We start from the raw sequence: 144179 nt of genomic DNA, 5'->3' as shown, positions 1-144179 counted from the left end.
CAGAGAGGGATTTGACTCCCTTCTCCAAATGTCCACATGCTGTTTAGAGGCTTAATGGATGGGCGGAAAATAAAGGTCTGCTGTTCCTCTGAACCGTAAAGACTTGGGACACGAGTTAGAGTGGTTCTTATCCATGCCTTTAGTAGTATCGTTGGTGATACTCAACAGAGTTGGTGATAAATCGCCTTGGGAGTGGAAGTTTTCCACACTGTGTCTGTTTCTATGGTGCCTTCCCATACACCCCATTTCACCATTCGGGTGATCGCGTACAGAGATGGTATCTCAGTTGCAAGGAATGAATTCTCAAGTCTGTACCAAAAAAAAAAATAAATAAATAAAATAGAATTGGTCTCCCTGGTGGCCAAGGGGTTAGTTTCAGCACTATCACCTCTGCAGCCTGAGTTCAATCTCCAGCCAGGGAGCTACCCACAAGGTGCAGCAGACCTCGCCTGTCTCGCCTGCTGCTCCCCTCAGCAGTGGATTTCAGTGAATCTGCCTATTCTGCTCCCCACTCTGTTTCTGGTGAATCCTCTCATGCCCCCCACCCCACCTCTGGCCTATACCCCAGTTCTTCTAGGCCAAAAATAAATATCAATCAATCAATAAAACTTAAAAAAAATACAGATATTTTTAACTAACAGTTCCCTAAAGAATTGGAGAATTTTAGAGTGGAGGAGAATCACTGTTTAGAATTCCTTTGCAAATGCTAATAATGAGTTCACAACTTTGATATACATCTTGGATTGAATTTCTAACCTACATGGAAGAGCAAGTTCTTAAACATCATTGAGCTTTGTGTGTGGAAAGGGTGAAAGAAACAAAGTGGTTCCCTTCATACCAGTGGTGGCAATTTTGTTTAGTGAGCTCAGAAACTCAATTCTAAATTATTTTCAAGTCAAGTTCATTCAGGATAATAGAAAAAAGTGGGTCACACTAAGCATATGCTATTTATAAGATTTATCATAAACTTAGGTTCCCATAAGTCAAGTAAGAAGCTGCAAATTTGGTTAGCATGTTTCAAGGAAAGTCAACATTCTTACGAGATAAAAACCTGTCTTTTAATGTTATGTCACTGTGAAGCTCTACAGAACATTAGAATATATTCCATTTGCACAAAACATATTTAGTGACAGATTATGAAACGAATCCAATTTCTAGCCTTCTGAAAAGAAAAGGGAAAACTTGCATGCTGCATTTCTATTCCTTGCTGTTTTTAAACATGACACAAATTTTGATATCAGCATTTTGAACCTGTTATTTATTACAGCTTCAAGAACATGCCCTACTGTCTGCCTGCTGTCTGGGACCAAGCCAGCGGATTGTGAGGTGTTATGCAATTTAAAATAGCCTGAGGAAGCCTCCGGGCAAAGTTTGCCCAGAATATATATATATATATACATTCTGGTTATATTTTATTTTTGAAAATCTACATTAAATCAAGTTAGATAGAGTTGTATTTTGGGGTAAAACAAAACATCCTGATAGTTGCTTGAACACTTTTCATTGTGATGATGGTTATTTTCCAGTCAAATGACATTTTGCAGACAAATATCAATCTAAACTCTTGCTGCATCCATTGTCGTGAGGCAGATAAATTTACAAAACCCATAACAATTATGTCACTTCAGGAGAAATATCTTTAGTCTGTGTATTTTGGGTAAAGAGAAGATGAAGGAATGAGCCTCCAATTATGGGTTCCTGTGTGCCAGTCACTTTTCTAATTGCCTTGTTAGAGCAAATCTACCAGCGACAAATGCTACACACAATTTCATTAAATTGCCTCATCCCTTTAGTCAACCCTAATTGAAAAAACTTAACTGATTTTTGAAAGATCCAGATGAATTCTTTTTTGGTGTCGTTCAAGCAAACATCATTGGGAAATGCTCCAGAAAGGGAATCACAGCAAACATGTAAGACTGGTAAATTGATAATTTTTGAACAAAGTATGACTTTCAGTAAATGAAATTATGCCTAAACTCTACACGAATATTTTTATTTAACAAAAATAAAGACATAAGCTCTCATTCTCACTCATTTGCTTTCTCTTTTGCTCTCTACATTTACTACATGAATAGAAGTAATAAAAAACCTGGCTTTGAACTTGTTTATGCTAATTCCTTTGAAAGCTTAAAATAACAGTTGATGGATTTCAGAAGTTAATTGACACAATTGTGAACTCTCTTCTTCACAGGCCAAACTATTTTGTGAGGAAAAACGGGTATTTGATTTATATAAATCAAATAAACATTAAGATTGGTAAACATCAATTTAAGAATGTGTTCTCATAAATGGCCAAAATTGATGGAACAATGCTATAAATGGATCAACTGCTCTAAAACTGAATTTGTTTTAGTTTTTCAAATATAGCCTCCCACTACCACACTATTGCTAAAAACAGCCACTCTGGGAGTTTCATGAACTCAGGGAATGTCTTCTATGCAGCTTGATGAAATAACTGAACATGGCTTCCCATCAGTAGTAATGTTGTATGGGAAGAAATCTTATTTTTTCCTATAGTGAAACTTGTTAAAGATAATATTTGGTCTTAGTCACGGTATTTCATTCTGCAGAATAAACCTTGAGCCAATAAAGCAAATAAAGCTCTAAACAATGGGCTTCCCAATAAAATTATCATATGATCTGCCTAAATTTGTCATTATTTCAAAAATATATTATCAAATTACTCTAATAGAAATCTTTGCTTTGTTTTTACGTATCATGCCAATTTCTACCTGAACCACTAATGTTAATGCTTCATTATTAAAAAATTGGTTATAAAATAGAAATATCTTCCTAATATTTTAAGACATGTTAAATGTTTTTTATTAATTTTTTGGTTATAAAATGAAAGTAATTCCTTAATATTTGATAGATATCTTGGTTTTGTCTTAGTATCTGCTCAATCCATCATGTAATACCACATATATTGACATAAATAACATGAGGGAGTCTAGAGACAAGTGTTTTAAAATTAACTTTGCCAGAAATAGAAATGAATAAGGATACAAAACCACATACAAAGCTCTCAGATTTCCCCATCACATCATGGAAACCAAAACACAGTGGAATAATGTTTTTAAAATCTAATCTAGAATTCAATTCACAGACAAAGTATCCATTGCTATAATCAAATCAATATATTGTCTTGGAACTATATTCCTGGTGTTTGAACAAAAGGAAGGGAAACAACAGTTGTTAATGACTCCAGGCAGCACAGGAAATTGGACAATTAATTCAAGTGCACCTTTCAGGGAATTTTCAGGTGGTGTCACACACTTGTCATACCATCTCACCTCAAGTTTTTCATGACATGTAACAGAATTAGACAAATGGACAGGGTGATAGGTCCCCTCTTAGTGGTGAGTAGGGTAAACTGTCCCTTAAATGCTTTTATTACAAAGGTTGGCTGAGGGAGGCCTTGAACAGCCTGCTGGGCTCAGAGCTGAAATTGGCCATAATTAACCATAATTTGCCCGGCAAGCCTTCTTGCAGTCGCCAGCTTCAATGGACTCCAGTCTTCCAAAATAGTTGACACAAGATATTCTGCCAGTTCAGTTGCGGTGGAGGGGGTGACAGAGTCTGGTGCTTCCTCTCTGCCATCTTCCTGCAATACTCTTTTAAAATGTTTATTTTTTTGTGATGTCCTTGGGGGTTTTATGGTTGTGTCTAATCATCTACTTGTACAAATATTTTTTCCCAGTTTTAGATCTTCACTTGTTTCTCAGCTTCCACTAGGATATTATAAAATAAACTTCATATTTTCTATCTTTGACCAGCAAAATATGGAGTTCTTTTGAGGTTTCTTTGACTTTCACTGAGACCATCTTTGTGGCAAGCCTTTTTCTCAGGGATTCTGTCACCAGAACTACAAAAAAATCCTGAAATGGACAATAAGAGCAAACCACCTGTGTTACAGTTGGTCAAAGACAATATCTCCTTCTAACTACCCAGCTATTATTAGGCATATCTTTCAAAACATGAGTTTATTGAAAGAAAGCATTTATTTAAGTATTGAGATATTGCAGGTCACGGTGTTCCATATTTTTACTAAACAAATAAATACAGCTTGCACTTGACCATGGCAAATAAGATAAATTTGATTCAAGGATTACATTGTAATACCTAGACTCCTGCCACTGTGTGGAGATGGAGGAAGGAAGCTATTTACTTACTACTGACCTGTTATTATTGACCCAGCTTGAACTGTTTTAACTTGCTTTTTCACTTGCTGTTTCCATTGCTATGGCTGAGGACTCAATCTCCCAGATGTTGGATTGGATCCATGGGCAAGAGAAGAAAAGGCTGAAACCTAGTTCTTGAACAAAAAGTAAGTTCAGTACTAAGGCCCAAATCTCATGTGCATGCAATTCCCATAAATCATTTTCTCATCGTTCCTTTTTCTCTTATCAATTACTTCTTCCACAGAGGCACACGATCATATCTTTTCCCAAGTCTTCATCATTCTTAAGGATGTACATCTATTTAATAGAGATATTAACTAAGATCTCATTTTATGTTTCATTTTGACCATGGTATATATTTTAATTTCTTATGTGACATCATACCAACATTAAAACACTGCCAATTGAAAACACAGATTGAATGTTTTTGTGAAACTTGAATTTTAACAACGTGCCACATACTGTATAAATAATGCTAGGGTTTTATTATAAACAAAAACACATTAGAACAGACCTAAAGGATCTTCCCTTTTAATGCAGGCAATGGACAATTTTGCAATTAAACATAATCAGTGAAGTTTTCTAACATAAAAACAAAATATGTATTACTCATCTCAGAGGACAATGTCTTGTTTTGGGATGTCACACGATGGCTGGGAGGTGATAATGATGCTGCTGCTGGTAAGAGCCAATCATCATATATTTACAACATGTTGGGCTTTCTAAGCTGTTCACACAAGCACAGTAAAGCACTGTGATGAATCCAATGTGGATAGGACATCCCCACCACTGAGCCCAAGTCAACCTGCCTTCTATTGCTCTAGCAAAAATACCAAGCTATGATTTTACCTTTAATGGGAGCACGCAGGTGAGCTCTGGAGATGAGGGGACACTAAAGGGCTGTTTTGGGTGGAAACGAGAGTAGTTAGAATTCTAATGTCATGAGACCCGGATTTTTCCCCAAGCTTCGTCTCATAGGTAGCTCAGATCCTTCTTTGTCATTTTGTGAAGCTCATGACGACATCATTCCATGTATACTGGGACTACATTGTATTTTTCTAATTTAATCGCCATAGCAGTCCTCTGAGTAGAAACTCATATGATCTGTTATTTTGCACAGAAGAAAATGCAGGCACGGAACCTGAGTTAGTTGTTCATGATATAACAGAGGTTGAAGAATCCATGGCTTTTAATTCTGTGTTCTGGAGATTATGGATGAAGATGATCACACATTAAAATGGGAAAAGAAAAGCAGATGTTATGAAATAAATTATGAAACGTAACAAGGGTTAATTTTCATTTTAATGAAAATACAGTCTGATAATTTAATATGACCCCAGGTTCAAAATCCATCTGATAATTTGAGTATTTCTGGGGAGGTGTTAGGGAAGTAAAACCCTGAACTATAAAAACAGAACATTAACTTTCTTAATCCTGAAGATCTTAAGGTATTAGAGGACTCATGGTCTCAAGTGGTAACAATAATTATGTAAAAGAAAACCTAACATTAAGAATTTATCAGACTGGGCCTCCAAGGGGTTAAGCACTGCACTATGAAGCAATCCGCAGCATCTGCAGCATGAGTTCAATCCCCTGCCGGCCAGGGAGCTACCCACATGGTGCGGCAGACCTCTCCTGTCTCGCCCACTGCTCCCCTCAGCAGTGTACTTTGGTCAGTCTGCCAGTTCTGTTCACCACTCTGTCTCTGGTGAATCCTCTCACCCCCTGTATCTCTGGCCTGTACCCCAGCTCTTGTATGCTTAAGTAAATAAATCTTTTAAAAAATTTAAAAAAAAGTCACAGGCTCACATAAAGTCTCACATATTTAAAAATGTTGAGCTTTTCATCTTTGCAGTTGGCACGTTTTGGAGCCTCGCTGCCATGCTGCGTCTCTCCCTGATGGCTGTGTCCCTGGCAGCTTGGTCCTGAGAGTCCTACGTGAAACAGGTCATCAGGCTAATAACTGAAAGGACTGAAAAATATTCTGGAGCAAACACCCGGTTGAACCCTACTGCTTTCTGTTCCCTTAACCTCCCTCCTGGAGCCCAGAGTCAGCTCTCCAAGGGGAACCGAAGGAAGGAGGCTGCCAGAGAAGCCCTGCATCCTTGGAGAAATGCATCACTGATCAGTGAAACAGCTCGAGGAAGTAATTAAACTGGGAGGACTTAGCCCGTCCACCAATCCCCAGCCTTAAATTAAAAGGAAACTCCACAAAGGAGAGCATCACAAAATGGACAAGAGGGGAAATGCTTGAAATCAAAGGAACTAGGCAGAGAAATCTAGGTCTCTGGCTCAGCACTTCTTGAGACTCCAGGAACAGGAACCCAGCCTGCTGATCCTCACACGGAAACATTATGATGACTCTCTTTCATTATGAGTTTTAAGGGTCTAGGGAAATCTTTTTTCTCTCCTTTTTTCCTCTCCAAGGGGTGGGGTGGGGTGGTGATGTTGCTTTCTGCAAGTTGCTTTTAGCATCATGCCGTCTCTAACACAAAAATAAATCTTTTCCCAGAGTTCTTGATTCTTCTGATTAATATCTAAGACATCACCATCCACACGTACCTTAGGGGAATAAAAAAAATTTAAAATGATTTTTTGAAAGCACATTTATGTCACAGAATGCGCTTCGGTCCATGCTGGACCTGTGGAGAACATTTGGTTGGCTCACAGTCACCCAGTGACTTCATTTTAAATGCAACCTCTTCCCTGGCCCTCCCAGCCTTGGAGAACTTACAGGAGGGCGCAAGGGGTGCAGGGGTAGGGTGCAGTTTCTTGGAGATCACTCTGGCTGAGCTGCACACGTCACCCTGAAGACGCAGGTGAAGGGATTTACCTGATTCCCATCCTGCCCTTCTGATTTCAACACTAGTGATCATTTACAGGCAAACCTTCAAATCTATGTGAAGATAGGATACTACATATGGAGCCAAAATTCCCTACCATTGTGATCTGGTATTGTCCTATTACTCAATTTAATCATTTATAATTGTCCAATAATACCAACCACAGGGTTCTATAAAGTAAAGAATCTGATAGGTTAACAATTGACTAAGAACCCATCAACTACAAACTAAAATGCTCTCTATTTGAAGCAATAGTTTGTATAAAAAGGAAATTAAGCAAACAAATCAATTTTTATAACACTGTTATAAAGAATAGTGTATAAATATGTTGTCAGTCTGGATATATCCATATTCTCTGTCCCAAGCTCCATCTATTCTATTTGAGGGCATTTTCACAAGTGCTCAAAATGTACTCTGATATTTTTATGGTGATATTACCTTTAATAACAAAGAAAGGAAATAATCTACCTCTTCCTCTGTATGATACTAGAATGTAAATCTGGTTATTTGTGGGTTGTGTTGACAATATATCTTCAAATGCATGAGTGTCATCTGAGCAGATTCATGAGGAAGAACTCAACCTATGATGGTTGCAAAACCCATGTGTGTAATAAGAGAAATGTCAAAAATATGGAGTTTAATGAGTGTTAACTGTTTAAAATACAAAATAATCCATAAAATACACAACTGCATGAGAAATGACTATAGGAGAATGCTCAACTAATAAGTATAAAAAAAACTAGGAAGAATATAGGGTGACATTGAAAGTATGTGTTGTTTTTCTAAGAGCAGGGTCATCTGAAACGATGGTGGGGAATAAACTAAGCACCTGAATTTTGGGAGGGCATCGCAAGGTGACTAGTGTATTGTTTTCGGCGGTTTTTCAGAATTATAAGTATAAATTTAAATTTAGATTTAGAAATTACTACTAACCCAGTTCCTCATGGATATCATTTGTCTAGCTTTACTCTGAGACTCACTCATTATATAGTTTTCTGCTCAATAATCTTAGCACTCAAGCAAATTGGGAGCTCTGAATCCCATGTTATACATGTGTGGCCCTAAGCAAAGAAAGATTACATTGCTAGCTCAATTTTCTACAAAGTGGAAATACAAGATTTACTTTCAATCACCAAGTTGAAGCTTGTGCTCTTTCTACATAGATTATTTTGGGCATTGCCTGACTTGCTCCCATTTCATCAAAGTACAATTTGTAAGATTAGAAAATTAACTAAACCCACTCTTTTCAGTCTTAGTATATATAATTACAATGGTTACAAGAACATCCTGTTTACAAATTCTCACTACAATTTGAAAATGTTCATCTATTAGAGACATAAGACTGTATTCTCATTATCGTTTTTATTTCTAGAAATAACTCTTTCTCACTCTGGCTTTGTAGCCTACCCTTCACAAGATTAATATTCTCAGAAGGAGTATTATTTTTCCTTTTCTTAATACCTATTAATTTCCACTAAAATAAAACCTCATAAAACATTACCAATAAAAATTCTAGTGAAGCAATGTATTCTAGGAAAAAATGATAACTACTATAACAGTGTATAAATATCAATATATTTTAAATGATTTTCCAAGCTAAAATACTCACTCTGAAATTTAAATGACATTTCTTCTCAACCCCCCAAAATAAAACAAAATAGATAATGCAACATAATTCTTAGTATTAATAAAGAGAAAGACATGGAGTTACCTTGTAAAAATGGCTCTGATAGTATTGTGCTAGTTTTCTTTTATTTAAAAGTGTTACTAAACTTTGAATCCCATTTATACAATATTACATTTTCCAATTATTTATTCAATATATGCACTTACCGCCATTTAAGGAAGCGTATCAAACCTGGGTAATGTGATCATAACTATATTTTAAAGGAATTTACCATATATGCTGGATTTTTACTTTATATATTACATAGGCATGTTTATTGATGTGCTTTTTAGATATAAAAACCATGCCTGTAAAGTGTTTATAGTTATCATTTCTGCAAAGTTTGAATAACCCTCCCTCAACTAAACCCATTACTTTTACTGTAACTCAAAATTATTTTTTGTTTGTATTTCTTAATACTCCAATAGGCCAGGCACTAAGTGGATATTATAAATATAAATAAAGCATCTAGATGGGATGGTCAAGTAATGCAATCACAAAGTAGAGCATAACTTGGTAGATGATATGGAGTTGACAAGTATGGAGTAAAGTTACTATGGCAGTAATCAGATCAACTTTCTTTTCCTCCAGTTAAAAATAAAGGGTGATTAGATGGATAAACTACAGAAGCATTTTTAGTTCTAGGAGTCTTTTATTATTCTTTCACAAAGAAAAAGACAATAAATTGTATTGGAAAGAAATAGATAAAACTTCTCATTATACATTTATGAAATGAAGTAATGTTGTCAACTTTTCCTAGAGGAAGCTAATGGTGTATTTGTCTTCCATGGAGGATTTTTTGTTTGATTACCTGCAGCGCTCCTGTGCTATGTGCAAGTTGCCAAAAGCTGGAGATAAAAATAATAAAATCAATATATTCATGACTTCCAACATTTTCTTCTCTAGTGGGAGAGAGAAACAAGGAAAATTAATAGTCTTCCAATGTGGTAAGTGTTATGAAAGAAATAGTTTAATTGTCATGAAAAATCATCTCTCAAAAACATAGAAATAAAGTGAGAAATTATTCCATTCCCTTAGTTTTTATGTTCATTTTATATATCAGAATTGTGTGGCAACATTAATAATTTTCTCTATTAGCTAGAAAGACATGTGTCATATATAAACTATATTTCAGTGAATAAAGTTTCAGCACGGTTTCATATAATGACAGTTTGTTAAATCTGGAAAACACCAAAGATATTATTATTAAATGAGAGTGACTAGGAAGTTTCTTTCATGCAGCAGGCATTCATGACCTTGTGACCTCACTGCAGAAAATACACCATCCAATCACTAAGTCAGCGGGAAAATGGGATGTGGTGTGCCAGCAAAGAAGGAGCAACACCTATGGCGCCCCCTCCAGTCCCCACAGTGCAATGACAGTTGTGGATTCTGGGTAGGGCTGGTCCTCCAAGTTTCCTCTTCGTAAACATCTATTTGAAATAAGGTCTCTTGGATGTTGAGACAATATTTGATATAAGTACTGAGAATACTGAGAGATAATAGAAAATTCTGGATTCTCAAAAGTGTGTCTTTTTTGTCTTCCTTCGTAACCACTAAAATACTTTTATTTTACACGCAAACAATGTTTTAAAATACACTGTGCTCTTAGGTAACCACTGCATTGATTAATCTATAATAACTACACATATTGCTGAGAACTCTCTGAAAAAGACTAATTTTGCAAAAGGAATCTACACTTAACGCTTCTTACTCCACATCCACACAGAATTCTAATGTTTGTTTTCAAACTGAAAAAAGTGTATATATTGAGCCTTTTCAACAGACACAACTATGTCCTATGACATTTGAGTATGGAAAATTATTAACATGATTCAAGAATACCTAGTAAACTCCACATTCCACAAATAGAATGGGTAAGTCTGTGTATGAAGACACCTTAAAAGGTGTGCTAGAAAGAAGAATATTCAAATCCCCAGGCTGGCTGCACACACAATCTGATCACATTAGCTGTGTCCTTGGAGACTCTTGGGGTCTCTCCTAAATGTACCTTCATGCATCCACGATTGTGAACCTGGAGGTGTTTTCCTTTAAGGTACATTCGGCATTAAAGGGGGAAAAAAACCAGCCAACGAATCTATATCTTACAGCTGAGAAAAGCGGAAAACAGGAAAAGCTCCCTCCAGTCATTTCATCTTAACCACATCGATGTGTTATAAATAGACGCAGAGCACTGCTGCTGGGAAGGGTAGGACGGAAGAACCTCACATTTTCCCTTTTGTAAGATTTTTAAATGTCATCCTAGTTCTGTGAAATCCCAAGGGCAGTTTCGGTTTGCTTTCCTGTTTATTTTCTATTTGAAGTAAACATTTCCTCAATGCTACTTTATCAGAAGAACTGAGAATATTTTCATGGACACTCACTCTACCAAATAAATTTCCATACACTCCTATTTGCTGAGTAAGAGCTAACAGGCATGAGTGGTGCCCTCCATACATGTCCAGATCCCAAGCCCCAGAATCCTTAGATGTTGTTTTCTTTGGCAAAATGTGTGATTAAAGTATCCCTTTTGAGAAGAGCTTATACTGGATTATCAAGTCTGCCCTAAATATAATCATAATTGTCCTTATAAAAGCTGAGGCCGGAGATTTGACACATGGAGAAAGCACCAGAGGACAGAGGTGGGAGCAGTGTGGCCACAAGCCAAGGAAACCTGCAACTACCAGAATCCCAGATAGGCAAGGAAGGAAATCTGCCCTAGAATCTCTAAAGGTAAGACAACCCTGCTGGAAACTTGATACTGGAATTCCAGTCTCTAGGATTATGGGAGAGCAAGTGTCTATTGTTTTAAGCCACCAAATTTTTGATAATTCATTATTAGTAGCCCTAGAAAACTAGTAAAAAAAAAAAAACAGCCACAAGAAAGTAATATAATTCCTATATTAGCAAAAATAGCTGTCAAAATGTTCTGTGAGATTAAATGACTTGTAAACAGATATTCAGCAATTTGGCTTCTACTGTAAGCATAAACACTAGAATCCTGGAAGACACAATTTTGTTCTCTCTCCACATGGCAGAGGACAAATACATGAGTCATTTTTTACAGTTTAACAAATAACCTTATGTTCAAGGTCAGAATTGGTATTTATGATATGTAATCATTTACATTCCTTCCCATAGAACAGAATATGTCCTTAAGACTTGTACAGCATACCTTGCAGAGTTAGTTGTCAATATGTTTTCTCAGCTTGTAAAATAATTAATGTGACTCGTAGAGAAACACCTATAACAAGCCTTGTGGGAATACCTTCCTTGCTGAATTCAGTTCTTCTTGTGGGAGTAAACATTCTATGTTCAGATTTGTTTGTTATATTGTATGAATTCCACAGGGCTGAACCATCCTAATTTGTTATTCTATACAAGGATAGAAGGATTTTTTAAAATATTTTTCCCTAAGAGGAAATCCATAGTATGCGTTAAGCAGAACTTACAGGTGTTTTGTTTGCATAATAACATGCTTATATCAGAACAACTAAAATACTAAAGAATACACCTATAGTTTAAAATCCCAAAAATCTATAATAATTGATATATATTTAGATTCTGCCTCCTTATCATTTTTGACATTTTTTTATTTGAATGTTTACTTTTTGCATGACATTTCTAGTGCTAGGAAAGGTAATATCCATGTAAATATATGTATTTCTGCAGGAAAATTACTCCACATCACCTACCATTTTCAATCACAATACATAATTTACTTAGTCTCCTAATTTGTTGGCTGTGTCCCCACACTAGTAGGGTATAGAAGTATGAAGATCTATGTGTGTTTTTCTGGTTCAATATGTGTCTCAAGTACCTTAGGGAAGATCTTAACTTAGTAAGATGCTGAATAATAAATACTTGTGACATTTGTGAAAGAACAGTCAGCTTGGTGTGAGATGAACTAATTTTATTATCACTCTTCTATTTGTGTTTGTCATAATCATTGTAGAGATCTGTATTATTTGATAAAATTAGATACAAATGCACTAAGACTATGAATTTTGTAAAAGATAACAATTCGTAAGTCATAGATCCTAAACTATATTGTTTTCAATAATACAATTTATTCTAATATTTTGCAGAGTAAAATCTGCTCTATAATGAGATGTCAAGTGGAATACCAACTACCAGGAATATGACATTATACACCCTCTATAAAAATAGGAAAACAGTTTTATTTATTTGGTACATAGCAAGATTATAAGAAAATCATTTTGAGGAATGCCATGATAACACAATTTATAACAGATATGACAATATCAGTACACTCAAATCCCCAAATACCATGACATTTGTTGCAAAGGTTTCAGCACATGAATTGGGGAACCCAAACATAATGTCCATAGCACCCTTCCCAATCTTGTGAAGGACAGAATGGGGATTTGGGTATGTGGTGTTTCTCTCTGGAGTCTGGGCTGATGAATGCTTCTTTTAGAGCAGCTAGTCAAGAACATACCAAAAAAAGCTTGGATATGGCAGAATGAGAAACTTGTGCTCAGATTGCTTGAGGATGAACTTCCCTTTAAGAGTTTGAAGGAGGTGAAGTTGAGCTTGGGTTATGAAGTGAAGAACCTGGCTTGGCATGAGGGATAGATTGCACAAGAGGAGGCTTGGAACAGGCCTCTGGGGAGAAGGAGACCAAGGAAGTCCTGTAAAAATAAAGGTGGCTGGATAAGGCTGAAGGCAGAAATTGGTGAACAGGATGCAGAGGAGTCTGAGTATATGTGGAAAATGTCTTTCATTTGGATGAATTAATATGTACATGTTTAAATGCTTCATAAAATTTGAACTAATGTAAATGCTCAACATTTATAAAAGGCTCATTAATATTGTATCATTTCCTCTAGCTCCAATCTTACCAGATAATGGATAGATAAAAGATATTAACATGCACTTTTATATTTGCACTGTTTTTTTTTTTTTTCCAAATCTACTTTGCTTCTATGGTGCATAAAATAAATTTATTTGCTAATGGTCTGGAATATTATTTTTCCAAAACCACACATTCAATCAAGTGCTATGACTTGGTTATCAGATTCAGAGAAAATAATAACAAAATTCAAAATAATGTGGTTCTTATAAATGCTAATATGATGTGCTCCTGATCACATCAAAGATTGTAATAAACATTATCAAGAGAAATGAGAAATTAATTGTGCTATTCAACACATACATTATTTTTCAGACAGGTTTGACATGGTACATGCAGAAGAGATTGTAACTGTGAGTCAAAAAGAAGGAATGGATAAAAATACCATACCAGAGAGCATGAAGTTTACTAACTTTACCTTATATCAATATTTCCCTATAATCTTCACAGTACACGTCTTCATTGAAAATGCTACTTTGCAAGTTGCAATTTAGTGGAGACAAACACTCACTAGGCAATTGCCATTGGGAATGACTTAGACCATTAAGAAAACTGCAAATAAGGACTCAGCTAAGCCCATGTGGGTCTCTGTTCTTCTTATAAAGGACACACATCATACAAAGTTCATACACACATCATACAAAGTTCAGGAGAGGTGAGCATATGTCGTTCCATCGCCTGCCATTAGTATTTGTATTTTCTTTCCTTTCCCTTTTATACAGACATGTCTAGGAATGAAAAAATATTTCAGCAGCATAAACACACTTAAACAAAAGGCAAGGACATTCAGAATTAATCCAGTATTAGGAAAAACACAGTATGTAAAATATAAATATATAGGACATAATATTCTCACACTGACAGATTAGAATGAAATACTAATTTGATCAAAACTGAGTTGGAAGATTTACTTTGATCTTAATGTATTTTAATAGTGATTATCCTAACTGCTATTGGATCAAAAGGTGATGATTTATAGAAAAGAATCTTTGAATTGAAACTGACAACTAAATGCAGAGTATAAAGTTCAGGTACCATGTCTATTTATTTTTAATCATTGCCCATTTGTAAATTTGGCGATTTTGTGTTAAAAGGAGCCACAGGTTTTGACAGCTCAGTCATTGCACTAGTTGCTGAGGTAATTTTTAAAAAAAATGAATAGGTTAAAAAATCTTCTGGGTATAGGAAAATATCTGAAATAAGAACATTGCATAGACAAAGAAATTAATTTAAATAGAATTTGCAATCAATGGTAAGAATTTCAGGTATTTTCAAAGAGGGGTATGCATTGAGAATATAACTTAGATCTCAGCCTAAAATATTTACTCTACATTGAAGTAGTGTCTTCTCTACAATGCCAACTGGACATAGCAAAGGAGAGAAGATGAATCAGCCTCAAGCAGAGCTCACCTCCCTCTCTTCACTTCTATTTTTACCCAAGTTCTGAGGGACTGTTCGGTGCCTTCCAAGACCTGTGCTTAGCTCTGCACGAAGGCCAACTTCATCTTCTCCATCAAGGAAAACCCGACTCTGAACACTGCCTCCAAGCAAGTCTGCAAGGCGGTGTGGGAATGTTAAGACCACCAAATGTAGTGTGGGGACATCGTGGGCGGTCGGCCCAACCACACTTCCACCAGGCAGGCGGTCCTCAGGAGCTGCGGGCTTTCCAGAAGTAACGGAGGACAGGAGTCTGAACTGCACAGGTCAGCATCCCAGGTAACGGCCCCTGCAGTCCTTTCTGCCTCGCCCCCACTCCACCTCCTGTGCCAAGTGCTCTCCTCCTGAGAGCCCCTCTCCAGTAAACTCCCTGCACAAAGCTCTTGTTTCAGGTCCTCTCTCCAGGGAAACCTTAAGGAACATGCTGACACCTAATGGGTACGCAATGACAGATGCCTTTTTACTTGTTCTAAGGCATTTAAGCGCTCTCATTGCCTACCAAAGTAAGTGCAATTTTCTCTCTGGCAATTAAGGTCATCCACAAAATGGCCACCAATTTTTGGCATAACACATTTGGAGACACTATTTCTCTACAGGAAAATTACCCAGCTACTGACTGCTCCTTTAATGCATTTCATGCTTTGCACAGTTGTGCTCTTTTATATGATCTTTCAACTTCTTAGAATGCCCTGAATCCCATTTTTGCACATCAAAATTTTAGAGTCTTTGAGAGTCTCATCAAATATTAGCACCTCCAAAAGGTCTTTGCAAAATCTTTCCTACCAGATATTCATTTTCCCGTGGGCTTCCACTAAACCCAAGAGTACTTTATCTCTCGTGTGTGTGTGTGCGTGTGTGTTAGGTTAGATTTGCAAAAACTCAACTTAGAATGCTTACATTTTTCTTACACTTGATGCATACTCAATTTTGTAGTACTCTAGTTAGGTTTTTATGATGACTTTGCTGTGTGAGTGTGTGTGCGTGTGTCTGTATGTGTGCTCTGATGTTGCATTAATGAAAAAGATTGGAAATTGTTCTCCCCATGCGTATGAGCATGTGTGTGTGTGTGTTTAGAGCTGGTATTATTTCTTTCTTAAATATTACTATGAACATTTCTGGCAGCAAATGATACAAAATATTAAATGTTTGGTAAAATTCTCCAGTAAACTCATATACTTGGGGAATTTTATTTGTGTAAAAGTATACAACTAAAAAATTTAATTTTAAGAAGATGCAGAATTATTTAGATTTTTCTTTTGTGAGTTTGAGTTTTGGTGACTCTTGTTTCAAGGAGTAATTTATATAAGCTATCAGGTTTACTGTAATGATACACTTATTATATATACTTGTTATCTTTTGAAATGTAGTATCTGTAGTAATACGCCTTTTTCATTTCCAATTTTTTTTTATTTCCTTATATTTGCTCTGTCTATGAAAGGGCTTATGAAATGTATTGATCTTCTCAAAGGACAAGCTTTTGACAATATTTTAAAATATTTTTTCTTAGACCTTTTTTAACATAGCCCTTTATTGTTCTACATTCATTTTTGAGAATCTTCATTTTCATCCTACTGAGAATAGTTTACTATTAACTTTTGATATTTTCTTTCACTTAGTGTTTAGCTGTATATTAAATTTGTGAATTTTCCCTGTGTGTTTCCTTTTTAAATTCCAGCTGGTAAGAAAACATATTTGCTGTGTTTGCAACTATTTCAGCTACATTGAGTCTTGCTCGGTGGCCCTGAATATCCTGATGAGTAAAAGAAGGCACGTGTTTGATGCTTTGGGGGCTCCCTGCAAATGCTGAGAGAACATGTGTGCAGGAGGAACAGGGTGACTGTGAGTTCACACCTGCTGTGACCTTAGTGACCTGAGGTAGATCAGTGCTCTGGATTATGGAGAGATGGAGACTGCAAACTGACAAGAAATAGCTCTTTGCTTATCCTCCTTCGCCATTTTTACCTCTTTGGTTCTGAAGTTCTTAGATTAAGTTCATAATTGTTGATGATGATTGAGACACACCAAAGAAAAACCCCTTTAGTATCATAAAATCCCCTTGTGACATTTGTTATTTATCTCTGATGACATTTGTTACTTTGAACTATAGCTAGTCTGACATAACCATGATTCCCCAAGCTTTTTTTTTAAAATATGCTTGCATTTTGAAATGATTTATGATTAAGAGGAAAATTACAAGAAAATCCCATGTTTCTGTGTCCAGCTGACTCAGATCTGTTACTTATTAGCATCTTTAATAACCAGGGTAGATTTGTCAAAATTAAAAAATAATATTGGCACAATATTGATAGTGTCTTAATGATGAATTTATACCGGAACTCTGATTTTATTAAGATTTAGCAAATTTTTCTATTGCTTATTTTTTTCATTTCCATGAAACAATCCCAGCCCCTACGTTGCATGGAATTCTCATGGTTCCTTCCCGCTCTATTCGGTGTTTGTTCTGGCTTTTTCCTCATTTTTACCCTGGGGATTATTAATACAGCAGTTTATATATTCGTAGGTGCCCCCTCAGTTTGAGTTTGCCTGGTTTCTTTTAGGATTATGCACAGGTAATAGATTTGGGGGGGTGTATGCCTCAGAGGTAAAGAACCCTTTCTTATCACCTCCTGTAGGGGTCGTGCAATTAACACAACTTGCCCAGGTGATTGATGTTAAGGAAACTTGGTTCTTTGTAAAAGCAACAGCTAACAGTTGGGTGCTTTGCTGCTCGTAGTGCACTACTGCCTCGAGAGGACACAGCCAGGAAACGCACAGATGTACCAACCCATGTACGCAAACACAGCAAGTGCTCACCCAGAGAGGACAGGTTCTCAGAAACTGAGGCTTTAAGAAAAGCTGGTGCGACCAACCAGGCCTTTGAATAATGTGGTTTCATTCAACAGTAGCTGGAATCATTTTTCTTCTTACCAACATTACAACAAAACAACATTGAACAAAATGTTATTCTAGGACCTGAGCTACTTAATTATGCCATGTCTGTTTCTCTATTAAGCTAAACAGGGTTCACCTTCCCCCTTGAACAGAAAGAACCGAGGGGCAACCATCCACCATCCAATTGCATACTGCTTGACGATCAGATGCACGTGGGACAATCTCAAAACCTTTGACTCTTAAGCTCATGAAAAGAAAGAAAAGAACAACTTTATAAACTAGAGCATTTCCATCTTAAAAAAATATTATTGTTAATATGCAATAGATTTTGTTCGTCATGTTACCTTAATCTGTTTTTTTCTTGGTAATTAATCATTTTGTTTCAATATCTATGACCCTTTTTTCATCATGGAAGATCCCTTCACTTTTAATCTAGCTACACAATTGCAGACAGTATGTCATTGAATCTTGATTTATTATTCAATCTAATGACCCCAGCCTTTAAGTTAGTGTGTTTAAACCACTCACCATTCGTTAAATTATTGACCAATTTCAGTATAATATGCCATCTTTTTAAAGTGCTATTTATTTGAAACATTTAGATTTTGTTGCCCTTTTTCTTAAGTTTTTGCCTTATGTGGACTGATGAATTTTTCACATGAACCTTTTTTATATCTATCTTTAGTTTCTATCTATAATTCCATTTCCTGTAATTTTAGTGGTTGCTGTAGGACCTGAAATATACATCTTTATTTATCACCATCTGCCTTTGAGTGATATCACATCTATACAGTAAGATAATCTTAAATAGTATATTTTGATTACTCTCTTCCCTTTCTGTGATTGCTACCAATTTAACAGTTTAATTTGCTGTAAACCCTGTGCTTTATTATTTTTTTTAAATAAATGTTTTTTTTAAGATTTATTTATTTATTTATACAAGCACTGGGTACAGTCAGAAGCGTGGGAGGGTGAGAGAATTCACCAGAGCCAGAGCGGGGAGCAGAGCAGGCAGACGGACGAAATACACTGCTGAGGGGAGCTGTGGGCAGCAGGGGACGTCTGAGTGCCATGTGAGACCCTCATCAGCGGCCGGGGATCGAACTGGCGCTGCAGAGGCTGCAGGCAGCTTCACAACCCAGAGCTCAACCGCTGCACCAGTGGGGAGGCCCCTGTGCTTTATTGTTAATGCATTTGTTTAATCCCTCGATTCTGTTTTAAAGATAATTCAAATAATTTTTAACTGTGTCTTTTTCCTCATTTATTTCCCTTTCCAGGTGCCCTTCTTGCTTTGTGCTTTCATATTTCCTTTTGCTGTCAGTTTCCTTCCACCTGAAGAAATTTTCTTAGCAGATCTGATAATGTGTGTCTGCTACTGCTGAGTTCTTTCTGCTTTTGTATGTCTGAAAAGTTTCTGTGCCGTCTTCATTTTTGACATATATTATATCTAGGAGTAGAATTCTATGTCAACACTTCTTCCCTTCAGTGTTTTGAAGGATGTTGCTCTAGTGTTTTCTTGCTTATATTTTCAAACTTTCCAATAAAGAATGTACATTTGTGCTTATCTTTTTTCCTTTGGCTGTTTAGACTTTAATTTTCTAACGCTGGTTTAGAGCAGGGTGACTGAGCTGTGTCTTGTAGTTTTCTCCATGTTTCTAATGAATGGTTTTCCTTGAGTTTATTAAAATGATTGTTTTATAGGTTTATCACAATGGAGAAAATGTGGACCATTATTATTCAAACATTTTTCTGCCACCACCGGGGGACTCTCATTGGATAGATATTAGGTCACCTGAAATAGTCCCAGGTTCACAGATACTCTATTCAATTTTATTTATTCTTTTTGCTCTCTATTCTTTTCGGTGAGTTTTGTTTGATTAACATCGTTTTGTCGTCAAGTACTCTAACCTTTTGCAGTTTCTCATCTGTTACTATTTTGCTCAGTGTGCTTTATTTAATTATTTGTTTTTGGCTTCTGTTTAACTCATATGTGATGATACCTTGAGCATACATCTTTATGAACTGGTTTATTAAGTAAGTGTAAATTGTAGGAGTGGCACAAAACAAAAGTTAGATCATGATAATGTAAATGTAACACCCGTCAGAGTCTGAGTGTCCATCTGTGACAACATCAGAAGGAACGAGGGCGCTCCCAACAGATAATCCCCACACAGGGCCAGTTCTATAAAGGCACATGGGAAAGTTAGAAGCCAAGGTTGTCATAGAGGCTTCTACACTCTGATTTCCAACAGCCTGTATTGGGCAAATAAACAAGTCATTGGATACAAACCATCAAGAGAACAAACAGAAGTTTCCTAACAAATAACTTTGATAAATGAGATAACCATGGGTAAGACATGTGTGAAAATAACCCTACATTCTCTTCTGTGCTACTAGCGTTTAACCCCTCCTTTTCACCTTTCTCCCCTGGAGAATCCCCTTCCTGAGCTCAGCCCTTATTAATTCTTCAAGAGCGGCCCCATGCAGTTGTTGACAGCTGCTGATGGAAACCAGCAGGTGAGTGTCTTGCAGGTGTCAGCCTAACGGCCCCAGCCTCGCTGGCTGCCTTAGTGTACTGTTTCTAGTAAGCTTGTTTCTTTCTCCTCTGCAGGGAATATTCCCTCTGCCATCTCCAGTTCTTCATGTTTTCCCAGGATACTGTCTCTGAGATATTTCCAACCTTAACTTCTCAACGGGAATCCCCGAAGAATTTTTAAAAATCCAATTTATAAAGTAAACTCTACTTGCCTTCTCTTTGGTCCTTACCTATATTTCACCCCTCCTGTGAAATGTTCAAGAACAGGGGAGTAACACTGCTCTTGCCAAACTGCAATTTAGTTCTTGATCAAAACTATTGGTTTTTATTGTTTCTATTCTGCAGAATGTGTTCTCATTATCATCCCAGGCCAACCCAGATACAGCTTTACATACTCTGAAATATCAGGCATAGTTTCTCTCTCTCTCTCTCTTAATAATTCTAAGACTAAAAACACATTCCTGCTGGGTGCCTAGGTCGCCTTCCTCACTAGGAACAAGGATATCACAAAAGTAAAAGAAAAATAATTGAGTATGTTGCATGTGAATTCTCTTCTCTTGCATGGACCTTGTTTGAAATTGGAATAGTTCGGCTGCCTCCTCTTTGGTTCAGATGCATCCCGTGTGTCTCACTTAAAAACACAGGGAGAGAGCAGGACCAGGGATATCACGATTTGCAAGTTGAGAACTGGCATCTTGTTGAAGTGACGAGCTGAGCAGAGAACTGAAGGGTCCCATGACACAGAGCCGCCACTCCTAAGCAAGGTGGAGTGGTGAGGGGAGAAAGAAGATCCACAGTGGAGCCGGAGTGAGGACGAGCAGCAGCAGCAGGGAGAGAGCTGGGGATGTAGAGAGGCTGCAGAGCATGGAGATATTAGGGCTTTGATCATGATTCTTTTAAAAGGAACATAACAGCATAAACAAAGATAATTCAAGGTACATGCACTGTGAAAAGATGAGCACTCACAGTGTTAGTGATGTGATCTAAGACTCTGGGCAATGAAGATGGAAGATGTCTAGGGTTGCAGAAAAGCATGGAGCACCTGCCTTAACCTCAGGGAAAGGAAGGAAGCATTTTTTAAAAATGGCAAGTACAAAATAAAAAGGGAAGTGAGTCGGGAAGTTATCAAAAGAAGCATTTTTAGGAAGTACTAAGTGGCCAGCAAGCCAAATCCAAGGTGACGATGACTCAAATCCCCAAGGAGCTCAAATAAGCTTTACATTTTTTTTATTGACGCATGTAACCTTGGGACTATAATGCACACACACACACATTCACAAACTAAGGTTTTATGGTAAAAAAAAAGGTAATGCATTTATTGTCTGATATAAAATATTTAAGCTAAATTAAGTGCTAGTGTGCCTTGGAGAGTATATCAAAATTCACCATATCTTTTCAAAGATTTTATCGTGCCAGCATGATTTCACTAAGTTGCATATAAATTTCAAGGTGAAAGAGATGGTGACAGTAAAGACGTGTCTGCTTTTGGCAACTGCTGCTGAGCGCTGAGCTCGGGTGACTTCTGCGACTGAAATAAAAGGAACGGTAGCTTTAGCAACACCAAAGTCTATTTTATCCTTTTAAATTCCAGATGAGATGGCATCTACCTGATGACCTGGAGTCAGGGGCCCTGTTCCCATTGGCCTTCATCGCTGGACCATGTAGACATCCAGACACCACCTCTTGGGCTGGCCTGAACCCCATTTGTGAGGGGATGGCAGTTGCAGGGGCTGCAGGCAGTTCTTCGGGGCTCAGCCGAGGCCTTTTAAGAGTGATGACTGCGGCCACGATGCTCCTGTGACTTGTTTAACTGTATCACCTGACTACACTCCACTTCCATCCTTCACCACACAGTGCGCCCCTCCCCTGGCTCGTCCACCTGTGCCCCGTGCCCTCTGGCAGCACTAATGGGTCCTTTAGTCCAAAAGTTCATTTTGGTTTTATTTAGAGTAACTGTTTGTTTTCTCCCTGCACCCCAGGACTAAAAGCATATTCTGTTTGCCGTGTTTCTGTCTTGTTTCACTAGGCACAACCTCTTATTTTAGGATTTTATGTAAACTGGCTTTGTACATACAGCATAGTTCTAGATAAGAAAATGAATAACTCTTCCTTCCACAGTCAAGGTCTTGTATTTCATTGTCTGGCAAACTTGAGATCTAGCTCCAGGGAGGACAGTGGCTCAGTGGGTGGCGGGGGAAGATGTTGGGGAGAGTTGGCATCTCCTTATGAGGTGGCTGCCTCCTCAGAGGAGCTGAGTGAGAAGGGTCCTCAGGGACAAGTGCCCCAACTTCATTTTCTTCTTGTCATCGCCTGCCAGCGCCTCTCATTTGTCTGAATCCTGATGGAAGAGGATGCAGTCAGCTCGCTATTGGCCTTGACACAAACGTCAGAGAAGACCAAGCCCAGTGGGAAGGCTCGCGGTGGGTGGGGAGAGGCGTGGATGCCTCCCAGTGACGACCTGGAGTGGAATGGCCACGGCCACAGCCGCTGCTGGCTCTACTCACGTCTTTGGAGCAGACGTGGTCACCCCCACAAGCTCCACGTGCCCGTTCATCCTCCTTCTGTAACAGGGTCCACTCCCCAAGGCTTGGGTTGGGGCTGCCATTTTCTATTTGTTGATTACAAAGCTCCAGTCTTGTAAAATGTCCACCCAGGATATTCTCGTAGCTAAGATTGTCATTTTCTTTTTCACTTTTTGTACCTTCCTTGATTGCACCTCTATTTTTGTCCTTTGTTATTAAACAGTCAGGTCAGGAAATGGACTCACTCTCAATACCTTAATGCTGTGACCCCACATTTTCTCCAGTCATGGCAGCCTCATAATTATAAATTTTTATTGAGGAAACTCCTGAAATTATTTCTTCATTTGCTTACAAAACTAGGTCTTGCCTGCTTGGCCTGGTGGGCAGGCCCATGCAGGTTCAATGTAAACAGCATTCTTAGTTAGGATGCAAAAACTTTAATGAGTTCCCCATGGTGTCTCAGTCACAAAAGAGGAAGTAATTTGCTAACCAATAGACTCTTGTTTCTGTCACTTATTAACCTGCTGTTTACTCAGAACAGACGTATAAAAATAGAAAGAACATGAATCCAGACTCACATGAATCCAGACTCACAGGAACTGTGGAAAAAGCAGAGATTTGCCTGCAGGCTCTTGGATTTGCAGAAAATAGTCCTAAGTTGTGAATTAATGAAACGTAAGAAAAACTGGGTGAAGAAACAATGTCAATATGAAAAAATAGAGCCTCCTCTCCATCTAGTCCTGTTTAATATAAATTGTGCACATAAGTAATTTCAAAATAAACATCTTAGAACAGTTACAACTTTTACACAAGAAACATCATAACCTGCTCCTTGTTCAGTTAGTAGGCATTTTAACTCTACTGTTATTCATTCCAAAATTGTTTAGAAATCTGTTTGTTTCTGTTTATTAAACTACTCCTTGAAATTTCTACTTAAATTTTTTTTAGCAAAATCTAACAATATAGATTTCAGGGTCATTAACGTGAAGAAAACAAGGGGCAATGCACCAGTTTAGGGTAAAGCAAACTGATGGATTTATAATTGCCGCTTGATGTTAGCACAAAATTGAGTTGATTAAAAATGTCTTTATAAATTCTGAATTGATTATTTTAAACTATATCATTTCCAGAGTCTTTTAAAATCTAATGTGACATTCTACTTTGAAGAGAAACTTGTAGTATGTTAGAGTATTAAATGGATATTATGGTCACTGTTAAAAAATGAGTAGAAAAAATGCTTTTTCCCATAGATAAACATATGTTTTAAAACTTAAAGACCAGCATGATAAATAACTACAATTATACTTCCTCTAACAGAAAACAGCCAATGTAAGCATTATCAACTTCAAGTTATTACAACAACATGAAAATACATTTTAAAACAAAATATTCCTAACATGTAAGGAATTCTGTGAATGACACCCATAGTCTAGAGGTAGTTGTGTTTGTTCCTCTTGCTTTCATTATCTTATGAATTGTTACAGATGCATGTTACAGCTTCTAGAGTCCTAACCTTCAATATAAAATGGAAGAGAGAATAGTCAAAGTCACAGAGACTTGAATTTACAGTCATACTTGTTTATTTACCTTTTGGGGCATTTTCACCATGTTGGCAAATCATTTCATGCCCTCAAATCTACAAATCTGATATAATGTCACCTATTACAGATCTGTTGGTGGATATAGAATTAGCAAAATTAAAACTACCTAGAGTAACTAGGTGCTTCATGGAATGTCATGTAAATATACAGTAAGTAAGTATCTACGTCAACAATATGGTGAAGGAAGAGGAATTATACAGAAGAAAATAAAATAGAAAGCATTAAAAAAGGAAAATCTAAATTGATTTTCTGCTGAAAAGGATGTTTATAATGTTCATACCAAGGGAAAATACCATTTTTTTAAAGATTTATTTATTTATACAAGAACCAGGGTACAGGCCAGATGCACGGGAGGGTGAGAGGATTCACCAGAGACAGAGTAAGGAACAGAACAGGCAGACTGACGAAATACACTGCTGAGGGGAGCAGTGGGTGAGACAGGAGAGGTCTGCTCACCATGTGGGATTCTCTTCAGCCAGCTGGGATCGAACCCGTGCTGCAGAGGCTGTGGACAGATTCCCATTGTGGTGCTCAACTGCCTGCACCACCAGGGAGGCCCAAAAATACCATTTTTGAAAGTAAACAACATGTATACATAATTAAAAAAAAAGCAATGGAATTGATAGCTTTACACCTGTTTAAATATCAAAAATGACTTTAATTTTATAGAATATATTTTAAATATTTTTAAACTATCACTAATTTGTCCTTTTAAACTATCACTAATTGGTCTTTTATTATTTGTGTCAATAACATTTTTTTAAGTTTTCAGTATAGACTTTTTGAACAGATTTTGTTCAATTCATTCCTATTTTCTCATTTTGATAATGACTTCATTTTTAATAGCTTACAGATTATATATAGAAATGAGATTTATTTGTCTATATTACTGTATATATCCCAGCCGTGCAAAGACCATGTATTATATTGCTTTCTCTATGCCTTAGATTTTTTTGTGTACACATCCCTGCTCCATGTGATTAAGTAGTTTCTTCTTTCCTAATCCTCAGACCATGTGCACTTTTCTTGACTTCTGCCAGGTCACTGGTCCAATGTGAAACAGAAGCAGTGAGAACAGACACATTTGGGGCTTTCCAATCTTAAGGGGACATTGTTTAGTAAGATGGTGGCCCAAATCTCCTTGTCATCTACTGGAGAAAGCATCTGGATCGTCTTCTTTATTGTGTCAACATGACGATAGTCCAAATTTTGGATATTAAAGTGAATTTTCATTCCTGATACCCCACCCCACCCAATTATATTCACCTATTTGTCTGATATATTGTTAGGCTTGATTGGGTGATACCTGTTCAGAAACCCTTGATGGATATCGGTCTGCAAGTTACATTTCTTGTGGTTGCATTTTCAGGTCTCATAGGACTCGCTGGGATAGGTCCCTTCTGACTCCCATTTCTGCACCAAGTTGGTGCTCTGCACAGCTGCCCTGATGTTCCACAGGCCTGAAGCACTCTTTCCTCATGTGCAGACAACTTCCAGCTCTCTGAGGAGGCCTGCCCCGGGAATACACTCAGCCCAAAGGGGCCACATTGCCCAAGGCTTGCCTCGCAAATGTCTTCAGTGTTTGAGAATCACAGAGGTTGTGCACGCTGGGAGTCCATAAACTGGACGAAATCTTCAGAAAACTGAAAGGGCTTGTTATCACTTAAAGGCAGCCTTCAAAGCCAGAGGTGCACTTTTCATGGCATTCCTGCCTCAGCATCTCCTCCCAGCTGTGAAACTGATGATGAGTTCCATCGCGCAAAGGCTAGAGAAGAGAATGTCCAGAGGGAGTCCACGTCCTCGCAAGCCAGCCCCCCACGTCCATCTGCTGAGTGCCCCCAGCAGTCCACTGGCTTTTGCCTTTCAAGCAGTTCTGCTTCTATGATAAAGCCAAGATTGGTACTGGGAGTGGTTCAGAAAATGAAGTCTTAAGAATGGGTATCTGGATGAAATTGGGTGTTAATTTTCAGGAGTTTATTCCCTGATCTGATTAGATTAAAAAGATGCTGTTTCTTTTGCTCCAGGGGACACGAGTCACACATCACACGGTGGCAAAACAGTCACTTAAAGTATCACCTGTAGACACTACGACATCAAATAACTGAAAAGAAAATGCTTTGGGCAACAGCACAGTTGCGTGATAGAACTCTTTAATAAATGTGGAAATACGATGTGCCTCCGCTGGCTGCTTCTGCCTGTTCTGGAGAATTGATTTAATTCTGATATCAGAGCTGCCATCGACAGGTTGATGTCCAGGTAAGGAAGCAGCAAATTCTGTGACTTCTCTAGAAAACTTTATTTCTCCTACCCTTATCTGCAAGATGTGTGTAAACATAATGCAAAATTAACTCAAGGTTTAAACGATGATCTCTCAGGAACTGGGGTGTCCATCTAGGACATAAGGCTGTTAAGCCAGGGAGGGAGGAAGGGACGGGAGAGGAGGCAGGTGGGCATGAGCACACGTGATTTGGTGCAGGGAGGCAGAAAATATTCTTTTCAGCTGAACTGTGATTTAATCAAAAATGAATAAACTGATAAGTAAATGATTTTATGTTGTATATATGGCAAACAAAAAGAGAAAGACTGTTGATCAAGAAAGGGTGAGATCTTGTCCACTGAGAGCAAGGGCCACCAGCAGATTCTGTAGCATTGGGGATCCTTGAAATCCCAAATGTCTCCAAGTCTCCTTTATTAATAGGAGGGAACTCATGCTCCCCTGGGAGCTGACTAGCCCCAAGGATGTCAGTCACTTCTACTGCAGCCTTCCTTTCTGGGGAGAAAACCAGCCTCCTCAGGACCAAACCATAACATTTCTCGTGGTTTCCAGCCCCTTAACTGGTCATATTCCAAACACAATCCAGAAGGGTAGGTCCAGTGTGGAACCTCTAAGCAGGTCAAGAGACAATGAAGGAAATAGTTGCCAATTTTTTGGATAGAAATCTGGAGGAAATTTGTGAAAAAGGACAATAAGTGCGAGGACCGGGGAGGATTATGAAGCTGCAGCAGGAAGGATCAACATACGGCTGCACGCAGCAGGCTCTGGGCTCCAGGGTGGACTCAAGGCTCTGTGAGCAGGTGCGGCAGGGAGCGTGCTCAGTGCGCTGAAGGCAGACCCTAAAAAGGCTCCCCACTAAATTGAGTTCAAAGGCCAGTCTTGGTGTCTAGGGAAGGGGGAGGAAGGAATCATGGGGGTGAAGGCCGCAGTAGATGTCTCCTGTGTGACTGATGGCATCCTCACTGGGCCCCTCAGAGCTCTCCAGACCACATGCCCCTCCTGAGGCCTGAGAGCCGAGGCCAGCACCTCGGTGAATGATGAGTGTTGGTGACCATCACAAGCTGATGGGAATGTCACTCATCGCATGGGTTCTTTGAATTCTGTGGGCGGACAGGGCCCTGTGGCCATGATGCCTCCTCATGGGTGGCCTGGTCACCAGGGGTGCTGTAAGGGGATCAGAGCTACTGTCATGGAAGGGGAACCCTCTGGCTGGCTGGATGCCCAAGCAGCTCCCTCCCATGCGATCTGTGACATTGTGCAGGTAACACCCACCTGGCTGTTCTCATCTGTGCTGTGGGTTTCAACATCGCACAGCATGAGATATGCCGAGGGCCAAAGGACTCTGCGTGGTAGCTGAGCCAAGGCCGGTCCAGTGGCAGCAGCCCCGGGCCAGCTCTTTCCTGCCACTTGGGAAGAGGCAGAGCTCTGCTCGGGACAGCCTTCCCGGCGCCTGACCCAGAAGCCAATCTGGGCAGAGATCCAGGGTGATCAGGAGCTGACTTGCTCCCGTCCTCTGTCAGGGCTCACAGCCAGCGCAGGCCATCGCAACGGCTCTAGTGGCCGGGGTATCTCGGCCTGTTGTCACTTGTTCGCCCGGGCTGGCCTGACCTGCAGTCTCCCGGGCTCACGCTTTTTTTTAAGAATTCAGTTCCTCTGCTAAGATTCATCGGCTCTTTCCCCATGAAGATCACATGTCGTTTACACATGAACATAGTCCCCTTAATTCCTTTCACATCTAGCTCAGCTAAGTCCAGCTGCCAGGCCTCCTTACGTTTAGATTCAATCAAGTGCAGTGTCTATGCAGTATATTCTTCTGTTTCCTGTTTTTTCCAGTGTTTTCATGCCCTCCTTCCTTCATACTGTCTAACCTCATTTCCTTCCTTCCTGCCTTCATTCTTTCCTAGCATCAGTTCTTTGTGGATGACAGAAGCAGGGTATGTAATTCCGCTGTCTTTCCATGAGCGTTGTTTCTTCCCTCAACATGTTTGCAGATGACCAGATCAGAAAGTCTCCATCTCCTTCTGTCTGCAATGCACACCCAACACGCATATCCACACACATCACTATGTACTGGTGCTTTGATAACCTTTTTAAAACTCTTTGGTTATTTGAAATGCATTAGTAAATAACATCAATTAACATATAATCCTTTAATTCTTGAAAAGCACTCCTGTGCTTTGTACTGTGGGAATAAAAGACAATTTAGATCTATATTTACTATACTCAACTGATGAAAGAATAGTTTAAAGCATAAGACTAAATTTTTTTGGATAAAATACTATTCTCTCTAAATACAACTCACGATGTGAAAAGTAGATGTTCGATTTCTAAAGATTTGCCCAATTTTCAGTCATGATCTGGGTCTCAAGGTAAATGAAAATGAAGATAAACTGGGAAAATGCAAATCTTCATCTGTGTCCTGAACTTGGTTCAGATCCTCATTGTCTCTTTATTCATGAACTAAGAATTTCCCTCATTCCTTAGCTTAGTTCCTTTGACTAGATCCTTCAAGCTCAAGAGTGGGTAGGCAACAGAAACCCACTTTTTCCAGAAGACCTCAACCACACTTTCCCTAAACTTCCCATCTCACGCTTCATCTTTCTGGAATTTTACTCACGTCTCTCTGGAAGTAAGAAGTGGAGCATAGCCCTAGACACCGTTAAAAATATTGACCACCCAGAACCACAGAAGCAAGAAGCTCTGAAAAGCATTATTTTCAAGGGTGAGAGATGTTTTTCTTCCTAGTGAAAACATCCCCTAGTTACATGGGCAAAATTGGCAAAATATGATAAGTTGAATTTGTCTGTGGCACATATCAAAGCTTTCTGGGTGTGGGACAACCTTGAATTCTAGCTCGTTGATTGAATCTATGGCTATTGAAGACTTGGGAATTACGACCACAGGGTTACACTGTGCTCAGCCTTCTCATCACTGTTAGCGACGTCTTTTCACACTTGTGACTTTACATAGACTAAAGGCAGTTTATGGATCTATGCTGTGTGATAAATAAAACAGGGTTAGTATTAGTTGACACAGGCAAGAAATACACATCAATTTACATGAGTGTCACTACTTCTAATTCATCCTAATATGCCACATGGTGGTTAAAATCAATTCTTTGACACAGTTGGTAATCAAAGTCCACATGTTGGAGGAATCAAAGTTTGCCATTATTATTAGGAAATGGATTAAAAAGCCAGGGACTAAAGACTACATTTTCTACATGAAATTTTGACAATTTTCCTTGAGATGCAGTAAATTAAAATGACAAAGCGAGGATATTGAAATGGGTCATTGAAATTGATTACTAGAGGAAATGAATGGTATTGTGTTTGGCACAATGTAATCGTAAATTCTGTCTTAGGGACTTTGAGACACTGCTTTTAAATTTGAAAGGTTAATTTGACACAGTTAACTTACCCTAGAGCTGGATATTATGAACTAAAATGATTGATATTTTACATCCTGAAACAAGATATTTTAAAAACTTCAAATTTGGTTTCCATAATTATTACATAAGATCGGAGCAAGTGGGACATAATCCCAAGGGAAGCAGAAGGTATTTACGGTTCTTGCCAGACATCAAATACCAGTGAACTCGGAGTGATATGAGTAAAATGTCAAAATAGTTAGTCAAAATAACCATATATTTTCTGAATCTATCGGCACCCTGTCACCTATGAACTTAAACTTTCCTTTTCCCCTGCGAAATGCAAACATCTAGAGTGTACTTACTAGGCTTGCTTATCTTCGTGTTGTCCACTCGTAAGAACTGACTGTGGAATTGAGGATATTAATTGATAAAGGAACATTCCTATTTCTTCATTTTGTATGACCAATCTGAGGGCCTACATGTAGAAAACCTCTGCTAACTTCCAGGTTAAGTCTGCTTCTAGCAGCCAATAAGGACTCTCATTGATCATCTGTGGTCTTTACTTCAGAGACCATCGTGTAAGTCTTAAATTGATCCAGTTTCACAGAGTAGAGTTCATCTTAACTTACGTGGCTTAAAATTTCTCTTCAACAATAATTCATGTTTGACCTATTGGAAACTCTCTCCAGGAAACTTCCATTGGTAACGTGATTCCTACAGATGGGTTTATTAAAGAATCAATAAGATTCCAAAGCAATTCGATTCACCTCTGGGGTACAGTGGCCAACACAACTCAACAAACATTAACAACTGTCATCTTTAAGAAAAGCCATGTAGTATTTTATGATTATTACATGAAGAAGTAAATTTTTACTATTCAAAATAATATGTGAATTGTCTCTACCTTTTGGACTTTTGGAAAATTTGTGAAACCCTAAACTAAAATCATTGGTCTTTTATAGGAACAGAGAGACTCACGAGTGTGGCTGTGAAGATTTGGTTTAGACACCATATTGAAATGATAGTTGGTGTGTCTTCCTTAGTGTCATATTAGTCCAAATATACTTTGTGAGTGGATAAAATATAGCAATTCTAAATATGTTAAGTGCTATTTTATGTTTCCTCTTCTCATCAGGCATGTATTAGATGAGAAGAAATATCCTCTAATGGCTAAAGTTGCCTTCCAGCAACAAATAAGTCCACTCATTATTGAAATGAAAGACTTAAACATACATCATTTTACAAAGCAGCGTAACATTAGAATGAAATGAAAAACTCCATGAAGTTTCTGGCAAAATTCAATGTTTGAAATCAGGCACCAACTGTAACTGGTTTCCATGGGTATTAAAATTGTTGGAAAAGTGAACACGCAGAGCACATCCAGATTTTATCTTGACCATGAGGAAAGCATCAATTCTACCAGCAGACTCTTTACCTGCTCTGTAGGTCACATCACACAGGAATTGCTCCATCTCATTGATGGATGATTCCCTCAGTAGCTTGATCCATGGGGTAGTACAGGACGGCTGCCACTGTCACACAGCATGTCCAAGTCACACTCATATGTACAATGATGCCTGTGTCTTACATGAGGTATCCCCGACCCCCAAGGTCTCTAACTTCTGCTCTCCTACCCACTTCCTCTGCTCCAGCAGCTCCATGCATCCATGGAGGTTATGCATGGAACAGACACTCACCCATTTCAAGGCCTTTTCAGGTATAGCTCTGCCTGATTTGCTCTTCCATCAGGTATCTGCATGACTTCATGGCTCATATCAATGTCTCTTGGCTAAAATATCAGCTATTCAATGAGATTTTACTGATCATTGATTAATATGTCACTCCCATAGGACGTTACCTATATCCTTCTACATTGTATTCCCCTCATGGACTTAGAAACAACCAATTTGGTTTTAAAAATTCCTGTTTACTAGATGGCTTTCCATCAGAGTATCAGCTTGAAGAGAATGGGGATTTTTGTTCATTTTATTGACCACTATATAATCTGCTTGGAAAGGTAGAATCTCAACAGATAGTGTTAAACAAATAAAGGGCAATCATTGGTAGAAAGGAAGATAAAGACACCTATAAAAATTGTAGTAATCATCTCCTTTTGAGAGCCCAAGAAGAAAAGGTGATTTATGAAGCTTACATTTTTGGACAAAGACATACAAATATTTCCTACAATTGTAGTGTAAGAATGTAAGAATATATTCTCTGCCTCTCTCCTCATTTGCTGTGGCAAGTTCCTGATTTTGATGATGTGTCTATCTAGGGGAGGAACTGTCATTTCTTTCGATGGAAGAATATCTTCATCATTCACTTTATGGTGCCCATATACAAATCACCTATGGATTTTCTGGCATTTCATACTCACATCTTTTAAGGTGATCACATTTTTATAGGCTTTATAAATCAAAAAAGACAGCTCCTGGAGCATTAATAGATGCACATGCTTACTCTGTCTGCAATTGCCTTTTCTCTTGAACAGTCACAGAAACTGTTTCCTGCAGTCGCTCTCCCCACTTCCTCTCTGCTGTCTCTTGACTTCTCTCCTTCTTCATTTCTGCTGTTCTTTCCCCTTCCCCTCACCCTTAACACCCTTCTCTCCTTTCTTTAACCTGATCTATCAATATTCCTTGGAAAACTACTTACTAGCTTTTCAAAATATAAAATAAAGAGATAAAATAATTTGCTGATTTCAATCTCCACAATCTCATCTTGACCAGGACATAATAGGGATTTCAGCAATTTTATATTTTAGCTGAAGCTGAGATAGTTTTTTCAATAGTGTTTAGAGTGGATTCTTCATTTACAACCACTGAAATCCTGTACTGGATTTAAAAAGAAATTAGAATGATGTTTTATCAGCATGATTCAAGATGACAGGCTATTGTGAAAAAAGTTCAGTACATAGAAGCAAAATGGAGCTGAGACAGAGACCATGAGTAGAGAAGGTTTGTACATGTTCAACTCCTAGAGAAAGGTCAAAGCAAACCTCTCCACTGAGAGCAGATGGGATGCTTCCAATACCAATTGCCTTAAATTATTTTTATAAATTGGATGTTTTGAACAAAATAATAAATATTTTAATACAAAGATTTTAAGGGAATATGTAACAATTGATAATCCAATATGTATATAGGACCTTGGGGTGTGTTTTTGAATTTATATTTAATGATAAACTTTACCTTTTGAAAGTTTTACTGTAAAACCTGTATTAGATACTAAAGAAAAGCAAGATCTGGGTTTTATGTAACTCTATGCACGTCTACTTTGCACATGTAGTGCACAATTTTTTTTTAAAGATTTATTTATTTTTATGCAAGAGCTGGGGTATAGGACAGAGGCACGAGAGGGTGAGAGGATTCACCAGAGACAGAGTGGGGAGCAGAACAGGCAGACAACAGAAATACAGTGCTGAGGGGAGCAGCAGGCGCAACAGGAGTGGTCTGTGGCACCATGTGGGATTCTCGCCGGCCAGTGGGGATCTAACCCACACTGTTGAGGCTGGGGACAGTTTCACAGCATGGCCCTCAACCCACTGTGCCACTGGGGAGGCCCCACAATTTTTTTTTAAGATTTATTTATTTATACAAGAACTGGGGTACAGGCCAGAGGTGCAGAAGGGAGAGAGAATTCACCAGAGACAGAGAGGGGAGAAGAACAGGCAGACTGACTGAAATACACTGCTGAGGGGAGCAGCAGGTGAGAAAGGAGAGGTCTGCTGCACCATGCCTGTAACTCCCTGGCTGGCCGGCAATAGAACCTGTGCTGCAGAGGCTGCAGACAGCTTCACAGAGCTGCACTCAACCTGCTGCGCCACTGGGAAGGCCCTGTAGTGCACAAATTTAAGTGCTAATAACAGACTCCCAATTTCTACGACACAAACAAAAATTATTTGGAGGAGGGATTTATTGTACATATTTGAGTGAAGATATATGACACTATATATAATGATGATATATAATGATATATAATGCTTATCGAGCAGACCACAAGAATCATAACAATCAATGGACTCAAAAACTGAAGCATAAGCAATTAGATGAAGTATCACAGACAGTAACTAATCTCATTTTCTCTCTCAGAGCAACAATCCATTCCCATCATCTGCTCAGGAATCTGTCGCCTTTGTTTTAATGCTGCATAACTTTTTAAGTCTCCACTGACTGGTTAGAAGTAAAAGTTTGCAATTCTTACTGAGCAGATGGAATAATGTCTTTCAGAATAATGCTTCATAAAATTACAGTGATGAAGTTATTAGAAATATTACTGATACTGTAGAACAATATAAACTGTTAATTAATGGTTTATTTTTTATCAAAAGAAATCATAATATTACACGTGGACTTACAGAAACTGGTCAATGCTTCTCTTGCAGAAATGTGTATGTGTGTTTGTGTATTATACTTTTTCTTCTTAGGACTATAATTATAAAAACAACTCTGAAAGCATTTTATCTGGTGTCTCACCTGCGATACCACAATCTTTATCAGTGATCCAAAAATAAATAGCCTACACCTTTTATAATAGCTGTCACTAGAAAGCAAAACAGAGTCACCATTCATCTTGTTCATTGTCATTTTAGCCTTTAGCAGATGTGTTCTTTGAACAAATTTATTGGCCTTATGAATAAAGATTAGCACTCTTCTGCTCAACTCTGTTGGGAAGAACATTATTCTACTGTAAATGGACATAAAATTCAACTAAATGGATGCTTTAAAGAGGAGAAAAAGTTTTTAAATGAAGCTACTTGAATTCAATGTGGAATTGCTTTTCTCAGGTATACTTTCCATATTACATTCATCAGAGCCTCCTCTGTAACAATGTGAAAACCAGGAGGTTGAAATTTCAGTTTTAAAATTAACAATGGAATTAAATTATAGTTCATGATTACAACACTAGATGTGTGCTGATGTTATTGTTGCTATTTTCCAGTTATTCTGGTTTGTAAACATTGCTGCATATTTACATGCATGATGCAAGATTTATCAGCAGCTCCTCTTCTCTTAAAACTCTGAGTGACCTCTATTTAATCTTAACATTTTAATTGTATTCTAACTGAAATGAAGGAAGTTGCATCCTCCTTTGCAATGTTCTATAAAGCAGACTCTTTTTGAAATCTCTGCGTGTGTAGACTATAAAATACAAAATTCTAAAACACCTGATTAATATATTTTGTCCATCAACAAACCAAAGTTTTAGTTGGCCACCACTGTAAAAACATATATAAAATATGTTGATGTGCTTAGTTATACTCTAAGTATCCTGTAGAAGACTTAGCTAAGAGCAGTACTTGGTGATCAGAGATTTATCATATCCAAAAACTAAAGCTGGATTGAAATTAAAGAAGTACATAATCTCACATCTAAATTAGCCGTGCACATACATTGCTCCTAAGAAGTCGGCAGGCTACAAATTGCTGTAATGACTCCTCTTCCATAACAAAGTACAACAGGCTGGCAGAGAAGTAGACTTCTGCATAGGCATGTGGGACATTTTCAATGTGTACACCTGCAGTTAAGTGCATGTCTCTTATGTACGCTTCTCCAGAAACTATACAAGTACATAACTTTAGTATTAAAAATCATCAAATAAGAAATTATTTTATTATGATGCATATGTTCTAGGAATAGGATTTCAGACCAAACCTCTGATTTTAAGGGCTGGAGGCAACTGAAAGAAGGAAATTACTTCCACGTTTGTGTGTTTGTGAGGATTAAATGAAGAGACAAAAATAGACAGCATTCGATCCTATATTGGCTCTATTCTTTCACGTTGGGTCATTGGATTTTGATTGCTCCTTCAAGAGCTGTGTAGCTGAAAAAGAGTTATAGCAGATTTTAATCTCGTGTTGATGCTTGGAAGAGTGAACTGAACAGAGAAGACATACCGCTTCCGGCCTGGCTAAGGCAGCAAATGTCTTAAATTACTCACCGGAGACACAGGAGCCCCATCCATTGGCCTCCTCAGCAAGAGAATTGCTGCTCACAAGTAGAGATTCCAATTGGAGTCATTCACCAGACAGCTCTGCAACAGTTTCTGGTCTTTATACCTTTAATTGCACTCCAGATGTTAATAGATAACTAGAGAAAAGTCTTTACTGTGACTTCAAATATTTTAGAAAGCACAACAGTGAGATAAAGTGACCTGCCTCTCAGGAAGATGTGAGATTTGGCCAGAAAAGGAGGGTAACTCTTTTAAAATCTGGATGCATGTAACCCAGTGAAACACAACTTAGAATATAGCTGGAGATGTTTGGGTTTTCACATTCAATTTTTGATGTTTCAAGGAACACCGCAGTTTATTTTCAGTTGAGAAGTTTCCTGAAAGTTTGTAAACAATTGAAAGATCTTTTCAAGGTCTTCATGTATCATGTCAATTATCTATAATGTTTTATCTGTTGTTTATTATATCTGAGGTTAATTTGCATTACTCTACATTTGTCAACATTAAATTTCATTTGCCACATGTCAGCCAATTTAAGCAGCAAATTTAAAATGTATTAGAGTTTACTAGAGGTAAGTTTGAACATCACTATATTCAATAACACTTTACACCTAATTTCTAAATTGAAAAATCCCAGCATATTAAGAAAACATAAATTTGTAATTTTATTCATTACAATAAAATGAAAAACTGGAACTCAAGAGAATAAAGTCTATGGATGAGTATGTTTAGTAAAAATATAATTACAGTTTTAACTTTTATTAAAAAAATCACATTTGTTTTTTAAATTTCAAATTAAACATTATTTTCAAAATATGTCTGCAAAGAAATAGCAATAAGTTGTTAGTTATTGATGGCATCAGGGAAAGTGGTAAAATAAACTAAAACAAATATAAAAAAAAAAGCCTATGGAATAAATCATCTACATAAATAAGTTTTTATATGTAATGTTTATTTCCAGTATATTTAAGAAAGAAAAAATATGTTCTAAGAAAGGAAATACATCAATCTAGTTATTGAGCAAATGGATAACAAAATTATCAGAATTATTAATTAAGATGGTACGATTAATGAGCTAAAGTCTTAAAGGAATTAACTAATGCCTATAAAACTACTTTAGAACATGCTGATTCTGAAGAGGAGGGTGTAGGGTTTTCAAATAATTGGAAAGTGTGCTAATAACTTATGCTTATGTGACTATCACAAATTCAGTTTAAAAACTATTTTAATTTTTAAAATATCAATACAGGCATATGTATCAGGCGGTGATATAGGGAGCTTGTATTGATAGAATGTTCTTGGAATGAATCCAAGCTATTGCACTTAAAAGTTGAAGAGGCTCCATAAAAATATGCCATCAGATTGGAAGAATTGCCAAAGATCTGTACTACAAAGTACATGCACTCGATATGCACTTTCTGAGTCCCAGCTATAGATCAAGAATTATTAAACTTTTATCGGAGGTAAGTAGAAATGCATTATAAAAACAAGTACCCTCTCACAAGATTTGGAAACCCGAACTGGAGCAGATACTTATACACCCATATTCAGAGTGGCGTTTTTCATAAAAACCAAGAAGCAGAAGCAAGCAGCGCTCTTTGACAGATAAATGGATAACAAGAGGGATGTGTAGAGCTATCTGTCACCCATACACAACACAGGTTACTCATATCTACATATTTGTATATAATGAAATATTATTCACCCTAAAAGGAAGAGGCTTCTGATACATGCTACACGGTGGCTGAACCTTGAAGACGGGCTAAGTGACATGTGCATCATCAAAGGGAGAATAATGTATGACTCCACTCACATGCAGGAACCGAGTCACCGGCATGTCTGTAATGAAGACGGGAAGCAGGCCGGGGAGCGCTGGGGACCGGCCGGGAAAGAATGAGGAGTCTTGTTGATGCGTCCAGCATTTCCATTTTGCAAGACAAGGACACTCCAGAGGCGACGCCCGTGCAGCCAGGTGAATGTGGTAGCACCGCCAAGCAGCTCACCTGCAAGTGATACAAATGCCCCGTGCCACGCCCGTCTCGTGGGACCAGCTGCCTGCGCTGGGGGTGCCGCTGCTTCGGGGCTCGCAAACGGTGAGCTGCTGACTGTGGCTCCCCCCGCGACAACACTTGCCTGCGCTCACAGTCCGTGAGAATCTTTGACTGGAACATCCAAAGAAAAAGTGGGAGGCTGCAGTACCCTCTCCTCCTGGAGTGCCCTCTCCTCCTGCAGTGCTCTCTCCTCCTGCAGCCCCTGCACACCCCGTTCACTCCTCACAGCTGTGGGGCTCCTAGTGTCCAAGGCTTCTGCTCCACCCTGCTCCCCACTCCTGCCCAAGACCATCCAAGGGAAGAGTCTCGCCGGAAGGGAAGCCCTGGGGGTCGGTGGGGAGCCCCGCGGGAAGCACCAGGACCCCACGCACAGGTCAGGCCCAAGCGCCTCCGCCAGGTGGTGGCTGTGGCGTGACGCGATCCTTGGTTGCGTGGGCAGCGCAGCCCATCTCACAAGGACGCCCGGGCCGCCCTGGCAGGCTGCCAGGGGGTCAGCACGGCTGGGGGTCCTCTGACTCCGAGCAAGGGACCAGCTAGAGGGTAGGGAGGGCCATGACAGTTTTGGGGTACAGTGTCTGCGCCAGGCGCCACAGGCAGGCTCGGGAGCCAGACAGAGTGTGGGCTCATTAGGAAGCATCCGTGGTCTGAGCGGTGCAGGGGGGAGCAGGGGGGTCACAAATGCCGCCCCCTCTGCCTGACTCACCCCAACACCACCGCGCGCTGCTCCTCGCACTTTTGGGCATGTCCCTTCAGGGTGGGACTGCGCTGGTCCATGGTGGCAAGGCTGGTTCATGACACACGTGAGACACCGTGGGGAGGCTGACAAGGGCGCCTTTATCTCGATTTTTTCTTTCATCTTCTCCTTTTGTCCCAGACTGGCCTGGCTCCTTTTACCCCCTGTCTAGGGCACCCCCCAGAAGGTGCCTTAGACTTGTGGCAAGTTTCTAGGCCTCAGCAAGCCCTGCTTTGAGCCAATCCTGTTTGCCAGGGCATTTACCCCTGGGGGATGGGTAACGTCAGGTGTTTTATTGGAAAACGATGACCCTTTCTTCTCCACACAACGAATCACATCATGGTTCTTTTATACCAAGTGTGCACACAATGTTGTGCACACAATGGCCAGACCCCTTTAGATGGTGCAAGTCTGGGGGTCCGGGTTGGCTATCTTGGTCATGTACTGACAATAAATTCCAAATTACTTTGTTGTCCAATATTTCCCTTTGGGGTGATATTTGTTGAGTGATCTGTCAAATTGCCTTGTGACATTCAGTCACAGGCACTCGTGAAATGTATCTTTAACACAGTCCACCCTCAAGGCAAAGACTTTTCATTCTGGAGCTTAAATGGTGTAATAATGTCATGACTTTAAGGAGCAAAGCAATCGATCAATATGTTGGTTATATAGCAGAAGCACCCTGGGATTTATCTGACAAGGGAGGCGATCCCAGTCATTTTTCCTGCTATTCCTCTACCACTCTATTCAAAGTTTTCAATAGAAAATCTGGCAAATGCAGCAAAAGGAAGAAGCGAAAGAGTAAGAAAAAAAATAGAAGTCAAATGTTAAAAAATAAAAGTAACAATGAAGGTGAACTCTCTGACCTTAAATAAAAGGGAAAAACTGTACAAAGGTTGGTGTTGAGCAAAGTCTTGCTGGAATAAAGAGAAAGTTTTGGTTCACTGCCTGTGCAGATTGCTTAGTATACCAAATTTAAGTGTGGGAAATTATTCTCTAAGTTCCTTATTTCATTTCAATTTTAGGTGCCTAGTCAAATTCACCAAATATCTTACAGAATTTTAAATCAATTAGAGACACCCAAAACTGTTCTGTCCATAGAAATCTTATACCATACTTGAACTTTTGGGAGACAAAGAAAGTCACAAATTTCAAAGAATATCGAAGGAAATAGAACTTACTCTGTATTCACAATGAACTACTTTTAGTGATATGCTAATCATTATTTAGCCATCTCTAATGAATGTTAAATTCTTTATTCTTTATTGTTTAATATATTTTCACATTTGGTTGAATATGTGTAAGATGTTGACATTATGAAAGATCTCATGCAGATCTTGTATATTCAAATATGGTTTTCTTCTTACTGCAATTGATTCATTGGCTAAGATGACATGACCGATTTGTGATAAAGGGCAAGGAAGTCACAACTATTTTCTTTTTCATTGAAATATGCTGCATGAAAAGGCACAAATCTTATAGGTTATTTTTATGTAATTTAATTTATACTGATTTCTACACCATCGCTCCAACACTCAAATGACAAAGTTATTTCATACCGCAGAAGTCACCCCATATTCACCCTCATCAACAGCCCTTCAACGACCCCACAACAGACAGACGTTGTTGAGATTGTCTCACAGGGGGGTGGTTTTATTTGCTTCTTAACTTCAGGTCAATGAGAACTTAATACCTGTCTATGAGGCACGCATATTGTCTCAGTAAACATTTCTTAGTATTAAGGATCAGGAGCTTTCTATTGGCCTTTACCTTAAAAGCTTTCTTGAGGTATCACCAACAATCATTTCATTGCCCTTGTGATATGTTTAGACTCATGATAACATCCATAAAAAAATCACCAAAAAACCAGCTCCAGCCATACCTGCAGCAACCTTGTCACAGGCTCTCCACTTTGTTTCCCTCTCAGAGAAAACTTTTCTTCCTTCTGACACTTTCTTCTTATTAGATACTTATTCATGATTACTTCTTTTTATTTACAAGTTCCCCTTCCTGGATCTTATCATACACATGCAGAAGTGATCAAAAATGGGCCAATCCAATAGGTTTAGGGGATTTTGAGCTGAAAAAATGCCCCCTTCCACCACTTCACCTCTCAAGAGTGGGTCTTTAGAACCCTACAAGAACTGAGGCACCCAAGGTGGGGGGAGGCATAGGAAAAAAGAGGGAAGGAAGCCCAGTGGACTAGGGGTGTTTTGGTTTGGAACCCTACAGTGCTGATACCTGCTAGGGAGAATCCTGATGCTGCCACGATTGGAAGAATAAGTTACTATTTTTAAAAGTAATAAAATATTTAGAAAGAAAAATAAATAAATAAAAACAAAAGTAACAAAATAAACTAAAATCCTACAAGCAACCTTCTTCAGATGCTTACTCCTGTGCCCACCAAAAATGACCCCAGCCAAAGGGAACCTTCGTTATCCCCCTTAATCCCCCAAAGTGGAGGTACTTCTGCATTTCTTTTAAAACTCTTTTCCTTAACATCTGCAAACATCTCATCAAGTAGTCACTCAACATGCAGGAAAGAGGAACAAATGAAGAAAATATGACAAAGACTGAACACCCACCCAAGCTCATTACCTTGGACAAGATTTTAGGTTAAATCAGATGCAAATTAGGCAACAGAGATGCCTTTGTGCATGCTGTATCGCTGCTGATATATTTTCGCTACTTAATTACTAAGTCTTTGTCATTAAGAATGGTGAAATTATTGGTGGAATCTATATATTTACGTGTTAGGGAGTGTTTTCTTTCCCCTGGCATGTGCTGATGAGGATATATGAGAATGAATAATACTAGGGAGCACATATTTCAAAAATAAGTCTCTCTATAAGTATCTCTACTTTTAATAATATAAACAAAGTCTCCCCTATATCATTTTTAATTAGCTAAATGAATCTCATTCCATTAAAGAAACAAAATTTAACCTTGTTGTTCACTGTGCAAGTTGAGAATAACGTGCTGCCATAGTATACTTCTCCATAATGAAGATTTTCTTTTAATGTATATGCATGTGTTATTCCTTTTGGAAAAGAAGGTTTACTGGTTAAAAGATACGTCGAATGTATTTAGTATTTTTTATTGTGGTAAATTTCTTTTACAACACTGCATATGATTTGCAGGTATAGGATCACACCTCTTCAGATACATGTTACCACACCACACCCACCACCAAGGCACCCATAACCCTCCTCCCTACTCACTGTGCCTTCTCCACCCGCTGTTCCTCACTCCCACCCCCTCTCTGAAAGCTGCAATTCTACAGTCAAATTTCTACGGTTTGTTTTGGCTTAGTTTTGTCTGTTCCTTTGTTTTGTTTCTCTATATTCTGCACAGGAGTGAAATCATCTGGTATTTGTCTTTCTATTTCTAGAATATTTCACTTAGCATAATCTGCTCCAGACCCATCCATGTTGTCACAAATGGCAAGTGTTCATTTTATTTTTTTTTATAACTGAGTAGCATTCCATTGTGTAAACAGACCACATTTTCTTGATCCACTCATCTGTCTTGAGCTCTTAGATTGTTTGTGTAACTTGGCTGCTATAAATAGTGCTGCAATGAACACAGGAGTGAATATGACCTATCAGTAGTGTTTTTGTGGTTTTAGGGTACAGATAGACCATTATATGATGCCAAACATAAAAATCACTCCAAGTGGATTAAATACCCAAATGTAAGACCTGAAACCATAAAGGCTAAGAAGAAAATATTGGCCAAACACTTCTTAATACTGACTTCAGAGATATCTCTGGGGTCTGGACTTCAATGGCAAGGGGAACAAAAGCAAAAATAAAGAGATGGTACTACATCAAACTAAAATGTGTCTGCACAGCAAAAGAAATTATCATTAAAACAAACATATACTTCCCTAGAAGATTTGCCAAATTTTAACTTTTTGAGATATATGGGTAGATTACCAATGGTGTGTTACTCTAACACTCTCAGGTCACATTAAATATCCACTATATTCCCATTCAGGTATGCAAATAGGGCGGTTATTTTTTTGGCCTCTGAGCCCAAATACTTATGCCAATGCGTTCTCTGATTTTGATAAGATTATGAAAACATAAGCTTATCTGGGGTAGTATACTTCTGCAGGTGTGTTTCATTCAATGACAGATAGAAATCAGTTAGGAGTTACTAGTAAAGATAACCATGGTAAAGACAACATGCCCATCACGTGGAGTCTGGGTTACATAAGTTGTCTTAGCATCCGGGCTTGCAAAGGAAAATGCTCACACATGGAATGAGAAGTGACATTTTAGTCTAATGAGGCAATAGAAACTCACTTACTTTGCTTAACTCTCTTGTTTGCACACAGGCTTTTTGAGCTACATTTTCTGCTGATTTCTTTTACATTTGCACCACCTATTTACCCTCTCAGGTAATATATAAACTGCATTCTTAATATAAGGTTTTAAAAAGTTGCACTGTATTATTATTTATCTCAAAATGTTCTATCTTGCAAAAAAGTGTTGAAATGACACATTATCGTTCATAAGGATGAATACCATCGAAGCCTTCTATTGCATTTTCTACAAAAAAGGACAAAAAGTAAAAAATACATGTATGGACAAATATGCAAATATGAATAAGGAAAAAAGATTGCAAATTAGAAATTTGTGGTTTTTTGGAGAGCTCACAAGTAACAGGGTATGGTGGAGATGATCATCAAAATGTCAACACTAGATGAATTATTTCTTGCCAAGTTAACACTCTCAAAATCTCAATGGTGAATATCAACAATTTTATTTGTTGATAAAATAAAAGTCTACAATTTTATTTGTTGATAAAAGTCTATAATCAGATGAGTTCGACTGACGTTGTCTGCGCCTGGCCAGGCCTGCCCACTACTGGGAGTCAGGGTTCCATCTCCTCACAGGACCAACAACTCTCTCAATCTACAAGGCACATTCTTCTTATAGCCAATGACACAGAAAAGGGCAACAAAATGGCACCCGAATAATCATATCACCTGTGTGTTTCTTGCCTTTTAATATAACATTTGTCAGAGAAATTCACAGGACCAGCCTCTCACCTTTTGGAAGATGCTCACAGGTACATGACCAGGAAGCAAAGACTTCAGAGCAACCACATGATCTGGTCCCTGGAGTTGATCTGGAGTAGTCAGAATTCAGATGATTTTATCCTGCATCTTGATTAAAGGAACTTTGATTAGGAACTTCAGAAAGTTGCAAATGGTTAGTAGTTGAAGAAGACCCCACTCCTCTGTTTGATCCTACATTTCAGGTTTTCACTTCCTGTGTGCATTCTAAATCCCTATTCACATCTAAAAACAAATCTTCCTTCTTTGAAATCCAATATATTTAGAACTTTATCACATTCTTGGACACTTCCATGGTATTCCTTTGAAAGATTAACATACTCCCCTTTGCATATTTTCCTTAACTTTTTCTAATGCTAAAAGTAAACATTTTGAGAATACGGCCCCTACTACTTCTAAGAATTTTGTCTTTATCTAAAAATTCTATGTGTTGAGAGTCAGGAGAGGATATCCAAACCGCCCCCTCGAAACATGCCTGATGCCCTCCGTTATAAACCCATCAATGCAGCTCCCCTCAGTGGTGAAGTGTCCTGCACGTCTGTATTTTTGCGTGTCTCCTAACATGACCCGATGTTGATCACCCCCTTCTTCACAGGACCAACTTCATGTTTCATTAACAGTCCTTGTGACTAGGGTCAGAGGAACCTAAATTCAAATCCCAGCTCCAGGGTTTGCTTCATTGCTCAGGTTGCTTTGACATCTCCTCTTATGAAAAGCATAAAATACAAATGCTAATGCTCACTCCAAACAGCTTTTGTGAAGATTGTATGAGATTTCCTATGCAAAGTAGCTGGCACAAAAACCACTTAATTGGTCATTTTAATATTAAACCAAAATTACTTTGATGCTGAGGAAAAGTTGAAAGCTGGAATTCAAAATAATCTTGTTCATATAATTATGTATTTTATGATGGTTATTCCAATTGCATCTTATTCAGAGTATTACGATACACCCCATACATATTCAATGCTAAAAATAAGTAAAAAAGAAACAAGAGTCATCCATCCAGTTCAAAAATTACTATTATTGACATCTGCATGTATGTCTGAAAAAATAGGAGAAAAAAGCAACATGCAATTATTGGTTATCTGTGCTAAAGAGTTATTCAATAGTTTATTTTAAAAATACCACAATAAGACAAGTCAAAATCAAAACCTCAAAATAGGAATTTTGGATAAATGACATATGAAAAATGTCACTTTTTTAACAAAAGGAAACCAATGTTTACTTGGAAAAATAACTATGAAGTAATTAAAATTTATTGTTAGAGTAAAATTTTCAAAATGTGTAACTTGAACACAAATGAAAATAAATTTGGCCTTCTAAACCTGTGTTGTGACTTAGTGTTTAAATTTATTATTATAATTATTGTTTGAAATATTAAATTATCCCTGCAATCATAATCTGTATTTTTATTAATTTGTGCCCTATCTATGTGGGCATTCCTCCCGTGTTTGAATGATTGGAACTTTTTAATGTTTTGATTAGGTAGAGTAAAATACTTCCACTATATTTTATTTCCCTAATTACCTGCTTTAATTATTCTTCAAAATTAATGAAATATGCTGTTTTAGTTATGTCATTTTCATGGACAACCTATGAACTTTAAATTAACACACTTAAAATGTCATTAAAAAGACAAAAATAGAGATTTCTGGACCTACTAAACATAGAGCTTCCATATGATCCAGCAATTCCACTCCTAGGTATTTACCCAAAGGACACAGAAACATCCATTCCAAAGAGCACCTGCACCCCTATGTTTATAGCAGCTCTATTTACAATAGGTAAGCTTTGGAAACAGCCCAAATGCCCAAAAATAGATGACTGGATCAAGAAGATGTGGTGCATATACACCATGAAATATTACTCAGCATTCAAAAAAGATAAAACACATGCAATTTGCAGCAACATGGATGGTGCTGGAAGGGATCATGAGCAGCGAAATAAGCCAGAAAGAAAAAGAAAAATACCGGATGGTCTCACTCATAACAGGAATCTAGAAAACTTAAATAAGGGACCAGGAAAAAGATAACTATAAGAAAGAAAATATCAAAATCAACAAACAACTATGAACAAGAGACACTTTATGGGGGGTGGGGGTTGGGGAGGGGAGGGATTGGGGTCAAAATAAGGGGCTTGCAATTGTATGGGGAATATAAAAATAAAATTTATTAAAAAATAAATAAATAAAAAGAAAAAAAAAGACAAAAATATATGTATTCATTTATGCACGTTTGTGCCCCTCTGCGTATTATCACATGATGTGATGTATAATGGTGTGTTTTGCTATCTTCATTTCCACTTTTATTGCATTTTATTGCAAATGAAATTTCCCCCTGTGACCTTATTTTTACTTTTATGAGAATATGAAATATTACAATATTTTGTAAAAAACTTGGTGAATTATTTCATGTTATATTATTTGATTTTCAACACATTAAGATTCACTTTGTTTTATGTTATTAATCTATATGTAATTGGTTAGAAATTTCAGAAAACCATTAAATAAAAAAATGCAAACTCTTCATCTTCTTCCTTTTTCTTAATTAGCACACATTTCACACATCACTTTAAACTCTCTGCATATTAGTCTTCATTTTCCATCAGTTAAGAATATTCTCCTATTCCCTTTTAGATGCTTATTTCATCAGGGATGCCTTTTCAGCATCAGTAAATATTTTTACACTTTTCTTATTTTAACTAAGTAAAATATACTTAGTTAATTTCCCTGTTCAGAATCATTTCTCCCAAAATAAATCCTATTTGTTTGGGTATATTATTCATGTGATGGTTTATATGATTCTATGTGTTAATGTTTTATTTAAAATTTTAAATTAATATTCATAAGTAAGATAGTCTCTATATGCTACCCTTGTCAGTACAGCACAGTTTTGTAAATATATTAAGCTATCATTTTCCTGTGTGCTACTGAAAAGAATTAGTAGTAGGAGAGTTATATATTCCACTAAATTTACATTAAATTACCCATAAAACCATCTGGATGTGGAGAATCTATGCAAAGAATTTGTTTGGAAGAGCTCTAAATCTCTCTACCAATCTTGTTCTACCTATAATTAATATTTCCTTGATCATTTCCTCAAATTTCATGTTATTTTTTCTATGCATAGCTTTCATGCTGTTCCTTTTAATTAAAACCTAATGAGCTTGCATTCTACATCAGTAATTTGTTGAGTACTCTTAAGTATAGGTTACTCTGCTCAACGCTGAGAGTTAAGACAACAAGACCCCTCCACACGGGGACCCGCACAACCAGCAAGCCCAGGGCAGCAGGGGGAATGGACACAGCCAGCCCTGCGAGGTCTGAGAGTCCAAATGTGATCTCTGAGTCTGTCAGTGAGCCTCGGTGGGGAAGAAAGGAATGGAAAGGAAGGGAAAGGAAGTATATGTACAAGATTGCCAATGAAGACAACGGTTTCAAATTCTCACTAATAATTCTCAGTAAATTGAGTATCATATATGATGACTCGTCTGATGAGGGACCTCCTCGATGACCACCTCCTACCCACCATACATCCTTCAAGTCCCACAGTGACACTTTTTATTTTTATTTTTTTAAATGCTTCCTTTTCTTGATTTATTTTATTTTTTAAAAAGATTTATTTTTTATTTATACATAGCTGGGGTATAGGCCAGAGGCACCAGAGGGTGAGTATTCACCAGAGACAGAGTGGGGAGCAGAATAGGCAGAAGGACTGAAAAACACTGCTGAGGGGAGCAGCGGGCAAGACAGGAGAGGTCTGCTGTGCCATGTGGGTATCTCCCCGGCCAGCCGGAAATTGAACCCAGACTGCAGAGGCTGGGGACAGCTTCACAGCAATGTGCTCAACCTGCTACACCACCGGGGAGGACCCACAACGACACTTTTTAAACAAATCAACATCCATTAGGACTCCAACTCCAGAGTCATCAATTTTGTGTTCAGGTATTTGACTCCACCCCAGTCTGTCAGCTCAGCTGTAGAAGCACCAACCGTAGCCACTTCTCCGCCATCTTGTCATCGCAGACCAGCCAAGGTGGCTTGCCTTGCGTCTCTCCTGATCCATAGAGATTTGATGAGAGTAAACAGGTCCATTCTCGGGTGAAGTGTTTACACTGGCAATATACTCTCAGGCTGGAGCACTTCGTTGTTCTGTTGGTAATATCAGGGCTTTACATTGTGGTGGGAGGCCCCTGGTGTTAGTCTACCTTTTACCCTATCAGGCCTCATAAGAAAGCCAAAACAGATGCTGAAAATAAACTGAAAGCCCTCTTTTATTTGAACGTCTACATTTATTATTAATTTCCACAGTACCAGATACCTTAACCATCCTTAGCAGTATGAATCATCAAGGAGGACATTTACTTATTAAGCCTTTATGGTACAATATGAATCACTGGATACCACTCTTCCCTTCGTACAACTACTCCATATCTGTTAAATAAAATTTCTATGGTGATTTCTCTGCAGACTTTTAATTTTTTTTGAAACTTAAAAAACTAAAATCTTTTTGGACAAAAATAAAAACACTGAAACATTATATTTTATGTTGGTCTTGGAGTTTAAGGCAATCTCTATTTAGTGTGATGTTGAAGGTTATCACTCATGATAAGCAGGAATTCATTAATAAAGTCAATGGAATTTTGCTGTCATGGTTGATCAAATTAATGAATCAGACCATCAATAAATGTGAACACATATTTCCATTTCTAATGAAATAGAAAGAGCAATTGGATCCAAAGGACAATCAGTGGGTGAATTATCTTATAAACCTTGGATATACATTTGCAAATACAAAAAAAAAAAAGTAGAGTGGGTGCAAAGAGTGGTTTTACCCACGTACTCATGCATCCCCAATGCTGTTCAAGCTCCACTCTCTGGTGGAGTTGTTGATCGTTGCCATCCTACTTGAATGGAAGGAGCATGGTGGTCCCAGAACAGTGTCCAGGAACAGAGATGGAGACAGAGCAGATGGAGACAGCCAACACTTGTCACCCTGGATGTCATCAGAGCCAGCAATTTTACAAGGAATTATATCTCACTCATTTCTTGTCTGGAGAGACTCTTATTAATTACTGCTTCTCTGTCTTGCAAAGCAGTACAAGTGTTTAAAGTTAGCCCTGAGAAGTCTTCCCAGTTAATTAAAGTAGGCTTCGCTCCTGAGTGGGCGCCCTCTCCTCTCTGCTGAAGGCCAGATGTCATTATAAAGGACACTCCCAGGAGGAGCTGGGGTCCCTGCGCAAGGTCTCGGATGTCTATTTCTCTCTGTCATCAAAGGAAAGAGATGAGTTTTTTTTTTTTTCATTAAAACGAATTAAAGATAAACTGGAGCTTTATATGTTGAGGTCTTTACCTTGAAGAATCTTTAAATGTGTGTCTAAGTTAACAAAAATATTTAAGCTCAGACCAAAGGGCACTATTTATGATTTTATTTATATTTGCAAGCCTGATGTTCCACATGTCCAGGTGATTTTGTTTATTAAGTTCATTCCCCATGCAGGGTGTGTTCATTCTATTTTGACTTGAGTGTTTTTTCCTGTGAACAAAGACCATTAAGTGGAGTGAAATACATTTGCACAATGGACACATGGTCACATAATATGCCTCTTTCCAACATACTGCTGATTTTCTATCAAAATGAAATTGACTGTAAGCAATTCAATATGATTTAGCCTTCATTAATCACTGAAAATTCCTCTCCCAGTTTTGCCAAATATCTTTTCTCCTTATGTTTTTCAGTATGTTCTTGGACAGAGGAACACTGGACTTGATAGAGTGAAGGATATTCTTAAGTAGTCATTCAGAGGGGAGAGTGCAATGTTCTTGTGTGCGCCATGCACACAGAGTTACTCGTATTTCTATGTACACTGCAAATGAAGGGCTTTAGTATGACATATAAAAGGCTCATTTGGCAATAATTCACTAAGAGATGACGAGAATGAAGGTCATTTGGCTGTAGCAATGATGAGAAAGACACCACTGAGAGAGGAATTGGGACTGAGCCCACTGATGGGTGGAGGAGAGTGGCCTAGGATAATTATTTCCTCTGTGTCGGGTGACAGAGTGAATGGAGATGACTCCAAGTGGATACAGTAAGCCTTGACTTGGTTGATAGGGAAGTTGTTTGTTCGACATTATTTGTTTTGTTGTTGTTTTCCCCTCATCAATATTACAAAGAAATGAAATTGAATTAAATAACATTGTTTATGACCTGCGATACAGGACTGGGGCTGGACAGCAGGATGAGTTGCAGGAACCAAATCATCAGGAAGAGAAAGTTTTGAAACAATGGACTCATTGGAGGGTGGATGAAGTCTCCTCTACTGGAAAGAAAACCAAATAGATGCACCAGGAATTTGCACCACTGCCAATATTGTCTGTTTCTTTAGATTGGTTCTTCCTCCCTGCTCCACCGAAAATGTCATCAGGACCCACTCTTTGTACTTTTTTGTGAGTTGCCTGTTCTATCTTGAATATCATTAATGGTTCTTTCTATTTTATGTACTTGAATTACTTTTCCAGTTTCTTCTTTGGGTTCCTTTTATTTCTTTATAGAAAATTTCTTAAATTTCTAGGTGAGGAAATATGTCTATGTTCTTCTTTATAGTTATCTTAAATTTTGTTCTTAGAAGAAAACTTGCATGCTACAGATAGTATACATAATTTTCTACTCTAAGGTAAACTTTTTTGAAGTATAAAAATAAAGAAAGTGCATCTCTCAAGAGTGTTCGGCTCAATAGATTTTTAAATTGCTGAACTAGATCACAGATCTATAAATAGAATATTGCCAACATCCCAAAGTCACTACTTTCCTGTTATTATTACCCCAGTGTACATTCTATTCTGACTTCTCCCATCATAGTCTGCACTTGATATTTCTAAAATGCAGATCCATGTCTATTATGTCTTTGGAGTTTTGCCTCTTTGGGTCAATATCATCTTTGTAAAGTTCATCCATATTGTATTTTTCAAGTTTGTTCATTTGCTACTGGTGAGCACTGGATTTGTCCCAGTTTGGATGAAAATTCATGTACATTTTGTGATTAATAGCCACATGTATTTCTCTTGTGTATATACTTAGGAGCTCAGCTGCTGAATCACATGGTATGCATGTGTTCAGCTTCAGGGGTTACTGATAATGGGTCTTCTAAGTCAGACTTGCCAATAAACAGTTATGGGCATTCTGGTCTGTTCTAAATACTCCCTGTTGCATTTTCTAGCAGTTGCTTCCCATTGTGACTCTAATTTGCATTTACCTGCTGACAAATAAAGTTGATGGTCAGTTGTTGCCTAACTTTTTATTGGTTAACACTGCACATGAGTGCTTCTTTTGAATAATTAATTACACAATATGTTTACATTCCTATACTTTAATTTAATTCTGATAAGTTTAACTGATGAGCAAATTGTACTTTTGATGTCCGTTTTTTTTTAATTTATTTATTTATGCATACAAGAGCTGGGGTACAGGCCAGAGGTGTGGGAGTGAGAGGATTCAGCAGAGACAGAGCGGGGAGCAGAACAGGCGGATCTACTGAAATGCACTGCTGAGGGGAGCAGCCGTCGAGACAGGGGAAGTCCGCTAGGCCATGTGTGTAGCTCCCTGGCTGGCTGGGGATGGAACTCCTGCTGCAGTGGCTGCAGACAGCTTCAATGTGCTGTGTTTAACCCCTCGCAGCACCAGGGAGGCCCCATGTTCTCTATTTTATTACTTCTTGACTAGCATATTGGCCACTTTGTTTAAGAAATCGTTACATAACAGCAGGTTATGAAATTGTTTCATCTAAATGCTTTGTTGTTTATGTTTCACACTTGTAACTGGAAGTGGTAAGACAGGTGTCAGTCTCAATTTCTCTCCAGTTCACTTATCAGCCAGAACAATTTACAGAAAAGCATCACCAGCTGACCTGCCCATCATTCTCTGAAGTCCTGTGGTATCACTTGTATCATGAAGCAGGTGACCAGATCAGTGTGAGTCTCAGATCCCTCTCTTTGTTATCTTGGCTTATTTGGATTAATTATCATAGCTTTCCAGTTAATTGTAATATATTATACCACAACCATCAAATATTCTTTGCTCTGCACACTTTAATTTTAAAATATTTGAATTAGCTTGTCAATTTTATACAAGAATGTTTTAGAATTTTACTAAGAATATTGAGTTATATAGTTCAACTAGAACATAAATAACATCTTGCAAGGCCATCACTTCCAATCAAAAAATAAACCTTTTCTTTAAGTCCATTACCACTTCCGTTAGTTTTATTCTGTGGCATTTGATTTTTTGGCACAACTCTAAATGATATATTTTTATACTTTATGTTTTTCCTTGTTGTTCTTAATTAGGACAGAAAGCATTTTATCTTCAGCAATATTGCTAAAATAATTTATTCATTATAACAGTTATATAAAAGTTATTTTGGATTCTCAGAATCTATATTTGTGTCACCTGAAAAATATTACTTTTACTTCTTCCGAATATGAGCTGGAAAAAAAAGCAGAGGTTTGTTCACTGGCAAAAGAAACACCAGTCTACCTAACATTTTACTTTGCACGACATTTGGGGGTGAAACCTTAAGGGTCAGGTCTGGGAAACCACTGCAGTTAAGACCACTGCAAACAGACTGGGGGCTTCTTTTATCCACATAGCAGGTAAAAGAGTTCTTGTTGGTATTTTCTGTCAACTCTTTTCAGTTGAATGACTGAGAAATCTTCCCAGGTAAAAACGTAAAATATGTTTGAAAAGTGGTATATTTTCAATTTTTTCCTGGAAAGAATGATCTGAGTTTCTCATTTGAATTTATTTTCCTTTCACGTGCCCTGTTTTTTTTTCTGTCTACTGAGTTGAAATGATCTTACTCCCTCCAAAACCAACATCAGCCTCAACAAGAAAGCTAGGGCATTTTACTGGAGTTTTGAAAGCACTTGTTTAAGTAGAATTGTGGATCTTTGTAGTGAATAACAATTATCTTCCAAAGTGGGTAAAAAAAAAAAAGCACTGCACATAAAGATATTGCAGTTTAAAATTACATCTCTTGGATGCTGGTAAAAGAAGTAAAAAAGTAAGGAAACAAATCAGCCAATATTACATCCTGCTGCAGTCCCCTCCATGGGCTGCGTGAAATTCTTCATGAATAAAGATGGGGTAAACCACATTTGTAGCATAATAAGAAAAGGTAATTAGTGTCATCTATTCACCACGGTTAGAATTTGACTAGAGCAATTTGATTACGTTTATCACATTTTAAACTTTGAGTAAGTTTTTCAGCTTGGTAATTCAGTTAGTGGTGAAGTGTGGAGAATATAAGTCAGCTTCTGCGAATGATTGATGAACAGGAGCTCAGAGGAATAGGAATGCACACACACACACACACACACACACCAGAAATTGTAATATAGATACTGCCTATTGTATTAAAGCAAATCTGTCGAAGTATCTTTGTTGGCAAAACTTATATAAAACTATCAGGACTTCCCCCCAAATAAATACAAAATGGAGTCTGTGTGTGAGCTGGGAGGTGGCTATGTCTGTAGTGCGTCAGGACAGATTCTCTTTAGGGAAATAAAGCTCTTGGACTTTGTTATAAACTCAAATAATTTTTTTCACTTTTAACTTAAAATCAACTGAAATGAGGTATATTTTTATACGTAATAGATCAGGAGATGGGCATACTTTCATTGTATGAAAGTGATTTCTGTATTAAATCCATTTTATATACGCTGTGAAGCTGTGGTTGAGTCACTGTTTTCTGTCTGTGTTCCAGGGATTGCAACACCATTGCTTTCATTTGTTCATTTCACCTTGTTTTCATTTGTCTTTGAAAATTAATGAACAGCATATGTGTAGGTTTCTATTTCTGGACTCTGTCCTGTTCCCTCGATCTGTTTGTCTAATTTTATACTAATTCTAACAGCCTTCACTACGGGAGGTTTAAAGGGAGATGGTAAGTCAGTTTGGAGAACATCACCAGCTTTGTTCAGATTGATGAAAAATTGGACTAACCTAGATCCTCTGACTTTACATACATGTTGTAACCTCATTCCACAAACTCTCCATAGGAATATTTTGAAATTTTGTATGGAATTGTGTTGCATCACCAAGATGTCAGGGAGAGAATTGACTTCTTAACAGTATTGAGCTTTCCCATCATAAACATTAGCTTACCCCTCCGCTTGCTTCGATCTTCCTTGAGTTTGATTAGCAATATAATTTAGTTTTGAGGGTGAGGTTCCTGACATTAAAAAAAAAAAATCTTTCTTAAGTCTTATATCTGCTTCAATACTCTATGGGTTCTTTTATTATTTTAATTTGAAGGCATTGCTGAGAGTACCTAATAATTCATTCGATTTTTTTGTATTTGGCTCTGTATCTCCCAAATTTGCCAAATTAGCTTGATTTTCCAGTTGTCATTCTATGTTTGACTGTTTGCCTTTGTCAGTTCTTCCTGAGTGCTGGCTGGAAATGAGCAAAGCTGTGACTGCCTAATAGAAAATCAGAGGCGTGCCACGGGATGAATGGATCTGACTCTGGAGAACTTAGCAAGTGCCAAGTGATTGTCACTAATTCTTTAAGAAGCGATGAGAAGAGAGTCACATTAAGGAAGGAACTGTCCTGAGAAAGATCACTGCAGGTGTGAGAAGCCTTGTACAGATTTCACCCTCGGATGCTGTAAGTACGATGATTAAAATGGTCCTCCCACCCAGCCCCTGGAGGTCAGATTTCTCTCAGTAAAGATACTTCCAGGAGACCATCATTCTTAGGAAGGATGCTGGGAAAGGTTTTTTATGCTCCATAGTGTTCACTTCATGGTCCTGGGGTTCCTTGTTCAATACAATCTTACTCTGAATCTGCTATAGGTTGTATTAGCCAGTAAATATTGTAATCTAGGCTTTTAGCTACAACTGATTTTAATTAGTAACATTAGGAAATTACAGGTGCTGCTTCTACAGGGATCTGGTAACACTGTTTAAATGAAAAGTACTCTGAATAATTATGATTAAAGAAAGGAAACCTGGGTCTCCCAGTGGCACAGATGGTTGAGCGCAGCACTGTGAAGCTGTCTGCAGCCTCTGCAGCACGGTTCGATCCCCCGCCCACCAGGAGATACCCACATAGCGCGGCAGACCTCTCCTGTCACGCCCACTGCTCCCCTCAGCAGTGTGTTTCAGTCAATCTGCCTCTTCTGTCCCCTGTTCTGTCTCTGGTGAATCTCCTCACCCTCCCGCACATCTGGCCTGTACCCCAGCTCTTGTATAAATAAATAAATCTTAAAAAAAAAGAAAAGAAACCCATGAAGCTTCACACACAAATATCCAGCCAGACTTGCTGCTTCTCTCAAACATCTCCTGATCTGAAATAGCTTGTTTTATTTTTAAATGGTTTTAAGTTTTCAGAAAAACTTCAAAAATAGTACACAATGCTGCATATAACTCATGGGTAACTTGCAGATGTGATATTCCTCCTGGCTGAATGTCTCAGCCTGTATTTTCTAAAAATTAGGACATTCTCTTATATAACTGGGGCTCAACTTTTAACTCAAGTAAATTAATATCACTCCAATATTGCCACCTAGTCCACAGAACCAATTATATTTTGTCAATTGCCCCCCCCCAGATATCATTACAAGGTGTAGAATACAATCCACAATTAGATTTTGTGTATACTTTTATCTTTCATCTCTGCCATCTAGAATAATTCTGTGGTTTCTTTTTTTTAATGAATTGTCATTTTTGAAGAGCTCAGACCTGTTGCTTTGAGTCTGTGGGGTAATTCACATCCCTCACACTCTCCGGCCAGCCCATGCTCCTCTCCTGGCTTAGACCAGGAGCCCCCAGTGCTGAGTTATCCAGGAGATTAGGATTTATCACTCAGCTCCATGGGTCCATCAGATGCTCCACTATGAGGAACATGTAAAAAACACAGTTGAACTTACTAAATAATGGTTCAACGTGTATTTTGTGGGGAGATACTTTAAGCATTTGATCTTTGTAAATGATAATTCTGCTCTGGCAGGGACGCTAGGTAGGTTGGTATCAGAGAAACCAAATACCCTGGAAACCTGCAGCGGCTGGTGTGCAAAGTGCATCGTGCTGATGGCATCTCAAAAGATGCAAGTTGCACACGAAGGTGATTTCCCTTTCACTGTTCCAGATGCACCTTCTGTCCATCATGTCTTTCTTCTTGTCACCCACAAGGGTTAGAGCAACATTTATTCTTCATTTCAGTCATCCCCACTCTACCTTCTCAGACAATGCAGACAATAGCTCTATGGGGAACTTACATGATAACGTCTAGGTCTTGAGGAGACTCGTTCACCTGGGATGCCTTTTCCGGGCATGGGAGCCAATTGTCTGGTTGGTGGTACCCAGACACCCCTGACCATGGTTGTACCTCGCGATGCTTCCCAGACAAGTGAATCATCAGAGATGCTCTGGGCTGTGTCCGGCACTTCTCTGACACCTTCATAAAATTACAGTAATGAAAGCTTAAAATCAGCTAGGAGCGTGCACACACACACATACCACACACCCCACACACCCCTCTATAACTTCAAAAGATGAACTATTTAAAGAGTGCACAGGCCTTGTTCACTCATGTTGGATGGGCCAGACTTATGGGAAAGATTTAAAATTTTTCCTTCAAATAAAATCTTATGTGCCTTTACTAGCTAAAACAAAATTTAAATTTCTGCAAGTTAACGTACCTTTTCTGTCTTCTTGTTTTTTTTTTTATTGTCATTTGTGAAACAATAAATAAATAAATAATAAACACACCAGCCAAATTTCATAGATATCTGTGGAGATACATAATCCACGTAAATGCACATTTAAACAGAACAAATACAGATTTGTTCGATTTTCAAAATGTGGGTGGCTTTGCTTTGTTTCTGCAGAGGATTTGCATGTATAGTCTCCGCTGTGTGTTAATTGAGCACCTACTTGATGCTAATTGGTCTAGAGAAATGCCAAGGCATTTGATAGAAAGCTTCTTTCCTCAGTTCCCACTGGGAAAAGTCAGGCTGTGGGGTGAACCCCTGTTTTAAGTTCTCAGGAAAGTAAATCCAGACACAGAAGGATATTAAGGCTGCTGGGGTCAGGGGAGAGAGGAGAGAGGATAGATGGCTAATGGGTGTGGGCATCTGTGGCAGTGATGTCTGGATTGATACAGAGATGATGGTTGCACGATTTTGTGAATGTACTAAGACCACAGAATTTTTCAATTAAAGTAGTGAATTGAATGACATTAATTATATCTAAAAGAAGCTTTTTGGGAAAAAAAGAGGATGTCACACTCTATACAAAGATGATACACCTAATTCTGCCATCTACTATCTTAAAAAGGTAACCAAGCTAACTAGAGAAAACAAAAACAAACAAACCCCCCTAGAAAACTTACTCAACATCTTTTCTATTATTTTAAAAGTATATTACACAAATTTTTTGATTTCTGTATTTTTTCAATATATCCGGTAAAATTTAAATGCAATGGAATACTAAAATTTGAATTTTTATAGGAAAATGTAAATAAAGGTTTATTTTAATAATAACCCACCACATTTTTTGCTATTATAAACTTTAAAATACCCCCTAGTGATTCTATAGTGAAAAAAATACTGTAATTTACAAGGTATCAATATTATTTAGTGTCTTTTTGTCATTTATAATGAAAAGGCCAGAGGACTATATGGAAATGCCCATTCCATGATAAATATTTCTTGTATTTTTTAATTCTATTTTTAAATGACTGAAAAGTCATAAGGTCTATTTTAACAGTTTTGAACAACGTAAATGACTCGTCAGGATACTTTTTCTTTGCCAGGTGTCATTGTCATCATTTTATTTCGCAGCGTGATTAGGTATATTAGGGCTTCCCTCTGCACAGTGTGTATTAATTTCCCTAGTATTTCATTAATTCACTCATAGAATTATTACCAAAAAATTGCCACCTGTAAAAATTCTTTCCAAACTTAAATTGTGATTAGTATTGAAACTTGCTAAGGAAATAACTTTCTTCTGCTTAGGTGCTTGTTCCTTACTTTCCTTGGGGCTTCCTCAGGCCTTCCCTTAATTGGACCCTGTTGAAGCTGCTGAATAAGTGGCCCTTGGCAATCAAATGGACTTTGAATAAGAAGCTGAACTGCTACAGCATCCCCAAGTGTGAAATGAAATGTCTACCCACACTTCCTCACCAATGCTCTTTGGCTTTCAGACTGCCTTATGGAAATCCTGCCCCCTTGAAACAGACAGCTTCCTGACAGAGCTTGAAGCCATAGGTGCTTCTAGAGACAAGAGAGTAGGAGACACCCAAGCTTCAGGTGCTTGCTGCCCTCCCGCCAACACTCAAATGCACAAACACCGCACCCCTGATTTCCTCCCTTTCATTTTAAGTACATTGAAATCAAATCACAACGATTTCCAAAGGTCATGACAGAAAAGCTGTAACAGTCAAGAAAATAATAGGAATAGGAAGCATCTCATTCAACTTTTACTTGATTTCTGAATCAGCCCTTCTCTGTCACTCAGTTTTTCTATCCATCTCTTTTTCTCCTGCCCTAAGTCAAAGGCGGGGACACAGAGACACAGGGAAGGGAAACAATTAAGAAGAATGTTTGAACAAAGGAAAGAAGAGAGTAGACATCGGTATGAAAAACAGGGCAAAGTAACACATTTCACGTTTGTTACAAGACAAAAATCGGCAGATCCTTTCACCGTGAGCACAGCAATGCCAGGAGTGTTCTTCTGCTCAGAAGTGCTTTTCAGAAGCTCTGAAATCAATGTTCATCCTGCAAGAAGAGCACATCTCAGATCTGAAAGCAAGATGATGGACACTTTCTTAACGTTGAGTGTCTTGTGCTTTTTTTAACCAGTGGTGAGTTAATAAATTCGCAAATAACTGTCAACTCCTTATCTTATTAATTTGTGGTGAATCCTTTTCAAATGTTGTTGTTGGCTTTATTCACATTTTTAAAGTTACAAATAGCAAGTTTGCATGGACTCACTCCCATAATGAGGAATTTTTGCTGGATATCTGGGGCTGAAAAAGCACAAGAAAATGCCTTATTGTCACCATTCCAAGAGCCCGTTTCTCCCAAGATTGAAATATGCATGAGGCTTACATCAAACAGAAGCTTTTAACTGTGTTCAGGGGAAAAAACAGGCTCAGGAGAAGTTGGTATCTTCCCTCTTTTCACAAAGTATTTATACTTTGTGAAATGAAAACTTGATCCCCTCTATTTAAATCACTGGGCCAGGGCCTCCCCGGTGGCACAGCGGTTGAGCGCTGGGTTGCGAAGCTGCCCGTGGCCTCTGCGCCGCCGGTTGGATCCCCGGCTGCTCCCCGGCCACCGGAGGAGGGTCCCGCATGGCGCGCAGACCTCTCCTGCCGCCCGCTGCTCCCTCAGCAGTGTACTTCGGTCCTTCTGCCTGCTCTGCTCCCCGCTCTGGCTCTGGTGAATTCTCTCACCCTCCCGTGCTTCTGACTGTACCCAGTGCATGTATAAACAAAAACAAACAAACAAATAAAGAAAGAAAGAAAAACATGCCTCTATTAAAAAAAAAAAATCACTGGGCCATTGATAGGTGATTGGATAGAGACAATGCTGTATACATACACAGCGGAATACTACTCAGCTATAAAAAAGATGAAATCTTGCCTCTTGTGACAACATGGAGGGAATTCCACTAAGTGAAATAAGTCAACAGGAGGACAAATACCGGGTGATTTCATCTACATGTGGAATCTATAGGGAAAAAAAGGGTCAGGCAAAACTAAGAAAATGAGAAGCCCAAGGCACTGGGGTAAATATACCACGTGTTCCTAGTCCACACCTCAGTCCCAGGATGCCCAGGTGTTTTCCATAATTTTCTATTGTAAATAGGGCTTCAAAAACATATATCCTTTCAAATGAGTGTGCTTGCACTTTTCAGGTAGATACCTAGGAGTGGAATTGCTAGACTGTATGGAAGATCTACTTTTATTGTTTTGAGAAACCTCCATGTTGTTTTCCATCCCCACCCACAATGTATGAGGGTTCCTTTTCCTCCACACCCTCACCAACACTTGCTGAATTGATGTAGGCCATTCTCACAGGTGTGAGATAGTATCTCACTGTGGTTTTGATCTGCATTTCCCTGAGGATACGTGATGAGGAGCATTTTTTCCAGGTCCCTCTTGGCCATCTGAATGTCTGCTTTGGTTCTTCCTCAAATTCATCTGGAAAGAAAGTAGTGTCTAAGTGAACAATATTGGGATTATTAAAAGAGTTAGCAGGTCTCCCTGCTTCTCCTCTTGCCCTTATAATTTCTTCTCAGCACAAAGGCAAAGGGTAAAACAAATCAAATCTTCTGACTCTCGCACAAAGTCTGTCGGTAGGTGACCACCTCCATTCAGAGAAAGTCACGCACTTGGCCATTCTCCACTAACCCAGTTCCAACTTCCCTCTTTGCCTCTTGGCCTGCATTGCTGGCTTGTGACTCACCTCATTCCAGCCTCTAGATTGCTATGGGGCATACCCTAAGGATCTTGCCTGTGATCTTTGTTTCTGGGGGTCACTTCCCTCAGCCTACTTCTCTCAGCCATGCTTTAAGTAACCCCTCTCTCTCTTCCTAGATTTTTGTTCAAATGTCACCTTCTCCAGGAGAACTTTCCTAATTTTTCCATAGTATGCTGTCATCTGCCTTAACCTCTGCAGACCTAATTCTTCTGTCCCTGATCTACGTTTTCTTCTCACATTTCACATTGCATCTCAGGGCATCATTTATTTATATACTATGTTATTGTCTGTCTTTCTCTCTTAGAAGGTTAGCGCCCCAGGAAAGTCATCTTTGTTTTGTTTATTTATGTTTCACTAACAGTCATAGATTCTCTACCTGTATCTCTTCACTGAGTGGTCAAATGCAGGTAAGGCATATGTGATGACTGACATCCCTGCACCTTCAAGAGCCTTAACTCATCCATCACTGCACAGATTCCCAGATGCTGAACCCTGCCAGTGTAGGGGGAGTATCTTTTGTTGCACCATGATATTTGGTGATGAACAAAATTTGTGACCCACTGGAAACACTTAACACACATTTAACAAAGAGAAAAAGTGAATTATCATCCCAATTGTTTCACAGCAAAGAAATAGATTTTAAATGATGAAAAAGGCTCTCCAGGACCAAACTGCTAATAAGCAGAGAAGATAAAGAGTCATATATATTTTTTGAATATAAAAATCTAATTATAATCATACATCTTTGGTTTTAATTTCATTGAAAAAATAATCCAACTATTAAAAAATGTGACTGGCAATGCTTAATTTTCCCAAAGACAAAGCTTGCCTAACATGGTGGTGGCAATAAAATGCTAATTTTTATGCTTCCTTTTTACATTCATCATCAGTTAAGAAGATGGAGGAAGAGCTCGTACTGCGCATATGTCAGTTCCATATTGCCGGTCACACAATTTGCATAGTCCTTCGGGCATCTTCCAGATCGGCACGCTCTTTTTACACTCTTCTCTTGGAAAAATGCTGACATTTGATCTCTTGTGCACATGCATTGATAATTCATTATAAAATACCAAAAGGAGTGACTAACTAATATCATGTTTGGAGCTCAAGGTGCCGGCAGCAAAAGGATGCAAATTAAAACCTTTATTTCATTCCTCCTCTGTATCAACAGAAAGAAGTCAAGTCACTGCCACATGAAGCCAAAGGGTGTTTATTGGACTTAAAAAAGCTTTCTTTGGTGAAGCTTTCTTCACTTGTGCTTTTTACACTATATCACCTTCCAAGTGATTATTTTGATTTTAAATACTCCATTTCCTTAAAATTGCAATTGCAATTTATAGGAGCAACACAAGCTAGGTCATTGAGGGTTTGGTTAACAACATAAATATTTTGTGAAACTACATTTTATTATCCCAATTAACTCACAGGTAATAATCTTCAATCAGTTACTGTCCAAAAGAACCAAGTTGACTAACTTGGCAATGGAAAAGCATGGGGCTCCACAGGTCAGACCAACACAGTGGTGCTCCTGTAGACTGTTCTAGAAGCAGCTGAGCTGAGTGCAATTTAATCCTTGCTGGCCAATCAAACTCCACATGACCATGGCATCTGTGATGGCTCCATCGTGATCATTAGCATTTTGTTCACACTTGTAAATAATGACATCCTTTTTTCCTGCAATTCCTTCCACTGACAAATTGATGGCTTCTTTTTTGTGGAGACTCTGATATTTTCCTGAAGGAACTGTGCCCAGCTCATGTAAAGTACATCTAAATCTTTACTATGCAAATTTGAAACCATATGTAGGATGCTTAAATCTATGTTTTATCTATTGATATCTCTGTCTGGGTGAAAGAGCACCCCTGTTTTCATCAATTATTGATGGGAGTAAAAGGTTAATGTCCAAAAACACGATTAACTGCGAATCTAAGTAGTATTGACAGTACTTGGCCCATACTCTCAATCTACCCCAAATCAAAGGGCATTTAAAAATCAATAAGATGAACAATTTTTCTAGTTTTTTTTCTATCGAATCTCATCAAGTAGCAGCAGAAAATAAAATCATCATCATCAATTGCACAGTCAACCTGTGGACATCTGTTTGTTACTAATTTAAAAAGACTGAACTTTTAGTCCTGTAGATAATTGATGAAAAATTTGGGACTACTTCCTCCCCTCCTCTTAGTCCCCCCTTTATGCATGTAAATTGCTGTGTGATGTTGCACTTTTAATCTCATGGATGGCTGGGTCTGAGAAACAGCCTAAAGGAAATCCCACCACAAGGACCAGAAAGACTCTCAACATGGTCCCGGGTTCAAGGACACGACGGGGTCCTCCTTCAGACACATGCACTTCACAGCTTTATTTGCAATATGCATATGAGCCATGAAAAACAGCTGTACTGTCATACGTGGGATTAGAACAGAAGACCATATGACATTTTACCATTTTTATTATAAATTCTCAAATCCTAAGGAAGAAGGATGTGCATTAGAATAAAGTCATGGAAGCCAAATATTCCCATACTTTTTACTCCTTAAAAATACATGCATGCTACAAATCACCAATATGCTTTGCATAAATTAATATTAGATTAATGACTAATACCTTTAAATGTTTACCTTGAAAAAGGAAACCACTCAAAAAGAAAAACAAAATTACAAATCACCAATACTATTAAAAATTTTAAAATGCACATCTCAGTGTTTTTCTACCATTTCTAGTTCTGCAATAAAACAGTTGCCAGGGGAACTTCATGCTAAACAAAAGCTGCTGTCAGATGCCATCATTACAGTGAGCTAACACCACCCGTGGGACTCCTCTCTTGGAGCCACTGTTCATTATTCGCTCAATCTATAAAGCTATCATTTCCAGGGGTTCTTTGGAGTACTGATATAAAAAGAAACAATTGGGATTTCTAGGAGTGTCCATCCATGGAAATGTTCTCCCCTCCCACAAAGTGTTTCCTTTTTATTTTTATTTTTTTAAGATTTATTTATTTATGCATACAAGAGCCAGGGTACAGGTCAGAGATGTGGGAGGTAAGAGGATTCACCAGGGACAGAGTAGGGAACAGAACAGGCAGACTGACTGAAACACAATGCTGAGGGGAGCAGCAGGCGAGACTGGAGAGGTCTACCGTGCCATGTGGGTAGCTCCCTGGCCAGCTGGGGGTTGAACTCGTGCTGCAGAAGCTGTGGAGAGCTTCATAGTGTGTGTCTTAACCCCTTGCAGAACTAGGGAGGCCCCAAGTGCTTCCTTTTTCCTTTTTAAAGGAAGAAAAGATGAGTGTGCCTCTCCTGTCTTCCCCTCGGAACTGGGAAATACCCGTCGTCACTTTCACGGGGGAGATGAGTTGAAGTTGCCTTTTTCATGGCTGTGGGAAAGGATGACCTATGGTGTAGAGGAGAGCGAAGCACCAGACAGGATAGTTTTTCTCTCATTTCATCGCTGCCCCTGTGGGCCAAGCTGAGGGCAGTGCTGAGTCCTTCGGAAGCACCGGTGCTGAGAGCTGAGAGGAGCTGGTGACTAAGGCAAGGGAGAGCAGAGGCCTGAAACTTGCCTCCTCGCAGTGCCTTGGCCAATGTTCCAGGACTTCCAACCTCCCCTGGCAGGCGGTGAAACTTGGGTGAAACTGGGGGGCAATGAGAGGAATTGTTAGGGTAGAAGACAGGGAGGCAGCCTGCTGAAATGTTTCTAAATGTCTCTTCCTTAGTATCATGTCTTCAAAAAAAAAAAAAAAGTTAAAGACAACACATGTAGTGGACAGTCATCTCATTTGGGAATGATAAAATGACTCAGCTAAAAACCAGTGAACAGTGTTGGTAATATTATTAACCTGAGTGCTAACATTTATACCACACAGAGGAGAGGGTACCTAAAATATCACTTTTTACTTTTTCACTGAATAATTTAAAAAAAATCCCCAAATTATTAAAGCAATGAACCTGCCTCTCCAACTTTCGAGACTGAGCTATCCTGTCGCCAAGTACTTGAAGGGCTAGTGAACGCATATAAAGCTGAGCACCTTCTTGAAATGCAGTAATGTTTCTGCAAAAATGCGACTCCCATGATGCAGAAGCAGTCCACTTACACTTCCTGTGGCTCGTCATGCTTTATTATTTATAATGAAAGATTTTAGTGCAGAAAATCAAGTCACGTTAAAATATTTCCTGCTCTCAGGAAATCTCCTTCTCCCCATCACGGTCCGGTCCCTCAGTTGGGCCCCTTCTCACTCCAGTATGGAAGGACAGCGTGGCAGCAATCTGCATGCCGAGGGTTTTCTCGGGTTTTCTACCTAATACTTGAACATGGAGAATTTGTTGAACTTTTCTGGTTTGGATGGGATCCTTTTAAAGTGAGGAGATTTTAAAAACTGCAGAATGAGAGAACTGGAAATCCCAGAAATCATCCTTCAGAAAGCAATCATAAGTTCAAATGAAATCAAATAGAATGCCAGACACCCCTGGGCGAGAACCGGGAAAAATAGGGATGAGAGAGCTCGTTCGTTCTGGCCCAGCTCAGCCACAGACCTACATTCCAGTAATACCGGGATGAAGCCAGAATCCATTCTTTCTTCTGAGAGGTTGAGAACAGACACAGGTATATAAAAGTGAAACACGTTTTAATATTGCTCTCAATGTTCGAAATGTTAACTACAAATGTAACCCGCATTGTGCTGCACAGGAATTGGGGAAAACTTTATCATGTGGAGATTCCTGCCCATTTACGGTTAAGTAAGTCCTACTTTAAATAGAAAATTTGGAAAACCAAGTCAAGCAAAATGATTGCTATATTAGTGTGCATTTCTACCTTTAATTTAATAGCTAAATAGCCTGTTGACTATGGCATCCTTAATCCTGGGAACATCCGTGACGGGCCCCTGCCAGCAGAGGAGAGGCCGCCGGCTTCCATAACCTCCTCTTGGATGGATCACCAGGATAACAACACACGCACTTTTTTTTTTAATTGTGCAATGTTTTTAAATGGTTTTGCACTGTCTTATGTTATTTTTTTATCAAGTATATTTATTTTCTTGCATCATTGTTCATTGCTGTACAGTATTTGATTTCTCTCTACACCCCCTCAGTACCCGCGTTCCATCACCACAGGCCCATATGCTCTTCCCTCCCCTGTCTTGACCCCTCTCCCAACCTCCCCCTCAGATCCTTGGTCAGCTTGCAAATAAAAACACATTTTTAAGTGGAAGAGGTTCTGTTTTGCTGAGGGGCCCGTGGGTCCACCTCCCCTGTTCTTATCAGAATTCTGGGCTAATCTGAACATACAAATGTTCAAAATCTCCATCATGATTTCATGCTATTTCACAGAGTTTAAAGCTTAAAGTTATTTGCATTTCATAATATGTTCCCAGCTAAAAGGCATCAGATTATTCAGTCTAAATCAAAGCTCTGTAAATAACTTCAAATAACTTTCTAATTTTAACTTTAAATGTTTCCTTTCTCTACACAGTATATTAAATGGAAAACTGTTTTCCTAATAATTATTTTTCTTACCACCAGATTCTTTACAAAACCTTTGCAACTGTGCATATCCAATAATATCCAATCTTCATCTATTGAATGTTTGGAAAAGTATCTTCTTATTGATACACTCAAATATAAGAGAAATATCATTGCAATCCCCAGGTACAGTGTGACCCTGGCCTAAACGATGTCCTTTATCTGCATGCAGGTCTGAGGGATGGACAAAGGTCATGGCCAAGGCCCCTCCATCTGCGTATTTCAAGAGCGTAACTGCCCAGTGCAATAAATAAATATATAAATACACTCACACATACGACTCTGCCTCTATTTATCAGTACATTGAATATGAGAACCATACACTACATTTGTAATTATGCCTACATGTAAAACAAATATTAATATTATGTATACCTGAAAAGTCCCATGCAATATATTTATTTAGACATATAGAATCATACATCTACATACACACATGTATGCAACATATGGTGTATACATCTATACCTGCATACACATATTCACACATGTGCACACTTCATGGGTTTTGAGTTCCACCTTCTACTTGAATCTGAAGATCTGAAGTGTGTTTCCTCCTTCTGTTTGCCGCCCTCCGTGAGGGCCCACCCTGGTGACTGTCAGCAAGTAATGCCACCACCAGGCTGGGCCAAGCAGAGCAAGAAACTCCTTGTGTGGCCAGCCATGGGGAAGAGGATGAGAGTGCAGGCTACTCCAAAAAAGAATACATTTCTGCAAAATAAGCCATTTCAAAAAAATGTTTTCCAGTTTCATAATTTTGTTGATTGTCAATTTTGATCATTTGATCACACAAATAAATGGGTAATGGATCATACAAAAATATTTCCTGTGGAAGTCAGTATTTTTTGAAATGTTCATATATTTGTGTTCTAAATTTCACCTGGTAAGAAAGTAAATGGAAACATCAAGAAATGCTTCTCCTGGGGCCTCCATGGTGGCCTAGGGGGTTAAGTCTCAGCACTGTCACCACTGCAGCCTGAGTCCATCCACAGGCAGGGGGCTGACCCACAGGGCGCAGCAGACCTCTCCTGTCTCCCCACTACTCCCCTCAGCAGCGGATTTCAGTCAGTCCACCTGTTCTGCTCCCCGCTCTGTCTCTAGTGAATCCTCTCAATCCCCGAACTTCTGGCCTACACCCCACTTCTACGCACCAAAAAAAGAGGAAATGCTTCTCCTAACTAGTCAGTTCTGATGGTGAATTTAGCTGTCTTTATATAAATTCCAAACACATACCCTTAAACCACATGAAATATAGTTAACACATTTATTCTTTATTGTATTTATTTCAGCGGGTACTCATGAATTTTTCCAAATGTTTAGAGTTGTCTGAAGGAAACATACTCTTTAAAAGAGGTTGATTTTTCAAGCTATTGTTATTTCAAGTGAGTTAAATGCCAATTTGAGAGGAGAAAATACAGCTATAAATATGGAAAGGCATATAAAATAGTACTCAGAAGCAAGATGAAATATATCAAGGCCAAATATTATCAATTTTATTCTTTTGAATATATTTCCAAATATGATTTGTTCAAAGATTATTTTCTTGTTGAAACCCAATTTCTATTTAGACAGAGAAAAAGCTCTTGGGGGGAATATAATGCAGAACAATTGCTTCAAATTATCCTGGCTCATATATTTGTGTTTTGCTATGAAAAATCAATGGCAGCAATGAATTCCTTACAACAGCTTCATTAAAAATCACCTCTGTGGTCTGATATTTTCTTTCTGAAGTCAAAGGAAAAGAATACTCTTATTTTGATTATGTTGCTTGATCAACTACCAGGTTCAATTAAAATTCTTAGCAGGATACATCGACTCTGACAGAGAGGAAATCAAATACATTACTTATTCGGCTCAAAACCAATAGCTGGGGTTACTAAAATTATTTGCTGGCTAAATACTTGGTATATTTATATCCTGATATTTTTACCTTTCATGCTGTTGGAAAAATTGGACAAAATCATAGAACACCTTTATTTACAGGTTGCAATAAATAGTTACAAGGAAGATAACTGCTTTTAAAATTTTTTTTAAGAAGTGCCAAATATCTTGTCTCAGAGTTAATCTGTAAAGTGAGGTTTTTTTTGTTATTTGTTTATTCAAAAACGTGTCTTGAATACCAGGATGGAGGTGACCCTATGTTGAATTCAACAAAGGAGGCAACGGATGAATTTGACCTCTTTCAGTCTGTAAGTGGAGAAAGCAAGCTTTCTGGGAATGTTACAAAGAAATAGAAAATTCAAACTTTGGAGGTGATATCCCAGATAGTTACGACATGTCCAAAGACCATATTGTTGTCACCTGGTGTAAGGAAAGTATTATTAGAAGAAACTGCATCTGTAGAAAGCTGTGCTGACAACTGAAACCGAGAGCTAATTGGCCGGAATTAGCTCTCAGAGAAAGGTGAACTGGACCGACCAGAGGATGAACTTTTGCATTATTGAAACACTAAGCCTGTTGCTGACGCGAGGAGAGACGCTGGGACCTGCGCCCGCGTTCGGGCAGGTGTGAAAAGTGCCCACATGACTTAACAGCCCCCCCCAAGAACATGAAACACCCTCCCACCCCCAGACAAAGCCTTATCACCTCCGCTCACCCCACACCCCACCCCAAGCTTATCCCCTCACCCAGCCTGGGGGACAGCACTTTGGAACATGAGATACCCCCTCTCCACCGTCAGGCCCCCCATAAAGATTTGCTTTGCTTTACAGAACCAGGTACTTAGTCACTTGCTTTCTGTTTTTTTTTTTTTTTTTAAGATTTATTTATTTAAGCATACAAGAGCTGGGGTGAAGGCCAGAGGTGCAAGGGGTGAGAGGACTCCCCAGAGACAGAGTGGGGAGCAGAACAGGCAGAGCCACTGAGATCCACGTCTGAGGGGAGCAGCAGGGAGACAGGTGAGGTCTGCTGCGCCGTGTGGGTAGCTCCCTGGCCACGGACCAACCTCGGGCTGCAGAGGCTGGGGGTCGTGTCATCGTGCTGCGACTTAGCCCCTTGCACCACCAGGGAGGCCCTTCACTTGCTCCCAATCTCCGGCCTGCGGGCCTCCGCATTAAAGGGCTGAAAACAATACACTGGAAGGCGAGAAGCCTGTTGGCGGACAGTTTTCTGAGAAAGGATGATGAGCTGATAGAGGGGCAGGGTAGGTGGGGAGTGAACGGGGAGAAGGTCAGGAAGATGGGCAAAGAATAAATTCGGCGGGGAGGGAAGTGGGGGGGCACCACAGGGGCCTCTGGAAGCTGGTGAGGACAGGAGGCTGTTTGGATCTTCAGTCAAGGAGCGCTGGGAACTGCAGCAGCGCTTTTGGCTTTTGTCACCGCCAGACGCTCCTGTGTCCAGGCGTCAGGTGGCCTGTCCCCACGGCTGTTCCCTGCCCCTGCGGCTGGCCCCTGGCATGAGAGGGCAAAACAGACTGACCACAGGAAACTCTTCAGAAAAGTTTGCCCAGAATGCTTATAAAATGCCTTGAAAAAACTGAGAGAAGGAACACAAATGTTCACTGATAACCAAAGGATGATTAGATAGCTCCGTGAAAATTACTTGAAAGTGTAATCTCACTCAATTATTCTTTTGCAAATCTGTAAAATATTCTTGCGTGTGGTAGATAATCAATGGAGGCCATCCTGGGGGTGGGAAGAAGAGGAGAATCCACATCATTCATATCACATGTGCTCCCTACACAACAACACGGAAGACACAGCAGCATCACAATCTACCTGACATAGAAGCCATCAGAATCAAAATCCAAATTAATTAGGGCATTTAAGACTTATTTGAAAGTACATATAATTGTTAGAGTATCCCAAGGACAGTCATTTTCCTGGACTAACAGTAAAAACCAAAGCAGAAGCCCCTGCATGGTGTGAAGGCTGAGATTCGCCAGAGGCAGGTCCATCCAAATAACCACTGCGGCTCCAATCAGCGCCTGACCTGACCTCTGCCAAACTGCATTTTTGAGGAGCTATTTAATGAGGGAAGGACCCCCCAGTGCCTTGAAAGATTTTGGAGCAGCAGCTGCAAACTGGGGAAATGGCATTGAAACATCTGAACATTAATAGAATATACAAAGGTGTCGCATTAAGTTTTAGTCATCACTTGATTTACTAAGATAATCTCCTTATCATTACGTTCATTTTTATCCAAGCCATTGAACAAGTCCTTGTGGGCCATGGAACACCATGTGTTTGCTAAAGTCAACGCTGATGCTTTGAATGAGGAGGGCCCAGTGTCTTCTAGCAATTGTCCAAAGAAACCAAACAGCACAAGTGAGCTGATACCTTGGGGTGTCCTGGACACTGTATTTTAAATAAAACATGAACAGCTCATGGGCATTTCATGACCAGAAAACATACCTCACACAATGTCCTCAACATTTCGCTCAGTGTTTGCTTGTGGGGCCGCAAAGGTCTAACGTTTTATGTTTGCAATGATCACACCATCTTACTCATCCTTTTCACCCCCGAGCACGAGCGCCCAGGCAGCCAAGCAGGGTCTATTGTCTAAATTAACAACTTTCATTAAGTGATTAATGGCTCTAATTTACAATGAATATCAAATAATATCCACGTTTCATGCATTCAGTTCCTTTTTACATCAGTGATACATTTCATGTGTCATTTTGTTAAAGAACAAAACCACACAAAATGCACAAAACAATTATGGCGACGCTGAAAATTCTTTTCTTTAAGACTTTGAATATGTTCAGTAGCACAAGGACTCTGCTTATTCCCATGCTCTCTTGTTATATGTGGTGTTTTCCTATGGATGAAGTGATCAGATCTGTATTTTCATAACTCCTTGCAAACCGATGCTAGTTAGCAAACAAGCATCAGACTTCCGAGGGCAGCTGCATCAACTACAAGAAAACTGAAATACTAATTCATTCCACACCACCTCCTCCTGCTTAACCAACAAATGAAAAGATAACTCCACCTTAACTCTTTTTCCCACTGGTGTTCAAAATCCATTTCAAAATCTAATCCTCCATTCAAAGGCAAAATTCCACACAACAAATTTCAGAAATAAGTCAGTTTTCTGGAAAACAGCTCTTAGCTCTATAAAGAAATCTACCTTGTTTTTTATTTTCAATAGTTTCCCACTGACACAAAAAGAGGAAATACTTTGTATTTTATAAAGCACTTCACCTAGGGCTATTCAATTGCATTTCCAAAAAAAAAATCTACTAAAAATATATATATGTCTACATTAAAAACATTTCCTTAAAAATTAGAAAACATTTGACAACTAAGAAGAAGGCCCCCAAACAAGAAGAGGTAAGCTTGCTTGTAATTTGAAGAATGAATTCTTTCAATAAATTCTAATTTCTGATTATTCTTACTTCTCTCATGTAAAACAGAAGAAAAAGAAACTACTCAAAGTCCTAGTACTAAATGAGACATAGTGTAACATTATAAATTCTCTCAAATTGTAATTTTTAATTTAAATGAATATAAACATTACAAAGAAAACTATCATTCATGATCAATTCACATCTCAGTTTCTGAACCTAGAAATGGCAGCTCCTTAACAGAATTCAAACAAAAGTCCCATGAGGCCGATAACACCATATTCATTAACAGACAACAATTCTTACAGAATTTAAACAAGTTGCACACTTAGGAGCTACTTGGCAGTGGTGTTTAAACACCCAGCTCTGACTAAATGTGTGTTCTTGCCAACCTAACACTGATCTAAAATCTAAGGACCTACTTGTGATTGCTTGTTATTTCCACCGAGAAGTTGTTTTTTCCTATTTTCTGTTTTCGTTTTATTCTAAGAGAAAACTGACTAATTAGCATATTCTGGACCAATAGGAAGACCACGCACACCTGAATCTACCTCTCGCCTCCTGCCCTGAGCAGATGACAACTTAGATTTTAGCTAAATGACATACATGGGACAGTAATTAGTAACTTCACACCAAGTCAAGTCCAAGCAACCAAGGAGTTGGCAGCAGAAGGAAGAGGAAGAGCTGTTCACGTGGATGCCTGTCTTACTGTTGAGTAGTATTTCATGGAGGATTTTCCACCTTTTGTTCATCCGTTCACTGAATGATGGAACTTTGAATTCTTTCTATTTGGGATTACTACACATAAAGCTCCTATGAATACAGATCTAGAAGTCTTAATATGCAAGTGGTGTTTTTTTAAAAGATTTATTTATTCATGCATACAAGAAATGGGGTACAGGCCAGATGCATGGGAGGGTGAGAGGATTCACCAGAGACAGAGTGGGGAGCAGACCAGGCTGAAGATACTGCTGAGGGGAGCAGCGGGCGAGACAGGAGAGGTCTGCCGTGCCATGTGGGATTCTCGCCAGCTGGCCAGGATCGAACTCAGGCTGCAGAGGCTGCAGCTTCACAGCACTGCGCTCAACCACCAGGGCAACCAGGGGAGGCCCTAAAAATGATGTTTTAAGGCCCTTGTGGTTTCTGCAGTGGGCCTGGGAGTAAGTCACTGCTTTTCTAAGAATGGGATCTTCCTTACCTTTGGTCTTATTGTCTTACTCCTGGGAGTATTTCCAAAAGGAGTCTGCAAAGGTGTAGAAAAATGCCTAGTGCCTATTTTCTTTCCCATACCTCATACAGTGGGCGCTCTGTTCTGAAGGATTAAAAGCAAACAAAGCCCATCTCTTCTATGTGATTATTTCTAGGAAAAACATGACTTTTTGTTCTTCCCACCAAGAACGTCTGTAGGGACTACAGATGGCATGCTGCAAAAGGAAAGTCCTCCCTGGCGGTGCAGGGATTAAAGTCTCAACACTATCATATCAGCAGCCACTGTGCCAGGAGTTCAATCACCGGCCAGGGAGATGCCCACATGGCTCTGCAGACCTCTCCTGTCTCCCTGCTGCTCCCCTCAGCAGTGTGTTTCAGTAGATACACCTGTTCTGCTCCCCACTCTGTCCTTGGTGAATCCACTCACCCCCCACACACATCTCTGGCCTACACCGCAGTTCTTGTATGCATGAATAAATAAAATTAATCTTAAAAAAATAAAGGGACAGAATAGGAATACGAGAGGAAATCCCCAAACTATGAAGTACCTGCAATATTTGAGTAGAAATTCTAAGAATAAGTGTTAATACATTTACACACACAAATGAGGAGTTAGTGAAGTGTTCTCTTCCCTTTAGAAGCAGCTGTCTCTCTTTTTCTTTCCTTTTCTCTCTTTCCCCCACTGGAAAGAACAAAATACATATTCAATGGAAGAAATACTAATTTGACAAAGATTTGTTTTGAAATACAAGACTACTAAAATAAAACAACAATTTCATACCCTAATCAATTATATCATATGTCAGTAGGAATCAAAAGAACTGAGAAAGAGGAAGTCACACAAATATAGTAAATGTTGATTTTAGGAATATAAAGGAAAGAAACAGACTTCCCTGTCTCACAGGGAAAAAAAGCAAAACAAAACACACCTGCATTTTCAGTAGTAGGGATATAGTGGAGCCTCAATAACAAGCTAAATTATTAGGATTTTCCAGAAAGAAAACCAAAGAGAATGAAGAATTACAATGGTGTGAAAAGAATTAAGATATGCTAGATATTCATGACCATATTTTAATGTTTTCTTTTTTGCTTACTTTCAACACTTTTTAATATTTCAAATATTTTAAAAAATAAGTTCAGTACTTCAAAATTTTACATACATAGTTATTTCATAGCTGATATTTTATAAATTCCATTTCTGTTGTCCTTGGCATGCTCTGTAAAGAAAGTATATTGTTTGCTCTTCTCATTGAACATCATGCTTGGTAGACATAGTTATTACGTGTTTCTCAGTGACAAGTTAGAGATTCTTATTGATGTTCTCTTCACTTGTGGAACTCTTGGAGGAATAAATTGAAGGTGTGTTCACATAGCAGGGATTTCAATGACCCACAGTCCATAGAGGTTATATCAACATGGCAGATCTTCACCCTCCTTCATGAGTGGACACTGCCTATAAACTTGCCTTCACTACCGAACAGCCTTTGTCCTTCAGTTACCATGGTAATTGAAGATGGGTCTCATGAGGAACACTCCTGAACGTCTGCACGGCGTTATCCTATACAGGCCCCATAACGTGCATCATTTTCTCTCTCGGGTCATTTCTACCAACAACTATCAAACCATCATCTTTCTCTAGACTCACCCACCTAAAAGAACAGGAAACAGAAAATGCAGCTCAACAGTCAACATTCTCAAGGTCCTGTTGTCTTCTTTCTGTTGTTACATGCTCTGCTCACCTTCCTAAGTCTTGTTACAGTTGACACTCTTTCTAGGTTGCTCATTACTCATTCTACTTTGTGTTTCTCAATCTCTTTCACATCCAGGGGAGACCATGTTAATAACTACAAAACAATGATGTACATGCTCCAGGGATGCAACATCTTTTTAAGATGGAGCTACCTACCACTCATTTCCTATTTCTCCCATCTTAGAGCGTGGGAGATAGTGGAGACTCAGGAGTCTCTGAGAATCAGATGTGAGGTTGTCAGCATGCAGGACCCAACCTGGCCTGGAATACTTCTCTCTGCTGTTTATACAGTGGCTCAATCTTCATGATATTGACAGAGGTGTCTGTGCATACCTTTTATGAATTCCAGTTCATCATCGAAAGCTCAAATTATATGTTCAGTTCAGACAGAGTAATAATTGCTTCATTAGGTTTTTAAGTACAAATCTGCCAATGTATTGATTGATTCACAATGTGAAATGTAAATTTTCAGTGTGAAGATGTTAAAAGTTCTCTTTTTAGAAAAGAATATGCATATGTTTTTAGAAAAGACTATGCATATGTTTCTAAACTGACATAAAGATTTTCCCCTCAAATTTCTAAATACTTTCTAAAATACCTGACAGTTAAGATACATTTCTTCTAGTTACAAACATGTATCCCCCTGAGAAGTTATTTAAATGATTTAGCAAATTCAGATTCTATTTTAGTTTCATCATTTTTACCTTGAGTAAGTGAAGTTTCAACATATCTTTAAACTAGGATGTTACCTTAGCAGATACACAAACAGAATATATTATTTATATATATATATATATATATATATATGTACTATACCTTACATATATAATGTACAAAAATTATTTGATTACCTGTTATTCTTTTACATGTGTATAATGTCAAAGTATAGCCTATTTTAGTAAATTATAGGCACTATGATACAATTAAAAGTTGCAATAATTCAAGAGATATTCTATTCATGTGGATTCTGAAAGTCAGGGATTAGGATTCACCATTGTATTTTTAGTTTATTTGGTATTACAATTTGATTTAAGTAGTTTATTTAGTGTTTCAATCAATTAATGATTGATTTAATTTGCTCTTTTTTTTTCTTTCATGAATATGCCTTCAGAATAATGTAAGGCTGGAGGAGTAACCAGAGTCAAGAAATTTAAGACCTTTATATAAATTAAAGATCTCATATCATTCTAAATTATTTGGCAAGATACAGCAAAGCATGAACTAATGAATGGTATGGTCAGATTTCTGCTGCAAAAGAAATCTACCCTAGCTGCAATGTGGAGAGAGAATTGGAAATGACGTGAAGTGGGTATGTTTTGACTAAGTGAAATATTACAGTAACTGAGATAGTAGTGACCATAGGGACTAAAAATAAGTCAGCTTATCAAATGTTTCGGTTGGGGGGCATTTGGGAGTCATGCAGGACATTATGGCAACTATGTGTGAGAGGAGGAGTAACATATAAAGAGGACTCTACCTCTTGCCTGTGTGGTAGGCTCTGGGCTCCTCCTGAGCAATGGAAGGTGGAGGGGGGCTGTCCTGTAAGGACTGGTCACCACTTCGGCATTAGGCAAGTTGAATGTGAATTATCTGTGAAACATCTCTGTTAAAACTCAAGACAATAGCTGCAAGTAAGAATCTGTTATGAGGATGAAAAGTCAAGATTAAAGATAATCCCATGCAGTGATTGGAAGCAGGGTGAGAAGTGTTACTTGGAGAGAGTGGGGAGAAAAGAACTGGTGGGGAAGGAGCAAGACCCTCAGGGAGAGAGACTGAAGTTAACAGAGTGGAAGGAGACACCCTAGGGAGATGGAAGACAGAAGCTAAGGAGAGCCTGTCTCCAGGAACTGGGTGCAGGGGAAAAAAAAATATTGTCACTACAGCAGACCCAGCAAGTGTCACCTAGAACAGGTCAGTAAGGGAGGAGACCCTTGGGATGCGGTGGGGGGCGGGGTGGCACAGAGAGTCCTTTGCACAAGGTGGGAGATCCAGCCCCACCTGAATATGTCACAGCTATTGATTGACTTGGTGGAAGGAAAGGTCCTAACAGTTTTGTCTGTGTGTGTCTCTCTCTGTGTGTGTGTGTGTGTGTGTGTTTTAATTCAAATATTTAAATAGGTAAGGGTGAAAATCCCCAGGTCATGACTAAGCTGTTTCAACAAACTGCAGAGAGGAAACGGAACTGAGCAAGTTAACAGGTAAAGTGAAGTGTTGAGAGAGGCAGGGCTCCCCTTTGAAAGTCTGCAGGACAGACATGTTATCTCCTGAAGCCGGAGCGCAGGCAGAGAAGAGGGCAGGAGCAGACTGAAAAGCTGGTGAGCCCCTGACCCACACTTGCTGCAAACACCAAGGGCCAGGCCCGCAGAGAGCTGCGGACAGCGCTGAGGGAACACGGTGGCAGTGGAGGTGAAACAGGCAGAGATCCGGAAGCGAGGCTGCTCAACATTCACATTCCAACCAGGGTGAGAGTGGAGGTGACTGGGCGGGGTCTCCCTGATACACCTTCAGGAGAGATGCTCAGTCCATGGATCTGGGTCAGTTTCAGATGAAGAATCTCCTCCTTGAAGATATGACTCTGTCCCCAAAAGAAAGAATCTTATAAAATCTTGGGTCCATACTACTCAAGATTCCCTGCCGCGTTGGCAAGTTGTGTGTTTCTTTCTCCGAAGAAAGAGATGCTGGCCATATGCTCGCTGTATCAAGTTGCTTAGGGTCTTCTGGTAGACACCAAAGTGTACGTGTGTTAAGTTCAAAGTGGAATATCCTAGAATCCCAAATGCACTGCTTTGAATTAGCAAGGAGCCTTTCGCTAGGGGTTTGCAATGGGTGTGAGCTTTAAAGAATAATTTTTCACTAAGTCTGAGGTGAAGTGAGATCGCTAGAGATAGTGTGTGGGTGACGTTTTGAATTTACAAATGGTTTCTGGAGATCATCCATATTTGGATATATTATTTTAGTCTTGCAACAGAGCCCACAATACATTTTGAATGAGAAAAAAATATAGTATAAATTCTCAGTTCGACTACTCTCATCCACATGAGAGCTCTTCAGCGTGCTTCTTTACAAGACTTTATTTGTCCTTGCTCAAGGATATTGATGACAAGTGATATTTATGTGCAAAGGATAGAGTCACCCTCGAATGAAATATATGTTTTATGAACTACAAAAAAGTATAAGTAGTTTAACTATTTAAAGCTAGAGTGTTTCTTCTTTCTGTCACTGAATTACAGGAAAAAATTATGGGTCAACTCTATGTAGAGCAGGAAGAAATAATATTTCTAAACGGTGTTGTTAAAACATCATCAAAGTCTCTGTTCTGCAAACGTTCATTCCATTTTCCTTCAATCACAGCCCAGTGCTTTTCCAAATATATCTTGCTAATGTTGTGAAACTGAATTCTAATTCTGATAACATTTCCCAATTTCCACTACACCACTACAACTTCTTTGGTGAGTCATAGGGACTTAGTATTTCCATGTAAATTATTCTCCAATTTTATTAAAGAATCACTTGAAACAAAAGAAAAACAACATATGTGAAAAATGTTTAGCTTAAAGAACAAATTGATGTCAACTGCAAGCATTTAACTGAAACAAAATACAGTAACATTTTATTTACATTTTCATTAAAATTTCTATTTTTGTTTACGTGTACTTTTTTTCTATTTCTGATTTTGTTATTGGGCTGTCCCTCTCCCTGTCCTATAACAATTTTAGTTATAATTTATATGACGCCTAACAATAATAGGGCAGTGCTATATACCACTATATGCATATATATGTCTCTTGCAGGTTTGAGAGTTAAAATAAATGTATTGACAAATAGAAAAATCAAATTATGCAGTAATTTCTAAATATGTCTTCCTTTAATTCCTTGGTTCCCATATTTTAAAAAAATGACCCTAGCTTAGATAGATCTCATTGAAAGACATTCCATGATCTGAAGAGAAACAAACTTTACTCTTGGCAATAAATTCTGAAATGATTTATTATACACATCCTTATAAAAAGGAACCTATAGCACAATCCTATTAAAATCCCAATAAACTAGGCTGTAGCTATTGACACTCTGATTCTAGCCAGGGTATGAAAAAGCAAAAACGTAGACTAGCCAATGCAATACTAAAGGTGAACGCAGTGGGAGGACTCACACTACCTGATTTCAAGACTTACTATAAAGCGAAGGTAATCACACAGCATGGGACTGACAGAAGAATAGCACATAGATCAATGAGACAGAACAGAGAGCTCAGAAATACATCCATACAAAGATAATCAACTGAGCTTTACAACAGTAATTCAATGGAGAGTGGAGAGTCCTTTTAGAAATGGTGCTGTGACAATTGGATGGCCATTACAAACATAATGAATGCATCCATCCATACTTACACACACGCATACATGAGCCTAAAGACAGGCCCTCACACACCTGCCACAAAATATAACTCAAAATGAATCTGTATCTCAATGTAATATCTAAAAGTATGAAGCTTCAGCATGATAATCTATGAGCTCTTAGGACTGGTGAGCTTTTCGATACAACACAAAAAGCATGGAACATGAAAAGGAAAGACCTCTTTTGGAAGATAAGGGAATTAGACCTTGTCCAGATAAATCCTGTTAAAAGAATGAAAAAGGCACAAACAATGAAACTAGACTGTCAAAACACCTATCTGACGAAGTACCTGTACCGGAAATATACAAAGAACACTGAAAATTCAGCAATAAAAAGCAAGCAACCCAATTTAAAAATGGGCCAAAGACCCAAACAAACACTTCACTGAAGAAGACATGGAGATTACAAATGAACACGGGGACCTCCCCGCCTTGCCATTGTAGTCATGCTAACTACAGCACTGAGAGGTCACTGGAAGCTGTTAGAATGCCCAGCCCCCAAACTGACAAAGCCCCTTCCTGTAAAATGAGCTGGAGAGTAACAGGAGCCTTCACTCCTTACCAGCGTCTTCCCACTGGACTATCTTGTCTCTTTGGCAAAAATCAGATGATTGATTCTGATCTCTTTGTTCTGTTCCTTTTGCTTCTCTTGGCCACCCTGGAACTGTGATGATATTTGCATAAATGCTATAGCTTTATGGTCAGTGTTGAGGTATTGTGAGTTTTCCAGACTTTTTCTTCTTTCTCAGGATTTCCTGTCTTCCTCACTTTTAAAATGAGGTGGTTAATTCCCAAAATTCCTCTTGTGATTGTCATTGGAATTCAGTCACTTGTACAAAATAGATTTGAAAATATCCTGTTTAAACAACATCTCAATGAAAATGGAGAAACAAAACAGTAATCCAGCCACATGTGGATGGATCTTGCAAACCTAACATTGAAGGGAAAAAATGGACTCCAGACTTTTCCAAGTCCTTAGTAAATTTGAAAATATTGATTTTGACAATCTTTGCCAGTGTTTGTAGTTTTTATGGAGGGGAATATTTTTGGAGATATCACCCCTTTATTTTTATTGATTGTACTGCTAGTATTAACCTGAAGTTCTGCTTGTTTATGATGATTTAATGAAAGATATTTGATGTGTAAATTTAAAATCATTAATTTAATGCATCGTCAGATAATCCTGGATGACATAGAAAATGCCATTGTTAACACATTCTGAAGGGTTTATGTGTAAAATTGAGATGAAAAATGTCAGGTTTTCTCTTAGTGGGTTTTTGACATTAAAAAACATGCCATCTACTCGGAGGCATTGAAAATTATCTAAAGCTGGTAGAACACCTCTGACTAATACAACAAAAAGAGTAACAGGAATAAAATATTAAGATATATCTCTATTCCTGGCAATCATCTTGTTTTGGCTCTGGTTTGGAACCTCTTAGACATCCCTGAGCTGTACAGGAAATGATTTTTGCATGTTTCAAACACACTTGAGTAATGTAGATTCCAAAGCTAGAAATGAGTTTAAGCTCCTGGGGGTTTGAGTTCCATTTACAGTTGGCAAAAATGTACCTTTCAAAAAAAAAAAAAAAAGCACTATGAGGAAAGCAAATTCCTACTACCTCAGCTGTTGAAAAATGTGATAACTGTTCTTTTGAAAGAATAAAGCCGACATAAACCACCTGCTATGCAGCTCAGCGCCACCAGGAGACTTGGGGATTAAAGAACAGAAGGGGAGAGGAAAGCCAAAGGCTCACAGCTCCACAAATTAAAATCCAAGTAAGAAGGAAGGGAGATAGTAACCAAGATAAAACATTTTGCTTTTATCAGGTCTAATCTCCAGTTCCAAAATACCTTGTAAGTTTTTTGAAAGTTCAAAGTCATCCTTTCTGCCTTGGGTTTATTAGCAAATTGAAGTAAAAGATACAATTTCTAAGTCAGATTATCGACCTGTGAAAATAGTTTAAAAGCCTGAGAAGTGTATAAGTGTGTGTTTGTATTTATCTATGCACACAGGCATGTGTGTGCATACATGTGTGTGCATGCATGAGTGTGTGTGTGCATGTGTGCTTGTATTCTGCTTCCAAGAATGAACACTTCTTCTGGAGCAAGTGCAGAAAACACAGGATGGTCATGGCATGAAGACATGGGACTCAAGAGACAGCCTCCGATGGTGTGGGATTTCTGAGTGCTATTTTGTTGACAGAAGGACTCAGAGCATTGGCTCTTGTGATGCTAAGCTGTATCAATTAAAGCTTAGAAGTAAAACATGATAAACTCTGTGTAACTGTGCTTTGGAAGGGTGATCTTCAGCTGGAGCTCATAGGATGGTCTCTTCCATAGTCTGTATCTGCTCTTCTAACATCTGTGTTATTCTTTCTGAAAGGTTCGGCACGGTAAAGAAAAGGAGAGCCAGGCTACATTTCTGTTGTTGTTCCTTTTCCACGGGTGTCTTGGTATTCTGGATTCTTTCTGGGCTTGGAATCTATCACAAGGAGACCTTCACGCTGTAATGAATAGTAGCCTAGATTTAGCCCCAGGTACCAGCTTCCATGGTTCCGTTGTGTGCTGAGAAATGGTGGGTCAGCATTTCAGATGCAGCAAGAGTTACATATACACACTACTGTAACAGGGTGGTCCCCAGGAAAGGGGGAGGTTCCCTGCCCCACCCAAGCGAGGGTGGAGCTGAGCAGGGAGAGGAGAAGCTGCAGAAGAGACTGAGGAAGGAAGCAGGATGGAGCCAGAAGGAGACCTGGAGGAGGCGCATGGAGCCTAGAGACACGTGAAGAAACTGCGCTTGTCTTTTGGTCGTGGACTGGGTGACACAGATGTGGGTGAGACCCGTGGGGAGGTGACAATGGCGGCTTTTATCTTGATGTTGATTTTGCTCTTTTCCTTCCGGGCTTGTCCGGTTGTTTCTGGCCCTTTTCTGTGGGTCCCCACTGGAAGATGCTTTAGACTTGGGGAAGGCTTTGGGGCCTTGTTCTGGGCCAGTCCGATTTGGATGGGCTTTTACCCACGAGGGGATGGGTAACTGTGGGTGCTTCATTTAGAAACTAGACTCTTTGCCTTACCTGTGTTGTTTCCTAGTTTAATTAAAGTTCCTTCCCATTAAAGTCTCCTATGTTTTGTGTTGATGCGGGGGATGGCAGAACCCATTTAGAATAGGCAGGTTTGCGGGGTTTGGGCTGCCCCTCTCCCTGTCCTATAACACTACTACTCCTTGCAGTAGTATTTCAAGTACACCTTTGCAAGGTAGAATAATAATGACATTTTGCTGCTGTGCTTGTACGTTAATGTAAATTACTGAGTTTTGTTTCACTTTGTAATATGCTTGAATTAAACATTGCCCTGTGAACAAAGAACACCTAAGCTAGCCGTTGATGCTTTCCATTTATGTAGGATTTCCATTTTCCCATTTTGAATTAAAATATTTAATCTTCGACATCTTTATTAATGTAGATACAAGTCCTTTAGAATTTATAAAGATCGTTACAGCTAGCATTTAAGGGAACAGAATAGGATTTGAAGGGGTCTCCCCAAACTGTGAACCATCAGCAATATCTGAGTAGAAGTTCTAAGAATAAGCATTGATACCTTGTTTTACATTTGCTCATATAAGTAGTGGATCAGTGAAGTGTTTTTTTCCCCTTTAAAATCAGGTGCCTCTCTTTTTCCTAATGAATCTGTCCTTTAAAATGTAAAAAAAAAAAAAAAAAAAAAGGCCTCTCTGGTGGCGCAGCAGTTGAGCGCTGGGTTGCGAGGCTGCCCATGGCCTCTGCAGTGCAGGTTCAATCCCCGGCTGCTCCCCGGCCACCAGAGGAGGGTCCCACATGGCGCGCAGACCTCTCCTGCCGCCCGCTGCTCCCCTCAGCAGTGTCCTTCAGTCCGTCTGCCTGCTCTGCTCCCCGCTCTGGCTCTGGTGGATTCTCTCACCCTCCCGCGCTTCTGACTTACCCAGTGCTTGTATAAATAAATAAATAAAACCTTTAAAAAATAATAAAATGTAAAAAAAAATCATTTCAAAAGTATCATAAGATTCCTCAATGATTATATCCAAAAGCCTTACATTCTTCCACAGGTTGTTGCCAATCACTAGTAACTGGTAAATCCATTATCCAAATTGTCTACCCCAGATGATGTATTCCTGGATTAATAATAGGGAATGCTAGAAAGTGAAAGGTTCGGCGCGGTGAAGAAAAGGAGAGCCAGGCTACATTTCTCAAAGGGAGGGAAAGTTTATTGTGCCCCGGGCGGACCTCAGGCACCCAAGGTGGGGGTCAGTGGAGTCGCGCACGTTGTTAGGGGGAAGCAGGGTTTTATAGGGTGAGGAGAGGTCAGGTGGGTAGTTGGGCTCCTAAGGCAGGAAAAGTTTGTAGGGCAGATAGAGGTTCTTTGTCTGAGATGAGACTCCTAGGGGGAGGGGGGAGGCTCATTGTCTGAGTCCTCCAGGCAGGTATCCACATTCCTGGCCCCCAGGTGGGCTTCCTGGTTGGCTCCTGCATTCCGGCCCCCTGCATGGACCTTTCAATGAGAACTTGCCAAAAGGATCAGCTTTGATGAAAAATGAGACAATATTGGGTACTCAGGTCACAAAATTATCACATGTTAAAAATAAAAGTCCCAAGCTTCTAGAAATCAAATTATTCCTTTCACTCCTCTCCCTACTTCCCTAAAGAATTATCCAACTGAAATTGACAATAGCATCAAGGTTAAGAAACGCTAATCTGGGGCATCTCTGGTGGCACAAGGGGTTAAGATTCAACCTATGAAGCTGTTTGCAGCCCACCCCCCACAGGAAGCTACCCACATGGCACAGCAGGCCTCTCCTGTCTCCCTGCTGCTCCCCTCAGCAGTGGATTTCAATAGATCTGCCTGTTCTGCTCCCCACTCTGTCTCTGTGAATCCTCTCATTCCCCACACCTCTGGCCTATGCCCTAATTCTTGTATGCATAAATAAATAAATCTTTTTAAAAATGCTAATCTAAACGAAAGGAAGATTGGCTGTTTTAGACAGTACAGAAGGAGACCTCTTGGAGAAAGTGAGAGTTAAGTGAAAATGCAAAGGATGGATAACATTAAAAATATATATAGCATAATGAGCTTGTATGTCTAAGGAATAAGACTGTGCAAGGCCTCAGCTCTGCTAGAGATTCTGAATTAAGTCTAACAGGAATTAGAATCCTTTGAAGAGATCAAAGAGAGAATGAATATGATTAATCACACACTAAAGGATCACAGTGTAGAGTGTGGTCATAATGTTACAAGCGATAGAACAAAGATACAGTTTATCTTACTAAATTGTGATAAATGCATGTTGTTGTCACTCAGTGGTAGTAATAGAGATGAAACAAAGTGGAAAATATTTATAAATATTTATCAAGTAAACTTGGCATGATTTAACAATGGGTTTGGATGTGCTTAGGGAGATGAAACCAAAAATGACTACCAGTTTCTATACATAAAAAAATGAGTTAAAAAGGAAAGGCAGCAATCCGAGCCTAGTTTTGAATTGGGTGACATTGGGGATGGAGAGATGAACTGGGGGCGTGTTATCTTTGCAACGCTTGTTAGACAAACAAGGGGAATATTGAGGAAACAGTGCCAAATACTAGACAGAAACTCACAAAAGAAATCTGCCCCAGAGAGACTTCCAGAATATAAATGTTGTGTTTTCAATGTAAGCATGGATATGATCACCCAGGATGAGATCAGAAGGAAGGGGCGTCATGTTTATAATGGAGCCCTTAGGGTCTGCAGCACCTGCAGTCTGTGGAAGGAAGAAAGAAATGGAGAAATTTAGGACAGAGAGGCAGCATCCAGGTGACCATTGTCGCCAAAGAAACCAAGCAAAGGAAGTTTCAAGAAGGTGGGAATGGTGTCAAGGAGCGAAAAATCAAACTCACTCCTCTTAAGCTAAAAAAGGATGCATTGCCTTTGAAAATAGTTTTGTTGATAGCAACTTTGACATGTAAAGTTTGGTCACAAGGACAGAAACTAGACATGATTGAATGATTGAATGAATGATTTAAAAAAAACTAGAAAATAGACATCAAGGAATTTTAATCAATTTGCTTTAAGGTGAGCAGTGAAAATGGAACCTTGTTAGGAAAACAATTTGATCTCAAAAGAAAATTACTGAGTGATGTTCTGCTTTGTTTTGTCATTGTTTTTATTCACTTAAATTATATTTATTTTTTGAAGCTTAATTGAGATGTAACATTGTGTTAGTTTCAGGCATAACTACATAAAGATTCAATAATTGTATATGTTACAATATGGCCACCACAGTAATTCCAGTTAATCCATCACCACAGGTAGTTACAACAGTATTTCTTGTGATGAGAACTTTTAGGATCTACTTACTTAGCAGCAATCAAATATGCAAAACAGTGTTATGAGCTACAGCTGCCAGAATGTCCTTTACATCCAAAGACTTACCTAGTTTATAAATGGAAGGTTTTGCCTTTTGATGCCATTTTATCTTCTCCGTACTCCCTGCCTCTGGTAACCACTAGTCAGTCCTCTCTATCCATGAGCTTGGTTTGGATTTTTGTGTTTTGTTTGTTTGTTTAGGTTTCACATATTTGAGATCATATGACATTTATATTTTCCTGTCGGTCCTGTTTTACTTATCATAACACACTCAAGGCCCACTCATGATGTCGCACATGGCCAATTTCCCTCTTTTTATGGCTGAGTAATATTCCATCATGACTGTTTTTTCATCCACTCATCCTTCCATGAATATTTTAGAGGCAGAAGGCAGAAGGGTAATGGCTAGGAGTTGTGGGCAGGGGTAAATGGGCTATGGCAATTAAAGAGATGGAAATCTCCAGTGACCTAATATGAATAAATTGTAGAAATCTCATATACAATAATGCACCTACAGTTATCTCTCTCTGTGCACTGAACAATACATTAGGAGAGTAGATCTCATGTTGTGTATTTTACCAAAATAAAAATAAATAAAACAAAATGGGAACCATTAATAGAAGACAAACTCATACCTGCAAACTCACCTCTTGGGCTTCAGCCTGGATTCTGGAGCAAGGTCAGTCTCTGTTCTTAACTAACAATCAGATTAAGGGCTAGAGAATTTGAATGACTTTCCCCAAGTGGTAGAATTACTTCGGTAATGATGTGAACTGGGAGGATCTTCCAGCTCATCTCATCCCATTTGCCTGCATGACAAGACTTTGCTGATTGCCGGGTGCTTCCAGCACCTTCTCTGCACAACCCTGCCCCTCCTGGGTGCCTAGGTCACTGTTACATAACAATGCCCAAGAGGTTGCCAGTTTCATTAATTCCTTCCTCTTTAACTCAGTGTAGGTGCTTTCACAGCTCTCTAAACTTCACTCATACACCTGCCCAAATTATGATTGCACACTTTATTGAGTAATTAATTGTTTATTTCCTGTCTTGAGTACTAAACAACTAATTAATTACAATAATGTAACTGCATGAGGACTGTTGGCATCATCCTGAGGACCTAGATTTGTGCTTGTTTATAGGTGGGACTACACCACAGATATATTTTTAAATGAAGTGGATTAAATTTTATTCCCAAATAATGAACCAAGCTATATTATTAATTGGAATTCTGCATTAGGATTATCCTTCTAACTTAGCAATTCCCTGCGATGGTTGATAATGGACATAATCTTCATGAGTAAAATTTCTGAACACTGCTTTACTCTCTAGAATATGGTGTTTGCCTTCAAAAGACACTTTAGGTTAAATTACAGACTAGAAAAAAACAAAACAAAACTATGGTTTAAAAATTAGTACTTTAAAAATTTTTCCAACCATGTATGTGAGTACACATAATTTTCCTTACAAGCATGCAGTTTCCTTTCTCAATACATTTAATCACTTAATTGACCATGATTATCTATAAAAGCTCATCCTTCACAAGGTGATTGGCAACTATAAATTAATTGTATAGATCACCAACTCTTTATAGTATCATCAGTAATTAAACTTCCCTCTCTCATCTTCCTAAGTCAAAGATACAATACAGAAATATGTAATAGACATTATCAAATAGAATCCATCTTGGTTTTGGAGTGTTTTGTCTTTTCTTCTTTCATCTGCATGTCTGCAGGAGCATATTCTTTGTTTAATTATGAGAAGCCCAGACTGACCTGAGCTGCCAGCTGGTTTTGGCTTTGATCAGCAAGGACAGAATGTGCGATTCAAGCCAAGCACTGGCCTTGGTTTCTTCATACGTAAAAGGAGTTGCTGTGATGAACCAATGAGGAAAAACACATAAAGCACCAGAATAGGATCTAGCAAACTAAAATGGAGTTATTTTTGTGTAGAATAAAATTTCCTTCCCCCAAAAGCACATCTCTGTAAGCTTTGCTTTGTGCAGTGTCCAACAATTTGCTATCATTTATTAATGTGATATTGTAATAGCCTCTTGTATTATTATAATATTTTTCAGTGTCAGCCACAGTATTATTGTTACATAAGATAAAGCAATAAACTTACATAACTCGAGTTTTCAAATATCTTCAATAATAACACATTTCTTCTTCATTGAAATTTAAATATCCAGAGATCCTTGGCCATCAGCACTAAAATTGGAGTCTGCTTTATTGTCCCATTATTTGACAGATAATGTCTACCTACAGCGTACTATCTTTTCTTATAGCATACACTCTTTTGTAGATAATCAGTGAATTTCAATGAGAATTTTAATAAGTCCTACGTATTGTATTAGATTTGCTTTTGCTAGGTGTTTACCATGCCCCACGAGAGGTCTGGGAAGAAAATATGTGAATAGATTCTTCTTTCTTATACTTCAGAATTCAAGACATATTGTGCATTTGATTCATCATTGCTGTTTTCAGGTGCAGTACTTTTATACTAATATTCTCTAACCCTTTTGTTGACAGGTTCTAACTTGCTCTTATCAGCCAGAGATCTGATTGAGATTGATAACTTCTTGAATGATCAATTTGTTAGATAAAAAATGTGATTGAAAGAATCTTGTGATACAGCATCCCAAAAGATCTGGTCACATAGCTTTATAAATGTATGCTATTTAAATTTTAGTATTAACATTAAGTTTTATAGTTCAGGGTCTTATAGTAAACATCATTTAACATATATCATAACATTATTGAAGGGATAACAAAAGTGTGCTCCCATAAAAGCTATGTGAGATAAATGTATAAAGATTATCATTTCTCTTGAGAATTATTGGACTGTTATTATGACAAAATGAGGTGAAACAAAACAGAGGATGTTTACATATAAATGGAAACTAATTTTTGTTTGCATAAATTTAAAAATACATATTTTAATAGTCCTTAAATGCTAAAGAAATTCATCATAAACTAGTATAATTTTAGATATGAATTTTAAAGGTTGGGTCCAGTAAACAATAAGAAAACCAAGAGAGAAAATAACACCAATGAGAAGAAATCAAAGAAAACAAAATTGGACTTTCTGCTTTAAAGGGTTGTGGGAGCCAAACAGATTTTTAAAGTCATCAGGGGCAAACATTTATTTCATGTGTAATAGATCTTAATCAAAAAGCATCGTGAGATGAATCTGAATTTCTAAATTTTCTCTATTTTTGCCCTTGTTTTGCTGACATTCTTAGAAAGTTGAAAATGGCTAGCACATTGACCAGATGATGGAAACAGCGTCAGCAGATCATGGTTTGACTCAAGAACTTGGCAGAACCTTTCATTTCTTCACTAGTGAAGACACTGATATGTGGTTAATGTTGAGACAGTAACAAAACATTGCAGTTGCTCCTTTTATAAAGTTAGTAACTGGAGGAGGGAAAAGCGATAATGCAAAATATGATGAATTTGATAAATGGTGCTTTTAGCCCAGTTTGCTCTTTACAATGAGGTTATCTGTCATGGGTATTGAACCATATGCAAATGCAGGGCTTTGGCTAGTACATTGTTGTCCATGACATAAAGCTCCTAATGGATGAGGAAATAAGTGCTTCAGCAAAACCATGTCCCTAGTTATTATCTATGTATGTATCAGTGTGTCCTTGAAACTGTACGACTTTGTATCTCTTTCGACTAAAGAGGAAAAGCAATGATAGACATTAAAAATATAACCACACTTAGGAATTGTAGACATTCTCAAGAAGACAAGCATATTGACACATGAAAGTCATCACACTGGAAATACGATTGGTCTGGATTCCCTTTAGTCACTTTAAAAATTAAATAAGACCATGCCTTTGAGTAGAAAGTGCAGTATTACTGATTTATACCTATTCCATGAGAAATTACACAATATTCAAGTCATAAACCAGCTTTGCTGTACCCAGAATGCAAATGCCAACAAGAAGCACATTTACTCATAATCGCATCGTAAGTCATGGGCTATTGTATCTACCAAATAGAGAGAGCAATCCTCATAAGTTGCCATTGCTTATACTCACAAGAAAACATAAGATGCATGATCATTTTACCCCCTTTAATATTTTCTATGGATCCCCAAATCTAATAAGAATTTGTTGACTTCATTAGCATGATATTTACAAACCCTTTCAAATCGGCCATAATCATCCTTCTCAGGCTTATATCTTATGCTCCCTGGGCTCAGAGGCACAGTCAATTATACAGAAGCAGTGCCTCCCCCAACAGCCTGTTCTCTGGCATGGTGTAGGTTAGGGATGCCCCTCACTCACATCATCCATCAGTTGTTTATACCTAATTCAATTTCAAGGGTTTTGTTAATTGTATTCTCTTTATTTTTTTTTGGAAAGATTTATTTATTTTTATACAAGAGCTGGGTTATAGGCCAGAGGCACGGGAGGGTGAGAGGATTCACCAGAGACAGAGTGGGGAGCAGAACAGGCAGACTGACTGAAATACACTGCTGAGGGGAGCAGCAGGCGAGGCAGGAGAGGTTTGCCACGCTATGTGGGTTTCTCCATGGCGGGCCAGGAATCAAACCCGCACTGAACAGGCTGCGGACAGCTTCACAGCGTGGCGCCCAACCCGCTGCACCACTGGGGAGGCCTGTTAATTGTATTCTAATCCTTACCAATGAAAAGAAACAGACTTCTTTTTCCATTACTTGTGTGTTTGTTTTCTGCATAAAATTTGAGTTATAAAAAACTTTGCCAAGTTGGTTTAATCAAAAAAGAAAAACAGGGCCTCCCTGGTGGCAAAAGGGGTTAAAACGCAACCTATGAAGCGCAATGCAGCCACTGCAGCCCGAGTTCGAGCCCAGGCCAAGGAGCTACCCACATGGCACGGCAGAACTCTCCTGACTCGCCCGCTGCTCCCCTCAGCAGTGTATTTCAGTCAGTCAGCCTGTTCTGTTCCCCACTCTGTCTCCAGTGAATCTTCTCACCCCACACATCTCTGCCTGTACCCCAGCTCTTGTATGTATAAATAAATAAATCTTTTTAAAACATGAACAGAAGGGCACTGGGAGGCTGAAGTTGGATCTCCTCAGTTCTCAATAGGGGCTGACAGATCTCTTGTTCTCTCACTCTCTGTCTCCATATGGCACATTGTCCGTAAAACATTCTGCCTTTTTCTATGGTCTACATTCCTGAAAGCCAGTTTCCTTTAGGTCCCTGAGCACACAGCTAACCACAGCCTTTGTGGACATTCAAAACTTTCTAATCTATAAGCTCATAATAGACAAGCAAAGGTCCCTAGGTCTAAAATACATTTCACAAGAACAAGAATCCAAATAATTCTGTTTGGTCAAAAAGCTTCAGCCAGGGGAGTTTGTATCTCCATGCACATTTAGCTTCATCCTTTGAATCAAACTTTTGCAAAAACACGTTTGGAAAAAACATATTGAAATTTTTCAATACACTTTCTGTTAAAATTGTAGTTCTTAATGCATCCTATGTAAGTCAGATATCTTCCCCTGATAAACTGCGAGCCATGTGAAAAATTGGATCATAACTTATTCTCTTTTTGCCCAGAGCAAGCTTGGAGTAAGTTATCAAGAAATGATAAATGAATTAGAATGAATGCAAAGTGTTGCCCCTGAAGATTACGTCAACCAATGTAACATCATGAGAACTTGCTAGACTTGTTTTGCAAAGGTGACTTGTGACTTTTACTTGTCTTTCAACTATCTGAATAAATATAAATGTAAAATAAGGCACCGAAGCTTGGAGAAACTACACAAGGTTATAAGGGGAGCTGAAACTAGGCTCTAGGATATTTCATTTCAAGACTCAGAGAGTCACTGAATTTCATTTATGTTAAAGAAAGCAGTGGCTGTTTCAGCTAGTTATTGTGGTTTTAACAACCTACACCAACCTAGTGACTTAAAAGAATAACCATTTTTGGGAGGGGAGGGATTGGGGTCAGAATGGGGGGGCTGCAATTGTATGGGGAATATAACAATAAAATTTATTAAAAAAAAAAAATATTTATATGTACTTATACATATTTCATAAAACAGTGATCATTTATGTGTGTTGAATATTACCTATTTTTAGATTATTTTAAAGGTTTGAAGAAATCACAGAAAAATACAATAGATTATTGATATGGGTTCTATTAGGCAAAGGAGGGTGATTTATAATGAAAGACAAATGTGAAGGAAGAGATAAGAAAACTTTTAAATGATTTAAAACCCAATAGCAATTGTATGGGGAATATAAAAATAAAATTTATTAATTATAAATAAATAAATAAATAAATAAAACCCAATAGCATATGATATGGAAAAAAAAAAAAAAAAAAGAATAACCATTTTACTGAGGTCAGACTTTGGATTGAGTGAAGCGGGGGTGCATCTTCCACTAGCATCATACGTGGAACCTCAACTGGATGGTGCAAATGGCTGGGAGCTAACTGGGTGCTTCCATCAGGGTCCTATTTCTGAGGACTTTATTCAGGCTGTCCATTGACCATCTCATTTTTCCCTCACACATGATCTCTGCACATGGCTGACTTGAGCTTCCTCACAAAACGGCAACCTTCTAGTTTTTGTATTTGCAGCATCAGGACTAACTTCTCTTCAGATGGAAGCAGCTAGGCTCACCAAGACCTGGAGCCAGAACTGCAAAATCATAAATTACAACGTAATATCTTGTATGAAGCAAGTCACAAGGCCAGTCCAAGTTCAAGAGGGAGGACAGACCGTGTGTAGCTGCGTCCTATGCAGGGGGAAGAAATGGATACTGGTCGTCCTTGGGACTCCCTAGCAAGCAGGAGCGAATGATGTGATTCATTGGGATTTTGCTTTAATATTTGCTTTCCATTATCAAAATCTATACTCAAATCTGTGAGTATTCAGTTTATGTGTAGACTCAGAGCTATGTTGCCGATTTCCTGCATATCTATACACCATTTTTTAGCCTTTGCTTCTTTTTTACCTTCCCAAAAGAAAGACCAGAACTGGCATTAAGGGCTGAAAGTTAAAGACCTAGCATTGAGCTTTGGAAACATTGAGCAATCTCAAGCTGTTTTTCAAGTATTACCAGGTGAAAGTTGTCAGCCACCATATGCCTCTTGCTCACCGCAGCAATCAGATGGTGTTTACATAACTGAGGAAGCCATTTTAGTGCCTCTGTATCACAGACTGAGAGACTAAGAAACATGGAATGGAAGGAGTCACCACATTAAATGGGGAGCATGATGATGAATCCAAGATTATACAGTGAAGATTTAATTCCATGTATTTTGTCCTTTAATTTCATCACCACGTGAGTGACCTCAGAGATTTTCAAAATCTCCAAGATGTTTGGAGGAGTGTGAGTGAAGCAGGTACACGTGTGGAGGGTGAAGTTCTCCCAGGTTTATATCGTTTTGGCAATATGATAAAAATTGGCAAATCAAGGAAATTGGAAAAGAAAACATTGAAATAATATGGATTTTAGACAATAGTACTGCATATCCTCTGAAAGAGGTGGTGTGGTCGTATTTTTATTCTATTTTTAGTTTGTTGGGTTGCAAGAACATACACAAACTCAGAAAATTAAAGTAGAAGAAAATCAATCTAGTAATAATCCACGCCTAAGTAAATAACATTTTTTTATGAAAGATCCAAAGATATGTAGGCATCAAAGTAGAATAAGTGAGATGAAATGAACTGCAGTAAAATATAATTTCCCTGATTCATTTAAGCTCAGTTTCCTAAATTTATATATGAACAAATTTTATAACTCCTATTAAAGGGACAATGATGGCTTAAGATGATGAAAATAAAACTAAATTTCAAGCAAAACACTGTGATTTCATAGATTTTGCTGCAGGTAAAATAGAAGAGATTGACACTTGCATGAGCCAAAAGATAGAAACCATATGTCCAGATGATATATTTGAGTATATAATGCCGTTGCCAGGTGTGTCTCACCTGGGGAGAGTGGTATTTTGTAAACAATTTTCCTTTCCTTCCCCCTCTCCTGTTGCTAAAAGCTATTTTTCTACCAGGCACCACAGCTACTTCATTTTTAACTGGAAACTTTTATAAATCATATAAATTAGACCCGAATCTTTCTCACTATTAAAACTACCCAGAATAGAATGCTCATTGAAACAAATTATTATTGTTTTATTATAGTAAGAACAAGATACTGCATAGAATATATGACCTTTTCTAAGATGTCTATTTTAATAATTTCAGTGCATGCTAATAATAGAGTAACTTATTCTGAATTTTAAAAAGTAGAAATCACCTGAAAGTCTTTTGTCTAAATGATACTTACGAAAATTAGAAATATAACATTCTAGGCAAATATAAGGGATTATTATTCTTGTCATTTTTATTGTTTCATTAATTTTTTTCACATTTCTTTTTTTTTTAAAAGATTTATTTGTTTATACCAGCACTGGGATACAGGCCTGAGATGCGGGAGGGTGAGAGGATTCACCAGAGACAGAGCAGGGGGCAGAACAGACAGAAGGACCGAAGCACACTGCTGAGGGGGAGCAGCAGGCGAGACAGAAGAGGTCTGCCCCCGCCATGTGGGAATCTTCCTGGCCGGCTGGGAATCGAACTGGCACTGCAGAAGCTGCAGACAGATTCATGGTGCTGTGCTCAACCTGCTGTGCCACCAGGGAGGCCCTTTATTTTTGCATTTCTTCCTGACATTTCCACCACTCACAATCCTTGTTAAAGATGTGATTTGGGGACCTCCGTGGTGGTGCAAAGGGTTAAGTCTCAGCACTATGAAGCTGTCCGCAGCCACTGCAGCACAAGTTCCATACCTGGGAGGCCAGGGAGCTACCCACATGGCACAACAGACCTCTCCTGTCTCCCAGCTGCCCCCCTCAGCAGTGTATTTCAGTCAGTCTGCCTGTTCTGCCCCCCACTGTCTCTGGTGAATCCTCTCACCCCCCACACCTCTGGCCTGTACCCCAGCTCTTGTATGCATAAATAAATATATCTTAAAAAAAAATGTGGTTTGGGCATGATAGATATTTTATTTTCAATGTACACACAAGTTTCCCTAATGCCTGTCTAAGTGGGAACTATTTCTTAAGGATTTTATATCAGTTTCAAGATAAGAGTTTAATTTTTCTATACATCCACGTACTTAAAAATAAATCAGGACTCTGTTCATGATAATCACTGCAATTCAAATTCCCAATTCCTTTCTTCTTAAGAAACATGTCTTCAAAGGTTTGTTCCCAAAGCAACAGGAAATTCTGCAGGAGTTTGGCAGCATCAACTAAAAGCGTGCACACTGAGGTCACGCTGGTGCAGTTTAAGTCCTGACTCAACTGTTAATGCCAATAATTTACCTCCCTGGCCCTCAGTTTCTTGGGTTGTAAAAGGAAGACAACACGACAGTGATGGTGCATTTATGCGGCAACTTGACTGGGTCACAGGGAGCCTAGATAGTTGGTCAAATGCTATTCCGAGTGTGCCTGTGAGGGTGATTTGAGCTGAGTTCACATTTGATTGAGCATATTGTGTAAAACAGATTTTCCGCTCTAGTGTGGGGGGTCTTCTCCGATCAGTCAAAGGTCCTAACAGACAAAACGCCCCTTAACAAGAGAGAACTCCTCCTACCTGAGTCCTCTGAACTGGTCTTTTGGTTCTTTTCCTGCCTTTTCACTCACAGTGAAACACTGACTTTCTAGGTCTTGACGCATCAGCCTTCACAGTAACACACCACAGCCCCTCTCCTGGTCCTCAGGCCTTGGCGCTCAGGCTAGAACAACGCCGCCAGTGCTGCTGTGCGTCCACCTCGCTGTCTGGCCTTGTGGGCCTTTGGACGCGCCTGCTGCCATAGCTGATGAGTCAATTATTATAATAATCCCTTTGTATTTTACAAACACGTGTGTGCACACACAATCCTGTTGTTGTTGTTTTTCTGAAGAACTTTGACTACATCATTTCCTCAGAGTGTGTTGTGTATTTGTGTTTATACGTAGTTTTGAGCCAACACACACAAAGCTCTTAATCAGATGAAAAACAGGATGCATGTGATGAAGAGATGATTAGATGTAATGAAAGAGAAGTTTTGAAGTCAGAAAGAACGATCCAATATGAACAAGAGACAATGAAATCCTCAAGAGGAGCAAACAGAATCGGGGATGAGCACACTGACAGCACGTCACTGCAGCCCCTGAGAGGCGACGTGGGAGGGCAGGATGAGTGTCCAGTGCTATATTTCACTTGAGATGTTTCCCGATCAGTTGAAAGCAAAACATGCACTTCCCAGAAACTCAGCAAACTCAAAGGACATCGTTAATAAAACTACACCAAAAAAACATCACTAGTGTTAACACACAGGCAAGCGGCTGGGCACAGACACACGCACAGAGCTGTATGTGGAGGGAGGGAGAGCAGAAAGGAGGGAGAAGGGGAAGGGTGGATGGATGGATGGATGGACAGATTAATGAAAAGTAGACAACATAAACCAAAAATGGCAATAATGTAGACTCACAAAGAATAATTTTTAGGCAGGGCCTCCCTGGTGGCGCAAGGGGTTAAGCACAGCACTATGAAGCTATCGCAGCCTCTGCAACACAGGTTCGATGCCCAGCCGGCCAGGGAGCTACCCACATGGCACAGCAGACCTCTCCTGTCTCGCCCGCTGCTCCCCTCAGCAGTGTGTTTCAGTAGATTTGCCTGTTCTGCTCCCCACTCTGTCTCTGGTGAAACCTCGCACCCCTACACCTCTGTCCTGTACCCCGAGTCTTGTATGCATAAACTAATAAATCTTTAAAAAAAGAATAATTTCTAAGCATAGCGATAGTCATAAAGAACAGTTGGAGCATACAGAAAAAAAGCGAAAATGGTCGATTGAAATGCAACAATATAGAACACCACGTTAAATATGAATATGATTAAAACCACCCTGATTAAAAAGACAAAGATTGTCAGAGTCGATGAAAAGCAACCCGTTAACTTAACCTGATACAACACACCACTTCTAAGAAATTCACTTTAAACTCGACTTTAAAATGGAAAGAGACATGTAAGACAAGAGTAAAGAACGGGGAAAGATCCAGCAAGCCAGCCCTCTTTAAAAGCAGGCTAGAGTGGCCAGAGTGATATTAGACGAAATGTATTTCAGAGCAAAGAGCATTACTGGGGATAACGACAGCCGCTCCCTGATGATAAAGCCGCCATCTCATCAACACGACATGACAACCTAAGTGTTTGTGCATCTAATAAAAGAGCTTTAAACTTTAATAGCCATGAAACAGACACTCATGGAAATGCAGGTGAAGTAGACAAATCCTCAATTTTTATTTATGGTCTCAGCACCGCTCACTCAATAGCTGAAGAGAAAATTAGTTAAGGTTAGTGCAACACTGCTGACCTCGGACGTAATGGGCCTTGGAGCCCTCCCTCCCATGTAATAAAAGAGGATGCACATTCCACAGCATTCTGTCCCACCAAGTGCCTTTGGACAGAATTGTTGAGAAAGAAAGGGGAATTAATGACGGGAAGGGGACAGAGAACATCCTTGAATATTTAGGAGAGCAACAAATTAAAAATGATGGTCATCTTTGTCGGGCCTCCATTTTAACCATTTGGTGCTTTCTTAGGAAAGAGAAACGTGAACGTCTCCATGGCAAAGTTTTAACTTCTTGCCTTCATTTAGTGTAAAAATCTTGTAACGGTTGCTTCATGTCTCTAGAATTGGTTTCCATTAGATTAATTTTCACATTTAGCTGTCAGAATGATGATTCTATAGTGTTAAGAATATTTGCAACATCCCTTTTCCTAAAACTCATCCGTGGGTCACTGTACACCCTGTACAAGCCCTATCCCAGGTGTTGTACACACCTGGGATGCTGAGTTAATATCATTTGAGGTGCCTTGGAGCAATGGTTACAGAAACTCTGAGGACCTTACCTCATCAAGATGGGGCTGCAGTTCATCCGGGCAAAATGCACCAATACCTTGGATCATAAGGCATATCTCGATCAATGAGTAACAAAGACCTGTTTATGGTGTCTGGAAAGGCTGGAATAGGCAAGATTTATGCTTGGAATTTGAAAGGAAGACAATTTCCATTCTTCAGTTGGCAGACACAGCCTAAACATTCCCCCAACTTGACTCAGCTTCACAGGTGTCTTAACTCCTGACCCCTGTTCACTGGCCCTTCATGAATCGCCTGCCCTAACCCCACAGGTCCATCCTCTCCCTTTCTTAGTGCATTTACTTTAGAAAATGTGTTGTTATGAATCATTTCTCTGCTTCTTTGAAATGTAAATCTTCTTAAAAGCCTCTTGACAGTTTCATACCCCAGAACTCTCTCTCTCTTTCTCAAGGACCTGGGAGCCATCGCTTTCAAATCTGATCATCAAAGTAGAGGCCATGCTCTTTGGGATGGTAGCAACCCAACTTCAGAGAGGGTGCCTTCGTCAAGTTGCAAAACTAGTCCATCTGAGAAAGTTTCCTGACTAAACTCACACTGAATCATGCACCAGTGGTGCCAGACATATATAAAATAGTTTTCCATGTGGAGATAAAACCAGGGGAATAGCCCAGTCCCATATGTCTTCTCTATCATTTGTAGCTTGTCTTGATAGAAATTCTATTATCTACAGAGAAGAGAAGCTACCCTAGTAGAAATTCTATTAACCACAGAAGAGAGAAGAGTTATCTCCTGAGGGAGTTTCTGTTTCCTATCTAGTTAAATAATTCTCACATAAACAAGCAGACACCAGGAGAAAGAGAACATGGTATTAATAATAAACAAATAGACGTGTCCCTGGGTTCTCGGAATAAGAATTAGAAGGTGGTGATGTTGGCAGAGCTGGAGCTGGGGAACCACAGAGTGGGGTGCAGGGGGGTGGGTTTCCAGGCCCTGAGCTCAGTGACATGAAGTACAGGCATTCGATGTTTGATCAACTTGATACAAAGGTTCTTGTCCCTTTTTTTCAGCTTGTAGTTTGCACAAGCCTGAAGAACATTATGAATGATTAAAAAAAGAGAGAGAAAACCCAGTGATTGGTTGGTGCTCAGCATTTTATTTCCCTTGTTGGATTTACCCATATCCAGTGTTAACATTCTGCTAAAATTTCTGTGCCCAGAAGTGATCCTTATCCGTGATGCAGATATAAGTCAAACTGCTGTAGAGACTGTTTTCTAGAACCAGAGAATATGTGTAAGAATTTGCAGATAGAAATGAAACTGGGTGTTTCTATGAATCCAATGAATTCATTCCTGATATCTATGCTATCAAAAAATGTCAAGTTATATTAGATTGTTCCAAGGAAGATAGACTAAAGACAATGAAAATTAGTAAATATTTCATATTGATAGGATTGAAAGACATGTTTTTTTTTTTTTTAATTCTTCGTACATAAAAGATGACAACACTCACATGATGGCTATTTTTCGACTCCTCACCTTTGTGGCTGGGCGTGGCGACATCTCCTTGGACCTGCCTTGTTAGGTATTTCCATGGATCATTCTGCTCTGCCGGGGACTAAGCTGTTCATGTTTTAGATCAGCTAATGATAATCTCTGAGGGAAGTTCCCCACCTTCCTGGCAAGATAAAACAAGTTTGCTTTTCTGTTGCTTTTTCCTCTCAGAGATGTTGCATATCTCTTTGATATTGCATTTTGTGTATATTTATGCTTGATATCAAAAAGGGCGATGCCATAGGCCTCTTTTCCAAGAATATAGAGGACACATCCAGAGACCTGTAAGTGCTGATATTAGGTTTCTCTATAACAGAATCCTTGATGTCTAAAAGAAAACTATTGATTCTTTTCTGAGAAGTAGAACATGCTTCCCTGTCCTTTGAGCATACTTTGGATAAAATGTCAACTGCCCCTCCATTTCCAGAATGGTGAAAGGGAAGGGAATGACAAGTTACTGAAGGTACAATTTTCAAACCTTGACACCATTTTAGAAGCAAGACGTCTGGCTTAGTCAAACTTATTTGTGTGGCTCAATCAAACTCTAAGATTCCTTTTGCATCACAGCGTAGATTGTTAACATTTTCCTGTTATGGATCCAAACAGAAGGTCTAGGGAGCATTTATTTGAAATACCCAACTATCTCTAAGTCAGCGGACATAAAGCAGCGAGGATGAAAGTTGAATAGAAGCTGGAAGTTGTCATATGCAGTCTAGAGGCTCTAGTTACCATGGTGATGGCAACTAGGTAACCATGTAGAAATACTGATGGACAGATGGATAAAATAAAATCATATTTTGAAAGCCATTTAGAAATTATTTAACTTGTTATTTTGGATGGATAATTTCTAATTATCTGTGAACACAAATGCAACATTAGAGTCCTTTGAAAATTCATTAAGATTTCAAAATTATCAGTTCATTCTTTTCAAATGAAAAATGACCTGTCTTGACCCAATATGATCACTTTTCTAGTAACTGTTTATTGTGTCTTGTCAGATTCAGCAGAAGGGGCGCTACATAAGATGAGCGGGCACCTGGAAGATGAGAGATGTGTCCCTGGGATGCTGAGAAGATGGACATTCTCTGGGCCTTTCTTATCACAATCCAATTTAGGAAAAGCTTTTCACTCACAAAGACATCTCAACAATGGAAGTTGCGGTGCTTTCCTGACTCTTGCCTGGTAATGAATTCCTGGATTTAACATTCTTAGAGCAACATGTGATTCCCAAGCTCACATAACATCTTTGTGTTCTTAAGAGTGGATACTGACATTTGCTTTTTTTTTTTTTTAGATTTATTCATTTTTATACAAGAATGGGGTACAGGCCAGAGGTGTGGGGGGTGAGAGGATTCACCAGAGACAGAGTGGGGAGCAGAACAGGCAGATTGACCGAAGTACACTGCTGAGGGAGCAGCAGGTGAGACAGGAGAGGTCTGCTAGCCTTGTGGGTTGCTCCGAGGCTGGCTGGGATCAAACTGGCGCTGCAGAAGCTGCGGACAGCTTCACAGCGCTGCACTCAACCACCTGCACCACAAGGGAGGCCCCTGACATTTACTTTTAGATGATGTCTCCTGGTTTGGAGAAACACGTTCCCCCCCAAACATGTCTCTGTGATATATGTAGTTAGCAACAGCAGCAGGATTCCAGGGCGAGGGATCAGGCCCTCAGCAACTTGCAGGGCTGAGCCACAGGTGATGGCATCCTACTGGAGGCTAGAGGAAGACATGGAGTCTGAGCTCATCACAGAAGATGTCAGTTCAGTTACTGTGTAGCTGCATTTTCTGCAGTTGATTTCAAATCACAAATAATAGAGGAGGAAACCACATAGGTAAGACCTTTTTCAGTGGTCAAAATGCATTTATACTTGTCAAGGAGCACATCACCTCTGCTTTCCTCTATGTGTTTCCTGGCTCCAGGTCTTACATCTAAGCCTTTAATTCATTTTTTAATATGTTTATTGCATTGGGAAGGTACGAGATAGTGGTCCAGTTTCATTCTTTTGCATGCGGCTGTCGGGAATTCCCAGTACCATTTACTGAACAGACTTTCCTTTCTCCTGTGTATGTTCTTGTGCCAATGTTGTGAATTAGTTGTGCTGACGTGAGTGTTTCTATTCCTGGGTATTCGACTTTGTTTCTCTGATCTGTGTGTCTGTGTTTAATTTGATACCAATTTTAAGTACAATCCCTTTGTAGCATGGTTTGAAGTTGGGGCATCTGATATCTCCTTTTTTTTTTGTCTTGTCTCAGGAGTGTTTTTGCTACTTGGGATCCTTTGGAAATTCAAAATATATTTCTTGAATTTTCCCTTTTAGAAGAAATGTTGGAAAATCAACCAAGATTTGTTAAAAAAAATCACATTTCATGTATTTCAAATCTGTCATTTTCATACATTATGTTAGAATAAATATTGTTATTGACTATCTGCAAAACTATATGCAGAGCAGGCCCTTAGCAGCCATAACTCCTAGATAAGGAAGTAGAAGACACCCCATAACCTATTTCCACCAAGAACAACTCAAGATCAGGATGGTACATTGACAGGAGCTGCACCAGATCAATACACACCCAACCTCCTTGAAACTCATATCCTTTTGAGTCCCCGGGGTATATTTCTCACTAATATATTATGTTCATCTAACCTAGCATACCAATCAAATTTATTTACTGAAGACCCATAAAAAATACCTGTCATCATCTTGAAAGATTTCTGCATTGATGTGACCCACACATCTAAAACACAGATTATAAGAGCATGTAGACTTTAGATTTTTCCAAAGTTAGTTCACATGTCTGTCTCCATGACACTTGAATGAGAAAATATTTCACCCATTTTTTAAACCAAAGAATTTCACATACTACCTGACATTTAATACAAGACTGCTCAAATTAATTTCTAATTCAATGTAGTGAGGTAAATCAGAAACACGTATTTTATTCCCAAATGCAATTAGTCACCATCTTGCATTATTATATTTTTTTAAAAACTTGTTAAAATTGTTCCCATTTTATTCCTCATATAAGTGTACTAATCCAGAACTTCTGAATATTTTATCTGGACAACCATAAATTCAATCCATTCTCTCTAATTTTATGTAAACATCAGCAATCAAATAAAAATGAATCGCACCATAACAATTCTCGAAAACATTTAAAAACTCTCTAGTTTTTGCTGGATTAAGGGGGGAAATTCTATCTTAAATGCTCTATTTTTGTTCCTTGTGAAAGTTTTAATGTTTCATTTGTGACTCGGATGTTCACCATGTGTTCTGGTCATGCTAGGTGAAAAGACCTCTAAATACATTTAGGGCGGACCTTATTCATGTCTGCTCTCCCTTCTTGCAGCTGTGTGCTTCTAAACAGCCATGACGGCCAGTGAAAAACTCAGTTTCCAAGATCCATAAAAAGAAAAATTCTGCCATCAAGAAGATATCTGTGAAGTCCACAGTGGACAAATGTATTCCTTCTTGGACTTGCCTCTGACCTCCTTAAACTCCTATTGTTACATTAGCACTTTGGCATGGACGTGTTTCCGGGGAAAACTGAAATCATCAGAGGATCATATCATCTGTGTTTGTAAAGCTGGAACCTAACACTGTCTGCAGAGATGGTCCTGAGGAAATACATGCGGGATTATGCAAAACTAACTTACCCATGTACAAATCACCTCCATTGGCCACTTCCTCCTTTCACTGTGCACAAAATTCTATTTTTCCTTTTACCATGTAGCTTTAAGTAATTAGTCATGCCTCAAACTCAGGAGTCACGATCTTGCCACATATATGAGTGTTTCCAGCAGAGTAAAATATCTATTTGTAGACTGCTTGAAAAAGTGAATAAATGAATGAAAAGAAAAACCCATGAATAAATTTGAAGGAAAATATCAATGCAATGATATTTACTACACCAACCAACTAAAATATCATATATTCATGATCATTTTCTTGAGTTACCAAAAAGAATTTACATTATGTCGCTTTTCAAGGAAGCATTTACTTAGTAACTTTTAGAAACTTAAAAAATATATCAGAATTCCCAGAGCAGAATGTTTTCTTTCTTTTTCCATGTCTATAAAGAAGTTTCATTGAGATATAAATGGGCTCATTATTTAAATAATAATAATAATAACTTTTTAAAATAGTTTTGGGTTTACAGCAAAACCGAGCAGGAAGTACAAAAATTTCCCTTGTGTCTCCTGCCCTCACCCAAGCAGGGACCCCCACCCCATTATCAACACCTTCCCAAAAGCACTGCATTTGTTACGATTGAAGAACCGACACGGACACATGCTCATCATCCAAAGTGTATAGTGCACACCAGGCTTCCCACGGGGTGCTGTCCACTCTACGGGTTTGGACAAATGTGTGAGATGACTCAGCGATCATTCCAGTGTCATGCGGACAATTTTCACAACCCTCAAAAAATCCTATCTCTGCTTCTTTCTTCCTTTCTCAACATGGGATGTTTTCTTAATTGATTTAAACATATTACTAGTAGCAATGCCAGTGTCAAATAATTTGAAAAATATCAAACGGTATTTGAGAATATATTTTTATGCTCCATAATGCCTGGAAAGTATTAATATGTTATTCAAGTAATGCTTAAGATTATTAACAGGAGTAAGTGGACATGGAATCTCTGTGTGATGTGTAGAGATGACACTTGGCACCACACCTGATATAGGAAGTGCCCTGTGTCCTGGCTGCCCTGCGTGGGAAGGAGACTCCAGGTCTTTCTTTTAGACTCTTCAAGTTTTAGCTGTGGATTTAGGTGTTTAATAACATGGTCAGGCCCGCGGATGAGATGAATGCACACCTGGCAAGTTAATGAGAAAACATACTTGATTGGAGACAGAAGAGATTGGAGACCATTCTAGAAAGTGAATGGAGAGATTTACAAGTCTAGTGTACACAGGTGATCCAAGAGAGATTCATAGCACAATCGGACGCCTGAGAGACACAGATGAAGGGCAGCAGGGACAATGCAGTCTTTGTCAAGAACAAAGGCTGTTCCTGTTTTAAAAAGTAATTTAAGAGACACAATAGTGCCTCCCCAGTGGCAGAGCGGGTTGAGCACAGCATTGTGAAGCTATCCACAGCCTCTGCAGCACGGGTTCAATTCCACTGCAGACCTCTCCTGCCTCGCCTGCTGCTCCCCTCAGCAGTGAATTTCAGTCAGTCTGTCTGTTCTGCTCCCCACTCTGTCTCTGGTGAATCCTCTCACCCTCCCACGCCTCTGGCCTGTACCCCAGCTCTTGTATAAAAATAAATAAATCTTTAAAAAAATAAAAAAAATAAAGGACACAATAAACAAAATTTTTAGCAACTGTACTGAGATAAAATAAACATACTCTACAGTTTGCCCTGTAAAGTGGACAAGCCAAATTTGATTTGCGTATTTTTGCATATCGGTGCACTACCATCCCAGTCAATTTTGAATATTTTTTTACTTTACAAAGAGACCATGAGCCCTTTATCCCTCACCCCAACTCATCATCACAACAAACTTCAAATGGCTGTTTATGTGATTCCTGTCTCTGTAGATTATTCTGTGCTGGGGACTTTGTATAAACGGATCCATGTTTTTATTGGTTTTATAGATTAATACACACACATATGAACACACACACATACACACACACACACACTTAAGAGAAAGAGGCCAGGTCAGTTTCTGAACTTCACAAAACATCTAACTGTCAAGATCTGAATGAAGGCAATCTGCTCCCAGTCCAGTGATATCATTGTATGGCGAATGCTAAGACCTCGTCCTGTACATTGTGTGCATCAAGAAAAGATGGACAGGAACTGAGATCAATGGAATATATTGATTAAGGGTAAATTAAAGGCTGAGTTATTTATATGTTTAATCCACCTCTCTTCCAAATTCTGACCCAGCTGATGATCTTTGATTTCATTAGTTGTACAATTGATGTCAAAAGTCTATTTTCTTTCAGGAATCACACTGATCCAGAAAACCCATTACACAGTAGAATGGATGATATAAAAGGATGAGTAACACAGCCAGGGCAAGACGGCACTAATCACTGTGGTGTTTATTATTTATGTCCACACAACAGACACTTCCCTCCAGTACCACTGTGGAGCCCCTGTTGCTTTGCTCAGTGATCTAACCACCCACTGTTGATACCTATGTGTGGACTGTCTTTAAAAGCTAGAGACATGTGTCTAGAAATTCAGCAAGATGGAATCCTCATCAAAGGAAACATAAAGATGAGTGAAGTGCTGTCTTTTTCCTTTGTGCACACAAACAACTAAAATACAATCCCTAACAGTACAGATATCATAAGACAGAATGCATCACATGCTTTAGAAATTCACCAGAGAGAGAGAAAACCTAACGGATTGGAAAAATTGGGAAATACTTCATGAAGACGTTGGTTTGATGGTGGATTTCAAAAAAGGGCCCATGATGTGCAAAAGGTGAGGATGGACCGAGACAGGGCAGGCTGGGGGTGTCCGGACTGGCTCAGGAGTGAGCACACAGGACAGCGGATGCTGAGGGGAAAGAGTTTCGTCGTGAGGCCCGGAGGTTCCACTTCAACAATGTAGGTCATCGGGATCAGAAGCACAAGAGTCTGATTCTCATTCTCCCTTCATTATATCCCATCAGCTTCGTTATCTCCTACCAATGTCTCAGTGTTCCCTTGACTGAGGCTCGTACTAGATAATGAGGCACAGAATTGCTGTGGCATAAGCTAGTGTCATTTACTAAGCTCAGAGTCAAAAGTGCAGAGAGAGGGCTCAATCATCTCTCTGGAAAATTTTTTGTAAAAAAAAAAGCTGAAACTTCTTTAAACAAGAAAATTAATAACGATCATCTTAGATGCCTCTGAACATCCAACACACTGCTTTAGCCAAAATAGATTATCAATAAGTTTATATGTAAGAAACACTAAAATAAATATTGAGATAGTCATATCATGGAAAATTACTTTTAAAAAAATTTGTTTTTCATGTTTTCTTAATGACCTAGTTAAGAAAAATCTGCCTCTTATTTTCATTACCTTCTGACTTGTCCTCATGCAGAGGAAGGAAACACAAAGATTTGCTTCCAGTTTCTGTTTCTTATCTTTTCTTTTTTAGCTGTTGGCTATACTTTTAAGCATGAATTTTTACTGCTTAATGAAAACCAGCACAAGTATGTATTTAATATTATATGTAATTTTGCAAGTAGCCCATACATGTGATTTACAATTTCAATGAATCTGATGACAAAAGAAAAATTATTATAATAAATAAAGATTAATTATCTAAGTTTGATTTTTAGCACTGAGATCTCATAGAACCCGAAGGCATTTGCTATGATATTTATTCATTTCCCTTTTTTTCTGTTTTAATATCAAAGCTATTTGTTGTTGGGAAAGAGAATAAGAAGAAAAATATTTCTTAATGTGCATTTTAAAAATATTGTTTTATAGTGGAAAAGTGTATTTATTTTTCTTTATAGCTGGATCACCAGGGTGTCTATAAAGCAGATGGTAATAGGCACAACCCTCATTAATTTCTGTACTAGATCGATGCAGGGGGTAAATTATTTTTGGAAAATTTGAAATATTTTCTTTCAAAAGATTCTGTGTTCAGGAAATGTGTTTGTTTATGAAAATTGTACAGATCTATTTTATGTACACTTTGACACAAAAATTCATTTTATTTAATCAGGGTGTATATATGTATATATGTTTGTATAGAGACCACTGAAATGTTTCTGGTGTATGAAGAATTAAGGGTTGTACAATAAAAAATATATGGCTTTATATTGTGAAGCTAAGGTTGGTAACTTAGATGTTGCAAACTTACCTACCATCTTTCTTTTATAAGGTAATTCAAGAATTTGAGAAGTTGCTCCCTTCCCTTATTCATAATAACCATCAATTTAAAAACAAATAATGACATTGAAAAAGAAGTGTGAATGACTAGAAAAAGACAAATTTTTAGCAAATATCAGAAACACAGGAAAAAACACATGGACTATATTGAGCACTAAATCACAAAAACGGAAAATGTCTCAGTAATGTCTGTTTCATTTCCTTCTTGATTATTTGAGCACAGTCTTAAAATATCTGACTTCAGAGCATAAAAATGTGAATAAGAAATCATTGGACATTAATCTGGGTTTATTTGTTTATTATAATAAATAATACGACATATATTATTCATGCTTTTGTTGAAAGGCTTATTAAACTTATATATGTTAGATTAGGGAATCAATATTTCAAAATGTTTTCTAAAAGCATTACTTATTCTGGGTTAAAAGAGTTGCATGATGAAACACTTTGGGGAAAAACTTTGTCACAGTTTTGGAGAATAACAAGAGGCCATCAAGTGAAAAACATAAAGTTTAAAGTTATTTGAACACCAAACTTTGTCTTCACATGGGAAATGGTTTCACATCTGCAATGAGGCAATACCTTAGGTCAGAATTGATCTTATGTTTTGGGAAAAACAAACCAAAGATTCTGAAATCTGAAATCAAATGATGAACCATAGTTTTCTAGAGTTCCCTTGTGGGGAAAAAAAAGGTATAGGCGTGGTTAAAAAACTCTGAGGATTTTATAATTTATTCAAAATATATTCTTTTCAGCAAATGCGAATACAAAGGAAAACATGCATACCAGTTAACACATCCACCTCGATCCCCTGCGAAAAAGAAAAACCTGAGGGGCGGCAGGAAGGAGGATGAGACGTTGACATCTGCAGCAACACAGCTTTTTAAATCTTTGTGACTCATGAAGAAAAGCACAATTAAACAGAGAACTAAAAACCTATGGTCTGTCTTAAGGTGCCCCCAGTAGGAAGGCACCGGGCAGCAATGTCAGGGCTCCCCCATATCCAGCTGGGCCAGCTGGTTGGTGACAAGCTGAAGGGGACATGGAATCCCCTCCCGGGATACCCCAGGCTGAGCCACCTGCAGAAGACGCCCCTGGTAGTGGAATGAACACTGGGCATTGGGTACCCAGCGGCAGGGAGGAAAGACAGGGGCCAGAAAAAAGAGGAGAGGAGACAGGGGTATGGAATCTTGAAAGGAAATGATTTATTTTTCAATCCTAAATAAAAATGACATCATAGAGCGCTTTCTGAAGGTAGGAAAATTCTCTGAACGGAGTAAAATTTCAGGAACTCAAACTCCACATTTAAATGACCACGAAAAAAGCATCAGGGACTGGGATCCGAAAAAGGAGCTGGCAGAGCTATGCCTGGAAGGGGAGAGCCGGGAAGGACACGCGTGAGCGCAGAGGCCACGCCAGCCCCCCCACCCCTCCTGCCCACAGGCTGAGCCCGCAGTTGAACCAGGTGTGCACCCACACCTGCACCTGCGTCAGCCCTGCGCCTTTGTGGGCGGTGGCTGCTGTGTGGCTTCCGCCTGCCATGTCGGCTCACATATGTTAATACCAAGCCCTACTTGGAAGCATAAAAAAAAGAAGAAATTTGGAGGGGATAGTTCCAGTAACTCTTATCCGACGCAATAGAACACCTTGTTCTGAGTGGGGAAAGCGGGGTCAGCTGTACCAAAAACTACCGTGATGCACAAAATGTGCCAAAACTGCCATTACTTTCTAGTTCCACATCTCAGCCAGAAACCCTACAGTCAAGCAAGAAAGGGGGTAAAGCTGATTCACAAATCCTGTGTGGGGTCAGTCCCAGTCTCTAAGTTTCTCCACATTCAATAGCCTCAAACCGTGGCCCAGTCAAGAATAAATCTGCAGCCTCCATGCTGTAGTCAGCTTTGTTTGTTTTGGTTTAGTTTTGTCTGCTCCTTTGTTCTATGTCTCTTTATCCCCCATGTGAGTGAAATCATCTCCTATTTTTCTTTTTTCTTCTGACTTATTTTGCTTAGGAAAATCCCCTCCAGTTTCATCCATGTTGCCACATGTGACAAGCGATCATCTATTTTTCATCACCGGGTAATAGTCCATGGTGTGTCTACACCACATGATTGACTGATATACATCATTTCCTCCTGTTGGGTGTGTTTGATCCCCAGAGAGCAGGCACAGGTTAGGGAAAGTCACATGGCTCTGGGAACTGGCTAGGAGATGGAAGAACAGACACTCATCTGTGTCACCATCACCGATCATGATCACATCCGTCATTCAAGATGTGCACTACGCACAGTTCGCAGTTAGAATCACCACAGGACACTATCAAAAAATAAAGTAATACCGTATCACCTATATAAAATTGTTGCCACTGATAAACCCCTATGTAAGTGTAAGGTATATACCTTCAATCACTGCTAAAATATGTGTTTTAATAAAAAATAGACATGGAAAAGGAGGACTTTTTGAAAAAAACTAAATTTCAGAGTAAAACGTGTAGCATGAGTGATGTACTTACAGAACCATAAGGGCACAGCCTACAGAATTTTATGTAACAACAGCGGCTGTCAAAGCTGTTCTATTATTGACTTCTGTCCCAGGATTCCACGAAACTCTACTAGATCTTATTTCCTGCAGTCTGACTGCAAGACTGTCCTCCATTGGCTCACAAGTAGCAGGAAAAGGTAGATCAGGACAAGCTCTATTCTAAGGTCACACTGGTTTCTCAGACTTGCAAAACACTCAGCTCCGTCCTTAGTCCTTGCTAATTTCCATTTCACACATTTGAAGTGGACAGTCACACCTGCAGAGAGGGCGACTGACATCTGGGAGAAGGACCTGATTATGTGTACGAGGTCACTGAATGCATTTATGATTTTGAAAATAATTATTCATCAAAGAAATTTCTATTTAATCAATGTGCCAAAATTAAATGATGGCAGTATATTGCACAGGGAGATATTACTGAAAACGTCAGTCACAACATGGTTTCAGTAAAGATCATGTTTTTCTTTTATAAATGAGGAATGATTCTTTCTCAGGAGAAATTTCCCCAAAACTGATCATCAGCTTGCTCATTTATGCCAATGAGCCACAAGTCAGCAAGCGTTTGGCTCATGTGTGACTCAGGTACAACACACAACCACTTACTGCTGCATGTAGGAACTTATGTTTCAAGACTTTTCTGTTAACAAGCGGAGCTTCTGGGACTGAGGGGCTCTTCGGCAGTTTCTTTTACTGAGGAAGCTTTTGCTTCTCTTCCCCGGTGGAAGGGAATGTTTGTGTGCAACAGTGCTGTTGCTTTCAGTGGTTAAATACATGTGGGGGGGCCTGACCACCAGAATCTGGGAATATTAGTCTAGATACAGAGGGGACATGTGTCCTGCTTATCACCCTGAGACATAATAAGACTTGGCGGGTGTGAGAAAAGGACCCAGACTGGGGTGGATTTGTGCTAGTTCAGCGCTGGTCACAGCGTATTGCTGGGCAGTTTCTCAAGCAAGTGTCCAGGTAAGACGTCCCTGCGCTGCTGTGGATGCGTGGAACGGATCACTCCTTCTTACTTGTTTGAGTAGAACGTGGAGCTTGAATGCGTTTCCTCTATCTGTGTGATTCTGAAAAATACACTTTAAGTCATTTAGCTTTACATTTCTCATAAAATGCAGAACGATATAAAACTAAAGGTAGAGAATGTGTGACCTCAACAAGTGCAAGTTTCCTCTTGAGAAATGACTCTCCTTTCCCTCTGCTCCCCTGCAGACACAGCAAGTAAACTGTCAGAAAGATGAGGATTGTGATTATGAATGAAAATAGTGGAAATACCACTATCAATGCAGCATCCTCTAAATTAAAGCAAAATCATGATACAACATTTAATTTAAAGACACTTTGATAGCTCGGAATTATTGGAGGTGAAATTATTTTATTTCAGCAAATAAGGCTGAAATAAAATTTTGTTTCATTTGGTTATTCTATGGTCACGATGTTGATGTACAAAATAATAATAGTTTTTTTTTTAGAGATGTGCAATTTCTGGACTAAAATTCTCTCTGATAAGATCTTGTATATTACTCATTATGAGGCAGTAAAGGAAAAATTTTAAAAGCTAGACATACACTCAGGTCTCCCTTATTGATAATCAGGCATTGAATACACAAAGGTAATGGAAAGCAAGATCCACAATGACTTACTTTTACAATCGTCATCATCTCAGGATCTCACCCGTTAGAAACAGGGATTTAATAATTTCTAGTGACCAACCAAGTTGCAAACACAGTTGAAATCAAGTAATTCTTATCACAATAAATGCAATGATGTAATGGTTTAGCAAGTTAAATTAAAATTACTAGCAGACAGTATCATTTTTTTCTGTAATTCTAAAGGTACCCTAGAATTAAAAGTTTATTTAAGTTACAAAAAAATTACATATTTTCTGCCTTTCCAAACAAGACCTACTTTAAGCTAATCATTGACATTCAACTTTCAAATGTTGACTCCTTGTGGATGTTCCATATTTTTAGAAACAAATTTCATAGCAGTGATTTATTTGCTGGAACGTTAGAAATGAGCAGTTTCATTACTAGATTTTTTGTGGAGTTTTTTTTTTCTTCTAGAACTATTATCCTCAATGTGGGTATTGATGGTGCTACCCACGGAGTGAGAGCGTTAAAGCTACAGAACTTTCAGATATTTTATATAAATCTTTGCTATAATGTCACTCCTGGCAACCAGCTGTGCTGTGATATGTCACAATGATGAATCACCAAACAGGGTAAAAACCTAAAGGACAGTTATGTAAGAACCTGTATTAACAAACATCATTTTCACAAGAGCCAAATGAGGGTGTGTGTCCGCTCTGAAGCCTCCCGGATAAACGTTTGCTCCTGACTTCCCAGCACATGACCAGCCTTTAGAATCAAAATCATCCACATGTGCTTTTTCACAGCGATTCAAATCTCATCTGAAAACCTATTTAAGACTGACACTTCACCGCGCAAGGTGTAATATATTACAGCAAGACCTAATGGAATCACCATTTGCCATCACACTGGATTTCCAGTCTAGACAGAATTGTGCCCACAATTCTCCTTGCTACTCTCTGCTAAGCACAAATAAAAGTCTAGTAAATGTGCAAGAGACATGTACAACTCTGAGCGTAACACCGGAATGTGGAAGGAGCAGAGAAAGCAGTTTGGAGCATGAGGTCGAGAGGACAGGCAGACGACAGGCACCTGACAAAGGCCTCTGGCCCCCTATATCCCATGCTCCCCGCCAGCCACAGGGCACCGATGTGGGCCCAGCTCCTCCAGGAGACGCCACATGCGCCCCCACAGTGCCAGGCAGGCCGGGGAGATCTGGGAAGGTCTTGAGAAGGGTATGGCGGGGGTGCTGAGGGGCTCCTTGCAGAAGGACAGGCACCCCCAACAGAGACAATCCACCCGCCTGCAGGGAGGGGACTCCAGCTCAACGTGACCTCCTGGAAGAACCCTCCGTCTCTGGCCCCACCTTGTGACAATCACCCTCAGCCAGGCAGCACCTTCACCTGCACACAAGCCCAGTGGGAGACCCAGGACACAGCACTGGGCCAAGCCAAGAGCACCCAAACTGCTGCCACCAAGAGTTTCCAAACATTACATTGTCGCTGGCCCCAGAGCCCACCGAGATGGACCCAAATCAATGTTGTGACACTGGGCTAACATTAAATATAAATAAATAAATGAAGGTTTCCATGGGCAAAAACTAGGTGAAGAATACAGGGGAGCTCAGTTTAGTTCTTGCAAAGTCTTGTAAATCTACAAATAGATCAAAATAAATAGCTTAGAAAACAGACTACTAATTTTCTCTTTGGAAAACTATAAAATTGGGTAATGGTGCTCAGTGCTGTTCCCTGGATCACTAATGCTGTTCCAAGAGTGCCTGTGGCTGCCAATCAAGTTAGTCACCCAAGGGGAGAACTTGCTACTTTTAATGGCAGAGATGGTGTCAGTGGCTCTGCCCTGCTTTGAAGGAGTCACAGGGATGTGGCCTCAACAGCCCAGGGACACTGAAAAGTCCTGTGAACTTGTAGACACCACCGTTAACCACAAGGCAGACTCCACCATCCTTGGGCTTATCGCACGTGAGAGGCTGGGGACGGCAGAGTCTTCTCTGTGACCTGCTGAAAACCACACTTCTACTTGTGTTGTCTGGGCTAGAGTTTGGAGCCGGTTCATTTAGCTGACAGACTAGCTCATGTCCAGGAATGCCTGAATTCCCTCGGGGACATCACCGTGACCATGTGAAAAAGGGTAAAAAATGTAATACAGGGGAATTACTTCTGGGTCCTCAGGAGAATCATTGGATCCCCATTGATCTCCCACTTTCAGAAGGGATGCTTAACGTTCCAGACCTGGAGTTTATACAGCATGTTCATGGTTTCCCATGAAACTTAAAGTTATTAAATATAATGTATAGGGGCCTCCCTGGTGGCTCAAGGGGTTAAGCTGCAGCACTATGAAGCTATCTGAGGCCTCTGCGGCACAAGTTCCATTCCCGGCCAGGGAGCTACCCACATGGCGCAGCAGACCTAACAGTGTATTTCAGTAAATCCACCTGTTCTGCTCCCCACTCTGTCTCTGTGAATCCTCTCACCCCCCACACCTCTGGCCTGAACCCCAGCTCTTGCATGCATAAATAAATAAATCCTAAAAAAATATGTATAGAAAAAAGTACTTGAGTAGATGCCAAAGAACAGAACTGCTGGGCCACATGGTAGATCTATCCTTAACATTTTGAGAAGCACCACCAGGCTGGTTCCCACAGGGGGTGGAACAGTCTTCATCTCCACCCAGGGCTCCTTTTGCTCCACGTCCTCACCGACACTTGCTGTTTTGGGGCTTTCTGATACAGGTAATTCTCACAGGTGTCGGGCGATATTTTACTCTGAAATGGAGTGGAAGATGAGGGTGCTCAGTGAGCTAAGGCAGGAGAGAGACAAGCACTGGATGATTTCTCTCCTATGTGTACTATAAAAATAAAACAAAGAACCAGACAAAACTAAATCAACATTCACCCTAGAAATCTGCAGGATTGAGGCTACCAGAGAGGGAGCGCATGAGCTGAGAGAGGGGCTGGGGCCAGCGACAGTGGTGGAGGGCTGTGGGTGCTTTGGCGGGGGGTGTGGTTTGCCGACACACATCTGAAGAGCTGTGACCCCCAAACCTCTGAATCCTGCTGTGTTGTAAACTAGCATTTTAAAACATTTTAAAACGATAAAAAACAACACAAAATGTATTTTATTGTGTAAAAAAGTGAGTTTTCAAAAGCTGGATTTAAACATTTGCATTTTTTCCTCTGTCCCACTTTGCGATCCCATATCACCCCCCACACTTTTGAGGGGAGCCCCTGGCCCTCATTCCCAGAATCAATGAGTACCTGATGCTGTGAATAATTAAATCATCCCCAAATCTCTAGGATAAGTCCAAAATCACATTAAGTGCTCTGGTCCACTCGAAAGTTCTTTTGTGCAGAGACCTGCATAATGTTCTCGCCCCCTAAAACCACAGCTTGGCTTTCTTCTCAAAATCCACCATTAGCAACTGACTCTGAACAAAACTGTGCTTTCCAAGTGTCACTTCTCACCCAGTAGAGCTCAGAAGCACCTCATCCTGGAAGTTGCATCAGCCGCCTGGAGCTCAGGATGCTACAGGAAGCGCCTCTCCCCAGAGCTCTTTTCTACACGGAAATGAGTTTGCCTTATATGATCCAGTCACCGTGTCCCCCAGAGGCAGGTAGATATTGATGCCATTTAATGTAAATTTTACAGCTTCTCTCCCCAACCAAAAACCAATGCAAAAATACATAAAAGTTATTTTCCTAAAATCTTGTTTATCCGTGAACTTGATGTCGTGTACACACCCGTTGATTCTCAGTGATGCCCACCTGAAGCTTCCATGATGTGGTAATGCAATGTGACTTCAATTAAAAAATAGAAAATCAGAAAGATAAATAAAAGATTAAATTGGAGCAATAAATAAGGGTGTCTATACTGCACTAAAACTTAAGAATGATAAATTATGAAAATGTCAAAGCCATTTAAATACAATCAAACACAAAGGGATAGGTTGGCAGGTAAGAGATCAGGTGACAATTTTGTCACATTGGAAACTTAGTCCGCTATTTTGGAGAAAAAGTGTTGTTTTAAATCAATATTATATCAGTGTCACTGGAAAGCCTTATGACTCTTTTAATATGTCAGGTTATTGACTCACGGTGAGTCTTAATTAGAGAGAACCTGAGGGGTTAATGACGAAAAACTGTTCGCAGAGAAACTATATGTCTCACCCCCATGTGCAGAGAAGAACAAGGCAAGGACGCGGGCCCAGGAAAATCAAGCAGCCTGACGGCCAGGGGCTGGCTGCTCTCAGACCAGGAAAGAATCCGCCCCAGAATGGAGAGCCGCTGGGAACAAAGGGCTGACACTGGGAAAGGACATTTTCTTTTAGAACATGGAATAAAGTGGAGTGAAACCCAGCAACTCCTCTTAACCCATGAGGCTCACAGGATTTCCTACCCTTCCTCTTCTCGCTTCCTTTTCCGCTTCCTCTTTATGTGGGCTGGGTTCCCTGCTGACTCTGACTCTCAAGGATGTGATGCTTGGAAGGGACTGAATGCCATCACCCTCCGAAGTCACATACTGAAGTCTGCCTCCCAGGGAGATGATTAAGACATGGGATCATGAGGCTGTGGCCCTGACCTGATAGGGCTACAACCCTCCAAGAGGAGACACGGCAAAATAAAGGCCTTGTGAGCTCGCAGCGCGCAGGTGTGGTCTGCAAGGAGGCAGGAGCCGTCTCCAGAACCCACCACCCCGACACCCTCTTCTCGTGGCTTTAGCCTCCAGAGTTGTGAGAAAATAAATTTTTATTGTGTGAGCGTTGAGTCTGTAATGTTCTGCTGCTGTATACAGCTAAGACAGCACTTGTTTTTTTTTCCCAAGTATTGCGAGCTATGCAAGATGAGAAAGTAATTTCCAGTGAAAGATGTCATACTTGAGAAAATCAGATTTGAAATTCTTTAATACAATGCACACTACGTGTATCTACATTTATGATGCACAGTTTACAATAGTGTGTCCATCCATCACGTTATCAAAAATAAATCTGGAGTTAGGAGAAAAATTGGGGCTGATCAATAAGGTATGGAGGACATTGGAAACTCCCAGTCTCAGTAAGTGGACATGGCTTGTCACCCATCAGAGATTGGGTGTGTAAGAGAATTTCTCACACCTGTGCTTCTACCCAGCGATATCTAGACGTCTAGAACTGACCCAGAACCTGAATAAAGAGCCTGAAGAGCTAGCTAGTTATTAATAACGTGCTGTTTAAACTTTAAAACTCCTTTGCAGAAACTGGGGCTTGACTGCTTATACTGTCCAGGCATGTATAAACCACTAAGTTACACCCGAGCTAACCTGCCACACCACCTGGCTTGGATAAGTGACCAGTAGAATATCTTTAAAATACCTTGAACCGTGGTCCAAGTTCTTCTGAAACCTTGATCCCTCACACATATCTTGATGGTTCATCACCAAAAGACAAAGCATTTCTTCAGCAGCTCATATAGGATTTGGGGGCAGCTGTACCTGGGAGTCTCAGAGCACCTCGTCTTGCTCCCTCGTTCCTTCCCTTTCTTCTGTTTCCTGTGTCTTTTACCTTAGAGTCTTACCATTCACACTGTGGGACCCCGGGATGCTTTTCAACTTGATGCAAAGCATAGTGACAGGACATGCCGCTGTTACAATCCCTGCATAATCCAAGCCATGTGTCCTTGGGTTGGTGAGGGAAGTGAAATCTTAACTCTTGTCTCTAATTTCATTGAGACCACAATTCACACTATTCCTAACTTGTTTTTTTAAAATATTGATTTATTTATTTATACAAGAACCAGGGTATAGTCCAGATGCGCGGGAGGGTGAGAGGATTCACTAGAGACAGAGCAGGGTGCAGAACAGGCAGACTCAAAGAAATACACTGCTGAGGGGAGCAGCGGGCGAGACAGGAGAGGTCTGCCGCGCCATGGGGGATTCTCGCCAGCTTGTCGGGATCGAACCGGTGCTGCAGAGGCTGCAGGACAGCTTCACAGCGCTGTGCTCAACCCGCTGTGCCACTAGGGGAGGCCCCTAACTTGTTTTTTTTTAACATAGTGTAAATAAGTTATTAGTGAATGTTGCTATGTTGGCCGCCATTATTGGATGTTATTGGTTGATGGGGTAGATATTCTTATTATTTCTTGCATCTGTAACAAAAGACTCTTTCCTCAAGTGTTCATCTCTTTCATGAGGGGATTATTTATATTAGCAATTAGTCCCCATTTTTCCTCTAAGAATGCTTTATTGCCGTTGCAACCCTTTAACAATGAAGCTTGCCCAAAGTGACTCCTATTCATTGAAGTGGCTCATCTTGTCACGAGGATCACCTTGGAGAGATGACCAGACTTTTATGAAGATGGAGTCGCAGGGGAATCTTCACAGGTAAAAGAAGAAAACAAGTTTTATATCTAAAGTCTGATGTGTTCCTGGTGGTCTGAGGTGCAAAATGGCTCAAGGGTCCATCACATTTCACAGTTTTAAGTGAAGAGGGTTTGGCAATCCAGTTCTGTGACAGCAGGTTGTCTCTTGTTACTGGTGCTCATATTTGTGTTTGCCCTGAGAGGGAGGCAGGGCTGTTTATGGAGCATACTGCTCTCAGCAAGGGCCCTTTGCTCTTGAGTTGAAACCCCCCATTTCCACATCTATAATTTGGGGGGACTCACTGCTATTATCCTACATTTCTATACTTATGAAGCAAACGGTGTAAAAGTTCAGGGAAACTTATAATAAAGTGCTCATATATAGATAATATTGCTGGATATCGGTTCTCTCTGCTGTGCAAATGGATGCCCACATCAGACAATAAGCAATTATTATGGAATTCCAACCACTTATTTCCAAAACATATTAGAGCTTTTAATACTTTAAAATGGTTTCCTCTCAAGCCTGAAATACTGCAGCATTTTATTTTAGTTCCATTTCAAAGGGCTCTTAGATTCAATCATGTCCACTGAATATGAAGACAAGATCAGAAGATAAATGATACATGTTCACACTTTAAGGATGACATAAAATGCGTCAATAGCAAGGGGACATGCCGCCGTTACATTAGAATGCTTTTAGTACATTTTTCTTTTTTATCTAGAGTGGATGGTTTGTTTAGTGGATGGTGCAAAGAATGAAATATTCTCTCCATATAGTCCTGTATTCATTTTCTATTGCTGCGCGACAATGACCACAAATTCAGTGAATTAGAGCAACACAAGTGCATTATCCCTCAGTTTCCATGGCCCCGGGTCCGTCCACCCCGGCTCAGGTGAGCACCTGAGGCTGAAATTGTGAGCAAAGCCGGCTCCACCTGTCCCGAGGTGCTTGTTGTTCCAGGTTCCCTGAGGCGATACACTCTGCTAATCCTTTCTCTGATGGGTCCATCAGAAAGTCACTGATGTCCAGCTTGGCCAGGTTTTATTTATTGCAAGGATGGGAGCGATATTTCTAAATTCTTTCCATGTGTTGTCAGACTCTAGACATCTCAATGCCTACAGGGAATTCTTAAAAAAAAAAAAAAAGATTCTATCTTTTAAGCTATTTTCTCATAACTTCATTGCCTTTAGATAATATCCCCAAACTATGTTAATTTTTTTCCATCTGTTTTGCAAGAGACTTAAATATTGCTGATTATTCCCCATGCTGTGAAGATTTTTTTTTCCCTTTATTGATAAGAATACATTGATGGCATGTAATTTATTATTTAATATAAGGCTATTGAAAATGCAGATAATTAAGTGGTTGTATGATTTCAAAGCTTTAAAAAATATAACAAAAGAATGAATAATAAAATATGATAAAGTAAAAATAGGAAAATAATTCTTTGAGTCTATTGTGTAATGTGGGAAAACTCATAAAAAGCTAATATCTGAAATATTTACCTGAATGAGTATGGATGTTAAAAACAAGGGATGTAGTAAAACAATTTGGAAAATAAAGTGCTAAAGGATTTTGCTGTGGAATATTTTTATTTTCCATTTATTTAAAGCAGAAAAAGGAAGAGAGTTGTGATTAATAAGTAGTTCTTTAGACAATCACCCGTCAGCTGCTTTATTTGTGGAGAAAACAAATAAAGAAATGAAAAAATAGTCATCACTATTGAGAGAGGGAAAAAGGAAATCTGAAGTGAATTAATGAAAGGAAGTGATAGTGCTGAACAATCACGAGAACACACACTACGTCTGAGTTTTACCGAAGTGGTAAGAATTGTAGCCTGAAATGCTCTTCTTTGTAAAATTTCAAGACTTTTTAAAATATTACAGAATGTTATAGAAATATTTCTACCCAGAAACACTGGTCTGTGTAAACTTTATGACTTTTAAAAGCAAAATGTATATTAAGTTTGGAATGCGTGTTGTTTTGGCATTCTGCCCTCGTCCATTTCTTTTGTTTTATATATGTCATTCAGCATGGAATGAAACAGTTCCATTTATTTCTGAATATTATTCTCTGAGCTACAACCAAATGGAGAAGGAAATAATGCTTCTTTGCATACATCTTGAATACATCTTATGCAAATTTTACATCAGTCTTTATGAAAATATAGAAATTAGAGTTTAAGCGTCATTTCTATCACTAATATTTAGAATGGCTGACCCAAGGTGAGAAAAAGAATCAGACAATCTTTTTGACTTAATTTTATTTTTTCATTCTTTACAGACAATGCATCCCATTTGTGTCCTGCGGGTGCCACCATCATGCAGTACACCAGGCTGGTTGACTACACAACAGAGAGCTCATTCTCCCACTTCTGGAGATTGGAAATGAGAGCAGGTGCCAGAAGCTTTGGTTCTGGAGTCTCTTTCCTTGGCTTGTAGACAGTTTTCCCCCACAATCTTCTTTTATCTACATGTGCACATCCCTGGAGCGCACTCTCTTCTAAGAAGGACACAAGTCATGTTGTATTAGGGCCCCACCCTTACGACCTCATTTAACCTTATACCTCCTTGAAGACCCTCCCTCCAACTCCAGTCCACTTTGGGGATCTGAACTTTATGTCTGGATTTGGGAAGGACAACATTCAGTCTGTAGCACCAAGGTTGACTGAGCCCAGGCTGACCCCAATTCCCTCCCTCTCCCAGTATATCATGGTATAACTCTGAATTGGTGAGATTTGTCTCCTAAAACAAAACTGCTGTGTTGCATTTCTGAGGAATAGATTTATTTCAGAGAGGAAAATTTATTGAGAAAATGTCTTTCTGTGTTCCATCTTGGTCTCTTTGATACTAAGAATTAAGGGAAACGTAGTGTGTCTGAAAGTGCATGTACAAATGGTGTGTGTAACAGTGGGAGATGCCAGGAAAAAAACTTCAGAAAACACTAACAAAGGCCCTATGTCTGTTGCCTGTCCCTCATTCCCTGACCCTTCACAATTTCTGCTTTTATTTTATTAAGGTCATCAACATGCTAGTTTTTTTTTTTTTTTTGCAAGTTGCATCCAATTTCTTGACTACTATAAATATAAGAATATTGCCATGTTCAGAACAACATAATAATAAATTCTGTATGAATTGCCTCACCCCATACAATATTCAAGAGGAATTATGAAGTACTAGAGTTGCTACATCTACATTCAGCTCTTAGAAATCATTTAATTGAAATACAATAAGATCTATTTGATCCAAGTAAGTCCTAGTTCAGCAAATATAATTTTCTCTGTTTCTGAGATGGTAAAATAGATATGTAATTAATCTACTATCCTCTTATCAAGACCAATAAAAACTGAACAATAAAATATAATCTGATTGTGCCATTAGCAAAAATGAATTTTTTATCATCTGTTAGCAACTAAATAATAAATTATTTTTCAACAGCTTTTTAATGAGATGAAAGATAATCAAGAATTGCAATAAAGTGCTGTAGTATCCAATTTGAATGATCATTCTGTTTCCTGTGAAAAAATAAGCCCTCATCTCTTTCCATGGAATTATAAAATCATTTAATATTTGTGAAAAAAAAAATCACAAGTTCACTAGATAAGAACCAATACAACAGTGTCTTCTCTTCACTACCATCCTAAACACCACTGGTAGCTTAAACATTCAAGTAAACATTGTTAATTCTCACTGAGGCACAAATTAAGTACTGTTGATTAATACATTTGGTTGATTAATAATTTGGTTGGTTATTAATAATACCTTATTTGATTTTAAGTTCTTAGCATATTCTTTCTTTATCATATATATATTTACATACACATACAATTATAGGTACATATACAATCTCTTGGTACCTCTCCACCATCCCTGGCCCTGCTGAAGTCAATCTTATATCCTCTTGCGGATGTAATATCCATATCAGTTTGCAGCATCTCTCTAGTCATCTATCCACACCAATACAGATATGACCTGGCTGCTCCGTTACATGTCTTTATTTAATTTTCTTACTGCATAGGTTAAAACTCACTGTCCCATTGATATGTCCAATCAACATAAGCTTGGAGTTGTGCAAAATAACTTTGTAGGTGTAAGCATCAAATAGATTACAGAGACAGCTTATCGAATGGTAGGAAATATTTGCAAAGCATATAGCTGATTAGAGGTCAAACCAAAATATTTAAGGAACTTAAGAGCAGGAACCACATCTCCAGATATTTTTTTTTATAAAAAGATAAAGGCTTGACTAGGTGCTACTACAAGTAAAAACACAAATGGCTCGCTGGAATCTGAAAAGGTGCTCAACATCATTAATCATCAGAAAACTGCAAACCAAACCACAGTGAAGTATCCCCTCATACCTGTGAGAAAGGTTATTATCAAAAGCACAAGAGACAACACGCCTGACAATGGTGTTGAGAAAAGGGAAACTTGTACATTCATCCCGGGAATAGAAACTAGTACAGTCATTTTGGAAAATAGTATGAGGTTTCTCAAAATATTTTTAAAAGCAAAAAAAAGAATGACCATGGCAATGTAGTACTGGTACAGGGCACAGAGCTTCACTTATGCAGGATGAAGACATTCCAGAGACCTAATTCCAGGGGAGTGACGGTAGTTCATAATACCGTGTCATATATTTGAAATTTGCTGAGAGTAGATCTTAAGTGTCTCACCGCACACACAACAGGCTAACTATGTGAGGCATGTGGATGAATATGTGAATCAACATGATCGTGGCAACCATTTCCCAGCGTATGTGCATACAAAATAGCATTTTTTAGACCTTAAATATATGCCATTTTTATTGGTCATTTATGCCTCAATAAAGTTAGAATAAATAACACAATTATTAAAGAACAGATTTTCAGCCAAATGGGCACTGGCTCAACTGGAGGCTAATGATCCCCCACCCAGGAGCAGGTTCACGACTGATGACTTTTCAGACAGGAATAGCGGCAAAGACCAGCATCCTTGCTTTAAAATGGGAGCAGCTGTGTGGAACGATCTCTGCTACCGAGCTCTCCCACGGTCGGGACTCAAACCACATATCAGCTCTGATCCGTCCCCTGTAGCTTTTGACCCGCTCCTAGTCTTCTTCCCCCACTTCCCTTCTCTCTCACTTAACCCACGGGCTCTGCTTCTAGGGACCCAACTTAGTTCATCACATCAGGTCCTCCACCCTTCCAAGTTGTCACCCCCCCCCATTTCATTCAAGTCTTTGCTCAAAGATTACCTCCAGTGGTAGTTTATTTCCCTACACCTCTTCCTTCAACCCTACCAACTTTCTTATGATACTTCTGGGTTCATAGCAGTTTATAGTACGTGTTCATAATATTTATTTGCACTTATGTCTTTGTATCTGGAATTTAAGTTCTATGACAACATTGACTATCTCTGTGTTGTTCAAGATACTGTCTTTCAAAGTCATCAGATGTACTTAAAATGTAGGAATTAACATGTACATATTTTTTTTAAAGAACAAATCAATGAGTAAGTTCAAACTAGGTTTTAGGAAGTCAGGAAGAGCAGCCATCCACTAACATGGTATTTATTACATTTCCTTACATTGGGATTTTGGGATTTCTCCAAATATCCCTGTGGGTAAATTTCACATGAGTCTTAAGTGAAGACTGGGTTATAGTCTAATGAGCAATCCTAATAATTCTATTCTGACATGATCGAGTCAATTCTATAACAAAGTTAGGCATGCAGGAATACAATGGAGATACTTACTACTTTCTATAATGTGGATCTCATACTAGACAATGGGCTATAAAGACATACAATCTCATCACACAGAGACTCATAGTCTGATGATGAAGACAAAATGTATGCTCATAATTTGATTATAGTGGGATGGATAATAAGAGAAATGCAAAAATTTAGTGTAACAAACATTGATCGTGTTAAAAGAGAAAGAAGGAATCACAAAGACTTCACAGGAGCCATGTAGAGACAACTACTTGAACAGAAGCTGCTAAGCAGACAAGGAATCAAGGATGAAGAAATAGCAAATCAAAACGACGACATAAAAGCATGTTAAGTGCAGAGAAGCTCAAGTAATTAAATGTGTCCAGAATCTAGGTTAAAATTAAAGAAATGGTAATAAACGAGACCAAAAGTGAGCTTCTATTCAACAAGTTAAAGTATTTGGTTTTGACCACCATTTATGGGAAGTCATTGAGGGTTTCAGTAGACAGCTTAAGAATTTTCTTCTTTTTTTTTTAAGATTTATTTTATTTATACAAGAGCTGGGGCACAGGCAGAGGCACAGGAGGGTAAGGGAATTCACCAGAGACAGAGTGGGGGGCAGAACAGGCAGACGGACAGAAAGCACTGCTGAGGGGAGCAGTGGGCGAGTCAGGAGAGGTCTTTCACGCCATGTGGGTATCTCCCCGGCCGGCCAGGAACCTAACCCGTGCAGCGGAGGCTGTGGACAACTTCACAGCGCTGGGATCAACCCGCTGTGCCACCGGGGAGGCCCAGATTTTTCTTCTTAAGATGGCAGTGTCCGTTATAACTAGGGAGGTGGGTTGAATTGGGGATATATCAAGAACTAAGAAACTAATTACTTCTCTATAATTCTGCTAAGGGATTATAATGATGTCAACTAAAAGCATTTATGAATCATAGAAAAAGATTCATTAAAGAATAATTTTGGAGACATGTGCTATAAATTTAAAAGTGGTTGGTTGTGGATACAGAAATGATGAATGCACAGATGGCTAAGTATATTCAGATATTCTATTGTTTAATTAAAAAATTGGAATATCAGAAAATATTATAGAGAACTCTGATAATCCAATTACACTCTTTATGATGCCTGGCCATATGTGTGTGAGGTAAGCAGAGGTCAAGTGGATTTTGTTCAGTCTTCGAAAATTTATTCCTTGCATGTTTATTCAGATACTGTTCCTGAGTCTCAGAAATTTTGAGAACTTATTACCCTGATCTTCATGTTTTGTCTTGAGGTTGTATACGAGTCTGAATAATTAGGGAAGGACTCAACATTTATCTTTTTGATAGTATTATAGAAGTTTCCATCCTTGCATATCTATTATCCACATTTGGGTCTCTCTCAGAAATGCAGTAATTTAGCATTTTTCCAATCATACATCTCTGCATTCTGATGTTTGCTTCTCATTGCATTAGGCATCCAGACAGCTGGGAACTGCTCCTCCTTCTCCTCCAATTTGGTTCCGGTAGCAACAAGAATGTGCATGTCTGGAATTTTAATTACAAAATACATTGAAGTCGCTTAAAAAAAAATCAAAGAACTACTGAAGTTGACAACCTAAAGATCTAATTGTATTATTCTTGACCCACCAGTATAGTATATGTAGGGATATTATCATATTTATTTTCTGGTATTTTAAAGGCAGAATAAATAATAATTTTTAAATATCTTTTATTGTTTGAAAATATATGTAGAATGATATTTATCGTATAGACTATTTTTACGTGTACAATTTGATGACAATAAATACATTTACACTATTGTGCAACCATAACCACCATCCATCCCTGGAGTTTTTTCATTGACCCCCCAATGGAAACTCCACACCCATTTAACACGGGAATGGGACCTCCCATTGCATTTTATCTCCTGGCAACCACCACCCAACTTACTATGATGTGATAACTCTAAGTACCCAATGTCAGTGGAGTCATTCTGCATTAGTCTGTGACTTAACATGATCTCCTCAAGATTCTCCCATGTAGTAACAGAAGAGTCTTGTGTTAGAACAGGCTTCTTCTTCAAGGCTGAATAATATTCCACTGCATATATAGACCACGTTTGGTTTGCCTGTCCATCTGTCAATGGGCACAAGTTGTTTCCACATTTATTATTTTGAATAAGGCCTCTATAAACATGGGTATACAAATATCTGTTTGAGTCCCTGCTTTCAAGTCTTTCATGTGCTTACTTAGAGAATTGTTGGATTAAATAGTGGTTCTGTTTTAACTCTTGTAGCAAGGACAGTGGGAAACAATATACCGAGGCAATCACACTGTGGCTATTCAAGGCCTCCTTCCCCCTGTGATGACTACATAACTTTTCCTCTACAACCAAAACCAGCAAAGATACACACAAGATATCTCCACCCAGGGAAGCCCTCTCAAATCCTGGCATCCATAACTCTCTCTGGGGGGTTGAGAGAAGCCATAACTATTCAATGGGGCTGCTCACATAGCTACATGACCCAGAGCAGTCAAACCCAGGCAGGTAACAGATGTACATCATGAATCTTCGTGTGTGTGCGATGCTGCAAGCCTGGCACATCTAGCTCCAGTGCCTCAAGCGTTCAGACTCGCATATATAATCAGTGATTTGTCAACATCACTTTGCTTTAGTTTTCAGGATTTGACCTTCAGTCACTGCTGTCGCTGCAGAGACTAGCTAATCTTAAGTAAAACCAACCCACTGTGTTAACTCTTACCTTGCAGAGTCTGAATTAATAGAAAGTGGAATCAATGCATACAGGAGTAAATAAATACATGCACAGGAAGATATTAAGTGAAAAGATAAACAAATAATTTTTGAAAGTTACTCTTCAGGTAAGAAACTCCTTATAAATCTCTAATTCAAAATGCACAAACAACCTTTCTGTAAAAATTTCCTCCCACGAACAACCTAAGCAAGCGCATTATGTATATCAACTTGTGTGAATTGTGTAAATGTCAGTACTATTTATTTTATGAATTCAGAATGTGCTCTTTGCCAGGGCACAATATTTTAAACATATTATTGACAAAGTTTTAAGAACAGAACATTAAAAAGCAATATATACAAAGTTAACATTTGTGATTTTTCAATAGAATGGCTATTGCTTGCCTCACCATATAATGTTTTCCCAAAACTTCATTAAATCAACAAATACTTATTATCTCATGCTTTCTTAGGATCAGGAATCTGATGGCGCTTAGCTGAGGGCTCGGGAGGAGGAGGGCCCCTTGCGAGTCTGCAGACGAGCTCATGACAGGGCTGCATCCTGTGGGTCTCACAAGGTGGGAAGAGGATCCGCTGCTGAACTCACTCACTGTGCTGTTGATGGGCCTGGATTTTCAAAACATAGGCTTCTCCACAGTATTGCCTTGCACCAAGGCAGATGGCCTTTGAAGGAGCGAACATTATTAAAGTGTGAGAGAGAGAGTGAACCTCTCAGTCTGGAAGCCCCCATTTTGGTATAACCTAATCTCAGAAACCACAGTCTTGGTATAAGCTGTTATCTGAAGTCCTTCCTAGCGTGTCTGTCATAGTCTCATGATCAGAAGCAAATAGTTAAAGCCATTCAACATTCAGCGGGAAGGGAGAGCACAAGGTTATGATCCCCAGGAAGCAGAGTCCCTGTGGCTGCTCGAGCCTGCCTCCACGCCATCCAGACCCCACACCAAATTCATGACTTTTTCACCTCATCTGTTGTTTGCATGCTGGGGTGAGAGGGATGTCAGGATTCCCAAGATTCACTATATTTAACAAAAATCTGACCAGATAAAATTATTTGCTAAAAAAATATATTCTAACTCATTACTGCCCATTAACAGAATGATATTCTGACCAGGAAGGACAGGATCTTGGTCTCCTTCAGCTCTGTATTTGGGATTCTTAGCCTAACACTGAAAGCTTAATGGTCTCAGATATTGGACTTTGACTTAATCTCTTTAGAAGAGATTCAGAAAATACAGTTGATAAAAATGTCTGACAGGTAATATTCAGCTAACTCTATAAAGGAGAGTTTCTACCATCCAATATCATCTACAGGTAACGATGCACGTTAAATGGCCATGGCCATAATTATATCTCATGGTATCATTAAAAAGGTAATTTAAGGTAGTACTTCCTAATATGAAGCATAAACATGATGATTATTATGAGTGCAACATTTAAAAATCTCAAACACCTAACTTCACACAAATGAGGTCAAAATTTCTGGGGTGGTGAGTTTTACAGGTGATTCAAATGTGCAAAGCCTGGTGAAAGAGTCACTGAGCTGAATGATGACCTTATACGGTTAACACTGGCCACAGGTGGTGTGTCTTAAGAACATGTGACCTGCGTGCCTGCTGATCATTTTAGTTGGGACACTTCAAATGATTCTTCCTTAGGTCACTCCTGTCCGGTAGAGCTTGTGGCAATGTTCCCCAGCTGAGGCGCGCACATGTAACCACTGTGGACTTACAGCTTTGAGCACATGCAAAGTCACCAGAAGGTCAGAGAAACTGATACTTCTATTTCACTTTGAATTATTTAGAATTTTAATTTAAATAGTCACACATAAGTAGCAACTACCATTCTCGTCAGCAAAACTTCAGGTATTTGGAATAATAGAGAAATCCTCAGAAACCTACCCTTCTGTATAATTATGATTTATATTTAACTTTGAAGGAGTTGGGACTCTATTATTCTTTGAAGTGTCTACTTGACTCATGCAAAACTATTTGGTTTTCAAAACTCTTTTGAAATCTCAAATACAGGATGTTTAGGTTCTCCTTGGAAATATATTCTACTAATTACATGTAAATAAACTTTAAATTGGACAGGTTGTGCTCAGATGCCAAGGCTCTTCTTGGAGAAGGTGCTGAGGAAAGCACAACCTTATGAAAACAAAGAAAAGCAGGTGCATTTTTTAATATGAAAGTTATGATTTTAATGAAAAAATAGTTGATGCTCAAATTTCCGCAGGTTCCAGTAAACCACATGCAAAATAATTTTTTTTCTTAAAAGGACTTTTTAAAAGAATCAAATAAAAAGGTTCTCAAGGAATGAATAAACCATAAAGTTAAGATAACCAAAATTACCTCCCCATCTTCAAGAATAAAATTTAATTATTAGGTAGTTTTTGCAAGGGCAGTTAGAAGTTTCATTTCTTAAAAGAAAACCCTACATGGTATAAATAATAGCTGTGTTAGCTATATTTAAAAAAATATTTCTAAGCTAAATGATGCATAAAAATTAAGAATGGGACACACAGGAATTGCTTATTAGCTTAAAAATAGTAGACTTTTAAAAACTCAATTGGTTAAATTGAAAACTTGGATGAATTTTGCTAAAAATATCACAGTGATTTCCAGATGGTTAGTTTGGCAAAAATCCTTGAATCATAACTGATAATAAAAGTAGCTGCTATAAGCAGAACACATTGATATACCATTAAAATGTTTAAAGTCATCAAAAATAAAAAAACACAATTTTTGGAGGTTCACACTTTGGTTTTTATATCTACCACATCTTTAAATCTTTGATGACTAGATATGTTCTTATAGACTTTAATTTTTAAATTGGATTTCTGGTACATTTCAATGTAAAACAGAGAAGCTAGTCACCTACACCGATAAGAATAAATCTGCATGCATAAACTTAAAGCTGTACATTGTTCCAAAGAAAATGCAATCTACGGAGCTCTGTATTCATGAAATACACAAGGACAGAAACGATCTCAGAATGATCGCTGGGGACCAGCTGTGAGGAATGTGTCAGCAGCTAGGACTAAATTGTTTGCTCGCTTCCGTGACAGCAAGGCGTTACCTTGCTCTGAACCCACAGACGGACAAGCACTGGGTCTGCCTGGGCCACCTCCCTCAGCTCAGGCTCCTGTGGCAGCAGAGCCTGGGTGGGGTCTGCTGCTGTTGGCTCAGAAGGAGTCATGTGCCTCCGACGGGGGAAACATAAATTCATGCAGTGGTGTGTCCAGGGTGGAGGCAGATGTGACATGCACATTCCCATCAGAGTTGCTAGGGGAGAAGCAAATCCCCACATAAAATCAGAAGCTCCAGAAGGGGTGGCAATTGAGTCATTGAGGTTCTGACAATCACAAGCCAGAAAAGTGCAGCCTCCACCTTCCTGGTGGGCTTCCCGGAGTCCTGGAGACCCAGGCTGACGAGCGGAGTGTGCATTTCACCCTGGAAGTAGAACTCATCTTGATCCACTCATCTCTCCAGGGAGCCGGAGCTTGTCTCCATGGTTCAGCTGCTGTAAATAGGGCTGCACTAAACAAGGGCGCCCACGTTTGCTTTTGAATAAGTGTTTTTGAATTTGGGGGGGCAGATGCCTAGGAGCTGAATGAGTAGGTCAAATGGCAGATCCATGTTTAATGTTTTGAGACACCGCCATCCTGCAATACCCGATGGAGGTGCCCCAATACTACCTCAGTTAAAAATAAAGTATTTTTTTAATGGGATGTACCATTAAGTTCTCTAAAGCATTCACGATGGGCCGTTTGTTCCTCTCCTGGGGTTTCCCGAGAGAACATGCAGGAGAAGGAAGAATTTCTAACATCAGCTCTCAGGCGGCTTTGGAATCAGAAGATTTGCGCTGTTGTGAGGGGCCCTTGGGGCCCTCCTGGCATCACTGGGTTAGGTGGGGCTGCACCTAGTAGGACCACAACATGCCCAAATGAGAAACTATGGCACCACGGGCAGTGACTGTAATTTTATGGGAGGTTAGACTGTGTTTAGATTTTATTTTTAAGAGCGTTTATAGGTTCATAGCAAAGGTGAGTTGAAAGTAGGGTTCCCTGTACCCCTGCTCCCACACAGCAGCCTCCCCCACCGTCAACATACCCCAGAGCGAAGCATTTGTTAACTGAAGAATTACCAAGCACATGAGCACTCAGTGTCCACGCGACACCAGGCGTCCACCTTACATCCCATGGGTTGTGACCGCTGTGTAATAATGTGTCCAGCATCGCAGTATCACGTGGAGCTTCTCTGATGAAGTTGATAGAATTAATTTGTCACACTAGGTTCAGCTCCCCCTTCTGTTTGAGTTGCCAGCAGAAAGCATGTGTTCCCCTCTGCTGCCTGGTGCTACCAATTCACAACGAAAACTCTCCAGCCGAGAGCATCACCCTTTGAATTAAGCTTCTAAATTAGATAAGTCTTCTGGAACTTTTCTGCTTGCCCTCCATGTTGCTGAAAATGGCATGTGTTTATCTTTTTTGAATGCTTAGTAATATTCCATGGTGTATATGAACCACATCTCCTTGATCCAGTCATCTATTTTTGGGCATTTGGGTGGTTTCCAAAGCTTAGCTGTTGTAAACATGCTGCTATGAACATAGGGGTGCAGTTTACCCAAAGAGCACAGAAACATCAATTCAGAAGGACACCTGCACTCACCTGTTTATCATAAGATTTGATTCCCCAGCCTTGTAACCGGCCCGAAGCCCTCCTTAACCAAAGCATTCCTGTGCGCTGCTTCTCCTGAGACCTCGGTGCACATTGCATGCTCTGTTGACATGGGTCTGAATTTGGCACTTTTATTATCTATGTTTACCAAAGCAAACATATAATCAATCCGGAAAGCCCTCTGCAAAGCCACTGCCTCAGAGGGCAAGTGGAAAAGTTCCAGAAGACTTATCTAATTTAGAAGCTTAATTCAAAGGGAGACGCTACGTATTATCTCAGGGGCATTATTTGCATGTCCCTGGACTGTAAATCCTTGCAAGGTGCTCACACTCAGCGCCTTCCCTCCCCGCCAAGGGCTCCTTGTGTGCCGGTGGGCTCGGGGAAGTGTTGACGAGGGCAGCATCCTATAGTGAGATTGCATTGTCTTCAAGGCATTATCTGCAGTAAATGCACATTCTATTCTTATTAGTGCATTATATCTTGATAAAGGATTTGTCTCAATAAGCCTGTAGCACTAACTTACTTGAATTGATCATATATATCACAGTTTAAATGGCTTTCATCTGGCCCATTTTAAATTCATTGCTTTATAATTTCTTTATGAGACAGGATAAGTAGGAGTAGGCAAGAGGATTTGCTCCTATCACATTCTGGTTTTGATATGTCAAACCATTTTTTCCAGGCGCTCAAGCCAGCTCGGTCTATTTTTCACATCTAAGGAAATTAGAAAGAAAAGACAAGCAAAAAATAAAGTGTGGCAAATTACATGTACTTATTGAATTCAATAATTTACACATTTTTTGGTAAGAGTAGCAATTACTAAGCAAGGACCCAACTGGAAAAATAAATAAATAAAGTTAACGGTGCTTTTAAAAATGTTGCCTTTTAACAACACTTTTATAGAACTTTGAGGCTATCTCCTTCATTCTGTCTGGCTGTTGTCTTCTCTCTCTGATTTCACTTACAAGCTTCCCCAAGTCTTTTGCTTCTTGTTTATCTGTCCTGAGTTTGTCTATTAGGCCTTGCGGGTGAATCCTAATCACTGCGCACAATTTGTACCTTCTCTGCAGGCCCCCCGGGGATCGCCCTGCCTCTCTTCTCTTTCTGTAGGGACCAATTGATCAGTGAATAAATATTTTAAAATAACAAAACTTCCTGACCCAGCTTTCCTTTTATTTGTTTTCAGTTCTTAGAATATCTCAGCTTTTCAGTGCACTCACCACAGAGGTTTATTTGAGCCCATAGAATGGAGGGTTCATGGCAACAGCAGAAATGACCATCATGGTTTGAACGCAGGCTGAAGAGTGCTTCACTGTTAATTAAAAAGGCCTAAAGCATCTATAACAAACGTACATCGTTCTCTGTCCTCAGCTTCCTATCTTGACATTAATTTCTTGACATGAGTTATTCATATATATACACACACATAAATATATACACACATATAATACATATGTATTATAATACATATAATACATATGTATTATAATACATATAATACATATGTATTATATGTAGGTATATATTTATGTGTGTGTATATATATATATATATATATATATATATATATATATAAATTTGACTTGGCCCTGGAATATGAGAGTTAGATGATCAAAAAACCCACAGGTAATCCAGAAAGATAAGGACATAAGTGCAAATAGTAACACTTTAAATTATTTTAAAGCGTTATTTTAAATAATTATTTTAAATAATTATTTTAAATTATTTTAAATTATTTTAGGGACATGACCTTAAAACTTTGGAATATGTAGAATTTCCTAAAAATAGCATCCAAAAATATAAACTACAAGGAAAACATTTAAAATTAGATTACACAGAAATTTAAAACTTTTTTTATCTCAAGACGCAATAGATAAATGAAACAAAGTGTGAGAAAATATTGGAATTTAACTGGTGAAATATCAGTATCCAGACTAAAAAGAAGTTGGCCAGTGGCAGAGAACCGTACAGATAAGTCTAACTGTTGACAGTTCTCTTTTATCTACATGGTAGTATTCCTTCAACATTTCTTTAAGTTTGACAAATGTCTCTATATCTGGAAAATTTAGATGAAAGGAGTTTATGTTGTTTGTCGAATTTCAAGAGGAACCTTCATCAGTATTGAAAGAACAAAAGCAGGCTGATTAGCACATAGAGCTAATGCAATGTATGAACACCCAGCTGGTCGGGGGGGGGGGGAATGGGCAGAAATCAGAATAGATGATAGTTACATGGGTTGAGGATGGATGGATGGATGGATGGATGGTGGATGGGTAGGTGGGTGGATAAATGGGTGGATGATAGATGGATGGATGGATGGATGATGGATGAATGGATGGATACAAAAATTCAAAACACAACACATTCAAAGACTTAAAGAGGGAACTTTTCTAAATATTTAAGTACTTTGTATCTAATACTAAATATTTTAATGATCATTTCATTATCATATACTATGAATGTAGGATATTAATAAAATACCTTGTGATCCTTTAATATTTTAATGACATTGGAGTATCTCATCATAGTTTAACCTGTGAGAAGAGCACCTCGCAAATAACAATCTCTTAATGATCAATATTCAATGCAACCCTAAACTAAGAATTTAGACATTGCAGGAGGCAAGGTGATGTTTTTTCCCCTAGATTTGAGAAGCTAGTAAATGACGTGCTAGTTTTTCCCTGAGAAGTGTGTTAGCTTGAGTGGCACATTTTTACAATTTCAAGAAAGTGTGGGAATCACTGAATAACTTGGGGACATTAATAAAATGTGACAACAGCTTTTAATGCGAGAATCGCTGTCACAGCTGTGGACTGTGCCACGGGGAATCAGACGATGCCAAGAAAACGATGCGAAGAGTGCCGAGGGAAGCACAGCGCCCGCCTCCCTGCTCCCCTGGAGCCCGTGACCCGATCACCGAGCGGTTTGCAAAAGGCCTCAGGTGGCCACGGCCAAGGGCGATGCTACTTGAGGCAGAGCCTGAATCAAACCTGCTGTTCAGCTGCAACGCGCGTGAGTGGGCCCCAGCAGCACGCACAGAAACGGGGTGCAGCTGCAGAATCCGGGCGCTCGTGGGCCTCTCTCCTCACCTTCGGGTTCCATGGAAAGTCAGGTTTAAGGCTCTGACTTCCTTGGACACTTAAGATTCATCTTGTTTTCATAATTACCAACCAAACTATTCCAATGGGGTGTCTTAGTCTTCTTAGAGATTTTAATTAATAAAATCTACCTTGAATGAATCAAAAGTGAATCTAATAACTTCTATAACTTTTTATGGAATAGTGTAAGACGTTATCCAGGGAGAGCGGGATGTAGATTTATTCCACTTCGTGGCAGAACCGCACGCTGTGACATGCTGAGGAAGCACGTCTGCCTTTTGAGAACCTCCTTTGAACAAACACCTGGTCACAGACCATGAATCAGTGTCACCTGGGATGCTGAGCGTGGAAAGGTGTCGTCTGAGCCACCAGGACACAGTGGTCCATGCGCTTGGCCATCGCCGAGGGCACATCCCACCTAGGAGACTGGCTGAAGCCGTGAGGACAGCACAAGTCAGTTCTTTGACCTACTGCCAGGGCGCGCCCAGCCCACACCCACGTTCCCGGGACTGCCTGTGAGCTCGATCCATGGACAGTGACTTCTGCTACACAATGGCACCCCCTTAGGCCTGACCTGGGGGACGGTGGGGCAGAAGACATCTCCATGAAAGAGAGGCCACCGACCATCTATGGGAGGTCTGGGTTGGAAAATTTAAATCTAAATTTAAGAGAGACATCTTGGTGGTTGTGTTCTCCAAACATGTGTTTCCTGGCTGCGCCCACGTGCCGCTGCAAGGTCTTCCCAAGACCAACATGATGGAAGTGGGGGGGACTCTGGCTTCGGTGGGGGCCTGGGGAGAGAAAACACTCCTGGCATCTTTACAGTGTGGTGACTCGAGTGACCACAAAGAACATTTTTTTCCATCATTTTTTTGAAGTCAGAGTATTTATTATTGAGAAGAGCATTTTTTCCCAAGTAGCAGGAAGTCCCTCCTCCCGCGCACAGCTGCCTGTGGCTCTTAAGCATCGCCGACCTAGCACAAAGCACAGCATTTCAGTGTTTGGACCCATCTTTTAGGTTACTAAATCCAAACTGCATCCAATGCTTGAGTTTTCTCTATTATTTCTAGGTTTTTTTCCCTTGACTAGTACACGCCGGCTTTCTGTTAGATGATCAATGAATAAATGATACATGAATAAATTATGACTAAGGAATTTCCTCATCATTCATCATCCTAAAAACAGTGGCAGGCATTCTAGGTATTGCTTGAAGTAGAATCCATATCACAGGCACTGGCATCTAAGAATTGCTTTCTCAATATTTCTTTATATAGTCAAACACAACTTTTAGAAACTAAATTTATATTCCTCTACATTTCAGAAACTTGGGAGATGGAAAAATGCTGAAAAAAGAAACTATCTCTGATTCTAAAACTTACTATGTTACGGCAACATGACTGGGAAGGGGTGAGAACCTTCCAATCTACATCAGATACGGTGGTGTAAGCCAAGGTTGCCTCAATAAAAAATGATACAATTTAAAAGGCGTAGCAATATAAAAAAATAAAACTGTTAGTTTAGCAGCAAATCAATAATCTATTATGGTAAATCTAAGCTATATAAGATGCATAAATTTACAAATAGATGACATATCTATGTCATCTCCAAGGAGGAAAACAGAAGGAGTGAAAAATTTTGCACTGGAATCTGATTACAGGAAGAAGCGTGAGTGCACCTGTTTCAAAATCAAAGCTATTATATGTTTTTAAGATGCTTGATTTTAAACCTCTGAGTACAAGTCAGAATGTGGACAATAAAGTGACCTACAATTTTCTCCACGAATATTCAAAAAGCATGTTATGGGATTTTTTCTCAAAGTCAAGCCTAGAAGAGGGTCTTCTCCAGCATCTTCTCATAGTTGCGACATCAGATGTAATTTTCATGTCTAAGTTTAGAAAAGTGAAGCCCCCACCCACACCCCATGCTGACATGACCTTTGTCTCATTCCACTGGGGACGGCAAGGCCTGAGGGGAATTCAAGACAGACGGTCACTGCAGACAAACAGGTGAGGTGGGGCACGGGGGCCCCCATCACCCCAGCGCAGAGGGAAGAGCAGCTCCAGCTCGCGGTCTCCCTGCCCTCAGTGGGGAGCAGTTCCAGGGGGTAGGACGTAGGGGCCCTGTGCAGGCCCAGCCTCACTCAACCCTCCTGTCCTAACAGCTCCCCACACATGACAGCATAGCTCTTGGGCAGGACCACCGTGCTCAGGCCCGGAGATCCGTTTACAGCTGATGTGTGTTTCTCCTGCTTCCAAAACTGGCTCATTCTCATCTGAAAACCTGTAGCAGAAGAATAACGACGTCCAGAACACCCGGCGTGGCGTAGTGGAAAGAAAACACAGACGCAGTGTTGGGCTTCTGGGGTGAACCCCCCTAAAAGTGACTGTCTCCAGCAGCTCAGAAAACTCCAGTCCTTGGGTCAAACCTGGCTCACTGCCTGTTTATACATGGCCTGCTGGGGTGATTTTAGTCATTTTTTTTAAAGCAAAAGAAAAACAATTCATTACATGTGAAAATCCAATGATGTTCCAATTTCAGCGTCTGTCACTGAAGTCTTCGGGGAGCACAGGGACCCACTGACCTGCCCGGCTCTGGGCCAGGGGCTCTCTGGCCTCGTGGAGTCCCGGAGGCTGGGACGACCCTTCCTTCCGCAGAGCGACTCCGTTCATGGGCTGCCCCTTCATGGAGGAAGTTTGCCGACTCATGACCTAGATGCCAGCATCAGTTCTTCTGCCTTTTTGACACTGTCCTTAAATTTCTGTTTATTTCCAAAGTCTTCCTCTCACACGCCTCACCTGGAAAGACAAAACTGTCCTCCCAAGAACAAGGAATGGACCCCAAGCCTGTCTCCTCAAGCGGGGCTTCTGTGCACAGCGCAGGGAGGCGTGTGGGGGGTAACTTCTCCCTGCCCCTAATGCTGCTTCTCTTCCTGCCTCCCAGAGTCTAGGTGCTGGTTTTGGGGGGATAGGGAGCAGGGCTGAAGGCGAAGGGAGGATGCGATTGTTTCGACCAAGTAACACCCCTCATTACATGCATCTCAGCCACCCCGGATTTCACACCAGGTTGAAAAGACTTTTACCATAATTTCACTGGACTTTTTTCTCTTTGTTTTCAAACATGCCCACAAAGACCAAGCAGAGCTTCTCTCTGCAAAACTTCATCAAATACAACAAATAGTACATTTCAAAATATTATGCTATTTTTTACGAAATCTCCCAAAGTCTCAAACTGGGATACAAAAATATGAGTCCCAACTCATCAAATGACCACTGAAGCCCTTAGCTGCTTTGTGGCTGTTTCACAAGATTATTAATTCCCCAGGGAAGACAGAAGCCGGAGGTGACTGGAGCTGCCTTCCCTCGGGCCCCCTCGCCATCAGTGTCTCTTTTCTCTTCACTCACTCCCACCTATCGATGGTTATTTGAGTCTGGATTCTGCAGGAGGTGGATTAGCACGGATCTGTGAAGCAGTCCCAATGATATGATCTAAATTCTGTGTCTCTGCCTTAATATCTCAGTTCTGTACACGTTTACGTTGCTTGCAGATGGGTATGTCACTCACCTACTAGCTAGCAATCCAAACCTCTCCCAAAACCATCCCCACGGGGAAGGTATTTATGAAGAAGCAAACAGCCTCTCTGCCTCTCCATATGTAAGTAGATATTTTAGAAGACAATTTGGCAATATGTCTCAACATTTAAAATAACCACCCAAACCAAGAATATGTGTGTCCTGTTCATCAGGGAGGTGGAATGGAAAATAAAACTCTACATGTGAGAAAAGTAGTCCTGAAAGGGATGATTGCTTGAGGTAGTTTATACATGCAAGGTCTAAATCTAAGTTGCTATCAGTGGAAATTGACAAATGAATGCATTTAATTAACAATGGCATGCTCAAAATATGAATGCTAAGCAGAATTTAAACTACGTGTTTATGTAACTAACATATGTAGAGTCAAAAAGTAATTATAGCATAATATATGGAGTTGTTGTTATTATTTATTTATGTATAACAAATCATGTTTCCAAGTGACATGTGTATTTAAAAGGAAAGAAAATGGTAGAAGATACTAAGAGAAAGAACATTGACTTTCTGTAGAACTATTGTACTATTTATTGTGGACTTGTCTCTGAAGTTTAAACTATTACTGCAACAGTGTATTCATGCCTAAACTATACAATTAAAATAAACATTGGATTAAAACTTGAGTGCATACGTTGCAAATTAATGATTTTATTCTGAAAAAATCTGAGAAATTCTCTCAAAAATTGTTTTGAATGAGTTTCAAGAAAATGGCTCTTTAGTAATTTGAGTTCTATCTATACCTACCTATCTATGAATCATCAATAACTTTCTCTACAGGAAAGGTAAAGAGAAGGCTAGAAGATATAGTAGTATGGATTCCAATTTATGATGTTTGAGTGATCTTTGAAAAATCAAATAAGAAATTCTGGAGAAAGGCTCAAATTGTGCCAAGGGCAGGGCACTGGAGTAGAAAATGTGTCATTTTTTTTAAACTATTTGTATTGTTTGGAAATTTTACTTTTAAAATGCTTACTCAAAAGAATTTTAGATTTCATGCCAAGATTATTGTCAACACTTAATTGTAAAGTTCTAGGACTTCAATTATTCATTATCTGTAAATTAGAGTCAAAATTATCTTTTAAAGAGAATTCTGGCTTACTGATTTATTCTTGCACCTTAATTTTAATAAGAGGTAACTACCTTTTAATAACTATTGCAATAGATTGGAGTCAAAGCCAGTTGGATTTACTTTGAAACTACAATTTTAGGTATCTGACTTCTGTCAATATAATATATTTGAGAATCTATTTATTTCATCCATAAATTGAAAACAGAGAGAAACCTCTTTGAGTGGTTGTGATGGAACCGATGACACAACATGTGCAGGTCACTCTCCATGCGGCCTGTGTTTGTGATTCAGCAACTGGTGTGGTTTCTTTCCACACTTAATCTGAACTCAGAGAGATAAACCTCAAGAACTTGAAAGATGCTAAACATCTCATGCTCCTTGATCCCAAACAGCATTTAGTAACTCAGCTAAAACAGCAATAATTCTGGAAAGTGCGTAAAATATCCATACTTTATTCTTTGAATTGTGCCACAGTCGTAACTCAAAGATCTACACAATTATGAACAAAAATATCTGGGAACTCCTGCTACGTCCACTTTTACCAATGGGATATACTTTTTGTTTGTTTTACAGATTAAAACAGCTTTGAGAAAAAGAAACTGTTCTACTAGTAAAAATGGAAAAGTTTTACAAAGTCATCTTTAAAATTTCTCACTTAATTAAATCAGAGCAGCAAGAGGATGATGACATAAACATTTGCAGTCTCTAAACTTATTCCCTAGACCTACATAGAGAGGCTCTAAAACCAGATGCTTAATTTCATTAAACATTTTATAATTTATGAGGGTCCTTAAAAGAAATGTTGTCTTGTCTTCTGATGGAAATAGGCCTCTATTAAGGGATGCTGTAAAATCAGATATTTCCAAATCAGGAATAACTACGGAACTCCTGAGTTATGGACACAGCGCTGTATATAATGGATGTCATTTCCTTCTCCATATTGGCTTCTAGAAAGCTGAAAACTAACTTTGTGGCCCACTCATAGCAAATGGAAAGGTTTTTAAGAATTGATTTTTGTATTAGTCTCATTTTGGAAGCCATGTCATGAGTCCCTAACTTCGTATTCTCTTTTTCACTCACTTCTATTCTAGGACCTCTTAATGCATTTTATGTATCTATTGTTTCAACAAATATTTATTGATTGTCTGATAATGGGCCAAGAACTGGGGTGGACACTAGGAGTAGAGTGAGCTACAAGTATATGACCTTGCCAATAGAAACTTCTGTTCAATGTAAGCTTCCTTTAAAAGGCAATATACTAATGAATTACCTAATAAAATGATCACTGTGAACAAGGAAGGTGAATCTCCAACAGAATTTGTCCATTCCAGTGAGGAAGAACCACAATATCCCTATGATGGAAATGGTCTAAAACAATCAACTTGCCAGTTTTAACTTTTTTATTTTTTGTTGTTTGAATTTCGACAGTTTTTTTAAAGAATTTTTTTTTAAATTTATGCATACAAGAACTGGGGTGTAGGCCAGAGGTGTGGGGGTGAGAGGATTCATCAGAGACAGAGTGGGGAGCAGAACAGGTGGATCTACTGAAATCCACTGCTGAGGGGAGCTACAGGTGAGACAGGAGAGGTCTGCTGTGCCATGTGGGTCAGCTCCTTGGCTGGGGATTGAACTTGTGCTGCAGTGGCTGCCGATAGCTTCATAGTGCTGAGACCTTGAACACTTGCGCCACCAGGGAGGCCCTGAGTTTAGATAGTTTTATTATAGTGTGCATGGAAAAGACCCTCTAGGATAGGCAAACTATGAGCTCCGTGGCCTTAGAGATCCAGTCTCTCCTATGACTTGGAAAATTTCTCGGCAGAGATTGCTGAAGGAATTCCTGTCCCCACTATCTTTGCTACTCCCTTTCCCTTCAAGTTAGAATAATGAAAATGAACAGAAAATATTCTATCTTAATAGCCAACAGGTCTCTGCATCAACCATTGATCTCAATTCCATTGATAAATGCTGCTAACTCAGCCACATGGTATCAAAGGTTAGTTTTGATGTAGAGGAGCTAATGCGTGAGATTCTTCCACTAAGACGATAGTAAAAGTGATATTATTTATATTCGATAGTAAAAGTGATATTATTTCTATTCCATCTGAGGATATTATCATTATATCCATTATTATATTAGGCTAAAACTTCAAGTTGCTCATTGAAAATGTTACTCAAGAAATTAATGCAGATTTATTGGGAATAGGTCTCATTTCCATCAATCCCAACATGCCAGATCTAATTTCTTACTTATTTCAAAGAGAAATACCAACCACGATCATTTCTATGTGCTTTAGATAAGACACACACATTATCATTAAGGGCTGAAATCAAAAGGATGAGATCTGAAGGCATGTTGGTACAGGGCTGTGAATACCGGCATAGATAAGTATGATGAATATTTTTAATTTGATATCATGAAAAGGGAAATCAAATCAAACTTTATCCAATTAAGAGTGATATTTCTTTTTGTGCAGTGAAGGAGAGACTCTCCAAAATATTTCAGAGCTGCCAGCATCTTGCCTGGCTCAGAAAGGCACCCATTGCCTGTCTTCCCCTGACTAGGAAATTTGAATGATTGAAGTCTTGATATATTTTTAGAAATAAAAAATATCCCTCCAATAAAATCTCACAGCTTCATAATATTTGTGTGTCCTTGAGGGGAAAAAATGTTCTAGACAGAACTAATAAAAGTACTAAAAATAGATCAAACTAAAGGACAAAAATCAGAGAATCAGCAAAATATTTTTTGCTCTGTGTGCTCAAAGTAATGTACATCTGTCCTCAATACCACTGGCGAAGCCATTACATAAAAAATAATTAGGGAATTCAAAGGGGAAATACATCTAGGAAAAAATATTTACTATAAAATAGACCTGGGAATTCTATACAATTAGGAGACATAGAAACATTATCATTTTGTATCATCTATTTTATTTTTTTTTCCTAGCCAATGGCACATCACTTACCAAAACTAGCAGCTTTAATGAATGGTTTTTCACCTGTGTATCTTGGTGTTAGAAAACAGACTGCAAATGGAGACTGCCAGTCTGTAGCCCACCGGCTTCATTTATGTTTAAAACTGAGACCGCCACACTGTGTTTAAGCTACCCTAGAAGCAAACAAATGACAGGAAATGACTTATGCGTGTAAGAAAGGCATAAGGCAGAAAAAAGTGATTTTTTTTCCCTGAAAGCTTTGGTGAAACTGAGCAAAGGCCCAGGGAGCACAGCAGACAGGGGTGGGGGGTGGAGGGGGGCAGGTGTGTGCAGGTGGGGGGTGTTGCGGGTAGGGAGGTTAGTGGGTGGGGGTGCTCGGGGCAGGTGCTGGGAGGGACCATCTCTGGGGCAGCGTGTGCAGACCCGACCAGAGCCCCCCGGGGAGCCAGGGCGCCTGGACACAGCGGCCAGGACTGAGCAGTGTGTGAAGGGGCCTCGCCTGACCCTCCTGGGCTGGAGCTGCAGAGGTCGTGGTTAGGGCTGGAGACTGTTCCCTGGACATTTGCTGAGGGGAGCGCGGGGTGTGGGATGGTGAGTCTGGCCCCACAAAGAAATTCACAAGAACAGTTGAAATAGAGACATTTATTACTTGTAGGTCCTGGGTGGCTTCCTTGGTGGGCCTGACGGGTCAAATGGGGAGGTCAAGGCAGGTGCCTCAGGGAGAGAGGAGGGACCCGGGGCACCTGCCTGTATTAGGCCCGGGGAATGGAGTGTTTGGGGTTCCCAAGCTCAGGCTGGGTTTGCCAAGTCAAGCCCTACAGAGGGGGTTTTGGTGAGTTCATGGAGGTGAACCTGAGGGGCTCCCACAGGGCTCCAGGGGGCAGGGGCGGCCTCTGATCACAAGACCATGGGGAGACTCACATCAGGGACCTCCGTTGACCTGGGCCTGCGGCTGTCTATCCGCTAGGGCGAGGGCAGGGAAGGTACTGAGATGGGTGCTGAGGCAGGGGACATGCAGCTCAGCCGACTCTCCCCAGGAGCACCTTTCCACCCATGTCCTCGTCCTCAGCCCCGAGCCGGTGGGCTGCATCTGTGGACGCGACAGAAGTGGCCGTGTTACCTCTCTAAGACTGACGGAAACAAACTGCCACACAGCTGGGAGGCTTAAATCAACAGGAGTCAATTGTCTCCCAGGCCGGAGGACCAGAAGTCTGGAACCAAGGCGTGGCAGCATTGGCTCCTCCTGAGGAATTTGAAGGAGAATCTGCTGGGGCATCTCCCCTGGCTTCTGGCGGTGGCCGTGAGATCCTCGGCGTCCTTGTCCTGCAGAGACATCACCCTGGGCCCTGCCTTCTCCCTCACATGGCGTTCTCTTCCAGCAGGTCTCCACATGGCCCTCGTGAGGACAAGGGCTTAAATTTAAGGTCCATCCAACCCAGTGAGCCTTTCACTCAAGTCGTTACACCAGCAGAGACTCCATTTCTAAGTACGGCAGCATTGTGAAGTCCAGGTGGAGGTGACCTTGAAGGAGACTCAGCCCAGTAGGTTGTGTCCTCTGGTCCCCCAAAATTCATATCCATCCCAGCCTCCGCTGAACTCCTAAGTCATCGCAGAATTAATTTGAAATCCCAAATCAAAACTGAACATCAACACAGGAAGCTCCAAATCGCACCACTGAAATCATTCATCAGCTTTTGCGGTTGTTGTGGGTTTGATGCACCCTAAGAAAGCATTGTTCTCCATCTGAGGACCTGTGACACCAGGGCACAAATCATCTCCTTCCACAATGCAGAGGGGGGACAGGCATAGGAGGAAGGGAGGAAATGGAAAAAATGAAGCCCCACCCCCCATCCAAAGCAAGACTGGAGCCCAGAAGTACAACTTCCACTAGTTTCCAGGCCTGATCATGATTCTCTGACTCCATCTCCTCTACACACCCATAAATTCCCCACTAGCCTCCACCTCAGGGTACAAGGACATCCTGTCCCTGGGTGTCCCCATGTCTCTGAAAGTCTTTGGTTGAAGTGGCTCCATCTTGGCCCTCAGCATTGCACCCCCCAAACCTCTGAGAAGCCTGTTTCCTACAAAAATCTTGGCTTTCCATGATACCAAAAGAATACACAAAGCAGCTCTTCCTAGATCCTGTCTTGAAACTACCACCACTAATCTTGGCTTCTGTTGAGATGGTTGAATGGACCAGAGAGTTATATATCTGCCCTGTCCAGAATTGCCCAGCCTCACCCTCTGTGTTCTCCTCAGACCACACTTACTGACACCCCACAGTACAGATAAGCTGAGAAATTTCCAAATCATCAAATTCTGGCCCCTTTTTGCTGAACAGATCTTTCCTCATTGTATTGCCTCTCACATTTTGCTGTAAGCATCAAAGAGACAAAGGCCACACTTTCCACACTTGGTTGAGAAATCTCCTTCCTCACATGCCTGCTTCCATGAGTGTGTCACTCGCAGACCTCATCTTGACAGATAATTACATCTACAAAGACCCTTTTTCCAAATAATATCACATTTTGAAGATTATAGCTGCACATTATTTTTTCTGGAACTTGCAATAGTTCTAGGAATTATTCAACACATCACCCTTGGCATTCAAGGAGTTTATGCCACCTCAGAATTAGGACTGGGAAGGTGAGCGGAGTAAGTCTTGTGACTATAGCGGTGCTGTGGAGCAGAACCACAAGGCTGAGATGACCACCATAGGGTGCATTGCTTCAATATTCAACTGGAGTAAGGCTCCCTGGAGGTCAGCCTGTTGGAGGTGACCTAGACAGGAAAGACTTACCTTTCCCCTACGCTTCGTCTCAGGCCTTCTCTCATTTAGTTTAAAGAGCTCAAGTTCTAAAATCATTTGCACAAACCTTTCACCCAAACCAGAAATAAGTAAATATGCTATTACTAAATTATAATCATTTAGAAAATAAAAATTTTTAAGGCTAATAGACGAGAAAATAGACAAGTGAGATCAAAAGTGCAGTATTTATTAATCATCTCACATGTAACATTTGTGATCTGTGTGTTTCATAAATTAATGAATATTTACATTGTTCTTATTATCTTACCAAAGGTGTGTGATGTTAAAATCGGTATTGGGATATCAATAATTAGATCAATTTCCAGACCATGATGTGATCGAAAGAGAAGGTAAAGAATACTGGAGAGGGATAGTTCATCATCTATTTTGAATGTCCTGCTTAATGCAACTCTGTGCTGATATTCTACAGACATCGGTGGTCTGACTTGAGAGCCTCACAGCATTTGATAGAGAAGTCAGTCATTAATCAAGCACTAACCACCACGAGCAATCATGTACCTTATGCAGATACTTGGTGATGAGGAGAAGATTAAATATACAATCTCTATGCATGTATAGTGAGCAGACACAATATTTGTGAGTAATTAAAGATAATTAACTTACTAATTAAGTTATTTATACATTTTTGATTGATGAGTTTAAAGGAAGCTATTATGGGCATTGTCTTTCTTTTGCAGGAATTCATTTCTTTCCATTAAAAATGTGAGGTCATTTTTAACCT

General features: G+C 39.3%; 2 long non-coding RNA genes across 3 annotated transcripts; one reads left to right on the top strand and one right to left on the bottom strand.

Moving 5' to 3' along the window:
* Positions 1 to 44046: 44046 nt before the first annotated feature.
* Positions 44047 to 85898, bottom strand: LOC129145666 (uncharacterized). 2 transcript variants are annotated; one of them, XR_008551586.1, is made up of 3 exons: positions 85700 to 85898; positions 60080 to 60238; positions 44047 to 44114 (listed from the first exon to the last, which is right to left on the bottom strand). It is a non-coding gene; the product is annotated as an uncharacterized LOC129145666 (long non-coding RNA). The 2 variants fall into 2 exon arrangements; XR_008551585.1 differs by lacking the exon at positions 44047 to 44114 and adding an exon at positions 58503 to 58808.
* Positions 85899 to 99082: 13184 nt separating this feature from the next.
* LOC119243754 (uncharacterized) lies at positions 99083 to 102346 on the top strand. Its single transcript, XR_005124809.2, has 3 exons — positions 99083 to 99224; positions 99476 to 99659; positions 101825 to 102346. It is a non-coding gene; the product is annotated as an uncharacterized LOC119243754 (long non-coding RNA).
* The last annotated feature ends 41833 nt before the right edge of the window (positions 102347 to 144179 follow it).

The sequence above is a fragment of the Talpa occidentalis genome, unplaced genomic scaffold, assembly GCF_014898055.3.
Source record: "Talpa occidentalis isolate TD23 unplaced genomic scaffold, MPIMG_talOcc4v2.1 talOcc4.13, whole genome shotgun sequence".
Classification (NCBI taxonomy): Eukaryota; Metazoa; Chordata; class Mammalia; order Eulipotyphla; family Talpidae; genus Talpa; species Talpa occidentalis.
This window is presented reverse-complemented; position numbering and strand designations above follow the sequence as displayed.